We start from the raw sequence: 144,179 nt of genomic DNA, 5'->3' as shown, positions 1-144,179 counted from the left end.
CGAGCGGGAAATCCGTTACCTCAAAGAGACAGAAGGTCTCCCTTATGCCATGGCAGTTTCTCATCTCCGCCTCCAAGGGAGACTCCCACGTGTTTCTTATTCCCGTGTTTCAAAACGTCCCCCCACTTCTGGTATCCCATCTTCTACACCCACCTCTGTGGTTACCTCTCCCATAATCACTCCTGTATCTAATCCTTTTGCTGTCCTCGGCTCAGACGTCCCTACTTCAACGCCTCAGTCTAATCTCGCTTCTTCGAGTTCTCTCTTACAAGCCTCAGTATCGACGAGACCTCGTACGACACCTCTTCCCAATCGTCCCTCTACTTCTCAAAAGTCAAAAAAAGGTCCGGTAACACCTCCTACCCATCTTCCACCTCCTCATTTTACCCTCCCTGTCTCTGTCCCTAGTTCTTCCCCTCTCACTGGCTCAGTTACAAGTGCAGAGGTTCACCCTCCTCCTCGTAATGTACCTTCCTCCCCTGTTCCCTCCCAAGTTTCTTCCTCTTCTGCCACCTCCCAGGTTCCTGTCTCTTCTGTCCCCTGCCACGCTTCTCCAGTTCCCTCCACCCTTTCGCCCCCCCCTACCTTGGTACAGTCCAATACAGTTCCAATCTTTACTCATCCTCCCCCTACCATTCCCAATATTGTCTCCCATACGACATCTCTGAATTCTGAAACACTTGAAGCAATCTCTGAATATATTGCAGAGACCAAACCATCAATGGACACTGATCCACCTTCCGCTCTTTCTCTCTCCTCTGCTCCATCTGCGCAACTCCTTTCTTCACAGCGCACCGTTCCTTCGCTGCTTGAACATTTTCCACTGCCTCCGCATGTGGACTTTTCTAACCCTCCTAGTCCGTAGGAACCCTTACCTGCGGATTTCAAGTATCCTTATCATTGCCATTCATGGCCTTTTTACAGTGGAATATACGTGGCCTCAGGGGTAATCGGGGTGAGCTTCAGATGTTACTCTCCCAGTTTGCCCCTGTTGGTGTTTGCTTACAGGAACCAAAATTACACTCTGCTGTTATTTCTCACATCTCAGGCTATAATTTATTGTATTCTTCAGATCCTTTTCCTGATGGGACCTTTAATGAAAGTGCCCTTCTTCTCCGCACTGATATTCCGTACCATCAGCTATTTGTTCATACTTCGCTGCATTACACAGCAGCCCGTATCCACTCACATAGGTGGTATACGCTCTGTTCTTTATATCTCTCTCCTTCTCGGGCATTATCTATTCCGGATTTTGCCTTCCTTGTTTCGTCATTACCGCCACCAATTCTGTTACTTGGTGATTTTAATGCCCACCATTTCCTCTGGGGAGGGTCTCACTGTGATTCCCGTGGAATTCAGTTAGAGGCTTTTCTTGCCACCCACCCCCTCCATGTTTTAAATACAGGTACTCACACCCATTTTGATCCTCGGACTCATGCTCTCTCTTGCATCGATCTCTCAGTTTGCTCTTCCTCCGCCGCATTAGACTTTACTTGGTCTGTTCTCCCGGACTTACATGACAGTGATCATTTCCCAATCATTCTTACTTCCCCTTCATATTCGTCACCTCTTCGCACCCCACGCTGGCAATTTAATCGGGCAAATTGGAACCTTTACTCACACCTGACTGTTTTTAAAGAGGTTCCTTCTTCGTCCTCCATCGATGAGCTTTTACACCTCTTCTCATCCTCCGTTTTCACCGCAGCTTCTCATTCTATACCCCAAACTTCGAGCAGGCATTCTCAGAAATGCGTGCCTTGGTGGTCTCCTGCTTGTGCTCGTGCAGTACGTTTGAAACGCGCTGCATGGGGCAGGTACCGGTACAATAGAACCACAGAGCGACTCCTTGATTTTAAACAGAAGCGTGCGATCGCTCGCCGTGTCATCCGTGACGCTAAACGCACTTGCTGGCGAGATTATGTCTCCACCATCACCTCTGCTTCCTCTATGAGTGCAGTCTGGAAAAAAGTACGAAAACTGAGTGGTAAATATTCTCCTGACCCGGCTCCTGTTCTGCGGGTTGCCGGTGTTGATATAGCAAACCCACTAGATGTTGCCAATGAAATTGGCAATCATCTGGTCCGTATTTCTCAGGGACTCCATCTATGCCCCTCATTTCTTTCCTCAAAGTCTGCCAGAGAGTTAGCACCCTTGGACTTTTCTTCTCTCAGAGAAGAACAGTATAATGTGCCTTTTACACTTCAAGAACTGGAGGCAACACTCTCAGCTTGTCGATCATCGGCAGCTGGGCCCGACGACATTCATATTCGTATGCTACAACATTTACATCAGTCAGCCCTTGCAGTCCTATTACGCCTTTACAATCTTATTTGGTCACAAGGAGTTCTTCCACAGCTGTGGAAATCCGCCATTGTTCTCCCTTTCCGCAAACCAGGCACTACGGGACATGAAACCTCCCACTATCGTCCCATTGCTCTTACCAGTGCAGTTTGCAAAGTAATGGAACGTCTAGTAAATAGACGTTTAGTGTGGTATTTAGAGACACACAACAGTCTCTCCACTCGTCAATATGGCTTTCGTAAGGGACGTTCTACCATAGACCCCTTACTGCGCTTGGATACGTATGTTCGTAATGCCTTTGCGAATAACCACTCAGTTATTGCCATATTTTTTGATCTTGAGAAGGCATATGACACAACTTGGAGGTATAATATTTTAGCCCAAGCCCACTCCTTAGGCCTTCGAGGCAATCTACCATCCTTCCTTAAGAACTTTTTAACTGACAGGCATTTCCGTGTTCGGGTTAATAATGTGCTCTCCCCGGACTTTATCCAAGCTGAAGGTGTCCCCCAGGGATGTGTTCTGAGCACAACACTTTTTCTCCTTGCTATTAATGATTTGGCCTCTAGTCTTCCATCAAATATTTGGTCATCACTCTATGTTGATGACTTCGCTATTGCCTGTGCAGGCGCTGACTGTCACCTCCTTACAGTTTCTCTCCAGCATGCAGTCGACCGTGTTTCCAATTGGGCCACCACACATGGGTTTAAATTTTCCAGCACTAAAACCCACCAAATCACTTTCACTAGACGCTCTGTCATCTCTGATCATCCTTTGTACCTCTATGGCTCACGTATCCCTGAACGTGATACAGTCAAGTTTCTGGGCCTCCTCTTTGATCGTAGGTTATCCTGGAAACCTCACATTACCTCTCTGAAGGCAACTTGTCACAGCCGGCTGAACCTTCTTAAAACCCTTGCTCATCTTTCGTGGGGAGCTGATCGTCGAACCCTCCTTCACCTACATTCCACCCTTATTTTATCGAAACTTGATTATGGTGACCAGATCTATTCAGCGGCATCTCCTGCTACTCTCTCTAGCCTTAACCCCATTCATCACCAAGGATTACGTTTATGCCTTGGTGCTTTTCGCTCTTCCCCTGTCGAAAGCCTCTATGCAGAAGCGAACGTTCCATCCTTATCCGATCGCCGTGATGCCCATTGCCTGCGCTACTATGTACGCTCTCATGATCTCCGCAATCCTTCCATTTATAGAATGGTCACTGATATTAGTAGACATTCTTTATTTGTTCGCCGCCCCTGCTTACTCCGTCCCTTCTCTCTTCGCCTTCATTCGCTCTTGTCTTCTCTTCAACTACCACCTTTCTATGTACATGTAGCATCACACTTTTCCCTACCCCCCTGGGAAGTTCCAGCTGTTCGAGTCTGTTCTTTCTCCCTCCCTTGCTCGAAAGCCCAAATGTCTACGGTCGCTTCCCGCTCTCTTTTTCTTGACCACTTTCACTCTCATTCTCATGCCATTGCTGTGTACACAGATGGCTCTAAGTCTTCTGACGGCGTAGGATTCGCAGCAGTGTTTCCGGACAGCGTCGTACAAGGGCATTTACTATCTTCAGCTAGTATTTTTACTGCTGAATTATATGCCATCCTTACAGCACTTATCCGTATTGCATCTATGCCTGTGTCATCATTTGTGGTTGTCTCAGACTCCCTTAGTGCTTTACAGGCTATACAAAAATTTGATACACCTCACCCCTTAGTCCTCCGTATCCAACTTTGGCTACGCCGCATCTTTACTAAGCATAAAGATATTGTTTTTTGTTGGGTCCCTGGTCATGTTGACGTACAGGGCAATGAACAGGCAGACACTGCTGCGCGGTCAGCAGTACATGACCTACCAGTTTCTTATAGAGGTATTCCATGTACGGACTATTTTGCTGTAATATCTTCCCACCTTCACACCCGTTGGCAACAACGTTGGTCTACTATGCTCGGCAACAAACTTCAGTCTATTAAACCGAGTATAGGTTACTGGCCGTCTTCTTATCACCAGTGTCGAGGTTGGGAGACTACTCTCTCCCGTCTTCGCATTGGCCATACTCGTCTTACTCATGGATATCTCATGGAGAGGCGTCTTGCTCCTCTCTGTGAGAATTGCCAAGCTCCATTATCAGTCAGCCACATTCTGTTGGACTGCCCACTTTATCAACGAGCACGCAGAATTTACCTCTGTCGTCGTCTTCGCCCCGCTGCTCTCTCTTTACCTTCCCTTCTCGCTGATGGACCCACCTTTCATCCGGACTCTCTCATTGACTTTTTGACAACGACTGACTTACTCCACAAATTTTGATACTTTCAGCCCTTTCTACTTGTATCTCTTGCTACCCTCTACCCCCGTACTATCCCCTGCCCCGCTGTTTTCTGTAACCTGCTGATCATCCCCCCTCCCTTCTGCCATCCAATTCCCTTGCTTCCTTCCCTACCCTGCAGCGCTGTATAGCCCTTGTGGCTTAGCGCTTCTTTTTGATTATAATAATAATAATATCCTACTTTTGTGCCTCTTGTCGAACATATACATCACGGACCGTTGGTCAGTCCTTATGGTGAAATGTCTACCAGTTAAATAATGCCTCCAGTGGCGAACTGCTTCTATGATGGCCTGGGCTTCCTTTTCTACAGCAGCATAACATTTCTCTGATCCTTGAAAAGTTCTCGAAAAGAAGGCTACTGGTCGTCCTGCCTGAGATAAGACTGCAGCAATGGCAATGTCAGATGCATCCGTTTCCACTTCGAATGGTAGGGACTCATCAATGGCTTGAACTACTGAGTTTTCAATGTCCTGTTTGAGAGTATGGAAAGCGGCTTCTGCTTCCTTTGTCACAGGAAATGTGGTAGCACTCAATGGGCGGACTTTACTTGAATAGTTGTAGATCCATTGTGAGTAATAAGCAAAGAGACCAAGAGTTCTTCGGAGTGACTTTTTGTCTTGAGGCATTGGAAGTTCCCGTAGAGGTCGTAGTCGTTCAGGGTCTGGGAATATTGAACCTCCTTCCACTACATAACCAAGGATGCTAAGCCTTTAAGTTGAAAAAGTGCACTTTTCCTCATTGTAACTGATATTTTTCTTCTTGGCGGCTTCCAAAAACTTATCAAGGTTTGCATCATGTTCCTCCTGGGTCTTGCCACAAATGGTAACATTATCTAAATACGCGTAAGTTCCCATGAGTTGCTCTTCCTGAATGAGTGAATCCATAATTCGTTGGAAGCAGGCTACCCCATTGGTGACTCCAAAAGGGACTCTGGTAAACTGATACAGGCCATCACTAGCCTGAAATGCTGTGTATGGTTTATCTTCATTCCTTATAGGGACTTGATGATAGGCACTCTGCAGATCAATTGTGCTAAACACGTAGTACTGAGCAATTTTGTTCACTGTATCGTCAATTCGAGGTAGAGGGTACCCATCAAGAAGTGTAAATTTGTTGATTGTCTCAGAGTAATCGATAGCCAGTCTCCGTTTCCTATAACCATCTTTAACAACAACAACCTGTGCACGCCAAGGGGAATCACTCGGTTCTATAATACCCTCCTTCAGCAGCCTCTGAGTTTCTTTCTCAATGAACATCTGATCCTCATAAGAATAGCGGCGTGACTTAGCTGATATAGGATGGCAATCCGCGGTAAGATTTGCAAACAGCTTTGGTGGGTCTACCCTTAAAGTGCTAAGTCCACAGACAACAAGAGGAGGCAGTTCACCTCCATATGTTAAGGTGACACTACCATGCAGCTTCTGAAAGTCCTGACCAAGGATAACATCAGAGCACAGTTGTGGCAGAATAGCTAAATGTACATCTTGATAATTCTTTCCATTAACTCTGAGATTTACCTTACAAAACCCTAAGGTCTGAATAGAGAGAGATGTTGATGCCATGGAAACGGTACCTGATGAGTGATGTAGAGTCAAGGAGAGCCGTTTAACTAAGTCAAGGTTGATGAAACTCTCTGAGCTGCCACTATCAATAAGGCCATCTACTTCTGTTCCTTTGATGAATACTTTCACAACTGCCTTTGACAGTGAATTTGGAGTAGCCGCAGAAGTCACTGTTGCTAGAGTCGCATGATCACTGGAATGTGTGGAGGCACTAGCTCTTGTTGATGCATTAGCACGACATACTTTAGCAAAGTGACCTTTCTTGTGGCATTTATGGCACATTGCTTCACGAGCAGGACACTTTGGACGTGGATGTCTTGAAAAACCACAAAAGAAACACACCGTACCTGCTGCTGCTGTCACTGAGGCAGGTTCCACAGTAACTTCATTGCAAGAGTCTTGGTCAGGAATTGCAGCACTTACCACTCGAGAAGGCTGAGTGGTACTGTATACTTCAGAATTCTTCTGGGCTGAATCTAGAGCTCTTGCCTGGTCAAAGGCAGCGGCTAAGTCGAGAGTTTTATTCTCCAATAAACGCTGCCTTATTATTGGTGATTGCAGGCCACTGATAAAAGCATCCCTGATGGACTCTTCACAATACTGAGCAGCTGTCACTGCTTGGAAGTGACAGTCCTTACCTAAAATTTTCAGTGCTTGAAAGTATTCCTCTAAGGACTCATCAATCTGCTGGCGGCGAGTTGCAAGGCGATAGCGTGCAAAGATTTCATTTGTAGGTTTAATATACTGAGACTTGAGGGTTTTGATAGCATCTTCGTAGGTATTACACTCAGAAATAGCCTCATATATCTTAGGTGACACAAAATTGATGAGCAGACTTAGTTTATCTAGATCTTCTTTAGGAAGGGCTCCCAAGAAGTTTTCGAAAGTCTTAAACCAGTGCTTCCATTCCTGAGCAGCCGTTGATAAGCTGGGGTCACAGTCTAGCCTCTCAGGTTTCAGTAAACGCTCCATGTTGTGATGTAGTCTAGCGCAGGATCACCACCAGGTAGCCCAGGATTCTATGTTCAATAAATTGTTGTGATAGAAACACAGGCCTTATCTCTAGGCTTTATTGAAGATAGAATCTTCATAGTACTTCTGCAACAACAAAATATAATGATTAGTACATCTAATAATGGCTTCTACAGGGATGGTGATGTCTTGCATATGTCAAGAGAAAAGTTATAACTACAGGCCACATATTTAAACTCACCATGTAATCTGCATCGCTGATAAATGGATAAAGTAGGAGAGAATCACACACCATGTGTTGGTGCCCATGACACACACCAAACTGTTGTTGTTGTTAAGGGCCCCTAGAGGTGGTGCAGTATTATCCTGCTGCTGCTCCCCACAGGGCCAGTATCACTACAGTGTACACATATAGGCTTCTGTTGCTGAGGTATGACTTTAGGTAGTTGAGGGAGTGCCCTCTTATACCATAGTGTGATAATTTTATGTGGAGCAAGTCATGGTCAACTGTATTGAAAGCTTTACGTAAGTCAATGAAGATCCCAAATGGGACTTCTTTTTTCTCTATTGCTGTATAAATATGTTCTAGCATGTGGATAATAGCATCATTAGTATTTTTATTAGGCCTGAACCCAAATTGACAGGGGTTGAGTTTGTTGTGGGAGATGAGGTAGGAATAGAAATGCTTATGGATTAACTTTTCAAAGATTTTAGAGAGAGGGTGTAAGTTGAATACAGTGGACCCCCGCATAACGATCACCTCCGAATGCGACCAATTATGTAAGTGTATTTATGTAAGTGCGTTTGTACGTGTATGTTTGGGGGTCTGAAATGGACTAATCTACTTCACAATATTCCTTATGGGAACAAATTCGGTCAGTACTGGCACCTGAACATACTCCTGGAGTGAAAAAATATCGTTAACCAGGGGTCCACTGTATTGGCCTATAGTTATTCAAGTCTGTGTGGTCTCCTCCTTTATTGTGGAGAAATTTTCTCCAGGAGGGGGTTATCAGCCCATTTCAGCCCTGAGGGGCCCAGCCCTCTCAGAAGGGGCAAGCACCTTGTTTTCTGCTACAGTGAGTAATTGATCGCAGATGCAGTACCAGTATGCTACGTGTGGTCAAGCGACCGCCTCTCCGTGCAAGACTCAAGTGCTGCAAAGTGTATTTTAATAAAAGACAGTCCATCTGTTACCTTAGCAGGACAGTTAAGGAAAATCCTGCTCCCACTTTATTACCATGGTAAAGATAGTGTACATTGTTGTCTATGCTTAAGACAGCAAGATTCAAGCATTCTGCTTTGCTTTATAGTGGAAGTTTAGCAAGGAAGCAAAAAGTACTAGGTCAGCTTTTCCTTTAAGTGCTACCAGTAGTGATGGTGTAGGATGCTGTGGCATCTTCAGATTACTTTTGACTCTACTGAGAGTCACACTGACGCCAGGATAACCAACAAAGAACACTGATCCATGCGTTAGTGTGAACAAAGTATCTCATAAAACACAATAAACACTTAAGAGAAGTGTGATCAGCTCCTTCAGTGATAAAACTGTGAACAATAAAGACAAATCTTGTGGAACATAGTGTACCAGTGTGCGTATTCCTAGACTATGGAAGACGTGGACATCCAAGGACACTTCAGCTTCTATCAAGTCACCGATACCTGTCGAAGGTGTGAAGAACACCATAGCTCACGCTACAAGAGCAAGGTAGGTTATGCATTTTTTGTAGTATGGGGAACTACTGTGCAGTTCTTGAGTCGCAAGGAGTTTGTAATCAACCTATAGTCGGCAGTGAGGTGCGGTCTTTTGAGTCCACACAAGTATGTAATTTTGTCAGCAATCAGTGAATGAAATATGCTGACATAACACCTCCTGGGGGTAATTTATAATCTTACAAATAATAACTCATTTCAGCCCATTGAGGAATGACTTCGACAACTTCTCAAGACCTCGACTGCAGGGGTGGCTGTGCAGGCGATGAACTGTCTTTCTAAGCTAAGTTTTCCCTATATTTAATGTATAAGCTTAGCTGGTAATCCCATTTCTCAACATTTTGGTCGTTCTCGAACCAGATAAAGGCCACACTGTGGTCCAGATATGTTGTACTACAGTGTACAAATAACCTATGAGCCAAGGTCCTTCGAAAAAAGCTGTAAAACTAGTGTTTTACAATATAAATCAGTATATGTGAGTCCCTCAAGACTCAATCACAGAGAATGGGCAGCCAAAAAGAAAACAGGCGCTCACCCATCACCCAGTGTTCACCCAAAGAAAACAGGAGCTGGGTGACTCACCCAACAAGGAAACGGGGGCTGGCACCCGTCATCTACTGCTCCAAGCTTGAGAAACGCTGACTACGGCAACAACCCAACTTATGTTCAGTTTGTCTGAGTGTATAAACACATAGTGCTTATAATGTTTATAGAGAGAGATTAAGAGACAAGATTGTGTTAAAGTTTGTTTCTTATAGACATGCCTGTTATATTAAAGTAACTTATATATTAAGTGTAAGCTTTCAAATACATATTAACAGTGACATTTATATATGTGTAAGTAATATTCACGTGTGAAGTGTATAACGTTATTTACGACTAATCATCGTGGTCAGGCTGACACAGCAAACTCAAGCCATAAACACCAGCCATATGTACTCTGTACCCTTCATGGTCATTGACCCTGAGGTTAAGCTTAGTAGGTCAGTAGTGTCTGACTAGATTATTGCTTTCTTAAGCATAACAAAAACTCAGCTGATTATAGCAGTAAAGAGGTTTTTAAAAACTCTAAGTGTGCTTTACATGGAGTTTACCTGGAGAGAGTTCCGGAGGTCAATGCCCCCATGGCCCGATCTTTGACTAGGCCTCCTGGTGGATCAGAGCCTGATCAACCAGGCTGTTACTGCTGGCTGCACGCAAACCAATGTACGAGCCACAGCCCGGCTGGTCAGGAACTGACTTTAGGTGCTTGTCCAGTGCCAGCTTGAAGACTGCCAGGGGTCTGTTGGTAATCCCCCTTATGTACGCTGGGAGGCAGTTGAACAGTCTCGAGCCCCTGACACTTATTGTATGGTCTCTTAACGTGCTAGTGACACCCCTGCTTTTCATTGGGGGGATGTTGCATCGTCTGCCAAGTCTTTTGCTTTCGTAGTGAGTGATTTTCGTGTGCAAGTTCGGTACTAGTCCCTCTAAGATTTTCCAGGTGTATATAATCATGTAGCTTTCCCGCCTGCATTCCAGGGAATACAGGTTCAGGAACCTCAAGCGCTCCCAGTAATTGAGGTGTTTACCGTATCTGAGTAATTGAAATTTCTCATCGTTGAACTTCATATTGTTTTCTGCAGCCCACTGAAAGATTTGGTTGATGTCCGCCTGGAGCCTTGCAGTGTCTGCAATGGAAGACACTGTCACTCAGATTCGGGAGTCATCTGCAAAGGAAGACACGGTGCTGTGGCTGACATCCTTGTCTATGTCGGATATGAGGATGAGGAACAAGATGGGAGCTAGTACTGTGCCTTGTGGAACAGAGCTTTTCACCGTAGCTGCCTCGGACTTTACTCTGTTGACGACTACTCTCTGTGTTCTGTTAGTGAGGAAATTATAGATCCATCGACCGACTTTTCCTGTTATTCCTTTAGCGCGCATTTTGTGCGCTATTACGCCATGGTCACACTTGTCGAAGGCTTTTGCAAAGTCTGTATATATTATATCTGCATTCTTTTTGTCTTCTAGTGCATTTAGGACCTTGTCGTAGTGATCCAATAGTTGAGACAGACAGGAGCTACCTGTTCTAAACCCATGTTGCCCTGGGTTGTGTAATTGATGGGTTTCTAGATGGGTGGTGATCTTGCTTCTTAGGACCCTTTCAAAGATTTTTATGATATGGGATGTTAGTGCTATCGGTCTGTAGTTCTTTGCTGTTGCTTTACTGCCCCCTTTGTGGAGTGGGGCTATGTCTGTTGTTTTTAGTAACTGTGGGACGACCCCAGTGTCCATGCTCCCTCTCCATAGGATAGTAAAAGCTCGTTATAGGGGCTTCTTGCAGTTCTTGATGAACACAGAGTTCCATGAGTCTGGCCCTGGAGCAGAGTGCATGGGCATGTCATTTATCGCCTTTTCGAAGTCATTTGGCATCAGGATAACATCAGATAGGCATGTGTTAACCAAATTCTGTGGCTCTCGCATAAAGAATTCATTTTGTACCTTCGATTCTCAGTCTGGTTAGTGGCTTGCTAAAAACTGAGTCATATTGGGACTTGAGAAGCTCACTCATTTCCTTGCTGTCATCTGTGTAGGACCCATCTTGTTTAAGTAGGGGCCCCAATACTGGACGTTGTTCTCGACTTTGATTTGGCATAAGAGAAGAAATTGTGGAAATTTATTTCGTCCCTAAAGTTCCACAGGACAGATACGGCATACAAAGGGGTCTCACCTAGGCAGTATTGGAACGGCTGAGCTGGGTGGCCCTTAAACCCACCCAAACAAAAGCGTTCTCCCCCGAGTTGGGTTGGATGGTAAGCACTTATTAATTTATAGATTTACCCTTCAGGGAAGAAGTAGGTAGTTTACTGTTAGTACACTAATATTAGGATTATTGAGGCAACTGTAGATAAAAATAATGTAGACCTAAGACCTTAACATAGGTAGTAATAGGCCGATAATGTAGGCAAACACTAGGTTAAGTTAGCTAGGGAGAACTGGCAGCCCTAGTTTGAACTACGAGGCGCGGGTCTCAAAGACACAATAGCGTCCTTCTATGACCATACACCACCTGGACAAGATGTGCCGTGATCAGCAGACGGCGCCCCCCACGTGTCTTTACATATGAGACCTGGGGAAATCTGATAGAGGCACCTCGATGTACCGTAGATGACCTCTTCTATCAGGCCCATACAGTAAGACAAAAATCTCCACTTTCTCATAGGATTTCTGGCCAGTGTCTGGGGAAAAATTGTGAGTGAGTTGATCTGTAGGCCTGTGTGTAGCTGGCAGTGCATGTCCAGTACGTACCAGTGTCTCTTGTCAGTCTAGAAGCTAGTTTCCGTGTCTGTATAGTTGTTCTAGGGGATACACACCCTCTTGGATATAGGAATTTCTGAGGTGCAGGCAGGTCACTAATATCGATTGAATATTGCAGGAATTAAGGCTCCTGGTTGCACGAGGTTTCTGAGGGGAAGTCCAAAGGGGCTAAGCTTAGGAAGGTTGAAGATCAGGATATATGCTGCAACACCAAGTAAGTTAGTCCTTTACACGTGCATGCAGGCGAGTTTCTTGCAACATCAATCATTTATGAAAATCTGTCCTATAAGCCACTTGTGAGGCTGAGGTACCGACCTCAGAGCTCGGTGTCAACAGAGTTTGCCAGGGTAGGCGACTCACTTGGAGGCAGTCCAGACATTTTCACAAAGTGGTCCTTCGAAAACCGTGATGTGGAATAGCTAGGTTAAAATTAACATAGCTAGGCCACAGTTAGGAACCAGTTTAACAGAGTTAGGTTAAGTTAGCACACCTAGGCCCAGAGTTACACAGAGGCTAGGCCAAGCTGACTGTTCACAGAAGTTGTTATTTGCAGTAATTTACAGGCAGGCCAGGTAGGCTAGATTATTATTATTATTATAATCAAAAAGAAGCGCTAAGCCACAAGGGCTATACAGCTCTGCAGTGTAGGGAAGGAAGCGAGGGTATTGGATGGCAGAAGGGAGGAGGGATGATCAGTAGGTTACAGAAAACAGCGGGGCAGGGGATAGTATGGGGGTAGAGGGTAGCAAGAGATTGAAGTAGAAAGGGCTGTAGGTATCAGAATTTGTGAAGTAAGTCAGTTGTTGTCAAAAAGTCAATGAGAGAGTCTGGATGAAAGGTGGGTCCATCAGCGAGAAGGGAAGGTAAAGAGAGAGCAGCAGAGTGAAGACGACGATGGAGGTAAATTCTGCGTGCTCGTTGATAAAGTGGGCAGTCAAACAGAATGTGGCTGACTGATAATGGAACTTGGCAATTCTCACAGAGAGGAGCAGGGCGCCTCTCCATGAGATATCCATGAGTAAGACGAGTATGGCCAATGCGAAGACGGGAGAGAGTAGTCTCCCAACCTCGACACTGGTGATAAGAAGACGGCCAGTTACCTATACTCAGTTTAATAGATTGAAGTTTGTTGCCGAGCATAGTAGACCAACGTTGTTGCCAACGGGTGTGAAGTTGGGAAGATATTGCAGCAAAATAGTCCATAAATGGAATACCTCTACGTGAAACTGGTAGGTCATGTACTGCTGACCGCGCAGCAGTGTCTGCCTGTTCATTGCCCTGTACGTCAACATGACCAGGGACCCAACAAAAAACAATATCTTTATGCTTGGTAAAGATGCGGCGTAGCCAAAGTTGGATACGGAGGACTAAGGGGTGAGGTGTATCAAATTTCTGTATAGCCTGTAAAGCACTAAGCGAGTCTGAGACAACCACAAATGATGACACAGGCATAGATGCAATACAGATAAGTGCTGTAAGGATGGCATACAATTCAGCAGTAAAAATACTAACTGAAGATAGTAAATGCCCTTGTACGACGCTGTCCGGAAACACTGCTGCGAATCCTATGCCGTCAGAAGACTTAGAGCCATCTGTGTACACAGCAATTGCATGAGAATGAGAGTGAAAGTGGTCAAGAAAATGAGAGCGGGAAGCGACCGTAGACAGTTGGGCTTTCGAGCAAGGGAGAGAGAAAGAACAGACTCGAACAGCCGGAACTTCCTAGGGGGTTAGGGAAAAGTGAGATGCTACATGTACATAGAAAGGTGGTAATTCGAGAGAAGACAAGAGCGAATGAAGGGACGGAGTAAACAGGGGCGGCGAACAAATAAAGAATGTCTACTAATATCAGTGACCATTCTATAAATGGAAGGATTGCGGAGATCATGAGAGCGTACATAGCAGCGAAGGCAATGGGCATCACGGCGATCAGATAAGGATGGAACGTTCGCTTCTGCATAGAGGCTCTCGACAGGGAAACAGCGAAAAGCACCAAGGCATAAACGTAATCCTTGGTGATGAATGAGGTTAAGGCTAGAGAGAGTAGCAGGAGATGCCGCTGAATAGATCTGGTCACCATAATCAAGTTTCGATAAGATAAGGGTGGAATGTAGGCGAAGGAGGGTTCGACGATCAGCTCCCATGAAAGATGAGCAAGGGTTTTAAGCAGGTTCAGCCGGCTGTGGCAAGTTGCCTTCAGAGAGGTAATGTGAGGTTTCCAGGATAACCTACGATCAAAGAGGAGGCCCAGAAACTTGACTGTATCGCGTTCAGGGATACGGGAGCCATAGAGGTACAAAGGATGATCGGAGATGACAGAGCGTCTAGTGAAAGTAATTTGGTGGGTTTTAGTGCTGGAAAATTTAAACCCACGTGTGGTGGCCCAATTGGAAACACGGTCGACTGCATGCTGGAGAGAAACTGTAATAAGGTGACAGTCAGCGCCTGCACAGGCAATAGCGAAGTCATCAACATAGAGTGATGACCAAATATTTGACGGAAGACAAGAGGCCAAATGTAGTGATACTGGTCCTGTGGGGAGCAGCAGCAGGATAATACTGCACCACCTCTAGGGGCCCTTAACAACAACAACAGTTTGGTGTGTGTCATGGGCACCAACACATGGTGTGTGATTCTCTCCTACTTTATCCATTTATCAGCGATGCAGATTACATGGTGAGTTTAAATATGTGGCCTGTAGTTATAACTTTTCTCTTGACATATGCAAGACATCACCATCCCTGTAGAAGCCATTATTAGATGTACTAGTCATTATATTTTGTTGTTGCAGAAGTACTATGAAGATTCTATGTTCAATAAAGCCTAGAGATAAGGCCTGTGTTTCTATCACAACAATTTATTGAACATAGAATCCTGGGTTACCTGGTGGTGATCCTGCGCTAGACTACATCACAACATGGAGCGTTTACTGAAACCTGAGAGGCTAGACTGTGACCCCAGCTTATCAACGGCTGCTCAGGAATGGAAGCACTGGTTTAAGACTTTCGAAAACTTCTTGGGAGCCCTTCCTAAAGAAGATCTAGATAAACTAAGTCTGCTCATCAATTTTGTGTCACCTAAGATATATGAGGCTATTTCTGAGTGTAATACCTACGAAGATGCTATCAAAACCCTCAAGTCTCAGTATATTAAACCTACAAATGAAATCTTTGCACGCTATCGCCTTGCAACTCGCCGCCAGCAGATTGATGAGTCCTTAGAGGAATACTTTCAAGCACTGAAAATTTTAGGTAAGGACTGTCACTTCCAAGCAGTGACAGCTGCTCAGTATTGTGAAGAGTCCATCAGGGATGCTTTTATCAGTGGCCTGCAATCACCAATAATAAGGCAGCGTTTATTGGAGAATAAAACTCTCGACTTAGCCGCTGCCTTTGACCAGGCAAGAGCTCTAGATTCAGCCCAGAAGAATTCTGAAGTATACAGTACCACTCAGCCTTCTCGAGTGGTAAGTGCTGCAATTCCTGACCAAGACTCTTGCAATGAAGTTACTGGGGAACCTGCCTCAGTGACAGCAGCAGCAGGTACGGTGTGTTTCTTTTGTGGTTTTTCAAGACATCCACGTCCAAAGTGTCCTGCTCGTGAAGCAATGTGCCATAAATGCCACAAGAAAGGTCACTTTGCTAAAGTATGTCGTGCTAATGCATCAACAAGAGCTAGTGCCTCCACACATTCCAGTGATCATGCGACTCTAGCAACAGTGACTTCTGCGGCTACTCCAAATTCACTGTCAAAGGCAGTTGTGAAAGTATTCATCAAAGGAACAGAAGTAGATGGTCTTATTGATAGTGGCAGCTCAGAGAGTTTCATCAACCTTGACTTAGTTAAACGGCTCTCCTTGACTCTACATCACTCATCAGGTACCGTTTCCATGGCATCAACATCTCTCTCTATTCAGACCTTAGGGTTTTGTAAGGTAAATCTCAGAGTTAATGGAAAGGATTATCAAGATGTACATTTAGCTATTCTGCCACAACTGTGCTCTGATGTTATCCTTGGTCAGGACTTTCAGAAGCTGCATGGTAGTGTCACCTTAACATATGGAGGTGAACTGCCTCCTCTTGTTGTCTGTGGACTTAGCACTTTAAGGGTAGACCCACCAAAGCTGTTTGCAAATCTTACCGCGGATTGCCATCCTATATCAGCTAAGTCACGCCGCTATTCTTATGAGGATCGGATGTTCATTGAGAAAGAAACTCAGAGGCTGCTGAAGGAGGGTATTATAGAACCGAGTGATTCCCCTTGGCGTGCACAGGTTGTTGTTGTTAAAGATGGTTATAGGAAACGGAGACTGGCTATCGATTACTCTGAGACAATCAACAAATTTACACTTCTTGATGGGTACCCTCTACCTCGAATTGACGATACAGTGAACAAAATTGCTCAGTACTACGTGTTTAGCACAATTGATCTGCAGAGTGCCTATCATCAAGTCCCTATAAGGAATGAAGATAAACCATACACAGCGTTTCAGGCTAGTGATGGCCTGTATCAGTTTACCAGAGTCCCTTTTGGAGTCACCAATGGGGTAGCCTGCTTCCAACGAATTATGGATTCACTCATTCAGGAAGAGCAACTCATGGGAACCTACGCGTATTTAGATAATGTTACCATTTGTGGCAAGACCCAGGAGGAACATGATGCAAACCTTGATAAGTTTTTGGAAGCCGCCAAGAAGAAAAATATCAGTTACAATGAGGAAAAGTGCACTTTTTCAACTAAAAGGCTTAGCATCCTTGGTTATGTAGTGGAAGGAGGTTCAATATTCCCAGACCCTGAACGACTACGACCTCTACGGGAACTTCCAATGCCTCAAGACAAAAAGTCACTCCGAAGAACTCTTGGTCTCTTTGCTTATTACTCACAATGGATCTACAACTATTCAAGTAAAGTCCGCCCATTGAGTGCTACCACATTTCCTGTGACAAAGGAAGCAGAAGCCGCTTTCCATACTCTCAAACAGGACATTGAAAACTCAGTAGTTCAAGCCATTGATGAGTCCCTACCATTCAAAGTGGAAACGGATGCATCTGACATTGCCATTGCTGCAGTCTTATCTCAGGCAGGACGACCAGTAGCCTTCTTTTCGAGAACTTTTCAAGGATCAGAGAAATGTTATGCTGCTGTAGAAAAGGAAGCCCAGGCCATCATAGAAGCAGTTCGCCACTGGAGGCATTATTTAACTGGTAGACATTTCACCATAAGGACTGACCAACGGTCCGTGATGTATATGTTCGACAAGAGGCACAAAAGTAGGATAAAGAATGACAAGATATTACGCTGGAGGATGGAACTATCGTGTTATGACTTTGATATTCTGTACCGACCGGGTCAAGAGAACATCTCACCTGATGCATTCTCTAGGTCCCACTGTGGAGCAGCATGTCATGATTTGCAATCACTCTCAGCTCTCCACAAGGCTTTGTGTCACCCAGGAGTTACACGCCTGTACCATTTTGTCAAATCAAAGAACATGCCCTACTCAGTGGAAGATGTGCGACAAGTGATCAGAGCATGCAGAGTATGTGCAGAGTGCAAGCCAAACTTTCATCAGCCAGAGAAGACTCATCTCATAAAATCCACCCAGCCTTTCGAAAGATTGAATATAGATTTCAAAGGACCTCTACCAAGCACAAATCAGAATAGGTATTTCCTTAACATAGTAGATGAATATTCAAGGTTTCCCTTTGTATTCCCCTGTGCAAATATGGCTGCTTCAACTGTTATTAGTTGTCTTTCACAGTTGTTCTCTATTTTTGGTATGCCAGCTTATATCCATTCAGACAGGGGATCCTCGTTCATGAGTAACGAACTTCAGGAGTTTTTGGCTAGCAAAGGTATTGCCTGCAGCAGAACAACAAGCTACAACCCTCAAGGCAATGGTCAAGTGGAGCGGTTCAATGGTACTATATGGAAGGCAGTTACAATGACATTAAAGTCGCGCAATCTACCTGTTCAACACTGGCAAACTGTCCTACCTGATGCTCTTCACTCTATTAGATCACTGCTGTGCACAGCTACTAATGCAACCCCTCATGAAAGACTCCTCAACTATTCACGTCGTTCCTCTACGGGAGCCTCCGTGCCCACTTGGTTATGTCATCCTGGACCCGTTCTCCTGAAGAGTCACCGTAGGATGAACAAGACGGATCCTTTAGTGGAAGAGGTAGAGCTCCTGCAAGCTAATCCACATTACGCCCACATTCGCTACCAAAATGGTGAAGAGACTACAGTATCTACAAGACATTTAGCCCCAGTTGAAATCCCTATTAGTGTGGAATCTCAAGATACACCAATAGATGTGAAAGATGCTTCGTTTTCTCCTGGAAAGCCCCTTGAGACTACCCCTATGGAAATAGAGGATTCTGCTCCAGCAGTTAATCAAACCCCGCTGGAAAATATCGAACCTGGTGAAGAGGCTCAAGGGCTACGAAGGTCGGGACGTGTACGTCGCCCACCTAACAGTTTGGGAGATTACTGTCTCTGATATTTTAGAAGGGGGAGATTGTAGTGATACTGGTCCTGTGGGGAGCAGCAGCAGGATAATACTGCACCACCTCTAGGGGCCCTTAACAACAACAACAGTTTGGTGTGTGTCATGGGCACCAACACATGGTGTGTGATTCTCTCCTACTTTATCCATTTATCAGCGATGCAGATTACATGGTGAGTTTAAATATGTGGCCTGTAGTTATAACTTTTCTCTTGACATATGCAAGACATCACCATCCCTGTAGAAGCCATTATTAGATGTACTAGTCATTATATTTTGTTGTTGCAGAAGTACTATGAAGATTCTATGTTCAATAAAGCCTAGAGATAAGGCCTGTGTTTCTATCACAACCCCAAATCATTAATAGCAAGGAGAAAAAGTGTTGTGCTCAGAACACATCCCTGGGGGACACCTTCAGCTTGGATAAAGTCCGGGGAGAGCACATTATTAACCCGAATACGGAAATGCCTGTCAGTTAAAAAGTTCTTAAGGAAGGATGGTAGATTGCCTCGAAGGCCTAAGGAGTGGGCTTGGGCTAAAATATTATACCTCCAAGTTGTGTCATATGCCTTCTCAAGGTCAAAAAATATGGCAATAACTCAGTGGTTATTCGCAAAGGCATTACGAACATACGTATCCAAGCGTAGTAAGGGGTCTATGGTAGAACGTCCCTTACGAAAGCCATATTGACGAGTGGAGAGACTGTTGTGTGTCTCTAAATACCACACTAAACGTCTATTTACTAGGCGTTCCATCACTTTGCAAACTGCACTGGTAAGAGCAATGGGACGATAGTGGGAGGTTTCATGTCCCGTAGTGCCTGGTTTGCGGAAAGGGAGAACAATGGCGGATTTCTGCAGCTGTGGAAGAACTCCTTGTGACCAAATAAGATTGTAAAGGCGTAATAGGACTGCAAGGGCTGACTGATGTAAATATTGTAGCATACGAATATGAATGTCGTCGGGCCCAGCTTCCGATGACCGGCAAGCTGAGAGTGTTGCCTCCAGTTCTTGAAGTGTAAAAGGCACATTATACTGTTCTTCTCTGAGAGAAGAAAAGTCCAAGGGTGCTAACTCTCTGGCAGACTTTGAGGAAAGAAATGAGGGGCATAGATGGAGTCCCTGAGAAATACAGACCAGATGATTGCCAATTTCATTGGCAACATCTAGTGGGTTTGCTATATCAACACCGGCAATCCGCAGAACAGGAGCCGGGTCAGGAGAATATTTACCACTCAGTTTTCGTACTTTTTTCCAGACTGCACTCATAGAGGAAGCAGATGTGATGGTGGAGACATAATCTCGCCAGCAAGTGCGTTTAGCATCACGGATGACACGGCGAGCGATCGCACGCTATTGCTTAAAATCAAGAAGTCTCTCAGTGGTTCTATTGTACCGGTACCTGCCCCATGCAGCGCATTTCAAACGTACTGCACGAGCACTGGAAAAGGCTGGTGATAGGGGCTTCATGCAGTTCTTGATGAACACGGAGTTCCATAAGTCTGGCCCTGGGGCAGAGTGCATGGGCATGTCATTTATCGCCTGTTCGAAGTCATTTGGCGTCAGGATAACATCGGATAGGCTTGTGTTAATCAAATTTTGTGGCTCTCTCATAAAAAATTCTAAAGGATTCCTTTAGCTTAAGTTCGATGCTTGCTATTTCTCTGACCAGTGTCTCCCTACGCATTTCAGATATATTGACCTCTTTTAGCCGCTCTGTTATTCTTTTCCATTGCCTGTAAAGGCAGCGCCTGTCTCTTTCTATTTTACATCTACTCCTCCTTTTTCTTAGAGGAATAAGCCTTGTGCATACATCGAGTGCCACCAAGTTAATCTGTTCTAGGCATAAGTTTGGGTCTGTGTTGCTTAGTATATCTTCCCAGCTTATATCGGTTAGGACTTGGTTTACTTGGTCCCACTTTATGTTTTTGTTATTGAAGTTGAATTTGGTGAATGCTCCCTCATGACTAGTTTCATTATGTCGGTCTGGGGCTCCACGCATACATGTCTGAACCTCAATTATGTTGTGATCTGATTATATTGTTTTTGATATGGTGACATTTCTTATCAGATCATCATTGTTAGTGAAGATGAGGTCTAGTGTATTCTCCAGTCTAGTAGGCTCTATTATTTGCTGGTTTAAATTGAATTTTGTGCAGAGATTTAAAAGCTCGTGTGAGTGTGAGTTTTCATCAGTGCTGCCTCCTGGTGTTATTACTGCAACAATATTATTTGCTATATTCCTCCATTTTAGGTGCCTTAAGTTGAAATCCCCCAGGAGCAAGATGTTGGGTGCAGGAGCTGGAAGATTTTCCAGACAGTGGTCAATTTTTAACAGCTGTTCCTGGAATTGCTGGGATGTTGCATCCGGAGGCTTGTAGACTACCACAATGACTAGGTTTTGGTTCTCGATCTTTACTGCAAAAACTTCCACTACATCATTTGAGGCATTAAGCAGTTCTGTGCAAACAAGTGACTCTGCGATGTACAGGCCAACCCCCCCCCTTTTGCCTGTTCACTCTGTCACATCTGTATAGGTTGTAACCTGGGATCCATATTTTGTTGTCCAAGTGATCCTTTATGTGGGTCTCAGTGAAAGCCGCGAACACTGCTTTTGCCTCTGCAAGCAGTCCATGGATGAAAGGTATTTTGTTGTTTGTTGCTGGCTTTAGACCCTGTATATTTGCAAAGAAGAATGTCATCGGACTGGTGGTATTGTTGGTACTGGGGGGGGGATTTTTTTTCCGGCATTAGTATCTGTATCTGTTGGTTTGGAGTGTAGGCCATCGACTGTGGTTCCACTCCAGGAATGACTGGATTTGGTGTACAATTTCTGCCATTTCCTGCCAGTTTTTTTTTCCTTCCTGGCACTAAAAAACCTCTCCCTCTTGAGTGGCTGTGGCTACCCAGGTGTTCCCATGGCCTGGATGTTTTGTATCTTTTTTCCCCTTTAGATGGTGTGCCTGGCAATTTAAGTTATAGCACAGTCTTTCCTGTACTGAAGAGGTACACATTTCAGGGTGAAAAAGCTTACAGGAAGGGAGTTTGCATTTTCCTGTTGTCATATGGGCATGGCATTTTCTAGGGTGGTCATAGTTGCACGTCCCATCTGTTTTTCCAGATTTCCCATGCCTGCAGATACCAAGTGCATAGTATGTGCACAGGCTTGGTCTCCTAGATGGGAATTTCCCAAATTCCTTCTATCTTGCTCTATCTGAGCCCATGGAAGTCACCGAAATTATGAAGTCACTTAAAAATAACTCAGGGAATCTGTCTCATGTCTCACCATTATTGTACAAGAGAGCGGCCCATGTCCTCTCGCATGCTATCTCATTACTTTTTAACAAGTCACTAGAAACTAGCACCTTCCCAAAACTACTCAAGACGGCAAGGGTTACACCAATACATAAAGGTGGTGACCGGTATGTACCGATCATGAACTGCCACCTGCACAAAGGCCCACAGCTCAACTCACTCGCAAATTTTCCCCAGAGACTGGCCTGAACTGAGTAAGAAAAGGGAGGTCTCGTCTTACTGTATGGGCCTTATAAAGGAGGACATCTACGGTATGTCGAGGTGCTCCAACAGATTTCTCCAGGTCTAGTATGTGAACACGTGGGGGCGCCGCCTGCTTATCATTGCACTTGTTACTCCGATGGTGTCTGGTCTTAGAAGAAAGGGTACTGCAGTCTCAAACCCGTGCCACAGTATTCAAACTTGGGCTGCCAGTTCTCCCTGGCTAACATAACCTAGTGTTTGCCTACATTATCAGCCTATTACTACCTACATTAAGGTCTTAGGTCTACATTATTATTATCTACAGTTTCCTCAATAATCCTAATATTAGTGTACTAACAGTATAAACTACCTATTTCTTCCCCGAAGGGTAAATCTATCAATTAAGATGTACCTTCCAACCACCTTCGCCAACCCAGGTGTGAGTGTGTGTGTGTGTGTGTGTGTGTGTGTGTGTGTGTGTGTGTGTGTGTGTGTGTGTGTGTGTGTGTGTGTGTGTGTGTGTGTGTGTGTGTGTGTGTGTGTGTGTGTGTGTTTTGGGTGGGTGTAAGGGCCACCCAACCCAGCGGGTTCATCCGTGACATGCTGGGATCTTTGTACGACGTATCGGCCCTGTGGAACTTTAGGACTGAATAAATTTCCACAGAAACATTGGACATATTTTCCTTACTGGTGCATTTGCCTGAGACGGCGGAACACTTCCTACTGTGGTGCTCATGTTACCACTCTGCACGAACACTTCCTACTGTGGTGCTCACGTTACCACTCTGCACGAACACTTCCTACTGTGGTGCTCACGTTACCACTGCACGAACACTTCCTACTGTGGTGCTCACATTACCACTCTGCACGAACACTTCTTACTGTGGTGCTCACGTTACCACTCTGCACGAACACTTCCTACTGTGGTGCTCACGTTACCACTCTGCACGAACACTTCCTACTGTGGTGCTCACGTTACCACTCTGCACGAACACTTCCTACTGTGGTGCTCACGTTACCACTCTGCACGAACACTTCCTACTGTGGTGCTCACGTTACCACTCTGCACGAACACTTCCTACTGTGGTGCTCACGTTACCACTCTGCACGAACACTTCCTACTGTGGTGCTCACGTTACCACTCTGCACGAACACTTCCTACTGTGGTGCTCACGTTACCACTCTGCACGAACACTTCCTACTGTGGTGCTCACGTTACCACTCTGCACGAACACTTCCTACTGTGGTGCTCACGTTACCACTCTGCACGAACACTTCCTACTGTGGTGCTCACGTTACCACTCTGCACGAACACTTCCTACTGTGGTGCTCACGTTACCACTCTGCACGAACACTTCCTACTGTGGTGCTCACGTTACCACTCTGCACGAACACTTCCTACTGTGGTGCTCACGTTACCACTCTGCACGAACACTTCCTACTGTGGTGCTCACGTTACCACTCTGCACGAACACTTCCTACTGTGGTGCTCACGTTACCACTCTGCACGAACACTTCCTACTGTGGTGCTCACGTTACCACTCTGCACGAACACTTCCTACTGTGGTGCACACGTTACCACTCTGCACGAACACTTCCTACTGTGGTGCTCACGTTACCACTCTGCACGAACTATTCTCTGTGCGGCCTTGTGCACGTTTGGGGTAAAGTAAAGCAAAATAAAATTTATTTCTTTGTAAAGGTTGCAATGTGTAATTACAATTTTGATTTGCTAAGTACAAAGATAGCCACTGTCATGCCCAGGCAATTTGGGCAAACTAATCTTAATAGAGAGTAGCTATTTAAAACTAGATAATAGTAAATAGTAACTATACTTAAAACTAGACAATAGTGGTTAGCTGTTTTACAATCTTATTTAAACTTGATACAAGTGAGTAGGGTTCGGTAAAATAAACTTGAAACTGCACACAAAATCTACCTTACAAGTATTGGTGCAGGTGGTAATATTTTATGGAATGGCAGAATTAAAAGCCAGGAGATCACATGATAAGACTAATTAGCAGATGTTTTGGCAGATTTGGTTAATATTGAGAAATAAAATGATTTTATGGATTGGCAGAATTAAGTGCAATCATTAACCCTGCCTCTCCTTCTTAACATCAAGAATTTGACCCTCCAGACTGTTAGGAGATCTTGGCCTGTACCTGCGCATTCTTACTGGCTTCAGGGAGTATTAGGGACATATAATACGCAGTTATTAGTCAAATATCCTTCCACTTTGGTCGAGGTTCCTTTTCCGAGCACTGGAAGTCAGGGTTCGATACGACGTACACTGTGAGTGGCCCTATAAACAACAACAACAACAACAACAACAACAACTTGTGTTGTTGGTGGATGAGTGAGATAAAGTGAACAATAAACAGTGTTTGTGGTGTCTAACACAGGTGAGTAACAACTGTGGTGTCTAACACTAACAACTGTGGTGTCTAACACAGGTGAGTAACAACTGTGGTGTCTAACACAGGTGAGTAACAACTGTGGTGTCTAACACAGGTGAGTAACAACTGTGGTGTCTAACACAGGTGAGTAACAACTGTGGTGTCTAACACAGGTGAGTAACAACTGTGGTGTCTAACACAGGTGAGTAACAACTGTGGTGTCTAACACAGGTGAGTAACAACTGTGGTGTCTAACACAGGTGAGTAACAACTGTGGTGTCTAACACAGGTGAGTAACAACTGTGGTGTCTAACACAGGTGAGTAACAACTGTGGTGTCTAACACAGGTGAGTAACAACTGTGGTGTCTAACACAGGTGAGTAACAACTGTGGTGTCTAACACAGGTGAGTAACAACTGTGGTGTCTAACACAGGTGAGTAACAACTGTGGTGTCTAACACAGGTGAGTAACAACTGTGGTGTCTAACACAGGTGAGTAACAACTGTGGTGTCTAACACAGGTGAGTAACAACTGTGGTGTCTAACACAGGTGAGTAACAACTGTGGTGTCTAACACAGGTGAGTAACAACTGTGGTGTCTAACACAGGTGAGTAACAACTGTGGTGTCTAACACAGGTGAGTAACAACTGTGGTGTCTAACACAGGTGAGTAACAACTGTGGTGTCTAACACAGGTGAGTAACAACTGTGGTGTCTAACACAGGTGAGTAACAACTGTGGTGTCTAACACAGGTGAGTAACAACTGTGGTGTCTAACACAGGTGAGTAACAACTGTGGTGTCTAACACAGGTGAGTAACAACTGTGGTGTCTAACACAGGTGAGTAACAACTGTGGTGTCTAACACAGGTGAGTAACAACTGTGGTGTCTACACAGGTAAGTAACAGGTGAGTAACAACTGTGGTGTCTAACACAGGTGAGTAACAACTGTGGTGTCTAACACAGGTGAGTAACAACTGTGGTGTCTAACACAGGTGAGTAACAACTGTGGTGTCTAACACAGGTGAGTAACAACTGTGGTGTCTAACACAGGTGAGTAACAACTGTGGTGTCTAACACAGGTGAGTAACAACTGTGGTGTCTAACACAGGTGAGTAACAACTACCTTTATTACAATACAACATTCATGTGCTAGATGATACATAGAGAGAGTTTGACCCATGAAATATAGTGTATTAAGGCGCCAGACATGATCATATCTGTGTCTTGTTGACTGTGTCAGGTGTTAGGTGCTCAGGTGTTGACTGTCTCAGGTGCTCAGGGGTTGACTGCGTCAGGTGTTGACTGTGTCAGGTGTTGACTGTGTCAGGTGTTGACTGTGTCAGGTGTTAGGTGTTCAGGTGTTGACTGTCTCAGGTGCTCAGGGGTTGACTGCGTCAGGTGCTCAGGTGTTGACTGTGTCAGGTGCTCAGGTGTTGACTCAGGTGCTCAGGTGTTGACTGTCTCAGGTGCTCAGGTGTTGACTGTGTCAGGTGTTAGGTGCTCAGGTGTTGACTGTCAGGTGTTAGGTGCTCAGGTGTTGAGTATGTCAGATGTTAGATGTTCAGGTGTTGACTGTGTCAGGTGTTAGGTGATGAGGCAGCAGCAGCAGGTGTTAGGTGGTGAGGCAACAGCAGCAGGTCTTAGGTGGTGAGGCAGCAGCAGCAGGAGTTAGTTGGTGAGGCAGCAGGTGTTAGGGGGTGAGGCAGCAGAAGCAGGTGTTAGGTGGTGAAGCAGCAGCAGGTGTTAGGTGGTGAGGCAGCAGCAGCAGGTGTTAGTTGCTGAGGCAGCAGCAGCAGGTGTTAGGTCGTGAGGCAGCAGCAGGTGTTAGGTGGTGAGGCAGCAGCAGGTGTTAGGTGGTGATCCAGCAGCAGGTGTTAGGTGGTGATGCAGCAGCAGGTGTTAGGTGGTGAGGCAGCAGCAGGTGTTGTGTGGTGAGGCAGCAGCAGGTGTTAGGTGGTGAGGCAGCAGCAGCAGGTGTTAGGTGGTGAAGCAGCAACAGGTGTCAGGTGGTGAGGCAGCAGCAGGTGTTAGGTGGTGAGGGAGCAGTAGCAGGTGTTAGGTGGTGAAGCAGCAGCAGGTGTTAGGTGGTGAGGCAGCAGCAGCAGGTGTTAGTTGCTGAGGCAGCAGCAGCAGGTGTTAGGTGGTGAGGCAGCAGCAGGTGTTAGGTGGTGAGGCAGCAGCAGGTATTAGGTGGTGAGGCAGCAGCAGGTGTTAGGTGGTGAGATAAGATAAGATAAGATTTCGTTCGGATTTTTAACCCCGGAGGGTTAGCCACCCAGGATAACCCAAGAAAGTCAGTGCGTCATCGAGGACTGTCTAACTTATTTCCATTGGGGTCCTTAATCTTGTCCCGCAGGATGCGACCCACACCAGTCGACTAACACCCAGGTACCTATTTGCTGCTTGGTGAACAGGACAACAGATGTAAGGAAACGTGTCGAAATGTTTCCATCCGCCGGGAATCGAACCCGGGCCCTCCGTGTGTGAAGCGGGAGCTTTAGCCACCAGGCCACCGGGCCACCAGCAGCAGCAGGTGTTAGGTGGTGAGGCAGCAGCAGGTGTTAGGTGGTGAGGCTCTAGCATGTGTTAGGTGGTGGTCCAGCAGCAGGTGTTAGGTGGTGAGGCAGCAGCAGGTGTTAGGTGGTGAGGCAGCAGCAGCAGGTGTTAGTTGCTGAGGCAGCAGCAGCAGGTGTTAGGTGGTGAGGCAGCAGCAGGTGTTAGGTGGTGAGGCAGCAGCAGGTATTAGGTGGTGAGGCAGCAGCAGGTGTTAGGTGGTGAGGCAGCAGCAGGTGTTAGGTGGTGAGGCAGCAGCAGATGTTAGGTGGTGAGGCTCTAGCATGTGTTAGGTGGTGATCCAGCAGCAGGTGTTAGGTGGTGAGGCAGCAGCAGGTGTTGGGTGGTGAGGCAGCAGCAGGTGTTAGGTGGTGAGGCAGCAGCAGCAGGTGTTAGGTGGTGAGGCAGCAGCAGCAGGTGTTAGGTGGTGAGGCAGCAGCAGCAGGTGTTAGGTGGTGAGGCAGCAGCAGCAGGTGTTAGGTGGTGAGGCAGCAGCAGCAGGTGTTAGGTGGTGAGGCAGCAGCAGCAGCAGGTGTTAGGTGGTGAGGCAGCAGCAGCAGGTGTTAGGTGGTGAGGCAGCAGCAGGTGTTAGGTGGTGAGGCAGCAGCAGGTGTTAGGTGGTGAGGCAGCAGCAGCAGGTGTTAGGTGGTGAGGCAGCAGCAGCAGGTGTTAGGTGGTGAGGCAGCAGCAGCAGGTGTTAGGTGGTGAGGCAGCAGCAGCAGGTGTTAGGTGGTGAGGCAGCAGCAGCAGGTGTTAGGTGGTGAGGCAGCAGCAGCAGGTGTTAGGTGGTGAGGCAGCAGCAGCAGGTGTTAGGTGGTGAGGCAGCAGCAGCAGGTGTTAGGTGGTGAGGCAGCAGCAGCAGGTGTTAGGTGGTGAGGCAGCAGCAGCAGGTGTTAGGTGGTGAGGCAGCAGCAGCAGGTGTTAGGTGGTGAGGCAGCAGCAGCAGGTGTTAGGTGGTGAGGCAGCAGCAGCAGGTGTTAGGTGGTGAGGCAGCAGCAGCAGGTGGTGGGTGGTGAGGCAGCAGCAGCAGGTGGTCGTTGGTGATGCAGCAGCAGCAGGTGTTAGGTGGTGAGCAGCAGCAGCAGATGTTAGTTGGTGAGGGTGAAGCAGCAGCAGCAGGTGTTAGGTGGTGAGGCAGCAGCAGCAGGTGTTAGGTGGTGAGGCAGCAGCAGCAGGTGTTAGGTGGTGAGGCAGCAGCAGCAGGTGTTAGGTGGTGAGCAGCAGCAGCAGGTGTTAGGTGGTGAGGGCAGCAGCAGGTGTTAGGTGGTGAGGCAGCAGCAGGTTTAAGTTAGTAAGTTTTAAGGTTTATGTTACATAATAAACAATATTGTTGGCAGAACATTCATATACAAGGTTCATTATTTAACCAAGAATAACCTAATAAGTTAATAAGTTTATTTAGTTACAAGTACACATAAATACACTTAAACAAATTATCATACATAGTAACATGTACATTAACCACCAGAGTAACACAAAAATTATCATACATAGTAACATGTACATTAACCACCAGAGTAACACAAAAATTATCATACATAGTAACATGTACATTAACCACCAGAGTAACACAAAAATTATCATACATAGTAACATGTACATTAACCACCAGAGTAACACAAAAATTATCATACATAGTAACATGTACATTAACCACCAGAGTAACACAAAAATTATCATACATAGTAACATGTACATTAACCACCAGAGTAACACAAAAATTATCATACATAGTAACATGTACATTAACCACCAGAGTAACACAAAAATTATCATACATAGTAACATGTACATTAACCACCAGAGTAACACAAAAATTATCATACATAGTAACATGTACATTAACCACCAGAGTAACACAAAAATTATCATACATAGTAACATGTACATTAACCACCAGAGTAACACAAAAAACTAAAAGTGATATAATTGTGCTCCTTGTAATATCTTATTATTTAAACCTTAAAACAACTAAGTAACTCAACTGTCTGAAAATCAATTACAATAAAGTAAGATATATTAGGAATAAGGGAGACCCGTGGCCTGCCAAGGGTGGAAACATTGTGTGTGTTTCCTTACACCAGGTGTCCTGTTCACCTAGCAAGCAAGTAGGTACCTGGGTGTTAGTGGACTGGTGTGGGTGGCATCCTGGGGGACAAGAATGATAACAACAATGGAAATAAGACAGCCAGTCCCCTTGTTGACACACTGATTTTCTTGAGTTATTTACATTACCATTAAAGAGATGATCAACTTAGAGTAATAGGTACTTATATACAGTGGAACCTTGACTTACAAGTGTCCCAACATACGAGTTTTTTGATATACAAGCCGTCGATCGGTTGATTTTTTGCTCTGAGTTAAGAGCCAACATTTGAGTTACGAGCCAGCTCCCCCCCCGCTTCCCCCTCAACCCAAAACCTGGACACCTCTCTTGTTTATCTATGATTTCATGTTTAATTCCATGGAAATCATCCTCTTTTTCTTCTCAGCACTGTCCTTTACACTTACATTCTTAGGACCCATGGTTAGAAAAGTGAAATTTGCCCAAATGACTGTAAAAATGTAAGCAAAGCAGGAGAGAACTGCTGCCACAGGTAGGTAAACACTGCACTGAGTTGGCTTTATTCTAAAGCTCTCCTGGTTATAATAATGTATTATTATTATTAATTTAGGCAACTGAAGCTCTATCATTATTGTAATAATAATTACTATAACTATTATTATTGATAATAATTTAGGGAACTGAAGCCCCTCACCAGTGCCAAAGTTCCTTGATGCTAGTGAGGGGCTCTTGATCTAGGGAATTGGATATGTGCACTAGTTCCCTAAATTAATAATAATAATAATAATAATAATAATAATAATAATAATAATAATATTATTATTATTATTACTATTATTATTATTATTATAACAACAATAGAGCTTCAGTTCCCTAAATTATCAATAATAATAATAATTATTATTATTTATTATTATTATTATTATTATTATTATTATTATTATTATTATTATTATTATTATAACAATAGAGCTTCATTTCCCTAAATTATTATCAATAATAATACAATGGAACCTCAAATTTCAAACATATTGCTTATCAAACTCTTCGAAAATCAACCGCTTTTATCGAACCAACTTTGTCTCTATTATCGAACTCGCCGCTATTGTCGAACTGCTGGGTGCCGGACCTGTCCACCTTCTTCAAAGATTAAGGAGATTTGCACCAAGTAGAATGATGTCCAAATGTTTGTGGAGGAGTACCACCCTGAGCAAGCTGAAACAAGCCGTCTTTACAACAAGTTCAGTGACAAGATCATGTTCCATTTTAGGGAAATCTTAAAGAGGCACCAGAAACAGAGGACTGTGGACAGTTATTTTGTGAGACAGGGGTCCAGTGACTCTCAAGCTGGTCCTAGTGGCATTAACCCTTTGGGGGTTTCAGCCGTACTAGTACGGCTTACGACCCAGGGTTTTTGACGTACTAGTACGCCTAAATTCTAGCGCCCTCAAATCTAATGAGAGAAAGCTGGTAGGCCTACATATGAAAGAATGGGTCTGTGTAGTCAGTGTGTGCAGTTAAAAAAAATCCTGCAGCACACAGTGCGTTATGAGAAAAAAAAACTTTGTGTTTTTGGAATAAAACAGCGACTTTGCAATGTATATTCGTATGGTATTAATTGTTGTATTCTAGTTTTCTTGGTCTCATTTTTTAGAATGGAAGAGATATTACAGAAATTGAGATGATTTTGACTGGTTTTACAATGAAAAGTACCTTGAAATTGAGCACAAAGTAGCAGAAATGTTCGATTTTTACCAAAGTTCAAAAGTAAACAAGTCATGCCTAGCGTCCAAGCACTGATATTATTTATACCATTTCTACACTAATGCAGTAGTCTGCGTACATTCTGGCCACAGTTTCTTCCAAGTAGAGTTCAAGGTCCTCTTATTCACTCCCTCCCAAGCCTTACCTATAAGGTTTACACAATTGAGGATGCTAAAGTGATCTTTCCAAAAAACTCTTAGAGTCAATCGAGTGTCTGAGATCACTTTAAAGCACTTTTGAAACATAGCTTTTGTGTAGAGTTTTTTGAAGTTGAAAATGACCTGCTGGTCCATGGGCTACAGGAGAGGAGTGATATTAGGAGGCAAAAACTTGACCTTAATGAAGCTCATGTCCCCAGAAAGTCACTCTCCCAAGTCTGAAGGATGACCAGGAGCATTGTCTAATACCAGGAGGCACTTAAGGTCAAATTTCTTTTCAATTAGGTAATTTTTCACATTGGGGGCAAATGCATGTTGTAACCAGTCATAGAAAAAGTCCCTAGTGACCCATGCCTTAGTGTTTGCCCTCCACAGCACACACAAATTAGCCTTGAGGACATTGTTGTGCCTGAACACTCTGGGCATTTCAGAGTGATACACCAACAAAGGCTTCACTTTGCAATCACCACTAGCATTAGCACACATCAAGAGAGTAAGCCTGTCTTTCATAGGCTTATGTCCTGGTAGTGCCTTTTCCTCCTGAGTAATGTAGTTCCTGTTTGGCATTTTCTTCCAAAACAGGCCTGTTTTGTCACAAACATTTGTTCAGGTGTCAGTCCTTCACTGTCTATGTACTCCTTGAATTCCTTCATATATTTTTCAGCCGCTTTGTGGTCCGAACTGGCAGCCTCGCCATGCCTTATCACACTATGTATGCCACTACGATTCTTAAATCTCTCATACCAACCTTTGCTGGCCTTAGATTCACTCACATCACCACTAGTTGCAGGCTTCTTTAAATTAAATCCTCATGCAACTTCCTAGCCTTTTCACATATGATCGCTTGAGAGATGCTATCTCCTGCTATCTGTTTTTCGTTTATCCACACCAGTAACAGTCTCTCAACATCTTCGAGTACTTGCGATCTCTGTTTCGAAAACGAAGTTGCACCCTTTGTTTTATTTTATTTTATAATTTGTAGCATACATACAGAGGTACAAAAAAATACAGGTAAGAGTAGCATGCCAAAGCCACTTATATGCATAGCATTACGGGCAGGCTTAAAATTAACTTAAGATTAACTAAGCAAAGATGTAATCAGTGATAAAACATTATTGTAAACAGATAACAATAAAGCACAAATGAGTATTACAAAGACAGGTCATATGGTTGCATGCATTGCTGTACATTCAGTTGAATGGAGTATTCTGTTAGGTAGTGTATTTAAAAAATAACAAAGTTAGATTGGGTCTTAGGTTTAACATTTATGTGATATAATTGTGAGAAACATTTAGGATATACAATTTATAAGGTTCAGTTATTCAGTATTTATTTGGTTTTGGGTGAGTAAGTGATCTTTGAGAAGAGACTTGAATTTATAAACAGGTAGTGTTTCTTTTATATTTACAGGTAATGAGTTCCAAATTTTAGGGCCTTTTATGTGCAATGAGTTTTTGCATAGCGTAAGATGGACACAAGGAACATCAAAAAGTGATCTGTGTCTTGTGTTATGGTCATGAGTTCTGTTGAGGTTGGCAAGCAGATGTTTGAGGGGAGGGTTAATATCAGAGTTAAGTGTTCTATGTATGTAATAGGTGCAGTAATAAGTATGGATGTTTTGTATGGTGAGTAGGTTTAGTGTATTGAATATTGGTGGAGTGTGCTGCCTGTAGTGGGAATTTGTTATCATTCTGACTGCAGCCTTTTGTTGGATAATTAGTGGTCTGAGGTGGTTAATTGCTGTTGAGCCCTATGCACAAATTCCATAGGTGAGATAGGGGTAAATAAGAGAGTGATACAGGGCCAGGAGTGCTGACTGTGGAACATAGTAATGTATCTTCGATAGTATGCCTACGGTCTTGGAAATTTTCTTAGAAATTTGTTGTATATGTGTATGAAATTTGAGTCTATTATCAAGGTGGATTCCTAAGAATTTTCCCTCTTTTAGCTTTGTGATAGGTGATCTGTTTATCATTATGTTAAGAGGGACATCTGCAGCTCTGTTTCCAAACTGAATGAAGTAGGTTTTGTCAGTGTTTAGTGTAAGTTTGTTAGTCCTCATCCAGGTTGATATTTTCTGTAATTCGGCATTTACAGTATTGGCTAGCATGACTGGGCTCGGGTGAGAGAAGACGTATGTAGTGTCATCTGCAAATAGTGTGGGTTTGAGTAATTGCGAAGCATTTGGTAGGTCATTTATGTATAGGAGAAAGAGAAGAGGGCCAAGGACACTTCCCTGTGGGACACCAACTGTAATTGGTTGTGTGGAAGAGTTTGCCCCATTTATGTACACATACTGGCTTCTGTTGCTGAGGTATGACTTGAGGTAGTTGAGGGAGTGCCCTCTTATACCATAGTGAGACAATTTTATGTGGAGCAAGTCATGGTCAACTGTATCAAAAGCTTTTCGTAAGTCAATGAAGATCCCCAGTGGGATTTCTTTTTTCTCTATTGCAGTGTATATATATGTTCTAGCATGTGTATAATAGCATCATTTGTATTTTTATTAGGCCTGAAACCAAATTGGCAGGGGTTGAGTATGTTTTGGGAGATGAGATAGGAGTAGATTCGTTTATGAATTAATTTTTCGAAGATTTTTGAGAGAGGGTGTAAGTTGGATATTGGCCTATAGTTATTCAACTCGGTTTGGTCTCCTACTTTATGGATCGGGGTGACCCTTGCTATTTTGAGAACTGTAGGGAAGGTAGAGGATTCAATGGATTTGTTAAAGAGTGTTGCAATGATTGGTGATAGCACTTGTGACACTTTTTTGTATATAAAGGGCAGTAAGGTATTTAGATCTCCTGTCTTGTTTTTTAGTGTGTTGATAATAAGCGAGACTTCATATGGGTTAGTCGTAGCTAGGAACAGTGTGTTCGGGTAGTTGCCAGTGAGGTAGTCATTTGGTGGGGTATCTGTGCTTGGGATTTTATTGGCAAGGTTTTTTCCTATAGAGGAGAAGAAATCATTGAGTCTGTTTGCTGTTTCTGTTGGTGGGAGTTGGGGTTCATCTGCTTTTGTTAATTTAATTTCGCTATTTCATGTTATCTTTTTTGTTCCTAGAATTTCTGATAGGGTTTTCCAGGTCTTTTTTATGTCACCTCATAAGTTGGATAATCTGTTCTCATAATACAATTTTTTTGCCCTTCTTATCAGGCTGGTTAGGATTGACGAGTAACGTTTTGTTTGGTCTCTGGTTATGTGACCCATTCTGTACTGTTTTTCATAGAGGTGTTTTGTATTTATGGATTTGAGAATGCTGGGTGTTAGCCAGGGACTGTTCAGTCTCTTAGCTGTCATCTGTTTAGTTTTTTTAGGGCAGTGCTTGTTATAGAGGTATTGGGTCTTTTTTAGAAAATTATTAATACATTCGTCAATATCTGTATAGATTTCTAGCTCAGTGTGCCAGTCAATGTTTGTTACTGCTGCTGTGAAGTTATTAATGGCTGCCTCATTGTGAAGTCTGAAGGTGACTTTAGTAGTGTCTTGGGGTAATTTACCAAGAGTTGTTATGAGGAAAGTAGGGTAGTGGTCTGTGGTATTAACTGTAATTATGCCTGATTTTATGGGGGATATGGTGTTGCTCCAGATGTGGTCAAGTAGGGAAACACTAGTCTCTGTAACTCTTGTAGGTTTTGTTACTCTTAGTAGCAACATGCAGTTACTCATTGTGTTTGTGAATTCAGTAAAGTATGGGTCCTGGTCTAGTAGGAGATTTATATTGAAGTCACTTGAGAGTAGTAAGTGATCTTTGTTGATACGTGCATCAGTTATCATACTTCCTAGGTTTTGACTAAATTGGCTAATGTTTGACTCTGGAACTCTGCAGATGGTTATCAATGTGAGAGGTTTTTGTAGGTGCTTGGATTTGAATTTAGCTATTATATATTCCCCATGTTCATCCCTTGTGCAAGTATTAGTGATACATTCTAGTAGGTCTGAGTAGTATATAGCTCTGCCACCCTCTTGTTGGTCTGGCCTACAGTTGTGTATGGCTGTGTAACCAGGAATGGCATAGACATCAGTAGTATCAGGCTTTAGCCAGGTTTCAGTTAGTGTAATGATGGACATATTGGCATGCAAGGAATTTAGTAATGCTATGAGGTCATCGTAGTGCTTGCTTAAGGATCTGATATTTTAGTTAAAGACAGTTATGTTGTTGTTGGCTCTGAGGAGTGCCTTTGATTGTTCTGCTGTGTAGTAATTACAGTTACTGTTTGATTCATTTAAGTCATTAAATAAGAGGTTGGTATCAGGATCAATGCTTGTAATCATAAGATTTGTAGTGAATCTATAGTTAGATTTAAGTATAAAACAAAGTAAATATTCTAAAGCTAAAAAATAGCACCTGAGTTATTTAACAACTGTAATAAAAAAATGAGCTAAGGTAGTTTTTAAAGCTAAAATAAAGGAAACAATATAAGAGAGACTAAAATAATTTGTGGTGAACAAATAAAGTGATGATCAAATAATGGAGCTTGGGAATATGATAGTAGGTAGTACTTTTAAGGTAATTCTTTTAAGTTAGAGTTAGGGAAAACAATATAATGAGTTTTGGAATATAATGGCAAAATAGTGAACTTATTACAATTTAGCACCTGAGAATAACACCTTGATTATTTTAACAATTGTGAATATATGAGCTAGGGTAGTTATATAAAGCTAAATATAATGGAGAAAATATATAAGGGACTAAAATAAGTAATGGTAAACAAAGTTAAATGTAATTGGAATATACACTAATTGCACACACAATAAAAGGTGACTAAAACAAGTATTGGTAAACAAAATAAATGGACAGGTAAGAACGATGAATAATGTTAATTTGGAGTAAGATTTGACTTGTAACACAAAATTATGAGCAATTAATAGCAGTAAGAAAGAAGTATAAAGTATTGGAGGTAGTTGGCATTAGCTAGTGATGAAAAATAAAAAAATAATAATTCTCGATATAATAGTAACGTACACTATATGCACCACATGTATATGTGTATTAAGGGCACTTATCTAATCTGTTACAGTAATGTCAGCTTTTCTAAGGAAGGTAGAGAAATCATGTTTGTTTGAGATGGTATATTGTTGTCCTGTTGATGTTTTCCTTACTAGTATTTTCCCATCTCGCGTGAAACACTGATGTATTTTGTTTTCCTGTTTAAGTTTTCTCAACCTGAACAGGAGGTTTTGACTTTTTCTTGTTAGACACTCACTTATGTACACTCCATTTCTCATTGTAATTGCTGATTTAATTAGGTCCTTTCTTTTATCGTATGAATGAAGTCTGATCATTATACTGTGTTTACTACCTGGTTTTCTTAGCAAACGTGTTTCTTTGATTTCATTGTTTTGCAGGATGACTTGTACGTGGTACTGTATTATCCTGATAGCAGTTTCTTTGCACTGTGCTTGGGTTATGTCACTAGGAATGTGTGGACTGTTTATTATTGCTGCATCAGACAACTTATCTTGTTCAGTTTTGTCGTCTTGGAAATCAAGGTATTCATGTAGTCGAGTGTGCATGTTCTGGTTCCAGTCCTTGATTGCTTCTTCAACCTTCATATTTATTGTTGTTATTTGTTCAGTGTGACTGGCTATAGCTGTTTTCAGAATATTTTCTGTGTCAACACTTTCCGATGTAATCTTCTCTTCAAGGTTTTGGATCTTGTTCTCGAGGTTGGTTATCTTGGATTCTCGTTGCACAAGTGTTGCTTTGATATCTTTTATTTCATTTTCTAGAGCAACGATGTAGTCCTTGGTGTTGTCAGGTATACTCATACCTGAGTTATCATGGGTGAATCCTTTGAAGGGAGTAGAGTTGGAGGGGGAGTCAGCCATGTTTGTTGCTGTTGTTGTTCCCTGGTTGACGGTGGTGAGGGGGGTTGATGATACACCGGCGTCCTGCTGGGTAGACAAGTTGAGTTCTAATGTCCTTGCTGTTATTCTTTTATTACTGATGTTGTTTCTTCTGCGATATCCTTTCATAGTATCACTGAAGTAGATACTGTGTAGCTATGGAGGAGGAGGCTTGTTTTCTTAGAGCTTGGGTTGAGTGGTTGTCTGGCAGCGGAGGCAGTGTTTGGGTTAGCGGGGCTGTCTTCCTTAGATCTTTTAATTTTGTCAAGATTTGGGTTACATTCTTAGTATTCCTGGGTCATTTTTGGTCTATGTGGGTTCATGTAGTTGTACCTTCACTTAGGCCATCACAAGTTTTGATGAGCGATAGTTTCTTGAGGAAGAAGAGCTGGTAGGATGCCGCTGCTGCCGTTTTGTTGGCCACAATAGTAGCGATGGTTGATTGAGGTTTGGTATACAACCTGCCCTGCTCTGAGACATGCTCTCCACTTTCGTACTTAGCAATTATCTCTTTCTTCATTTCCATAGTAATTTTCACCTTTTTTACTGCACGGTTGGCACTAGAAACTTTCTTGGGGCCCATGGTGACTTATTTTGCAGGTACTATCACTAAAAACGCTGTGATAATATGAAATGTACTGATTGCGTGGATAGGATGTGACTTCACTGGCTGGCTTGTAAACACTGGCACCCACAGGGCAGCTGAGGCATGCTCACGCCACATGTGGGACGCGTCCCGGACCGGGACGAATCGCGTGACGCGAGACTTTTAGCGTCAGGCAAGGCATAATTTTTGCATTAAAAAGTATTGTATGGCGGATTTAATGTAACGCGATACCATCGTAAGGTGTGGGTCCACTGTAACTCATAAATGTTTTGATGTATGGAATCTTCAGGCAAGGCTCAACGCATTTGAACCGGTGAGCCAGTTTACACTAGAAGAAGAGTCCAATGACAAGCTACCTTTCCTCGACGTCCTAATTTACAAAGTAGACAACAACCTTAGATTTCAAGTTTATCGGAAATGTACCAATAAAAATTATCTCACTCTTTTCTATTCCAGTCAAGATACTAAGACCAAAAGAGGCATCATCATCGGGTTTTTCATAAGAACATACCGAATTTGTAGTCCTGAGTTTCTTGACGAGGAATGTACATACGCTCACCAAACCTTCACTGAGTTACATTTTCCTTCCTTTTTCATCAAAGACTGCAAGAAAAGAGCTCTTCAGATCATTAATTCTCCACGCACCAACACCACTCCCAACAAAGCTATAATTCTTCCAACAGCAAGGTTGCTCTGAACGTTTGTAAAGTACAGTGGTCCCTCAATTATCATCCATAATCTGTTCCTGAAAGTGGGACTATTATCGAAATAGATGATTTTTGAATCAATTTTCTCCATAAGAAATAATGTAAATACAATTAATCCATTTCTGACACCCAGAAGTATTAAAACAAAAATTTTTTTACATGAAATATGGATGTAGTACATAAACAATACAATGGCACATGATGAATTAAACATTAACAGCATAACACTTACCTTTATTGGCGATTCTTCTTAGTGTATGGAAGACTGGAGGAGGAGAGAGATTGAATTACTGTTTGGAAGGGGAATCCCCTTCCATCAACACCTCAGGTAGCAAGTGCTTTTCTGGGGTTATTCTCCTCTCTGTTTCTTAATGCCACTAGGACCAGCTTGAGAGTCACTGGAGTCCTGTCTTGCAAAAAAACTGTCCAGAGAGCTCTGTTTCTGGCATCTCTTTAAAACTTCCCTAAAATGGGCCAAGACTCTGTCACTGTACAAGTTGCCAATATGGCTTGCAACATCCTTCTCAGGGTGATGTTTCTCCATAAATCTTTCCATCCTACCCCACATTTAAAAAATCTCCTTAATTTCTGAATAAGGCACCTTCTTCCATTTCTCTTCCTCCTCCTCTGCAGCAAGATTCTGAGTTGCGATCTGTTGCTCTTCCTGCTGAAGCTCTTGCAGCTCCTCAGTGGTTAGCTCTTCGTTGTGGTCTTCCACCAACTCTTCCACATCCTCCAAACTCACATCCAACCCCATGGAACTCTCCAGTGCCACAATAAAGTTCATAACTGACATAGGCTCATCAGGGGCCACCTCAAACCCTTCAAAATCCCTCTTGTGGACACAATCTGGCCACAATTTTCTCCAAGCAGAGTTCAAATTCCTGGTAGTCAATCCCTCCCAAAACTTATATTACAACCCATGAATCCAAATGGCCTGTTATCCTGGGTGTAATGGGAGCAAAATAAACACAGCAGAAAAAGTTTAGACTTATATTATCCTTCACCAATTTAGAACAGCAATATGTACACTATGTACAGTGATAAGTATTAGTGCACTCCACGGTAAGCAAGGCAGAAATAGAAGCCACAAGAGAGCAGACCGTGCTTCAACCAGCTCTAGAATGGGAATGACAAGGGCAGACAGGAGAGTGGTACCCACATAACCTCTGCGATTGCCAAAACCATCTTCTTATTGGCTGGATCCTGCTTACTAGTTGAACGACGGGGCCCCATCATCAACTCTCAGCAACCTGGTTCACTGGTTGGGGGAGATAGCCTGTAAATGAGGGTGTGTACATGCGCCGAATAAAGGTTACGTACTCTTTGCATGCCACACCCCCACCCCGAGAAGGCTCAGGATTAGCCTGCCATCTCCCAGTGGTAACCGTGCCGCCATGGCACAAAATAATGGGATGGAATAAATGGATGGAAGGAGCGGAATTGTGTACTTCTGTCATACCTCTGTTTCATCTTACTTTGAGCTGTCTTTAGGTTAGCCTTGGCTAATTGACGTGCCACCTGCAACCTTGAAGACGGGTCGTAGAGTGTTGAGCTAACGTCTTCTCCCATCCATCCTTCTTTGAGCACCCGAAGAGGACCTCGTACATTGTGCCCAAAGATCAGCTCAAACGGACTATACCCTGTAGACTCTTGCACCGTTTCTCGTACTGAGAACAACAACAAAGGTAGTGATTCATCCCAGTCTGTAGGAAAGTGCATGCAAAAAAGTTCTCATCATGGTTTTTAACATCTGATGGAATCTTTCCAAGGCTCCTTGGGACTGAGGATGATAGGCAGTGGATAAGTTATGGATTATCCCTAACCTAGTTAATGCTTCCCTAAATGCTTTGGCAGTAAAGTTAGTACCTTGATCACTTTGAATTGTTTTAGGAATGCCAAAACAAGAAATGAATTTTGTTAAAGCTTTGAGAATAGCTTTAGTATTAATACTACGCATGGGAATTGCTTCAGGATATCTGGTTACTTTATCCATAATCGTAAATAAGTACTGATTTCCAGACTTTGACTTAGGTAGTGGACCTACACAATCTATAATTAAATCTGCAAAAGGTTCTCCATCAGCAGGTATAGGTTGGAGAGGTGCAGGTTTAATGGAATGTCCAGGTTTCCCTACTTGCTGACATTCTCGGCAACACCTAATATGATTCTTCACATCTTTCTTTAATTTTGGCCAATAAAATTCTTTTGTGATTCTATGCAAGGTTTTTGTAATTCCTAAGTGACCTCCTAATGAAGTATTATGAGCTATATTTAATATTTGAGGTCTATACTTTGTTGGAACCACTAACCTGTCAGACAATTGCCGGCCCTCTATCTCCTTACCAGTCTCAGTGCAGATCAAATAATCGTTTTTAACTTCATACTTGACCGGATGACCCAAAAAGGATTTACCCATGGCTGCCTGAAAAGCGAATTTTAAGGAAGGGTCCTTTCGTTGTTTCTCCCGGAAGGACAGTCCCTCAGGTATGGAAACAGAGACATCTGGCAATCCTGCAACCTGGGAATAGGAAGGCTTGATCGGGGTCTGTTCACTTGATTTATGAGGCTCCGGCCGGTGTGCCTCATAAAACAATGTGGCTATTCCAAGATCGGAGTCGTCCAAGGATAGGTCAACATTCTCTCCAGACAACCCTTGGGATGTTGCCCGAGTTATGGCCAACACCGGAGAAGAATTACTCATTATAGGTTCAGGACACACACTAACAGTAGTAATGTTATTACCCAGTAATAACATGGCATCTTTCATGGGGAATCCTTTTGAGACACCCACAGTCAAGTACCCAGTGTAATATTTGTACTCTACATAAATTTTATGCAAAGGGACAGAATATATAGCTCCTCCAAATGCTTCCAATAAAACAGAGGAATTCAAGGAAGTGTTCTCTGAAAGGGGTAATATTCCTTCTCTTATAAGTGAGCAGTATGCTCCAGTATCTCTAAAGGTCTTTACTTCAGTTGTTTCTGAGTTTTCCTGAAGGGAAATAAGACTCTTGCAATAATAAGGGGCCATACCTTTTTCTACTTCTCTAGGGGACATGTTACTAGGGATATTAGAGAGTTTCCCAATGGGTTGGGGTTTATGGGGGCAGTTGGGACGGATGTGACCTACTTTATTACAGAGGAAGCAGACGACAGGCTTGCCCTTTACTCCCTGCAGACGTTGCAACTGGTGTCGCTCTGGCTGGTGTCTCTCTGGATACTGTTGTCGAGATGCACCATGTTGAGTAGTTTGTCTCTCAGCAGGTGGACCATAAGTTGAGAAATGTGGCTCACCAGGTGACTTAGTTGGCTGACGTAGACATTCTCCCTCCAGCTGGCACTTCATTCTCCAAGGTTGACGATCTCTGCTCATGCCAGGCTGTTGAAAAGAGAGAAGGGACCGCTCGGACAAGGAGCGGTTAGTTTCGAAGGTATCAGCCAACCTGGCTGCCTCCAATGCAGTGGTTAAGTCACGATCCTGCAGAAAGACTCGAACCTCTGGTCCCACAGACTCCAGCAGGTTATCAATCAGAATAAACTGTACCAGCTCCTCAAAGGTAGAGACACCACTTGCTTTATACCAGCTGGTAAAAGCTTTGGTTTGCTGTCTTACAAAATCCACCAGGGATTGACCAAGCTGCTGCCTGCTTAGATTGAAAATCTTTTTATATTTGGCTGGGATACATGTATATGCTCCCAACTCCCCTTATCTTGTTACTGTCATGGGTGAACATTTATTATTACATATTATTATTATTATTACCTATTATTATTATTATTATTATTATGTATTATTATTATGTATTATTATTATTATGCATTATTGTTATTATTATGTATTCTTCTTCTTCCTCCTCCTCTTCTTCCTCCTCCTCCTCTTCCTCCTCCTCCTCCTCCTCCTCCTCCTCCTCCTCCTCTTCCTCCTCCTCCTCTTCTTCCTCCTCCTCCTCCTCTTCTTCCTCCTCCTCCTCTTCTTCCTCCTCCTCCTCTTCTTCCTCCTCCTCCTCCTCTTCTTCTTCCTCCTCCTCCTCCTCTGCCTCCTCCTCCTCCTCCATTCTTGGAACAAGTTTGAAGAGCTTGTAGTTCATAATCACTATCACTATCATCACCAATGCTCACATCTGAGTCTGGGATTTGGGAAAATAGGAGTTTCCTCTTTGATTCTGGTACAACTGAACATGAACAAGACGGCCCAGCACCAGATGTGGAAGGCTGTGGGTTGTCTAGGTTTTCCTCACTATTACCCATATTATGGTCATTAGTTTTGGTCAAAACTTCACAAGAACCTTGAAACTCATCTTCACTGTCACTTCCATCTGTATTAGAACTGTCACTGGGGAACAAAAGTGTCCCAGGAGTGAGGAACTTTTTACCGCCAGGCATGGTGGACATTGTGTACTATGATGGCATTCCCACAATGCACCACTGGGTCCCATATTTTTTTCCTACTGCACACACCCACCACACAGGCCCATTCTCTCACATCTAGGCATATCAGCCTTTTCCTGCGAGATTTGACAGTGCTAGAATTTATGCGTACTAGTACGTCAAAAAACCCTGCACGTAAGACGTACTAGTACGGCCAAAACCCTCAAAGGGTTGATGAATCACCAAAAGCATTTGAGTGTGGTTCCTCAGTACATGAAAGAAATGTAGGACTGTGATCACTATAGCGAAAAAATTCTGCACAATCAACACAAAACAAGAGTCACCTTTTTTCTTTAGACATTCTCTGGCGAGTCCTGCTGCTTGTTTTTTTGTTTTTGTTTTTGTTTTTAACAGAGCAGCACTAACACCAGCAGAACTGGCATCTACTTGTAGAGAAAATAGCAGTGTAACATTGAAAGTAGTCATTACAAGAGCACTAACAATATTATCATTTTGCAAACAGGCTGTGTAAAGCAATATTACATCACATTTAAAGTTATACAAAAATTTAAAGTACTTGTAGAATACAGTTTCAAACATCGAGGTATATTTGGCACACTGGGTCACAGAAATCAAGTAACCCTGCCACATACAACTGTGGTACAGGTCCTCCATCACAAATCCGGCATCATTGGGACCTGTAGTGTGCCGGATTACTGAGTTTGCCAGATTACAAAGTGGTTAGGTTAGAATACACTTAATAAAATTAACCAACTTGACTTACACAAAGTTCATTGAACATTGGCAAAAATCGAACATTTCCGCTACTTTTAGCTCAATTTCAAGGTACTTTTTGTCATGAAAGCAATCAAAATTGTGTCTATTTCTGTAATATATCTTCCATTCTATCAAATGAGTCCAAAAAAAATGAGAATACAACCATAAAAACCATACGAAAATATACTGCAAAGAGGCGGCTAATGGCTGAGAAGTGAACTCCCTTATTTATCGCCCGTCATTTTTATTTTTGTTGTACATTAAGAAGCATCTTTCCATCATACATTGGCCAAGTTTCAATGAGAAAGCCCAAAAAACAACCGAGAACATTTTTTTTTACCAAAAATCATATATGGCAAGCCCATGCCAGGTACTGGAAATAAGTCACTTTGTCTAACTTTTTTTGGGTTATCCCAGGTTCTCTATACATACGCTGCTATGTATGATAATCTGTGTAACTGTATTTGTGTTTACCTGAATAAACTTGTTTACTTCTAGTCTGTTAACTGAGTACAAGAAACCGCCCATTCACTTATTTCAACTACCCAATAAAGTGGTCAGAAATTGGCAATTTGGCCAATTTCACACAAATTTCAACAGATGCCAATTTCAAAATAGGGTCCAGAATAAACACTGCAGACATTCCTGGCATTAAAATAACATTTTCTCTGTTAATTAGTCATGGCTACAAACACCTCTTATATTACTCTTGGTTAGCATTTGGAATTTTTATTCAGAAAAAATTGAAGATTTACTGTTATGCAGACTGCTGCATTATTGTAATAATTGTATAAATAATGTCAACCCATTCTTGACAGCGTATTGGAATTTAGACTGGCAGGCGGACAGGTATTGGACGGTGACGTCATTTGTTTACTCTTGAGCTTCGCTGAAGAATAGAACATTTTCGCTACTGTGAGCACAATTTCAAGGTACTTTTCAACATGAAAGCAATCAAAATCATATCTATTTCTGTAATATATCTTTCATTCTATCAAATGAGACCGAAAAAATGAGAATATAACCATAAAAAACATACAAAATATACCACTAAGCGGCCGCTAATGGCTAAGAAGTGAACTCTGCTATGTATGGTCTGATTTCTTTCAGTTTTGGTGTCTGTTAAGAAGTATCTTTCCATCATACATTGCCCAAGTTTCAATAAGATAACCCAACAAACTGAGAAAATAATAATAATAATAATAATAATAATAATAATAATAATAATAATTAATAATAATAATAATAATAATACAGTGGACCCCCACATACCGTTGGCCTTACATGACGTTAAATCCGCATACCGATACATTTTATCGCTAAGATTTTGCCTCGCATGCCGCTAAAAAACCCGCTCAACGCTGTTCGTCCGATACTTGTCTAATGTGCGGCCTGAGCCAGCCTGACATGTTCCACCGGTCGCATTGTTTACCAGCCAGCCTTCCCGATAACATCCAAGCATACAATCGGAACATTTTGAATTATTATCATGTTTTTGGTGATTTTATCTGCAAAATAAGTGACCATGGGCCCCAAGAAAGCTTCTAGTGCCAACCCTACAGCAATAAGGGTGAGAATTACTATAGAGATGAAGAAAGAGATCATTGATAAGTATGAAAGTGGAGTGCGTGTCTCCGAGCTGGCCAGGTTGTATAATAAACCCCAATCAACCATCGCTACTATTGTGGGCAACAAAACGGCAATCAAGGAAGCTGTTCTTGCCAAAGGTTCAACTGTGTTTTCGAAACAGAGATCGCAAGTGATGAACGATGTTGAGAGACTCTTATTGGTATGGATAAATGAAAAACAGATAGCAGGAGATAGCATCTCACAAGTGATCATAAGTGAAAAGGCTAGGAAGTTGCATAAGGATTTAATTAAAAAAATGCCTGCAACTAGTGATGATGTGAGTGAATTTAAGGCCAGCAAAGGTTGGTTTGAGAGATTTAAGAAGCATAGTGGCATACATAGTGTGATAAGGCATGGTGAGGCTGCCAGTTCGGACCACAAAGCAGCTGAAAAATATGTGCAGGAATTCAAGGAGTACATAGACAGTGAAGGACTGAAACCTGAACAAGTGTTTAATTGTGATGAAACAGGCCTGTTTTGGAAGAAAATGCCAAGCAGGACGTACATTACTCAGGAGGAAAAGGCACTCCCAGGACATAAGCCTGTGAAAGACAGGCTTACTCTGTTGATGTGTTCCAATGCTAGTGGTGATTGCAAAGTGAAGCCTTTATTAGTGTATCACTTAGAAACTCCCAGAGCGTTCAGGCAAAAGAATATCCTCAAGGCTAATTTGTGTGTGCTGTGGAGGGCAAACAGTAAGGCATGGGTCACTAGGGACTTTTTCTATGACTGGTTACACCATGCATTTGCCCCCAATGTGAAAGATTACCTAACTGAAAAGAAATTAGACCTTAAGTGCCTCCTGGTGTTAGACAATGCCCCTGGCCATCCTACAGACGTGGCAGAGCGACTTTGTGGGGACATGAGCTTCATTAAGGTGAAGTTTTTGCCTCCTAATACCACTCCTCTCCTGCAGCCCATGGACCAGCAGGTTATTGCAAACTTCAAAAAACTGTACACAAAAGCTCTGTTTGAAAGGTGCTTTGTAGTGACCTCAGAAACTCAAGTGACTCTAAGAGAGTTTTGGAGAGAGCACTTTAATATCCTCAATTGTGTAAACCTTATAGGTAAGGCTTGGGAGGGAGTGACTAAGAGGACCTTGAACTCTGCTTGGAAGAAACTGTGGCCAGAATGTGTAGACAAAAGGGATTTTGAAGGGTTTCAGGCTAACCCTGAGAGGAGTATGCCAGTTGAGGAATCCATTATGGCATTGGGAAAGTCCTTGGGGTTGGAGGTTAGTGGGGATGAAGTGGAAGAGTTGGTGGAGGAGGACAATGAAGAACTAACCACTGATGAGCTGATAGATCAGCTTCAACAGCAAGAGGCCAGACCTGAGGAAACTGGTTCGAAGGAGGGGAGAGAGAAATTGAAGAAATTGCCTACTACAAAGATTAAGGAAATCTGTGCAAAGTGGCTTGAAGTGCAAACCTTCATGGATGAAAATCACCCTCACACAGCTATTGCAAGACGTGCTGGTGACTATTACACTGACAATGTTGTGAAACACTTTAGGGAAGTCATAAAGGAACGAGAGGTACAGGCCACTATAGACAGATATGTTGTGCGACAGAAGTCCAGTGACTCTGAAGCTGGTCCTAGTGGCATTAAAAGAAGAAGGGAAGTAACCCCAGAAAAGGACTTGACACCTCAAGTCTTAATGGAAGGGGATTCCCCTTCTAAACACTAAGACTCTCTCCTCCTCCCATCCCATCAATCATCACCAGATCTTCAATAAAGGTAAGTGTCATGTAATTGTGCATGCCTTTTTCAGTTTTTGTGTATTAAAATTAATATTTCATGTGGTAAATTTTTTTTTTTTCATACTTTGGGGCGTCTTGCACGGATTAATTTGATTTCCATTATTTCTTATGGGGAAAATTAATTCACATAACGATAATTTCGCATAACAAAGAGCTCTCAGGAACGGATTAATATCGTTATGCGGGGGTCCACTGTAATAATAATGAGAATAATAATAATAATACACCTACCATCCAACTTACGACCAAGCTTGGTTCCAACCAACCGGTCGTAAGTCAAAATGGACGTAAGTCGAACCTTTGAAAATTGCCGACATGCTTGGTAGGGCATAATGTCAAACCTTTCCTATATAAACTACCTACATAATACTGTAATGTAATGTACAATCATTATTTCTTTCTTTTTACCATAATTTACTGCTATTGTTATATTTTAAATATATATGTACTGTATATAATGTATGCATGGTAGTGATCTGTATTGTAAATTTTACATCGCATACAGTATCATATGTTACTGTTATCTTTATGTATTGTCGACGCAGTGGAATGGGAGAATACCACTGGTAGTGTCATCCTGCCAGAATGTTGTGTAACCTATAACCTAAGTAAAGAGAAACAACTCTGGAACATGTGTAATACGTATCTGGCTGGCTGGCCAGGTGGGTGGCCAGTTGGGTGGGTGGGTTGGTTGGTGGCTGGTTGGGTGACCAGGTGGGTGGCTGGTCTGGTTGGCTGACTGAATGTGGCTGGTCTGGTTGGCTGACTGAATGTGGCTGGTCTGGTTGGCTGACTGAATGTGGCTGGTCTGGTTGGCTGACTGAATGTGGCTGGTCTGGTTGGCTGACTGAATGTGGCTGGTCTGGTTGGCTGACTGAATGTGGCTGGTCTGGTTGGCTGACTGAATGTGGCTGGTCTGGTTGGCTGACTGAATGTGGCTGGTCTGGTTGGCTGACTGAATGTGGCTGGTCTGGTTGGCTGACTGAATGTGGCTGGTCTGGTTGGCTGACTGAATGTGGCTGGTCTGGTTGGCTGACTGAATGTGGCTGGTCTGGTTGGCTGACTGAATGTGGCTGGTCTGGTTGGCTGACTGAATGTGGCTGGTCTGGTTGGCTGACTGAATGTGGCTGGTCTGGTTGGCTGACTGAATGTGGCTGGTCTGGTTGGCTGACTGAATGTGGCTGGTCTGGTTGGCTGACTGAATGTGGCTGGTCTGGTTGGCTGACTGAATGTGGCTGGTCTGGTTGGCTGACTGAATGTGGCTGGTCTGGTTGGCTGACTGAATGTGGCTGGTCTGGTTGGCTGACTGAATGTGGCTGGTCTGGTTGGCTGACTGAATGTGGCTGGTCTGGTTGGCTGACTGAATGTGGCTGGTCTGGTTGGCTGACTGAATGTGGCTGGTCTGGTTGGCTGACTGAATGTGGCTGGTCTGGTTGGCTGACTGAATGTGGCTGGTCTGGTTGGCTGACTGAATGTGGCTGGTCTGGTTGGCTGACTGAATGTGGCTGGTCTGGTTGGCTGACTGAATGTGGCTGGTCTGGTTGGCTGACTGAATGTGGCTGGTCTGGTTGGCTGACTGAATGTGGCTGGTCTGGTTGGCTGACTGAATGTGGCTCTGGCTCTGGCTCTGGCTCTGGCTCTCTCTCTGGCTCTCTCTCTGGCTCTCTCTCTGGCTCTCTCTCTGGCTCTCTCTCTGGCTTTCTCTCTGGCTCTCTCTCTGGCTCTCTCTCTGGCTCTCTCTCTGGCTCTCTCTCTGGCTCTCTCTCTGGCTCTCTCTCTGGCTCTCTCTCTGGCTCTCTCTCTGGCTCTCTCTCTGGCTCTCTCTCTGGCTCTCTCTCTGGCTCTCTCTCTGGCTCTCTCTCTGGCTCTCTCTCTGGCTCTCTCTCTCTCTCTCTCTCTCTCTCTCTCTCTCTCTCTCTCTCTCTCTCTCTCTCTCTCTCTCTCTCTCTCTCTCTCTCTGGTACACATAAGTAATCATACATAGTATAAATTACCTAGAATAACCCAAAAAATCCAGACAAAGTGCTATACAGTGGATCTGTGCTCCAGTGCCCTAAATTAATAATAATATTAATAATCATCATTATTATTATTACAATAATAAATATGTACTAATATTAATGCCGGGAGCAATGGGCTAGTAACCCCTTCTCCTGTAGACATTTACTAAAAAAGAGAAGAAGAAAAACTTTATAAAACTGGGATGCTTAAATGTGCGTGGATGTAGTGCGGATGACAAGAAACAGATGATTGCTGATGTTATGAATGAAAAGAAGTTGGATGTCCTGGCCCTAAGCGAAACAAAGCTGAAGGGGGTAGGGGAGTTTCAGTGGGGGGAAATAAATGGGATTAAATCTGGAGTGTCTGAGAGAGTTAGAGCAAAGGAAGGGGTAGCAGTAATGTTAAATGATCAGATATGGAAGGAGAAAAGAGAATTTGAATGTGTAAATTCAAGAATTATGTGGATTAAAGAAAGTGGGTCATAATAAGCGTGTATGCACCTGGAGAAGAGAGGAATGTAGAGGAGAGAGGGAGATTTTGGGAGATGTTAAGTGAATGTATAGGAGCCTTTGAACCAAGTGAGAGAGTAATTGTGGTAGGGGACCTGAATGCTAAAGAAGGAGAAATTTTAGAGAGGGTGTGGTAGGTAAGTTTGGGGTGCCAGGTGTAAATGATAATGGGAGCCCTTTGATTGAACTTTGTATAGAAAGGGGTTTAGTTATAGGTAATACATATTTTAAGAAAAAGAGGATAAATAAGTATACAAGATATGATGTAGGGCGAAATGACAGTAGTTTGTTGGATTATGTATTGGTAGATAAAAGACTGTTGAGTAGACTTCAGGATGTACATGTTTATAGAGGGGCCACAGATATATCAGATCACTTTCTAGTTGTAGCTACACTGAGAGTAAAAGGTAGATGGGATACAAGGAGAATAGAAGCATCAGGGAAGAGAGAGGTGAAGGTTTATAAACTAAAAGAGGAGGCAGTTAGGGTAAGATATAAACAGCTATTGGAGGATAGATGGGCTAATGAGAGCATAGGCAATGGGGTCAAAGAGGTATGGGGTAGGTTTAAAAATGTAGTGTTAGAGTGTTCAGCAGAAGTTTGTGGTTACAGGAAAGTGCGTGCGGGAGGGAAGAGGAGTGATTGGTGGAATGATGATGTAAAGAGAGTAGTAAGGGAGAAAAAGTTAGCATATGAGAAGTTTTTACAAAGTAGAAGTGATGCAAGGAGGGAAGAGTATATGGAGAAAAAGAGAGAGGTTAAGAGAGTGGTGAAGCAATGTAAAAAGAGAGCAAATGAGAGAGTGGGTGAGATGTTATCAACAAATTTTGTTGAAAATAAGAAAAAGTTTTGGAGTGAGATTAACAAGTTAAGAAAGCCTAGAGAACAAATGGATTTGTCAGTTAAAAATAGGAGAGAGAGTTATTAAATGGAGAGTTAGAGGTATTGGGAAGATGGAGGGAATATTTTGAGGAATTGTTAGATGTTGATGAAGATAGGGAAGCTGTGATTTCTTGTATAGGACAAGGAGGAATAATGTCTTGTAGGAGTGAGGAAGAGCCAGTTGTGAGTGTGGGGGAAGTTTGTGAGGCAGTAGGTAATATGAAAGGGGGTAAGGCAGCCGGGATTGATGGGATAAAGATAGAAATGTTAAAAGCAGGTGGGGATATAGTTTTGGAGTGGTTGGTGCAATTATTTAATAAATGTATGGAAGAGGGTAAGGTACCTAGGGATTGGCAGAGAGCATGCATAGTTCCTTTGTATAAAAGCAAAGGGGATAAAAGAGAGTGCAAAAATTATAGGGGGATAAGTCTGCTGAGTATACCTGGTAAAGTGTATGGTAGAGTTATTATTGAAAGAATTAAGAGTAAGACGGAGAATAGGATATCAGATGAACAAGGAGGCTTTAGCAAAGGTAGGGGGTGTGTGGACCAGGTGTTTACAGTGAAACATATAAGTGAACAGTATTTAGATAAGGCTAAAGAGGTCTTTGTGGCATTTATGGATTTGGAAAAGGCGTATGACAGGGTGGATAGGGGGGCAATGTGGCAGATGTTGCAAGTGTATGGTGTAGGAGGTAGGTTACTGAAAGCAGTGAAGAGTTTTTACGGGGATAGTGAGGCTCAAGTTAGAGTATGTAGGAAAGAGGGAAATTATTTCCCAGTAAAAGTAGGCCTTAGACAAGGATGTGTGATGTCACCGTGGTTGTTTAATATATTTATAGATGGGGTTGTAAGAGAAGTAAATGCGAGGGTCTTGGCAAGAGGCGTGGAGTTAAAAGATAAAGAATCACACACAAAGTGGGAGTTGTCACAGCTGCTCTTTGCTGATGACACTGTGCTCTTGGGAGATTCTGAAGAGAAGTTGCAGAGATTGGTGGATGAATTTGGTAGGGTGTGCAAAAGAAGAAAATTAAAGGTGAATGCAGGAAAGAGTAAGGTTATGAGGATAACAAAAAGATTAGGTGATGAAAGATTGAATATCAGATTGGAGGGAGAGAGTATGGAGGAGGTGAATGTATTCGGATATTTGGGAGTGGACGTGTCAGCGGATGGGTCTATGAAAGATGAGGTGAATCATAGAATTGATGAGGGGAAAACAGTGAGTGGTGCACTTAGGAGTCTGTGGAGACAAAGAACTTTGTCCTTGGAGGCAAAGAGGCTTGTTGTTGTTGTTGTTGTTGTTGTTGTTGTTGTTGTTGTTGTTGTTGTTGTTACCAGCCCAGACACGAATGGTTTTTGTTCACTCTGTCAAGCTGACCAGAAAAACATCTCAGATTTGTTAATTTATATGTTTATATGTTATGTAGCATGTTTATTATATAATTTTGAAAAAAAAACATAGACGGATTAAGCAAAATGTCTATATTAACGTTTTATACACATTTAATGCACCTCGGTGATTATTATTATCATTATTAATATGGCATCTTCAAGACCAGTTGCACTCTTAGTGAGTGGCTCTGAGACAGACAGACACACACAGGTAGACAGACACACAGGTAGACAAAGACACACAGGTAGACAGACACACACACAGGTAGACAGAAAGACACAGGTAGACAGAAAGACACACACAGGTAGACAGACAGACACACACAGGTAGACATAAAGGCAGACACTTAAGTATACAAAGACAGACACACAGGTAGACAGAAAGACAGACACACAGGTTGACAGAAAGACAGACACACAGGTAGACAGAAAGAGAGACACAGGTAGACAGAAAGACAGACACACAGGTAGACAGTCTTCATCTTAGGGGCCATGGTGAAATTTACTGTCCAGTTAGTACAGTTAATACAGTATAATGCTGCTGATACGGCAGGGTTACTCAAACTGATGCTGCCTGCATGACGTATTGCCGCCGCAAGTATTGTCAAATATTGTACAGCAGTGTGCATCAGCCGGCCCAGCCCAGCTGCCAGATGCATTGTCGTAAGTCGAGTGGACGTATGTCGAGCAGGTCGTAAGTTGGATGGTAGGTGTATCTTTATTTACTGCAAGTACATGTACAAGGTATACAGACCATAGCTGACATCAGTGACATACAGTGGACCCCCGGTATTTGATGGTATCAGTGTTGCGTCCTCCGATTGGACCCAAGGTTAATAATTAATATTGTGTGCACATATTTTGCTATTCACTTAATACTATATTACCGATGGCATTATTATTAGCTAAAATAATGTCTATTGTGCGTTATAGTATTATCTGCCTTTATATTGTTAGCTATGTTGATAGGTAGGATGTTTATTTTAAGTGATAGGCACTACCTGAGTAGCAACCTGGTTCACTGTCGTTAGGTTGTTAGTGTCTGGCAGTCCCTTGCGCCGTCAATGTCACGAGGTATTGTAAGGCTTGGAGGAGTAGTCTCAAGTCAGTCCGGGCTTGCATAGCCAAGGGAGCATACCTCACTCAGTTATTCATTGACCTCTCATAAGAGACATGTCAAGTTCTCTCTTGTGGTCGTTTTCCTTTCATACTCGACTCCCTTTCTTAAGCTTGTCGTTTTCGAGTTATTTATACTCTAGCGAATTAATCTTTCAGTTGACTGAACAAGCCTTGTTGGCCTTGTGGGTTAATTTGTGGTCTATGCTATTCTAAGTCTTGCTGGATAGGAATGAGTCTAAGTCCGTCACTTACGAGTTCTGGTATACACTGAATTGATAGTTCAGCTAAGTCTTTATAAGCATTATAAGTTACTTTGTGGATAAGTCTTAATAATCATTATAGGTGCATATTATTAGTGAGCTCGGCCTCAAGAGGTTCATTTATTCTTATCAGTGTACTGGTACGTACCAAGAGAAATGTAAGAGTTAAACTCCTTATTTTATGTTAATCCATTCTTATGTTCTTATTAAGCTAAAACTCTACTAGTAAAGATTCTAAGCTTTAGTTATTTGTCTCGTAATCCTGAATTCTTATTAAAAGTTATTGTTACAAAACCGTAAACAGGCCATATGTTCGACAAGAATGCTACCTTAACACTCTACCATACCAATGGAGAAGGTTAACCCTTTGACTGTCGCAACCCCCAATCCTGAGGTGTCTCCTGGTGTCGCAAAATTAAAAAAAAAATTTTTTTTTTCTTATGAAATGATAGAGAATCTTTTCCCGATTGTAATGACACCAAAAAAAACGAAATTTGATTGAAAACTGACGGAATTATGCTCTCGCGAAGTTAGCAACCTCGGCGCTGTTTACAAATCGGCGATTTCGCCCACTTTGAGCCCTTTTTTCGGCTAATTCCATTCTTCCAGTCGCCCAAACTCATAGCTATTTCTTTAGAACTCCATTTTTTCTATCGATTGAGTACAAGAAATTGCCCATTTACCGATTTCAACTACCTAATAATGTGGTCAGAAATTGCAATTTGGCCAATTTCACGAAAACTAAAAAATATGACAATTTCAAAATAAGGTCCAGAATGAACAATGCAGACATTCCTGGCTCTAAAATAACATTTTCTTTGCTCATCAGTCATGTCTCCAGGCCCCTCTGATATTACTCTTGCTTTCTATTTTGAATTTTTATTCAAACAAAAAATAGAAGACTTACTATTATGCAGACTACTGCAATACTGTAATAATTGTATAAATAACATCAACCCATTCATGACTGCATATTAGAATGGCTAGTTGGACATTTATTGGACAATGGCAGCATTTGTTTACTTTTGAACATTGGCAAAAATCAAACATTTCCCCTACTTTGAGCTCCATTTCTAGGTTATTTTTATAGAAAAATCAATCAAAATCACCTCTATTTCTATAATATGTTTTCCATTCTATCAAATGAGACCAAGAAAACGAGAATACAACCATAAATACTATACGAAAATAGACCACAAAGTTGGCATTTTAATTAAAAAAAACGGTCGGAGTTTTTTTTTTCTCATTATGCACTGCATGCTCCAGGATTTTTTTTATATGGTGCACACTGACCACACAAACCCATTCTCTCACATGTGGGCCTACCAGCTTTATCCTGCTTGATTTGAAGCCGCTAGAATTTATGAGTATATATACGTCAAACACGGTACCTGGTAAGATGTATATATATGGCCGGGGCAGTCAAAGGGTTAAGAAGACAAGTTTTGTAACACTCAGTATACGTTAAATTTGGTATTCGATACATTTTAACGCCAAAATTTTGCCTCTGCACTCGTTAAAAAATGCACCACACGCAATTCATCCAGGACGTGTCCACGTGAGTTCCAGTGTTTACAAGCCAGCCAGTGTGCTCGCATCTAAGCATACATTTGGTACATTCCATATTATCACAGTGGTTTTGGTGCTTGTTTCTGCAAAATAAGTCACCATTGGCCCCAAGAAAGCTTCTAGTGCCAACCCTGTGGTAAAAAGGGTGAGAATTAGTATGGAAATTAAGAAAGATTTTGAAGGGTTTGGGGCTAACCCTGAGAAGCCTATGCCAGTTGTGGAATCCATTGTGCCTACTTCAGAAATTAAGGAAATGTGTGCACAGTTGGTTGAAGTGCAAATCTTCATGGATGAAAATCACCCTAACACAGCTATTGCAAGCCGTGTTGGTGACTATTACAATGACAATGTTGTGGCCCATTTTAAACAGATTGTAAAGGAATGGGAGGTACATAGCTCTATGGACAGATTTGTTGTGCGACAGAGGTCCAGTGACTCTCAAGCTGGTCCTAGTGGCATTAAAAGAAGAAGGGAAGTAATCCCGGAAAAGGACTTGCTACCTTAAGTCCTAATGGAAGGGGATTCCCCTTCTGAACAATAAGTTCGACGCTCTCCCCTCCTCTCATCCCATCAATCATCACCAGATGTTCATTAAAGGTAAGTGTCATGTATTCTATTGTTAGTAGACTACTACAAACTGTGCATGTCTTCTTTAGTTTTTCTGCATTAAACTTAATATTTCATGTGGTAAAATTATTTTTTCATACTTTTGGGTGTCTTGCACGGATTAATTTGATTTCCATTATTTCTTATGGGGAAATTTAATTCGCCTTTCGATAATTTTGGCATACGATGAGCTCTCAGGAATGGATTAATATCGAATACCGGGGGTCCACTGTACTACTATATAGAAAGCTGCTTGTTATGCAGAGTATTTCAAGAAAATTAGGTCAGTGTCCCAGGATAACACTCAAACCAGTCGGCTAATACCCAGGCACCCATTTACTGATGGGTAAACATAGACAACAGGTGTAAAGAAACACGCCCAATGTTTCTACCCTGGCTGGGAATCGAATATTTACCAAAAATCATATATGGCTAACCCAAGCCAGGTACTAGAAATAAGCCACATTGACTTTTTTGGGTTATCCTAGGTTCTCTACACATATGCTGCTATGTGTGATAATCTATATAGAGAAAATAACTTTTTTGTTTCAGGTTTATGGTGCAGTATGAGTGTATATCACAGTTAGCCCTGTGCTATACTCCATTTTCTCTAATATAAGCTCCCAATACAGGGATAGGAGAATGGTATTTGTATACCATATCCTCTTCATACCTCCGTCGAACTTCTCGGTGTTATGCCAAATATTATTTATTCTGGAGTATTTAACATGGTTTATGTTATTTATGTTGTTTATTATGTCTTATTAGATCAATTGTGATAGGCAAATAAGCTGTAGTGTTGATATTAGCGTAATAATAAAGCATATTCTCCTGCATCATGATACTGAGCTCATGGCAACCGACAGTGGCTTCATAGCCACCTTATCTTTAATGGATAATGTACTGTGTAGGTGCTTTCCATAATGAAAAGCATTTCTTTTATTCATTGGAACCATGGCTAGGGCTAAAAGTAAGCAGGTTATAACAATAAATGGAGAAAAAGAAATTGGAATGACTTATGCAGCAAGTAGCGCCACCAAACATTACCAGCAGGTTGGTGTGGCGACCCTGGAAATTTGAAATTATGCTATCCAAAATTAGTGCTGAATAACTGAAGGAACCGAATAACTGATTGCCAGATTTGTGATGGCAGACCTGTATCTAGTACAGCAATGAAATTATTCATAAGAGGAAACCCTTCAGCATTAGTTATCAAATGTTGCAGCAGTCAGTGAACAAGGTGAGAGCATCATCTAGTGTGAAACCCCTGGACAATGTTCACTGACTCTCACTTAGTACAGTGATAATACAAAAAAAAAAAAATAAACTTCACGTTTTCCTCTATACACATCTCTTCCCTCAAGACGTGTTTACTGCTCAAAACATTTTTAATGTGCTCAGCTACATTTACCTCATGGGGATTCATGCCGCCTTTTCTAACATCAGAAAACTCATTTGCAGAGTTCCATAGTGGCTGAGCCAATGCACCAAGCTTTTCCACTTCAGCATCAAAAGTAACCATTTCAAAGTCTTGTACAGATTGCTGAAAAAGCCCATAAGCATTTTTCTGATCAGGTGTGTGGGTTTTAGTTTCATCAGAGACCTCATTCACCAGCAGGTGCCATTCATAGTTAATCACAGCATTCCTAGGAGCCAGCTCCAGTACCAACACCTCCTCTCTAGCCTCCAGAGCATGTAGCACTAGCAGGCTGGTTCACTGCTTCTGTCCACCTCATCTTAGCCCAACAGTCTCTGAAACTGAGAAAATACATCAAGGGGGAAGCATCACCATCCTCACCTACCCCATGACTTAATGATACCAGAGTTCTTCCCCACACGGTAATGAATAGGAGGGGCATACCCTCATCCCAGTCCTTCTGGTACTGAGGAAAACAAACATGCATTGTCCTGAGAGACTGGTAAAACCAATCTACTTTTCTTTGGTTCTCAGAGTGATAGACATTGGTAAATTTAACCTTAAGTAAGTCTCTCAAAACTACATGACTTTTTATAAAATTTGACTTCTGGTTGGCTTGTTGAAAACCTAGCTGACAGAATTTTACCAGAAACCTCAAAGCCACACACTCAAAATTGTTAGGAAGGGGCAGGAACTCTGGTAACTTGGTAAAAAGATAAGTGAATGGTAAACATTTATTATCTAACTCTCCCTTCTCAATACTGAAATATCCTTCATTGGGAATCTGTACCTCTTCAAGGGAGGCTCCTTGGCATGGTGAAGACACTCTTGGTCTGAGGAATTAGACCTGTTGGTCCCCTTCCTCAGACCAAACCTAATTACCCCCCAATCCCCCCTCCCTTATCCCTTCCTCCCCATCCTCCCTTTTTCTTTTCCTCCTCCTCCCCACCCATCCCTATTACCCTTCCTCTTTTTTTTTTTTCCACAGGCATGCTAGTTCCTGGGTAGGGGAAAGGGTACTGGGGTCCATCCCATTCCGTTGAGGTTCTTGGCGGTGGTGTAGTTTGCCGTGGAATCTGGATCGCCTGGGGATGTCCCAATCCCTCTCACGTCTCCCGGGTGGTGGCTTTGGGTATCTTTCGGGCGACGGGTGTATCTCTGGAGGCTGCCTTTTGGATTCCAGGGGTGGTGGCCAAAGGAGGTATGCTTTGTGGCAGATATCTGGCCGCCGTCTCTTTTGTCCACCGAGGTAGCTTGGCAGATGTGAGGTTGCTATCCCAAATTGCTGGTTTACTGGCATGATGGGTAGGGTATGGCACGGGTTCCATGCTGCATCTGCACTACTTGCGGTGCTGAGGTCCTCTTGGGTGCGGAGGGAGATTTCTGGCCCTTTCATTCCTCCTAGGAACTATCCCTCCCCAGTTCCCCCTTTTTTTATTTTTTTATTTTTATTTTCTTTTCTTCTTTCTTTTTTTTTCTTAAAAAACAAAAAGAAAAGTAACCTAACCATGGAAGCCCCAGTCCATGAACCTGCTACCCAGAAAAGATCGACACGTCATGCACTCCCTTTCCACGCTCAGTTTCAGAATGCACAATAGACTAAATTCTTCACTTTATGACTGACTTCCTCTGTTGCCTATCTCTCCAACCATAGTATTGGCAAGGCACTCCTACGCCATGTTGGTAAAGATATTTCTTTTCATGCTCTTAAGAGCGGTACGTGCATCATCACTGTCCAGAATGCTACCCAAGCTCATGATCATTCTCTTCTTTCCCATATCAATACTGTTCCTGTCACTACTGAAAAACATCATTCCCTCAATTCTTGTAGTGGTACCATCATTCTGCCCCATACCATGGTTCAACAAAATTTCCGGACATGTGGCAATGACATTCTTGAACAGCTGGAACTCCAAGATCTCCCAATCCTCAAGGTAGACACTTATGTTCTTCCTGCCCGCGGGTGGAGATGATACCCTACCAATGTGGCTCATTTAACTTTTGACAGCTGTGAACTCCCTTCCTCAGTTTATGTAGCTGGACATCGGTTACAAGTTTGAAAGGTGATCCCTACACCGCAACAGTGTAGAAATTGCTGGCGATTTGGCCATCCAGATCTATAGCCAAATGCCCAGTCTGTGGTGCCAATGACCATTCTAATACATCTTGCAATCGACCTCCCTCTTGCCTTAATTGTCATGAGGCTCACCCTTCGTACTCTCGCCATTACCAAGTCTACTTAAATGAGTGGGAAATCCGTTACCTCAAAGAGGAAGAAGGTCTCCCTTATGCCATGGCAGTTTCTCATCTTCACCTCCAAGGGAGACTACCCCGTGTTTCTTATTCCTGTGTTTCAAAACATCCCCACACTTCTGGGGTCCCATCTTCTGCAGCCTCCTCTGTGGTTACCCCTCCCATAGTCACTCCTGTATCTAATTCTTTTGCTGTCCTGGGCTCAGACATCCCTACTTCAATGCCTCAGTCTGTTATCGCTTCTTCGTATTCGCCCTCACAAGCCTCGGTATCGATGAGATCTCGTATGACACCACCTCCCAATTGTCCCTCTACTTCTCAGAAGTCAAAAAAAGGTCCTTTAACCCCTCCTTCCCTTCTTTCACCTCCTCATTTTACCTTCCCTGTCTCTGTACCTGGTTCTTCCCCTCTCACTGGCTCTGTTACAAGTGTAGAGGTTCACCCTCCTCCTCGTACTGTACCTTCCTCCCCTGTTCCCTCCCAAGTTTCTTCCTCTTCTGCCACATCCCAGGTTTCTGCCTCTTCTGTCCCCTTCCACGCTTCTTCTCCAGTCCCCTCCACCCTTTTGCCCCCCCCTACCTTGGTACAGTCCATTACAGTTCCAATCTTTACTCATCCTCCCCTTCCATTTCCAATATTGTCTCCCATACGACGTCTTTGAATTCCGAAACACTGGAAGCAATCTCTGAATATTTTGCATAGACCAAACCATCAATGGACACTGATCCACCCTCTGTTCCTTCTCTCTCCTCTCCTCCATCTGCGCAACTCCTTTCTTCGCAGTGCACCGTTCCTTCGCTGCTTGAAGGTTTTCCGCTGCCGCTGCATGTGGACTTTTCTAACCCCTCTAGTCTGTAGGAACCCTTACCTGTGGATTTCAGGTATCTTTATCTTTGCCAGTCATGGCCTATTTACAGTGGAATATATGCAGCCTCGGGGGTAATCGGTGTGAGCTTCAGATGTTACTTTCCCAGTTTTCCCCTGTTGGTGTTTGCTTACAGGAACCAAAATTACACTCTGCTGTTATCTATCCCATCTCAGGCTATAATTTATTGTATTCTTCAGATCCTTTTCCTGATGGGACCTTTAATGAAAGTGCCCTTCTTCTATGCACTGATATTCCGTACCATCAGCTATTTGTTCGTACTTCGCTGCATTACACAGCAGCCCGTATCCACTTGCATAGGTGGCATACACTCTGTTCTTTACATCTCTCTCCTTCTCGGGCATTATCTATCCCGGATATTGCATTTCTTGTTTCGTCATTACCGCCCCTCTGGGGGTCTCACTGTGATTCCCGTGGCATTCAGTTAGAGTCTTTTCTAGCTACCCACCCCCTCCATATTTTAAATGCAGGTACTCACACCCATTTTGATCCTCTTACTCACTCTCTCTCTTGCATCGATCTCTCAGTCTGCTCTTCCTCCACCGCATTAGACTTCACCTGGTCTGTTCTCTCGGATTTACATGACAGCGATCATTTCCCAATCATTCTTACTTCCCCTTCATATTTACCACCTCTTCGTATCCGATGCTGGCAATTTGATCAGGCAAATTGGAACCTTTACTCACAACTAAGTGTTTTTAGCGAGGTTCCTTCTTCGTCCTCCATTGATGAGCTTTTACACCTCTTCTCATCCTCTGTTTTAACCGCAGCTTCTCATTCTATACCTCAAACTTCGGGCAAGCATTCTCAGAAATGCGTGCCTTGATGGTCTCCTGCTTGTGCTCGTGCAGTACGTTTGAAATGCGCTGCGTGCGGCAGGTACCGGTACAGTAGAACTACAGAGAGACTTCTTGATTTTAAGCAGAAGCGTGCGATTGCTCGCCATGTCATCCGTGATGCTAAATGCACTTGCTGGTGAGATTATGTCTCCACTATCACCTCTGTTTCCTCTATGACTGCAGTCTGGAAAAAAGTACGAAAACTGAGTAGTAAGTATTCTCCTGACCCGGCTCCTGTTCTGCGGGTTGCCGGTGTTGATATGGCAAACCCACTAGATGTTGCCAATTAAATTGGCATTCATCTGGTCCATATTTCTCAGGGGCTCCATCTATGCCCCTCATTTCTTTCCTCAAAGTCTGCCAGAGAGTTAGCACCCTTGGACTTTTCTTCTCTCAGAGAAGAACAGTATAATGTGCCTTTTACCCTTCAAGAACTGGAGGCAACACTCTCAGCTTGCCGATTATCGGCAGCTGGGCCCGACAACATTCATATTCGTATGCTACAACATTTACATCAGTCAGCCCTTGCAGTCCTATTATGCATTTTCAATCTTATTTGGTCACAAGGAGTTCTTCCACAGCTGTGGAAATCTGCCATTGTTCTTCATTTCTGCAAACCGGGTACTACGGGACATGAAGCCTCCCACTATCATCCCATTGCTCTTACCAGTGCAGTTTGCAAAATGATGGAACGCCTGGTTAATAGACGTTTAGTGTGGTATTTAGAGACACACAACAGTCTCTCCACTCGTCAATATGGCTTTTGTAATGGCCGTTCTATCATAGACCCCTTACTACGCTTGGATATGTATGTTCGTAATGCCTTTGTGAATAACCACTCAGTTATTGCCATATTTTTTGACCTTGAGAAGGCATATTACACAACTTGGAGGTATAATATTTTGGCCCAAGCCCACTCCTTACGCCTCCGAGGCAATCTGTCATCCTTCCTTAAGAACTTTTTAACTGACAGACATTTCTATGTTCAGGTTAATAATGTGCTCTCCCTGGACTTTATCCAAGCAGAAGGTGTCCCCCAGGGATGTGTTCTGAGCACAGCACTTTTTCTCCTTGCTATAAATGATTTGGCCTCTAGTCTTCCATCCAATATTTGGTCATCACTCTATGTTGATGACTTCGCTATTGCCTGTGCAGGCACTGACTGTCAACTCATTACAGTTTCTCTCCAGCATGTGGTCGACAGTGTTTCCAATTGGGCCACCACACATGGGTTTAAATTTTCCAGTACCAAAACTCACCAAGTTACTTTCACTAGACGCTCTGTCATCTCCGATCATCCTTTGTACCTCTATGGCTCCCGTATCCCTGAACGTGATACAGTCAGGTTTCTGGGCCTCCTCTTTGACCGTAGGTTATCCTGGAAACCTCACATTACCTCTCTGAAGGCAACTTGCAACAGCCAGCTGAACCTTCTTAAAACCCTTGCTCATCTTTCATGGGGAGCTGATCGTTGAAGTCTCCTTTGCCTACATTCCACCCTCATTTTATCGAAACTTGATTATGGTGACCAGATCTATTCAGCAGCCTCTCCTGCTACTCTCTCTAGCCTTAACCCCATTCATCACCAAGGATTACGTTTATGCCTTGGTGCTTTTCACTCTTCCCCTTTTGAAAGCCTCTATGCAGAAGTGAACATTCCATCCTTATCCGATCACCGTGATGCCAATTGCCTTTGCTACTATGTACACTCTCATGATCTCCGCAATCCTTCCATTTATAGAATGGTCACCAATATTAGTAGACATTCTTTATTTGTCCGCCGCCCCTGTTTACTCTGTCCCTTCTCTCTTCGCCTACATTCACTCTTGTCTTCTCTTCAATTACCACCTTTCTATGTTTATGTAGCATCTCACTTTTCCCTACCCCCCTGGGACATTTCAGCTGTTTGAGTCTGTTCTTTATCTCTTCCTTGCTCGAAAACCCAACTGTCTATGGTAGCTTCCCGCTCTCTTTTTCTTCACCACTTCCACTGTGATTCTCATGCCATTGCAGTGTACACAGATGGCTCTAAGTCTTCTGATGGCATAGGATTCGCAGCAGTGTTTCCGGACAGCGTCGTACGAGGGCATTTACTATCTTTGGCTAGTATTTTTACTGCTGAATTATATGCCATTCTTGCAGCACTTATTGGTATTGTGTCTATGCCTGTGTCATCATTTGTGGTTGTCTCAGGCTCCCTTAGTGCTTTACAGGCTATTAAGAAATTTGATACACCTCACCCCTTATTCCTCCATATCCAACTTTGGCTACGCCGCATCTTTACCAAGCATAAAGAAATTGTTTTTTGTTGGGTCCCTGGTCATGTTGACGTACAGGGCAATGAACAGGCAGACACTGCTGCGTGGTCAGCAGTACATGACCTACCAGTTTCATATAGAGGTATTCTATTTACGGACTATTTTGCTGCAATAGCTACCCACCTTCACACCCGTTGGCAACAACGTTGGTCTACTCTGCTCAGTAACAAACTTCAGTCTATTAAACCGAGTATAGGTTACTGGCCGTCTTCTTGTCACCCGTGTCGAGGTTGGGAGGCTACTCTCTCCCGTCTTTGCATTGTCCATACTCGTCTTTCTCATGGATATCTTATGGAGATGCGCCCTGCTCCTCGCTATGAGAATTGTCAGGTTCCATTATCGGTCAGCCACATTCTGTTAGACTGCCCACTTTATCAACGAGCACGCAGAATTTACCTCCGTCGTCGTCTTCGCTCCGCTGCTCTCTCTTTACCTTCCCTTCTTGCTGATGGACCCACCTTTTATCCGGACTCTCTCATTGACTTTTTGACGACAACTGACTTACTTCACAAACTCTGATACCTTCAGCCCTTTCTACCTCAATCTCTTGCTACCCTCTACCCCCGCAATCTCCCCTGCCCTGCTGTTTTCTGTAACCTGCTGATCATCTCTCCCCCCTTCTGCCGCCCAATATCCTCACTTCCTTCCCTACCCTACAGCGCTGTACAGCCCTTGTGGCTTAGCACTTCTTTTTTTTTTTTATTGTAATAATAATAATAATGGGAATCTGTAAAAATTTCAGAACCTTTTCCCCAAATGACTCTCACATGACTGCATGGGAACCACTTCCTCTGTAACAACTGGCAACTGAACAGCCTTCAGGGAGTCACCACGTCCCTGGATCTCATCCAGCTGCATTAGAGTCAGGGTATTCACTCCCATGCCATCACCAAGAATCCCCCTAAACTGGGTTTGACCTGGGCCGGTTCATCATTGCCCAGAGTCTACTGCAGGTCAGACTCAATGAACAGGCTTCCCAGGCCCAAATCATCACCAAAGTCAGGAGAAAGATCAAGGTAAGGCACAGAAGTTTTTCCCTTGCTCACCTTGCTAGTCATAGTACACATTGAAAAATTTCCAGTCACGGTAACTTGAGGTTTCACTCTAAAACTTTGCAAATCAGGATCCCTCCAATGCAAACATTCCTCACTTTTGAGAAGACCCATAACATTGTTGCCTAGTAGTAGGTCAACACTTGGAAAAGGTAAGCCATCAGTAATACCTACAGGCAGGTACCGAGACTGGTAAACAGACTCCACCCACAGTCTAATGAAATACACAACAAAGCACATAAGTACATTAATAAAAAAAAGAAAATTTATTTTCTCTTATGAAAAGATAGAGAATCTTTTCCCGATCATAACGACACCAAAAGTTTGAAATTTGATAGAAAACTTACGGAATTATGCTCTCGCAAAGTTAGCGGTCTCGGCGATGTTTACGGATCGGCGATTTTGCCCACTTTGAGCCCCATTTTCGGCCAATTTCACTGTACTAGTCGACAAAAAACATGAATATTTCGCTAGAACTCCATTTTTTCTATCGAATGGGTGCAAGAAACCACCCATTTATAAATTCAACTATCCAGTACAGTGGTCAGAATTTAGCAATTTTGCCAATTTCACACAAATTTCAAAAGATGCCAATTTCGGAATAGGGTCCAGAATAAACAAGAAAGACATTCCTGGCACTAAAATGACATTTCCTCTAGTCATTAGTCACGTCTCAAGGCCCCTCTTATATTCTTTTGCTTTCCACTTTGAATTTTTATTCTCACAAAAAATATAAGATTTACTGTTATGCAGACTACTGCATTAGTGTAAAAAATGGTATAAATATTATTGGTGCACTTGTGAAAGAATATTAGACTCACCAGTTGACGTGTATTGCACGCTTGGCACGATTTGTTTACTTTTGAAGTTTGGTAAAAATCGAACATTTCTGCTACTTTGAGCTCAATTTCAAGGCACCTTTCATTGTAAAACCAGTCAAAATCATCTCAATTTCAGTAATATGTCTTCCGTTCTATAAAATGAGACCAAGAAAACTAGAATACAACAATAAATACTATACGAAAATACACTGCAAAGTCGCTGATTTATTAAAAAAAAATGGAAAAAGTTTTTTTTTTCTCATTATGCACCGTGTGCTGCAGGATTTTTTTTAGACTGTGCACACTGACCACATAGACCCATTCTTTCATATGAAGGCCTACCAGCTTTCTCCCACTAGATTTGAGGTCGCTAGAATTTATGAGTACTAGTACGTCAAAAACCCCTACGCGTAAGACGTACTAGTACGACGAAAACCCTCAAAGGGTTAAAGCAAAAAAAAAAAGATATATACATTAATGAGTCTTACAAAAAACGACAGAACCTCCTGTACAGAGTGAGAAAACTGAAACGTTAGAATAATGATAAAATTCACCAGTGCTTTGTACGTGATGGACAAATTCTAGTAAGAAAAACAAATGTAGGCCGTGTGTACTATATTACAAATGAAAATGAACTAGCAAGCTTCCTTCATGATGCAAACATTACAGAGTCTGACTGATATTAGTGACCAAATCCTTGTACTACATTAGTGTATGTTATTATGCCATTATTGAACTAATCCCTGCACTATCTCCTGGATAGTATTTACTACCTCATTATCCCATGTGTCCCACACAGTTCCTTGTGTGACCAAATTTGTGTTATCTTCCCAGATTTTCCTTTCACAATTTATTACTTGTTAATAAGATACCTACTCTTTAATAATATCTGTATTACCATTTATTCCTTCTTAAGCACTGTTGTAATTCTTTCATAATCTTACCTAATTTTCCCTTTGCTCCCAAACTACAAATAGCAAACTAGTGTATGTTCCTCCTACACTACTGTGCAATTCCTTGTACCATCTTCCACTAGCTAGTATCAACTACCTCAAATAATATTTCTTTAGTGATATTAATTGCTCAAACTTTATGTTATAAGGCAAATCGTACTCTCAGATTAATTTCATATCATAGTGTCAATCTATTTAAAGGTCGTTTTACCACTACTTAATTTAGTCCCTTTTTACATTTCTCCTGAAATAATTCTCTATATACCAATACATTGTACTGCCCTTTATTCAGTAATTGCTATACTCCTAGTTCTAACAACAATTAAAGGGCTACTTTCAGGAGATTTAATATTTTTTTCCTTCTTGTCCATATAGTCACATTTATTAAAATACTCTAGGTGCTAGTGACTACCTCAGGTGCTACTGATTTTTTTTTAATACATTCTTTTATTATTATATTCACTAGCTCCTTTATTTTAGCTGTAAATATCTTCCGTAATTCTTAAACTCACATTTGTTAAAATAATTAAGGTGCTATTAGATACTATCCTGTATCGAGTCTATCTATTCAGTAATAATCCCTTTTTCTTTTAAATTTTTACAAGTTTTAGAATAATTACAATCTTATTCATAAGTCTAGTTGTAGATTCAGTATAACTCTTATATTATTTTACTCAGAAAATCTAGTTTGTAAAATTACTCTCATCCTATGATTACAGGCATAGATCCTGTTGTAAACTTTTTGCTAAATGAATTACACGAATCAAACAGCAACTGTAATTACTGTACAGCAGACTAAGCAAAGACATTACTCAGTGCAAACAATAACATAACCATCTTTAACTACAATGTCAGATTCTTGAGCACACAGTATGACAACCTCACAGCATTACTCAGTTCCCTTCATTCCAATATATCAATCATCACACTCACAGAAACCTGGCTTAAGCCTGTTATTACAGATGTCTATACCATTCCTGGCTACATGGCCATACACAACTGTAGAACAGACTAGCAAGGGGGAGGAACAGCTATATACTACTCAAATCAACTCAAGTGTATCAATAAATCTTGCACAAGGGAGGAACATGGAGAATATATCATAGACAAATTTAAATCAAAAGACCTGCAAAAACCCCTCACAGTTATAAACATCTACAGAGTACCACAGTCAAACATTTACCACTTTAGTTAAAAACTTGGAAATATGGTTACTGATGCACACATGAATAAAGACCACCTACTACTAACAGGAGATTTCAACATAAACATACTACACGACCAGGACCCACAAGTAACCGAATTCACTAACATATTGAGTAACTGCCTGTTACTACCAGCAATATCTAAACCTACAAGAATCACCGAGACAAGCATCTCCTTAATAGACCACATCTGGACAAACACCATATCCCCTTTAAAATCAGGCATAATCACAGACAATACTACAGACCACTACCCAACCTTTCTCATGACTAATCTGGGCAAACTGCCACAAGACATTACTAAAGTAACCTTCAGACTACATAACGAGACAGCAGTTAACAACTTTATAGCAGCTATGAATAACATAGATTGGCAAAATGAGCTCGAAACATATACAGATATGAATGAATGTATAAATAATTTTCTAAAAAAAAATCCCAAAGCCTCTATAACAAATATTGTCTCAAAAAACTAATCACATCATAGCAAAGAGACTGAATAATCCCTGGCTAACACCAAGCATTCTCAAATCCATTAACACAAAGCGCAGATATGAAAAACAGTATAGAATGGGTCAAATAACTAGAGAACAGTCTAAATATTACTCGTCAGCACTTACCAGCCTTATAAGAAGATCTAAAAAATTGTGTTATGAAAATAGATTACATAACATCAAAGGTGATAAGAAAAATCCTGGAAAACTCTCTCTGAAATTCTTGGAACTAAAAAGTTAACCATAACTTAAACAATCAAACTAACAAAATCAGATGAACCCCTACTCACACCTACTGAAACAATGAACAGACTTAATGTTTTCTTCTCCACCATAGGAAAAAATCTAGCTAACAAAATACAAAGCGCAAACACCCGTCCATCTGACTACCTTAACCCTTTGACTGTCGCGACCGTATATATATGTCTTACGAGGTACCGTGTTTGATGTATATGCAGTGGACCCCCGGTATTCGATATTAATCCGTTCCTGAGAGCTCATAGAATACCGAAAATATCGAATAGCGGATCAAATTTCCTCATAAGAAATAATGGAAATCAAATTAATCTGTGCAAGACACCCAAAAGTATGAAAAAAAAAATTTACTACATGAAATATTAAGTTTAATGCAATAGAATAATTACAATAACAATAAAATAATTGACACTCACCTTTAATGAACATCTGGTGATGATTGATGGGATGGGAGGAGGGGAGAGGTGTTTAGAAGGGGTATCCCCTTCCATTAGGACTTGAGGTAGCAAGTCCTTTTCCAGGGTTACTTCCCTTCTTCTTTTAATGCCACTAGGACCAGCTTGAGAGTCACTGGATTTCTGTCGCACAACATATCTGTCCATAGTGGCCTGTACCTCCCGTTCCTTTAAAATTTGTCTGAAATAGGCCACAACATTGTCATTGTAATAGTCACCAGCACGGCTTGCAATAGCTGTGTTAATGTGATTTTTATCCATAAAGGTTTGCAGTTCAACCCACTTTGCACATATTTCCTTAATCTTTGAAGTAGGCACAATGGATTCCACAACTGGCATAGGCTTCTCAGGGTTAGCCCCAAACCCTTCAAAATCTTTCTTAATTTCCATACTAATTCTCGCTCTTTTTACCTCAGGGTTGGCGATAGAAGCTTTCTTGGGGCCCATGGTGACTTATTTTGCAGAAACAAGCACCAAAAACAGTGATAATATGAATAATATGGAATGTACGGAATGTATCCTTAGATGCGCGCACACTGGCTGGCTTGTAAACACTGGCATACACGGGGCAGTTCAGGCCACACGTGGACACATCTCGTACGAATCGTATCGATTACCGGGTTTTCGATCGGACACAGAGGCAAAATTTTTGCGATATAATGCATCGAATACCGGATTTATCGAATACCGATGCCATCGAGTACCGGGGGTCCACTGTATACTCATGAATTCTAGCGGCTTCAAATCAAGAAGGAGAAAGCTGATAGGCCCACATGTGAGAGAATGGGTCTGTGTGGTCGGTGTGCAGCATATAAAAAACATCCTGGAGCACGCAGTGCATAATGAGAAAAAAAAAACTCCTACCGTTTTTTTTAATTAAAATGCCGACTTTGTGGTCTATTTTCATATAGTATTTATAGTTGTATTCTCGTTTTCCTGGTCTCATTTGATAGAATGGAAAGCATATTATAGAAATAGAGGTGATTTTGATTGATTTTACTATAAAAAGAACCTTGAAATGGAGCTCAAAGTAGGGGAAATGTTTGATTTTTGCCAATGTTCAAAAGTAAGCAATGATGTCATTGTCCAGTAAATGTCTAACTAGCCATTCTAATATGCAGTCATGAATGGGTTGATGTTATTTGCACAATTATTACAGTATTGCCGTAGTCTGCATAATAGTAAATCTTCTATTTTTTGTTTGAATAAAAATTCAAAATAGAAAGCAAGAGTAATATCAGAGGGGCCTGGAAACATGACTGATGAACAAAGAAAATGTTATTTTAGAGCCAGGAATGTCTGTATTGTTCATTCTGGACCTTATTTTGAAATTGTCATATTTTTTATTTTTTGTTAAATTGGCCAAATTGCAAATTTCTGACCACGTTATTGGGTAGTTGAAATTGGTAAATGGGCAGTTTCTTGTACTCGATCAATAGAAAAAATGGAGTTCTAAAGAAATAGCTATGAGTTTGGTCAACTGGAACAATGAAATTAGCCGAAAATAGGGCTCAAAGTGGGCGAAATCGCCAATTTGTGAATATCGCTGAGGTTGCTAACTTTGCGAGAGCGTAATTCTGTCAGTTTTCCATCAAATTTCGCTTTTTTGGTGTCATTACAATCGAGAAAAGATTATCATTTCATAAGAAAAAAGTAATTTTTTTTTTTTTTTTTTTTGAAATTTTGCGACACCAGAAGACACCTCAGGATTGGGGGGTTGCGACTGTCAAGGGGTTAAAGGCACCTACTCAAATACGCTATTCCTAGCTCCAGCCAGCCCCATAGAAGTTACGCTCATCATAAACACCCTTAAAAACAAGGCAGGAGACATAACTTTCCTGCTTTTATGTACAAAAAAGCTCTTAAGCATTGTCACCAATTATTTCAACACTCTTTAACAAATCCATTGAATCATCTACCTTCCCAACAATCCTCAAAATGGCGAGGGTCACTCTGATCCACAAAGGAGGTGACCAAGCTGACTTGAGTAACTATAGACCAATATCTAACTTACCACTGCTCTCTAAAATCTTTGAAAAATTAATTCATAGTTGGATCTATTCCTACCTCATCTCACACAACATATTAAACCCTTGTCAGTTTGGATTCAGGAATAACAAAAGCACAAATGATGCTATCATACACATTCTAGAACTAATATATACAGCACTTGAAAAGAAAGAAGTCCCACTGGGAATTTTCATTGATTTACGTAAATCTTCCAATACAGTCGACCATGAGCTGCTGTACTCCAAATTAATGCACTATGGTATCAGAGGCCACTCCCTCAACTACCTAAAGTCATACCTTAGTAAGAGAACTCAATATGTGTATGCAAATGATGCAAACTCTTCCACCCAACCAATCACAGTAGGAGTCCCACAAGGAAGTGTCCTTGGACCAGTCCTCTTTCTCATCTACATCAATGATCTACCAAATGCATCACAGCTACTCAAACTCATATTATTTGCAGATGACACTACATATGTCTTTTCCCACCAAAACACAGTCGTACTGGCAAACACAGTCAATGCCAAATTGCAGAAAATATCTGCCTGGATGATGACTAATAAACTTACCCTGAATACTGATGAAACCTATTTCATTCAGTTTGGAAACAAAGCTGCAAATGATCCAAATAACATAACACTAAATGGATCATCAGTCACAAGACTCACAGAGGGAAAATTCCTAGGTATCCACCTTGACACTAGCCTTAAGTTCCAGACACACATACAGCAAATCACCAAGAAAATCTCCAAGACTGTAGGCATACTATCAAAGATAAGGTACTACATTCCACAATCAGCTCTCCTGGCACTGTACCATTCACTCATATACCCTTATCTTACATATGGAATTTGTGCATGGGGATCAACAACATCCAATCACCTAAAACCCCTAATAACCCAGCAAAAGGTAGCAGTAAGAATAATAATGAATTCCCACTCCTTCTAGCATACTCCACCAATTTTCAAAAGTCTGAATCTGCTCACCATTAAGAACATCCATACTTATTCATGTGCCTACTACATACACAGAACAATACACACAAATATAAACCCTCCACTCAAACTTCTCCTCACCAACCCAAACAGGACACATGACCACAACACAAGACACAAATCTTTTTTTGATGTACCTCGTGTCCATATCACACTGTGTAAAAACTCTATGCACATAAAGGGCCCCAAAATATGGAATTCATTACCAGAAGATATTAAAGTAACCCAGTGTGAAAATCAATTTAAGACTCTTCTCAAAAGCTACTTAATCACCCTAGACTAAACGCTAAATACTCAGTACACAATAATGTTAAGTTGGCGCATGATGCCTAGGCATAATAGAGGCTCTCTTTGCATTGCAACCCACTATTGTAAATACAAAGTCTCAATGTACTGTTTGCAAAGATTTTTTTTTTTAGATTTTGCCACCGAAGTGGCTAGTTTATTGTGCACCCCATATCCATCCTGTAGACGGTAGCGCGAGAGCATGTGGATACACAAAAGGCCTAGGAACTAGGCCCCAAAGGGTTAACAGGAATACATATGGATTTACATCTACATATCTATAGTTCACTTATCTGTTACAAGCAAATTTAGGAAATTTGCTTAGTATATCTGGTATCTTATTTTCATTAATAAGATATCTTGACATGTCACATAGGTTATTATACTGTCTGTCTCTGTATTCCTCAATAAGTGGACAATTAAGCACATAGTGTTCAAGAGAGTGACCATATGCCTGATCACATAATTTACATTTAGTTTGATCATCATCTGTGTGTCTCCCAAACTGCCAGAAGTACTTGTAACCAAGCCTAAGCCTGGCCACTACAACATCAGTCAGTCTGTTTACATTGCAAGTTGCTCCATAAACATACTTATCTACGTTCATGTTATCATAGTGGGTTATAGATCTACTCAGGCTTCTAACTGCATTCCTATAACAATCATCTTCATTATTTACTTCTCTCCTAATATTATTCCTAATGCTAGACACAGTTATACCAAAGTTATATTCTACATTCTCCTTCTGGATACTCTTCTTGGCTAACATATCAACTTGATCATGAAGGAGTAATCCAATGTGTGATGGGATCCATAGCAATTGTACATTAATTCCTTTGTCCCTAATTTTTGAGTATCTATACCTGGCTTCCCCAATGAGCATGTTGTTGGAGTCATTATATGAGCCAAGAGCCTTCAATGATGACATAGAATCAGTAATGATGATAGAGTCAAGCTCAGTGTCATAGGTTAGCTTTAGCGCCATTAGGATTGCAAACAATTCAGTTTGCAGTGTAGACGCCCAGTTGTTAATTCTTATGCCTAACTCAACAAATTTATTATCGTTCTTAACTAGGGAGGTGGCAACAAGAGCAGATGCAGCCCTGCCAGAAGACTCCTGTTTAGATCCATCAGTGTATATAACTTGTGATAACTTATTACTACCAGCTAGGCGAAAAATTTCTTCTTGAGCAGTTGCTCTAACAAGAGATTTAAGGAAGGGATTACTAGCAATGAGCTTCTTGGGAGGGACTTGTAGGTATGTGATATTAAATGAACACATCTTCCATGGAGGGGTGAAATGCTCTTGTTGCCTACAGTGATACAGTTCATGCAGGTTATAAAACTTAATGCAATTGCACGTTTTCACAATCCATTTAGATCTGTGTGTATTTACCTCTAGACACTGTCTTAGACAGTGTCTGGTTCGCTTCTCAACATTCTAATACCGAGTACAGTGTTAATTTCAACAATCCTATCACTGATACTAGAAATACCAAGCTCCTTCCTCATGTTAAGAACTTTTGTAGATCTGGGACAGCCAAGAATAGTCCTGAGAGCTTCATTTTGCATTAACTCCAAGGGTTGGAGGGAACTTTCTCTAGCTAATATCAACATGGGAGCAGCATAATCAATTAAGGACCTAACATAGGCTATGTACATCATTCTCACGATTCTCACATTAGCACCATAGTTGGGATTGTAGCCAGCAACAGCTTTGAGAGCATTTAGCCTAGCTTTACATTTCTTGTTTAGTTGTGGTATAGTGGATTTGTTAAAGGGTACATCTACACCAAGATATCTGTAAGTTTTAACGTAGCTAATGATTTCACCCTGCAAATAGATGGTTGGGGGATGTCGTTTGCTTGTTAATATCTTTGTTTTAGAGGAAGATATTATGAGGCCTAGTCGATTACAAATTGCTTGAACTTCATTAAGAATGGTATTCATCTTCTTATGCCCTGTTGTATGGATCATGATATCATCAGCATAGCTTATAGCTATATGTTTAGGTGAGGCAGGTAGAGCATTTAGGAGAGCATTAATCAGAATATTAAATAGCATGGGACTAAGAACTCCTCCCTGCGGTGTACCTAAAGACATTTCTTTAGAATCACTTCTGAAGCCTTGGTAAAGGACAGAGGATACTCTATTTGACAGGTATCCTATTATCCAGCAGAGTAAGCTACCACCAATATTCATTTTGGCTAGTTCATGTAGTATAACGGTTCTGTTTGTAATATCAAATGCAGATTTTAGATCAAGAAAAGTGGTAAAACTAGTAGAGGTGTGTGCAGTGAGAAAGGTGGAAATACAGTTCTGCACACTTTTACCTTTCATGAACCCATAGAGGTAGGGGGAAAGTTGATGTCTGATTCTGTAGTACAATCTGTTAAGCATCATTCTTTCAAAAGTTTTGCAAAGACAACTAGTTAAGGAGATCGGCCTAAATGTATCAGGCTGTTGGGGCTTAGGGATAGGCACAATGAGACTATTGGTCCAGGAAGTAGGAAGAACGCCCTCAATGTAACTGAGATTATACAGTGCCAACAAAGGGTTATCAGGCACGTGCCTTAGAGTTCTGAGAATATCATAGGTTATACCATCCTCTCCAGGAGCAGTTGATCGACCTTTGGTTAATGCATTATCTAATTCATACTCGGTAAAGAGGCAATCACTCTCATCAATATTTTGGCTCATAAAATTAATCAGTTTCAACATTTCTTCAGAAGTACTCTCTAAATTTTTTCTAATATGAGATGGAAGGCTTTCATGCCTGGATGTTTTGGACCAGTCATTTATGAGGTCATTTGCTTTTTCAAGAGGAAAGGGATGAGCAACATTGCCAGTCTTTTTCCTGGTTATTTTATTTATACCTTTCCAAGCCAAACTCAAAGGGGTGGACCTATTTAATCCACTAACAAACTGTTCCCATTCCTGTTGCCTAAGTTCTTCCTTTCTATTCCTTGCATTTGTTAGTGCAGCTTGGAACGTTCTGAGCAGGTCTGGGGTTCTACATTCACGGTATGCTTTACCAATCCTCCTAGCTGCATGTGTTAGATTGTGCAGCTGTGGATCATTATAGTATTTACATTGGTTTTTATTGTTATTTATAGTGGAGGGTCTTTGTTTCCTATTCCTGCCCACTTGATCTGTGAGAACACTCTCAATAGTGGTAATTAAATCATCAAAGACATAAAATAAATAAATAAATAAATTAATTAACATATGCTTCCTGTAAATGTATTCAGATATTTGGGAGTGGACGTGTCAGTGGATGGGTCTATGAAAGATGAGGTGAATCATAGAATTGATGAGGGGAAAAGGGTGAGTGGTGCACTTAGGAGTCTGTGGAGACAAAGAACTTTGTCCTTGGAGGCAAAGAGGGGAATGTATGAGAGTATAGTTTTACCAACGCTCTTATATGGGTGTGAAGCATGGGTGATGAATGTTGCAGCGAGGAGAAGGCTGGAGGCAGTGGAGATGTCATGTCTGAGGGCAATGTGTGGTGTGAATATAATGCAGAGAATTCGTAGTTTGGAAGTTAGGAGGAGGTGCGGGATTACCAAAACTGTTGTCCAGAGGGCTGAGGAACGGTTGTTGAGGTGGTTTGGACATGTAGAGAGAATGGAGCAAAACAGAATGACTTCAAGAGTGTATCAGTCTGTAGTGGAAGGAAGGCGGGGTAGGGGTCGGCCTAGGAAAGGTTGGACGGAGGGGCTAAAGGAGGTTTTGTGTGCGAGGGGCTTGGACTTCCAGCAGGCATGCGTGAGCGTGTTTGATAGGAGTGAATGGAGACAAATGGTTTTTAATACTTGACGTGCTGTTGGAGTGTGAGCAAAGTAACATTTATGAAGGGGTTCAGGGAAACCGGCAGGCCGGACTTGAGTCCTGGAGATGGGAAGTACAGTGCCTGCACTCTGAAGGAGGGGTGTTAATGTTGCAGTTTAAAAACTGTAGTGTAAAGCACCCTTCTGGCAAGACAGTGATGGAGTGAATGATGGTGAAAGTTTTTCTTTTTCGGGCCACCCTGCCTTGGTGGGAATCGGCCAGTCTGATAATAAAAAAAAAAAAAAAAAAACTCTCCAGGCTTCAAATATGAATTACAATTCTAACTTTGATAATTCTTGCCTGCAGGCCACCATGATACAACTTTGACATCATAATTTACATAAAATGTCCTGGCTCCGAAATGGCTGTGTCACTCTACTCTCTTAGGGCATTTAAATTGCACTGAAAAACAAAGCAGCTCTTGTGACAGCATGTATCTTCATACAAATTATGAAGCATGAGTGCAAATAATTAATATAGTATAAGGAAGGACACAGAAACTCACCTATACAAAAATATATCTATATATTAAGAAACTTCATAGGTAGTAGGTTGGTAGACAGCAACCGCCCAGGGAGGTACTACCCTCCTGCCAAGTGAGTGTAAAACGTAAGGCTGTAATTGTTTTACACAACGGTAGGATTGCTGGTGTCCTTTTTTCTGTCTCATGAACATGCAAGATTTCAGGTATGTCTTGCTACTTCTACTTACACTTAGGTCACACTATACATACATGTACAAGCACATATATACACACCCCTCTGGGTTTTCTTCTATTTTCTTTCTAGTTCTTATTCTTGTTTATTTCCTCGGGGAAATGGAACAGAATTCTTCCTCCGTGTCAGTGGAACGCCTTCCAACTGAACAAAAGAAATTAATGGAAAAATAAATAAAGAAATAACTTAGGAAAAAATGAGAATAATGATTTTTGAGAATTTTACTTAAAATTTAAATATAGTAAAAAAAATGGCCTTCAGTTCTTTGAGTTGGGCAGGAGTAGGTATGGCCCTGGATAGTTCCTCTGATGTTATTTATGTAGGTTATCCTGGGCAGATGGTAATCCGATGTTCTGGAATCTCCTACCACTTGGATGGAGCACAAGTAGAATAGGTAAGGGCCGGTAGTAGTAGAATAATGTTAATAAGTATTATTAACACACGTCTTGCCCCTTTATCTGGCGTCTATCCTGGAAGACCACGCCAGGAACAGAGCTGGTAATAAGAAAAAAAATAAACTGGTTACCCATAGTCATGATAATATAACATTTAAGAAAGAAAAAGAATGATAAATGCCAAAATCATTACTGGTAACCAGCAAACACTAGAAAAGAACAAACAGTAATACTCCTGGTAGATCACCCTACCTGATTAGGAGAAGAGTGGAGGTGAAGTGACTCTCCAAACTTCAATCCACACCAGGTAAGGTCAATATTACCAGGAGTAGAAACTTTAACAAATCGGACACCAGGAACTAGTTTTGCCCCAGCCCGCCAGAGGGGGGGGGTGTGCGCGCGCGCAACGTAACTCACTAATGGTTCCTGGTTGCCCGAACAACCTTAACCCCACTTACACCTACTTTTCCCTCACACTCCGTAAGCCATGCGTGTTGTAAGAGGCGACTAAAATGCCAGGAGGAAGGGGCTAGTAACCTCTTCTCCTGTATATATTACTAAATGTAAAAGGAGAAACTTTCGTTTTTCCTTTTGGGCCACCCCGCCTCGGTGGGATACGGCCGGTGTGTTGAAAGAAAGATTAAGTAACTTATATGCAATTTAAAAACCAGAACAAAAATCCACCACACTCCAGTTCACATTAGCTCACTAGCACATCAACAGGAAGGATCCATGACATACACCTCTCCCCTCCTCACTTCTGCCTGGTAGACTGGTAACCAGCAGGCACAAACACCATACAGTATTCTCTCATAAACAGGCCTCTGCATACTAGGGCCTTACAGAAAAACCCTGCGAGCACTAAAACACAAACACCTATGGTATACACTAAAAAAAACTTACCCAACACCAAATACTCACACCGCTACATCTTGCTTCCTCTGCTGTGTTTAACCTACTGCCTAAACACACCTCACCTCTTCTGACCACTCTGCCTGACTGACAGGAATAAAACACATCCAGATTCAGAATAATACTGGAGCTATAAAGCATTATTTTATATATATATATATATATATATATATATATATATATATATAAAGATATATATATATATATTTTTTATTTTTTTTTATTATCACACTGGCCGATTCCCACCAAGGCAGGGTGGCCCGAAAAAGAAAAACTTTCACCATCATTCACTCCATCACTGTCTTGCCAGAAGGGTGCTTTACACTACAGTTTTTAAACTGCAACATTAACACCCCTCCTTCAGAGTGCAGGCACTGTACTTCCCATCTCCAGGACTCAAGTCCGGCCTGCCGGTTTCCCTGAATCCCTTCATAAATGTTACTTTGCTCACACTCCAACAGCACGTCAAGTATTAAAAACCATTTGTCTCCATTCACTCCTATCAAACACGCTCACGCATGCCTGCTGGAAGTCCAAGCCCCTTGCACACAAAACCTCCTTTAGCCCCTCCCTCCAACCCTTCCTAGGCCGACCCCTACCCCGCCTTCCTTCCACTACAGACTGATACACTCTTGAAGTCATTCTGTTTCGCTCCATTCTCTCTACATGTCCGAACCACCTCAACAACCCTTCCTCAGCCCTCTGGACAACAGTTTTGGTAATCCCGCACCTCCTCCTAACTTCCAAACTACGAATTCTCTGCATTATATTCACACCACACATTGCCCTCAGACATGACATCTCCACTGCCTCCAGCCTTCTCCTCGCTGCAACATTCATCACCCACGCTTCACACCCATATAAGAGCGTTGGTAAAACTATACTCTCATACATTCCCCTCTTTGCCTCCAAGGACAAAGTTCTTTGTCTCCACAGACTCCTAAGTGCACCACTCACTCTTTTTACCTCATCAATTCTATGATTCACCTCATCTTTCATAGACCCATCCGCTGACACGTCCACTCCCAAATATCTGAATACGTTCACCTCCTCCATACTCTCTCCCTCCAATCTGATATTCAATCTTTCATCACCTAATCTTTTTGTTATCCTCATAACCTTACTCTTTCCTGTATTCACCTTTAATTTTCTTCTTTTGCATACCCTACCAAATTCATCCACCAATCTCTGCAGCTTCTCTTCAGAATCTCCCAAGAGCACAGTGTCATCAGCAAAGAGCAGCTGTGACAACTCCCACTTTGTGTGTGATTCTTTATCTTTTAACTCCACGCCTCTTGCCAAGACCCTCGCATTTACTTCTCTTACAACCCCATCTATAAATATATTAAACAACCACGGTGACATCACACATCCTTGTCTAAGGCCTACTTTTACTGGGAAAAAATTTCCCTCTTTCCTACATACTCTAACTTGAGCCTCACTATCCTCGTAAAAACTCTTCACTGCTTTCAGTAACCTACCTCCTACACCATACACTTGCAACATCTGCCACATTGCCCCCCTATCCACCCTGTCATACGCCTTTTCCAAATCCATAAATGCCACAAAGACCTCTTTAGCCTTATCTAAATACTGTTCACTTATATGTTTCACTGTAAACACCTGGTCCACACACCCCCTACCTTTCCTAAAGCCTCCTTGTTCATCTGCTATCCTATTCTCCGTCTTATTCTTAATTCTTTCAATTATAACTCTACCATACACTTTACCAGGTACACTCAACAGACTTATCCCCCTATAATTTTTGCACTCTCTTTTATCCCCTTTGCCTTTATACAAAGGAACTATGCATGCTCTCTGCCAATCCCTAGGTACCTTACCCTCTTCCATACATTTATTAAATAATTGCACCAACCACTCCAAAACTATATCCCCACCTGCTTTTAACATTTCTATCTTTATCCCATCAATCCCGGCTGCCTTACCCCCTTTCATTTTACCTACTGCCTCACGAACTTCCCCCACACTCACAACTGGCTCTTCCTCACTCCTACAAGATGTTATTCCTCCTTGCCCTATACACGAAATCACAGCTTCCCTATCTTCATCAACATTTAACAATTCCTCAAAATATTCCCTCCATCTTCCCAATACCTCTAACTCTCCATTTAATAACTCTCCTCTCCTATTTTTAACTGACAAATCCATTTGTTCTCTAGGCTTTCTTAACTTGTTAATCTCACTCCAAAACTTTTTCTTATTTTCAACAAAATTTGTTGATAACATCTCACCCACTCTCTCATTTGCTCTCTTTTTACATTGCTTCACCACTCTCTTAACCTCTCTCTTTTTCTCCATATACTCCTCCCTCCTTGCATCACTTCTACTTTGTAAAAACTTCTCATATGCTAACTTTTTCTCCCTTACTACTCTCTTTACATCATCATTCCACCAATCGCTCCTCTTCCCTCCTGCACCCACTTTCCTGTAACCACAAACTTCTGCTGAACACTCTAACACTACATTTTTAAACATACCCCATACCTCTTCGACCCCATTGCCTATGGTCTCATTAGCCCATCTATCCTCCAATAGCTGTTTATATCTTACCCTAATATATATATATATATATATATATATATATATATATATATATATATATATATATATATATATATATATATATATATATGTATGTATATATATATATATATATATATATATATATATATATATATATATATATATATATATATATATATATATATATATATATATATATATTTTAATATAGTACTCTGTAATATGTCAGTCCATTGCTTACCTTGTCAGCAGTTTAGTGGCTCGTCAGGAACACCATGCTTCAAGAAGCTTCATATATACTCCAGCATGTCTAAAACATTGCTGGGACCTATAAATACTTTGTATGTATGTGAGGGAAAAGCTCAACAGATAGGAGTAGCGAGTATATACTAACAATAGTTTGATTGCCGGCTACTTGTTAAGATAGGGGAAGTCTAGCTCCCGCTATCCCCCCCTTTTTCCCCCACCCCAAAAGTGATAGTTTGATTGCTGGCTGGTTGTTAAGGTAGGGTAAGTCGAGCTCCCGCTATTTCCCCCCCCCCTCGAAAGGTGACGTGTGGGACTCTGGTCAAACAGTAAGCCTTCACAAGTGGCGACCTTGCCAGGATTCGCTTGACTGAATCAAGATTCATCTCTATCTAGAATCTACCATTGGAACTTCAATGCCGCATACCACAGACGGTTACCACCAGCCATGAGTAATCATTCTCTATGGTAGGACTACAGTACAAGTATTTAAAAGATTTTGTGATTGTTATAGTCTCAATTTATTGTAAGTCAAGTCAAGGCAGGATATACTAGTTAATTCTGCCACGTTTTGTGAGCTTGAAACACTTTGGAGGAATAGACTCTAGGGACCTGAGATTTTCCAGTGACAATTTGTTTCATTGAGCTCTTTATTATATCAAGGGAACTGCCATAGGACACTCTTGATTTATTGGTGAGATGATTGGATGGTCAAGGGACCCCATTCTACTTACTGTTTGCTTGGAGCTAGCGTAGAACCCTTCGTTTTCATTAATACATATTGTTTAATTGAAGCAGGGATTGAGCCCTCTGGTTTACTTAGTTTGAGCGGAGAAGGAATTGAACCCTCCGTTTTCTTTAATACCCATTTCATTTTCCCCTGGTAGTTTAAGTAATTCTTGCAAGTATGGAGGAATCCCAGTTTTGGATGAATTCTGGAAGTAAGTTAGGAATAACAGGGAAAAATTTAGAAGCTTTCATTAGTGCTAAGATCCAGGAAAGAGAGAAAAAGGAGAGAGAGAGAATTGAAAGAGAAAGCCAAGAAAGACAGAAAGAGAGTGAGAAGACAAAAAATAGCGTGATAGACTTGATCATGAGGAAAGAGCTGGAGAGCGTGAGGAAAGAACTAGAGAACATGAATTAAGAGCTAGAGAACATGAATTAGGAGAGAGAGAAAAAGATTGCAAGCTCGAAAAAGCTCGCCTTAAATTAGAGAATAAAAAGTTAACTTTCACACAACAGCAATTAGAGGAAGGAGTAATGGAACAACGTGCAGTTAGTGCACATATTCCAACACTTTATTTACCTCCCTTCACAGAGAGGGAAGACATAACTTCATACATTATCAGGTTTGAAAATACCGCTACCCTCTGTGAATGGCCTGCTGACACCTGGGCTACCAGGTTAGGAATGTTATTTTATGGTACAGCTTTGAATATCTATACAACTTTGTCACAGGGTATCATATGTAATTATAACCTACTGAAGAAGGCAATCCTTAAAGCATATCAGAAAACCACAAATTCTTATAGGAAAGATTTCAGGTATGCCACCATACAGCATGGCCAAAACTTTCAGCAGTTACAGGTAACACTCTTTCGTTTGTTCGACTTTTGGATAGAGAGTTCAGGAATTGGTCGCAGTTATGAATCTCTTAGAGACTTCATGGTTGCTGACCAGTTCCTGACAGCTCTTCCCCACCAGATAAGAACATTCATTAGAGAACGTAACCTGATTAAATCTGAGGAAGTTGCTGAGGCCGCTGACTTGAATGCTGAGGCTCACAATTCTTATAAAGACCTAAAGGGATTGAACCCTAAGGGCAAGGGTTCACCACATCTTAAGAAATCAAAGCCTCTAGTGAAAAGTAAACTGACTTCTTTTATTCCTGTTTGTCATTTATGTGGTGTTAAGGGACATAAACATCTCGATTGTCCTAAGAAGGTCCAAAAAGTTGGAAGATGTTTTAAAGACTGTAATGACAAAGCACCCTTCTGTTCAGGAACAGTTAATGGACTTAATGTATCTACCATTTTACGAGACACTGGATGCACATTGTGAGGGAAAAGTTCAATAGATAGGTGTAGAGGGAATATATATAGTAACAGTAGTTTCACTGCCGGCTACTAGTTAAGGTAGGGTAAGTCAATCTCCCGTTTTTCCCGCCTTTTCTCCCCCTCCCTGAAATTGATAGTTTGTCTGCCGGCTACTAGTTAAGGTAGGGTAAGTCAAGCTCCCGTTTTTCCCGCCTTTTCTCCCCCTCCCTGAAAGTGATAGTTTGACTGCCGGCTGCTTGTTAAGGTAGGGTCAGTCTAGCTCCCGCTATCCCTTCTCCTCCCTCTTTCCCCCCCCCCCGAAAGGTGACGTGTGGGGCTCTGGTTAAGCAGTAAATCACTAGACTCACAGCTCCAACTCTACTGTAAGTACATGCCTGCCTTGTATTCTAGTGGATTTATTGGTTAAAAGCTTCACTTTTGACCAATAATAAACTTAGTCCTTTCAGTCTTGCTCTAGGTTGACTGTTGTAATGATCACCACATCTTTTGAATATTGTACACTACCATGAAGAGTGATTATTTAAGCAGTGGGTAACCTGTCTATCTTTCCAGCTTGGATGTCAGTGAGGGTCACCTGGCAATCAACGAGCAGAACGGATGGAGTAGGACTAACGTCCAGAGACTTCTCCATTTTGTATTGAACTACCTGTGCACCTGTATGAAAGTGCAGGACGTAACTCCACAGCATTGCAGTGGTAAAGAACCTGCTTTCCTGTCATCGGGATACTACTCGAGGCATTAATCTGTGAAGAACTAGCCACTGGTGGTCACCAACATCTGCGACCCCCCCCCCGCCCATCATCAGCAACGGCTATGATTTCAACAACAGTGTCACCAACACCAGACACCCACGTTTTATGTACATTTAAATTAGCGTTGAATTCAGACATCATTTATATTTTTCATTTTTCATTTTCTTTCATGTAGGATCAGTATTTCATTTTTAAGTGTTTTATATTTTGTATTTTCTATATAATAAAGTGTTTATATTTGTCTGTTATTATTTCTTTTTCTATTCACTAATTTTCCTGAGGAGGAGCCAGCCTGAGTAATACTGACTTGAGTAATAATGGCTTGCTTCTGCAGTGTTTTAAAAATTGAGGTTGGAGAGTTGAAGGAGGAGGTCTTGCTTCTCCAGGAGGAGATTAGGAGGCTGAAGGTCCACCTCAGTGGGTCTGGGAGAGAGTGTGAGGTGGCTGGAGTTGTGGGGAATGAGGCTTCTAGCAGTGAGGTGCAGTCTGTCTCTCGCTGTGAGGAGGCTGTAGTTGGGGAGGTAGCAACGGCTACCAGCAGTGAGGTGCAGTCCAGCACCTGCTACAAGTGGCGAGTGGTTCACAGTAATGGAAGGCGCATCAGAGTAAGGAAAGTTAAGAGTGAAGATCTGAAGGTAGGAAATCGCTTCTCTGTTCTTCAGGATGAATGTACTTCAGTGGCCAGTGAAGGTAAGGGTACTACTGCCCCTGCTAATGGAGGTAAGCGCATTCTTGTGGTTGGTGACTCTCAGGTAAGATATATTGACCGTGCTTTTTGTAATAGGAATAAGAAGATGAGAGATGGAGTGTGCTTCCCTGGAGCTGGTGTTGGGGACATTGTCAACAGACTGGATAATATCATGTCAGGTAATGGGAACAAGCCCATTATCAGTCTCAGTGCTGGTGGAAATGATATTGGGAAGGGTAGGAGAGAAGAGCTGCTAGATAAGTACAGGTCAGCTATAGATTTCATTAAGTCTAAGGGAGGGATCCCAATCATATGTAGCATCTTGCCTAGAAGGGGAGTAGGAAATTAATGGTTGTCTAGGGCAATTGGTGTAAATTGCTGGCTAGACAGATACTGCAAGGAACTTGCAATCCCATTCATTGACAACTGGAACAACTTTTATGGCAAACATGATATGTATGCAAGGGATGGGGTACATCTCTCTGGGGCTGGGGTGGTAGCACTTGCAGACTCGATTGAGAAGGCCATTGGTGAAATGCCTATGATTTTAAACTGATGGAAGATAGAGGTATGGGTGTGTGTGGGAAACAAGCAGGTTGCAACACTTGGGTTGGAAACAGTAAATGTATAAAAGGCATTCAGCATGAAGTTATAAATAAAGACAATAGATCAGGTCAGCAAACAAAGGGGGACAGCAGAGGGCAGCAAGGGACTAGCTCCCTTAAGGTTTACTATACTAATAGCAGGAGTGTAAGAAATAAGATAGATGAGCTAAGATTAATTGCAAGTGCAGGAAACATAGATATTATTGCTATAACAGAGACCTGGCTCAATCTGAAAGATAGAGAGATGCCCTCTGAATGTTACATACAAGGCTATAAATTATTCCACACTGACAGGGTCAACAGGAAAGGTGGTGGAGTAGCGATGTATGTCAGAGACAATTTAAATTGTTGTGTTAGACAAGATATTAAATTAGAAGCGTCAGCCACTGAATCTGTTTGGTTACAGCTTCTCGAGGGCCGAGAAAAACTAATTTTGGGTGTGATTTACAGGGCCCCAAATCTTGATAGGGAGTGCAGTAAACTTCTATGGGACGAAATTCGTAAGGCATCTACATACGAAAATGTTGTGCTAATGGGAGATTTCAACTATAGACAGATTGACTGGAGCAATTTGACAGGAAATTTAGAGTCAGGTGACTTTCTTGATACGATCCAGGATTGTTTTTTAAAACAGTTTGTGACAGAGCCAACTAGGGGAAATAACCTCCTTGACTTGGTTCTTGCCAGTAGGGAAACACTAATTAATAATCTTGAGGTTAATGATGAGCTTGAGGAAAGTGATCACAAATCACTCAGTTTTAATATATCATGGAATTCCCCTAATAATGGCAATCAAGTCTCCGTCCCTGACTTTCGCTTGGCTGATTTCATAGGACTGAAAAATTACTTAGGTGGGCTGAACTGGAATGACCTGACTAAGGGTCAGGTAGGTGGTGATGGTTGCCGATATGATGCTTTCCAGGGCATAGTTCTAGCTGCTCAGTCAAATTATGTTCCAAATAGGGAAATCAGATCAAACAAAAATGATCCTAAATGGATGAACAATAGATTAAAATATCTGATTGGTCAAAACAGAGGCATATATAGGCAAATCAAAAGAGGAGAGGGGCAATTGAGAAATCGATATATTCAGTTAAAGAGAGAAATAAAAATGGGAATTAGAAAAGCAAAAAGAGATTATGAGGTTAAAGTTGCAAGAGAATCGAAGACTAACCCAAAAGGATTCTTTCAGGTATACAGAAGTAAGATCAGGGACAAGATAGGCCCACTCAAAAGTTCCTCGGGTCAGCTCACTGACAGTGATAAGGAAATGTGTAGAATTTTTAACACATACTTCCTCTCAGTTTTTACACAGGAGGATACCAGCGATATTCCAGTAATGATAAACCGTCCCCCTAACTTAGATAGGGACCAAGGGAAACTACTATGGGAGGAAATTGTTAAGGCCACAAGGCACGATAATGTAGTAATTCTAGGAGACTTTAACTTTAGTCATGTTGATTGGAATTTCTTGACTGGGAATTTAGAATCGTACGACTTCTTAGAAGTATTTCAGGATTGTTTTTTGAAGCAGTTTGTGACAGAACCTACAAGGGGAAATAACCTGCTTGACTTAGTTATGGCAAACAATGAATCCCTTGTTAATAATTTAGAAATTTCAGAGGAACTGGGTGCTAGCGACCACAAATCAATTACATTTAGCATTGAATGGAAGTACGATAGTAGCGATAACTCAGTAACAGTCCCAGATTTTCGCTTAGCAGATTACGATGGGCTTAAAGAACACTTATCATCTGTTGACTGGGGTAACGAAGAGAGCTATCAATATGACAGTTTTCTGAACACTATACATGCTGCTCAAAGAGCGTTTATCCCATATAAAGAAATTAGATCAAATAGAAATGACCCAAAATGGATGAATAATAGGCTCAAATATCTACTAGGGCATAAGAAAGGAATTTATAGGCGTATCAAAAGAGGTGAGGGTCATCTTATGAATCAGTATATTGACATTAAGAGGGACATTAAAAAGGGGATAAGAAAAGCTAAAAGGGACTATGAAATTAAAGTTGCTAGGGATTCTAAAACTAACCCAAAAAGTTTTTTCCAGGTCTATAGAACAAAAGTTAGAGATAAGATAGGTCCCCTTAAAAATAACTATGGGCACCTTACTGACAATGAGAATGAAATGTGCTTGATTTTAAATAATTATTTTCTCTCAGTTTTTACACAGGAAGACACTAACAATATTCCAGTAATTAATTTTTACAGTGGGCTAGAAGAAGATAAATTATGTAACATCACAGTCACTAGTGAGATGGTTGTGAGGCAGATAGACAGACTGAAGCAAAATAAGTCGCCGGGTCCTGATGAGGTTTTTTCAAGGGTTCTTAAGGAATGCAAAATGGAACTCTGTGAACCATTAACTAATATTTTTAATTTATCTCTTCAAACAGGTGTAGTGTCTGATATGTGGAAGATGGCTAATGTAACTCCTATTTTTAAAACAGGGGACAAGTCGTTACCGTCAAATTACCGCCCATTAAGCCTGACCTCAATTGTAGGCAAATTACTAGAGTCAATTATAGCTGAGATTATAAGAAGCCATCTCGATAAGCATAGCTTGATTAATGATACTCAGCATGGATTCACAAGAGGCCGGTCTTGTCTAACTAATTTATTAACTTTCTTCAGTAAAGCTTTTGAGGCTGTTGACCACAATAAAGAATTTGATATTATTTACTTAGATTTTAGTAAGGCTTTTGATAGAGTTCCGCACCATAGACTGTTAAAGAAAGTGGCAGCCCATGGCATTGGGGGAAAAGTGCTCTCGTGGATCGAGTCATGGCTCACTGACAGGAAGCAGAGAGTGTCCATAAATGGGGTTAAATCCGAGTGGGGATCTGTAACAAGTGGCGTTCCACAGGGATCAGTCTTGGGCCCGTTGTTGTTTATAATATATATCAATGATCTTGATGAGGGAATTACTAGTGATATGAGCAAATTCGCCGATGACACAAAGATAGGTAGGATAATTGATTCAAACGTAGATGTTAGGGAACTTCAGGAGGACTTAAACAAACTCTATTCTTGGTCAGAAAAGTGGCAGATGCAGTTCAATGTAGATAAGTGCAAGGTTCTGAAGCTTGGGAGTGCCCATAACCCTAGTACTTATAAATTAAATGATGTAGAACTTAGCCATACAGATTGCGAAAAGGACTTGGGGGTTATGGTGAGCAGCAACCTTAAACCAAGACAGCAATGCCTAAGCGTACGTAATAAGGCAAATAGATTACTGGGATTTATATCAAGAAGTGTAAGCAACAGAAGTCCAGAGGTCATACTGCAGCTTTATACATCATTAGTAAGGCCTCACCTTGATTATGCAGCTCAGTTCTGGTCTCCGTATTACAAAATGGACATAAATTCGTTAGAAAACATTCAGCGTAGGATGACTAAATTAATACATAGCATCAGAAATCTTCCTTATGAAGAAAGATTGAAGACTCTTAAGTTACATTCACTTGTTAGACGAAGAATGAGGGGAGACCTGATCGAAGTGTATAAGTGGAAGATAGGTATTAATAAAGGGGATATTAATAAGGTCTTGAGGATGTCTCTCCAAGAGAGAACCCGCAGTAATGGATTTAAATTAGATAAGTTTAGATTTAGAAAGGACATAGGAAAGTATTGGTTTGGAAATAGGGTAGTTGATGAGTGGAACAGTCTACCTAGTTGGGTTATTGAGGCTAGGACTTTGGGTAGTTTCAAATCTAGGTTGGATAAGTACATGAGTGGGAAGGGTTGGATTTGAGTGGGACTTTCACATCAGAGCTTATTTCTTGGGTAGCATTGAAAATTGGGTTGGGTAAATGTTTTGTTAGTGGGATGAATTGTAAAGGACCTGCCTAGTATGGGCCAGCAGGCCTCCTGCAGTGTTCCTCCTTTCTTATGTTCTTATGTTCTTATGTAGAACAGGACGATAATAAACTGTGCACTATTAGGGTCACAAGTGACATGGTCCTTAGGCAAATAGATAAATTAAAACCTAACAAATCCCCAGGCCCTGATGAACTGTATGCAAGGGTTCTAAAGGAATGTAAAGAGGAGCGTAGCACACCTTTGGCTAATCTTTTCAACATATCACTACAAACTGGCATGGTGCCAGATAAGTGGAAAATGGCAAATGTGATACCTATTTTCAAAACAGGTGACAGGTCCTTAGCTTCGAACTATAGACCAATAAGCCTAACCTCCATAGTGGGAAAATTTATGGAATCAATAATTGCCGAGGCAGTTCGTAGCCACCTTGAAAAGCATAAATTAATCAACGAATCTCAGCATGGTTTTACAAAGGGGCGTTCCTGCCTTACGAATTTATTAACTTTTTTCACTAAGGTATTTGAGGAGGTAGATCATGGTAATGAATATGGTATTGTGTATATGGACTTCAGTAAGGCTTTTGACAGGGTCCCACATCAGAGACTATTGAGGAAAATTAAAGCACATGGAATAGGAGGAGAAATTTTTTCCTGGATAGAGGCATGGTTGACAAATAGGCAGCAGAGAGTTTGCATAAATGGGGAGAAATCAGAGTGGGGAAGCATCACGAGCGGTGTTCCACAGGGGTCAGTGTTGGGCCCCCTGCTGTTCACAATCTACATAAACGACATAGATGAGGGCATAAAGAGTGACATCGGCAAGTTTGCCGATGACACCAAAATAGGCCGTCGAATTCATTCTGACGAGGACATTCGAGCACTCCAGGAAGATTTGAATAGACTGATGCAGTGGTCGGAGAAGTGGCAGATGCAGTTTAACCCTTTCAGGGTCCGTCCCGTAGATCTACGGCTTTACGTTCAGGGTCCAAATTGTAGATCTACGCCATGAGCTCAGCTCACTCTGATAAACTGTGAGTGGTACATTTGGGCCTAGATATGAGAGAATACATCTATGTGGTATGTGTACACCACATAAAACAGATCCTGCAGCACACTGTGTATAATGAGAGAAAAAAAAATGAAATCATGATTTTTCGATTAAAACAGCAACTTTGCAGTGTTTTTTCGTATGTTTTTTATAGTTGTATTTGCGATTTCTTGGTCTCATTTGATAGAATGGAAGACATATTACAGAAATAGAGATGATTTTGATTGGTTTTAGCACTGAAAATGGCTTGAAACTGAGCTCAAAGTAGCAGAAATGTTAAATTTTTGCCGATATTCAAGAGTAAACAAACGACCTCACACGTCTAATACACACCAGCTGGTGGGTCTAATATACATTCACAAATATGGTGATGATATTTATACAATTATTACAGTATTGCATAACAGTAAATCTTCTATTTTTTGGTGTGAATAAAAATTCATTGTGAATAAAAAATCAAAATGGAATTTATTTGTAAAGCCTCAAAACATAACTAATGAACAGAGGAAATGTTAGTTTAGTGCCAGGAATGCCTACATTGTTCATTCTGGACCCTATTTTGAAATTGGAATATTTTGAACTTTGTGTTAAATTGGCCAAATTAACAATTTCCGATCACTTTATTTTGTAGTTGAAACAGTTGACTTGGCGATTTCTTGTGCTCAATCGATAGAATAGAAGTAATACTAGTGAAATAGCTAAGAATTTGGTTGATTGGAATAATGTAATTGGCCTAAAATGGGAGTCAAAGTCGGCAAAATCGCCGATTCGTAAATATCGCTGACACATCAAAATTCGCGAGAGCATAATTTCGTCAATTTTCCACCAAATTTCGTACTTTTTGTTTTATTACCTTCACAAAAAGATTCTCTACGATTTCATAAGAAAAAATAACAAATTTTTTTTTTTGAAAATTCTTGGACACTGGTGCGTGACTCCAGATTTGGGCCTTGGACCCTGAAAGGGTTAATATAGACAAATGCAAAGTTCTAAATGTTGGACAGGACAATAACCATGCCACATATAAACTAAATAATGTAGATCTTAATATTACGGATTGCGAAAAAGATTTAGGAGTTCTGGTTAGCAGTAATCTGAAACCAAGACAACAGTGCATAAGTGTTCGCAATAAAGCTAATAGAATCCTTGGCTTCATATCAAGAAGCATAAATAACAGGAGTCCTCAGGTTGTTCTTCAACTCTATACATCCTTGGTTAGGCCTCATTTAGATTATGCTGCACAGTTTTGGTCACCGTATTACAGAATGGATATAAATTCTCTGGAAAATGTACAAAGGAGGATGACAAAGTTGATACCATGTATCAGAAACCTTCCCTATGAGGATAGACTAAGGGCCCTGAAACTGCACTCTCTAGAAAGACGTAGAATTAGGGGGGATATGATTGAGGTGTATAAATGGAAGATGGGAATAAATAAAGGGGATGTAAATAGTGTGCTGAAAATATCTAGCCTAGACAGGACTCGCAGCAATGGTTTTAAGTTGGAAAAATTCAGATTCAGGAAGGATATAGGAAAGTACTGGTTTGGTAATAGAGTTGTGGATGAGTGGAACAAACTCCCAAATACCGTTATAGAGGCCAGAACGTTGTGTAGCTTTAAAAATAGGTTGGATAAATACATGAGTAGATGTGGGTGGGTGTGAGTTAGACCTGATAGCTTGTGCTACCAGGTCGGTTGCCGTGTTCCTCCCTTAAGTCAATGTGACCTGACCTGACTAGATTGGGTGCATTGGCTTAAGCCGGTAGGAGACTTGGACCTGCCTCGCATGGGCCAGTAGGCCTTCTGCAGTGTTCCATCGTTCTTATGTTCTTAAGTTGTTACAGGGCTGAGTAAGCCTTCACAAGTGGCGACCTTGCCAGGATAAACTCTACTGAATCAAGATTCAACTCCATCTCGAATCTACCATTGGAACTTCAACGCCGCATACCACAGACGGTTACCACCAGCCATGAGTAATCATTCTCTATGGTAGGACTACAGTACAGGTATTTGAAAGATTTGGTGATTATTATAGTCTCAATTTATTGTAAGTCAAGTCAGGCAGGATATAATATTTAATTCTGCCACCTTTTTGGAGCTTGAAACACTTTGGAGGATTAGACTCTAGGGACCCGAGATTTTCCAGTGACAAATTGTTTCATTGAGCTCTTCATTATATCAAGGGAACTGTCATAGGACACTCTTGATTTGTTGGTGAGAAGATTGGATGGTCAAGTGACCCCATTCTACTTACTGTTTGCTCGGAGCCGGCATAGAACCCTTCGTTTTCGTTAATACATATTGTTTAATTGAAGCAGGGATCGAGCCCTCTGGTTTATTTATAGTTTGAGCGGAGCAGGAATTGAACCCTCCGTTTTCTTTGATACCCGTTTCATTTCCCCTGATAGTTTAAGTTATTCTTGCAAGTATGGAGGAATATCAGTTTTGGATGAATGCTGGAAGTAAGTTAGGAGTAACAGGGAAAAATTTAGAATCTTTCATTAGTGCTAAAATCCAGGAAAGACTTGAGAGAGAATAGAAAGAGAGAAGACAAAAAAGAGCGTGATAGACTTGATCGTGAGGAAAGAGCTAAAGTACGTGAAGAACAAGCTAAGATTCGTGAGGAGCAAGTTAAATTAAGGGAACTTGAGGAAAGAGCAAAGGATAGAGAATATGAGTTAAGGGAGAGAGAAAAGGATCGCGAGCTCGAGCAAGCTCGCCTTGAATTAGAGAATAAAAAGTTAACTTTCTCACAACAGCAATTAGAGGAAGGAGTAATGGAACAACGTGCAGCTAGTGCACATATTCTAACACCTAATTTACCTCCCTTCACAGAGGGTGAAGACATTACTTCATACATTATCAGGTTTGAAAATACCGCTACCCTCTGTGAATGGTCTGCTGACACCTGGGCTACCAGGTTAGGTATGTTATTTTCTGGTACAGCCTTGAATATCTATGCAACTTTGTCGCAGGATATCATATGTAATTATAACCTACTGAAGAAGGCAATCCTTAAAGCATATCAAAAAACCACTAATTCTTAAAGGAAAGATTTCAGGTATGCCACCTTACAGCCTGGCCAGAACTTTCAGCAGCTACAGGTAACACTCTTTCGTTTGTTCGACTTTTGGATAGAGAGTTCAGGAATTGATCACAGTTATGAATCTCTTAGAGACTTCATGGTTGCTGACCAGTTCCTGACAGCTCTTCCTCACCAGATACGAACATTCATCAGAGAACACAACCTGATTAAAGCTGAGGAAGTTGCTGAGGCTGCTGACCTGTATGCTGAGGCTCACAATTCTTATAAAGACCTAAAGGGATCGAACCCTAAGGGCAAGGGTTCATCAGACCTTAAGAAATCAAAGCCTCTAGTGGAAAGTAAAATGACTTCTTTTATTCCTGTTTGTCATTTGTGTGGTGTTAAGGGACATAAACGTCCGGATTGTCCTTCTAAGAAGGTCCAAAAAGTTGGAAGATGTTTTAAAGACTGTAATAACCAAGCACCCTTCTGTTCAGGAACAGTTAATGGACTTAATGTATCTACCATTTTACGAGACACTGGATGCACATGTATAGTCATTTCTGATAAGCTGTTCCCTAACCTTAAAGAAACTCATTCGTCTGGTATACTTTCAGACTACTTGGGCCATACGGACACTTTTCCTACCATCCGTTGTTACATTAGGTCTAAATGGTTCACAGGTTGGTCTGAAGCCGTACTAGCTCCCATCACTTCTTGCTCCGTACTAATAGGTAATGTAAAAGGTGCCCTTCTTCCTTCTGAGGTTGACCTTTCATCACCAAAGATGGACATAAGTGTTTCAGATCCTCTTCCTGTAGAGTCAGAGAAGCCCCTCGAAAGTTCAGATGAGACAATGTCTCGTGAGATTCATGTGGGATTAAAAACCAGTGATGATACTCTCGAAAACGAGGTAGTAGGATCACCGGTTCACTTGTTAGATGGAAGTGAAGATATCACCTCCGATACCATAAATGTCTTGACTAGGGCTCAGACCAAAGCCCAGGCTTCTCCTACTGTCCATCCTTTGATTTTCCCTGACTTTAAGCCTTTAGATATATCGAAGGACTCCTTTGTCAAGTTACAACGTAATTGCCCTTCTCTTCAGAATTGCCATAATGCCGCTAAACAAAATCAAGTTATCCAAAGGAAAAACTTTTCATATAAATTTGAATATATAAAAGGTATCTTGTACAAGTCAGTATTCAAATTAAATTCAGATGAGATAGACTATTCCATCTTAGTTGTTCCAAGTCAATGCAGAGAGACTGTTCTTAAAATGGCTCATGACCTGCCAGTGGCCGGACATTTCTCGCATCGTAAAACCTTAAATAAAATTAGGGAAACCTATTGTTGGCCAAAAATGTCCTCAGATGTCACTACCTATTGTAGATCATGTAAAGTTTGCCAACTGTCATCCTCCCGAGGTACCAGGCGAGTACCTATGGTCAAAATGCCTATCTTTACGGTACCGTTTGAAAGAGTAGCTATTGACATCGTTGGTCCTTTATCTCCACTTCCATCTGGGGAACATAGATATATATTAACATTAGTTAATTATGCTTCGAGTTTCCCTGAAGCCATACCCTTAAAGACCATAACTACTACAGAGGTGGCTGAAGCCCTTTTGTCCATCTTCTCCAGAGTTGGCATCCCTAGAGAAATTTTGTCTGACCGTGGGACACAATTCACATCTGACATAATGCAACATCTATACCAACTTCTGGGAGTGAAGCCTCTCTTCACCACACCCTATCATCCCAGCTGTAATGGGAGGATTGAGCACCAGCATTCGATTCTCAAGTCCATTTTAAGGAAACTAATTAGTGGCATTGTTACCTACCCTGTGCTTTGTTTGCCATGAGGAAAGTTCCCAGTGACTCTTTGGGGTTTTCACCTTTTGAACTTCTCTATGGTAGACAGGCCAGAGGCCCATTGTCCATCCTTCATGACTTATGGACTAATGAGGAGGTGAGTGCTGAGGTTCAGTCTTCTTATCAGTTTCTCCTTGACCTTAGATCCAAACTTGAGGAGACCTCTGTCATAGTTTCGAAGAACCTAAGTTTGTCAATGGACCAGTACAAAACCTATTTTGACTCCAAAAGTCAGAGGAGAAGTTTTAAAGTAGGAGATGAAGTTCTTGTACTTTTGCCTATCAAGTCAAATAAATTATTAGTAGCATGGAAAGGTCTATATAAAGTATTAAAAATTTGTGGGAAAGTTGACTACCTCATAGAAGTCAAGGGGAAACCTAAGCTTTATCATATCAACATTCTTAAGAAATATTACCGAAGAAATTCGGTTAACTGCCTTAACAACTTTGACTTAGTTTTTCCACACGAACTTGATAAGACAACTGAAGAATGTAAAGTGTGCGTAATTGACACCTCTAACTTAGACTATGATGAAGAACTACATGACTTGGTGACTCTTGACCACTCGGATGCAACCAACATTAATATTAATGAATCTTCGGATGACCATAAGAGACATGAACTACTTAAATGTGTGAGTAACTTTTCAGACGTCTTTACTGATATTCCAGGTGTTACCTGAACGGTAGTCCATAAGATTGACTTATTGACGGACAATCCTATCAAACGGAAATTATACCCAGTTCCAGTTCACCTTAGGGATGCATCTGACCGAGAGGTAGACAAATTATTAAAACTAAATATCATTGAACCTTCAGTATCTGCATATTGCTCTCCAGTAGTCATGGTTAAGAAGGAGGATAATTCATATAGACTTGCTATTGACTTCAGAGGCCTTAATGCTATAACTCGGTGGGATGCTGTGCCTATGCCCTTAATAGATAGCGATCTACACAAATTTTATGACGCTTCCTTCATTTCAGAGCAGGCATATCATCAAGAAATGTTAGATGCTTCTTCTAAGCAGTACACCGCTTTTCCTACACACCAAGGACTGATGCAGTATAGAACTATGCCCTTCGGTTTGGTAACTGCCTGTGCTACCTACGTGAGACTGATGAGGAAGGTCTTGGGTAATATGCCAAATGTTTCAGTTTATTTTGATAACATTTACGTAATGACATCTAAGTAGGGTGAACATATCCATACATTAACATCAGTTTTGCGTAGGTTACGCTCACATGGCCTCACTGCCAAGCCGAAGAAATGCTTCCTTGGGTATAACAAGATTAGATATCTTGGACTGATATTTTCTAATAACTCTCTGCAGCCTCTCCCCAGTAAGATCAAAGCTTTATTAGAATTTAAATTCCCCAAAACCAAGAAACTCATGCGTAGCTTTCTTGGTTCTGTAAATTTTTATGCACGGTTTATCTCGAATCTTGCTGATCTTACAGGCATCTTATCGGACTTCCTTAAAAAGTCTGTGAAGGAACCTCTTGAACTTTCCGACGTAGCTCGGGAAAAGTTTAATGAGATTAAAAGTATCTTTGCGAAAGACCCTATACTTAAGATTCCAGATATTAATAAAACATTTTGTTTGAGAACTGATGCCTCCAATACTGGCTTAGGTGCAGTGTTACTACTATACCATGATGGTACTCCCTTCCCTGTATGCTTCCTAAGCCGGAAACTCCTTCCCGCAGAAACAAGATACTCCACAATAGAAAAGGAATGTTTCGCCCTTGTGTGGGGTATCTCCAAACTTAAATTTTATTTGTTGGGAAAAGAATTCATTTTAGAAACGGACCACAAACCCTTGATATACCTAGAAACTTTTAAGGGAACCAACAGTCGCCTCTTGAGGTGGACATTGGCACTCCAGGCTTATAAGTTCCATATTGTGTATATCAATGGTTCATCCAATTATTTCTCTGACTGGTTAAGTCGTGACAGTCAGTAGAAGATTTGTTGCCTTACGCGACTTCCACATGTTAGAACTTTTTTCTCGCCTATTCTTCTTATACTCCTTGACTATAAGTCTTGGTATAGGGGAGTGTGAGGGAAAAGTTCAATAGATAGGTGTAGAGGGAATATATATAGTAACAGTAGTTTCACTACCGGCTACTAGTTAAGGTAGGGTAAGTCAATCTCCCGTTTTTCCCGCCTTTTCTCCCCCTCCCTGAAAGTGATAGTTTGACTGCCGGCTGCTTGTTAAGGTAGGGTCAGTCTAGCTCCCGCTATCCCTTCCCCTCCCTCTGCCCCCCCCCCCCCGAAAGGTGACGTGTGGGGCTCTGGTTAAACAGTAAATCACTAGACTCACAGCTCCCAACTCTACACCTATCTATTGAACTTTTCCCTCACACACATGTATAGTCATTTCTGATAAAATTTTCCCTAATCTTAAAGAAACTCATTCCTCTGCTATACTTTCAGACTACTTGGGCCATACGGACACTTTTCCTACCATCCGTTGTTACATTAGGTCTAAATGGTTCACAGGTTGGTCTGAAGCCGTACTAGCTCCCATCACTTCTTGCTCCGTACTAATAGGTAATGTAAAAGGTGCCATTCTTCTTTCTGAGGTTGACCTTTCATCACCAAAGATGGACATAAGCTTTTCAGATCCTCTTCTTGTAGAGTCAGAGAAGCCCCTCGAAAGTTCAAATGAGACAATGTCTCGGAACATTCATGTGGGGTTAAAAACCAGTGATGCTACTCTCGAAAGCAAGGTAGTAGGATCACCGGTTCATTTGTTAGATGAAAGTGAAGATATCACCTCTGATACTATAAATGTCTTGACTAGGGCTCAGACCATAGCCCAGGCTTCTCCTACTGTCCATTCTTTGATTTTCCCTGACTTTAAGCCTTTAGATATATCAAAGGACTCCTTTATCAATTTACAAGGTAATTGCCCTTCTCTTCAGAACTGCCATAATGCAGCTAAACAAAATCAAGTTATTCAAAGGAAAAACTTTTCATATCAATTTGAATATATAAAAGGTATCTTGTATAAGTCAGTATTCAAATTAAATTCAGATGAGATAGACTATTCCATCTTAGTTGTTCCAAGTCAATGCAGAGAGACTGTTCTTAAAAATGGCTCATGACCTGCCAGTGGCCGGACATTTCTCTCATTGTAAAACCATAAATAAAATTAGGGAAACCTAATTGGCCCGAAATGTCCTCAGATGTCACTACCTATTGTAGATCGTGTAAAGTTTGCCAACTGTCATCCTCCCGAGGTACCAGGCGAGTACCTATGGTCAAAATGCCAATCTTTATGGTATCGTTTGGAAGAGTAGCTATTGACATCGTTGGTCCTTTATCACTACTTTCATCTGGGGGACATCGATATATATTAACATTAGTTTATTATGCTTCCAGTTTCCCTGAAGCCGTACCCTTAAAGACCATAACTACTACAGAGGTGGCTGAAGCCCTTTTGTCCATCTTCTCCAGAGTTGGCATTCCTAGAGAAATTTTGTCTGACCGTGGGACACAATTCACATCTGACTTAATGCAACATCTCTACCAACTTCTGGGAGTGAAGCCTCTCTTCACAACACCATATCATCCCAGCTGTAATGGGAGGATTGAGCACCAGCATTCAATTCTCAAGTCCATTTTAAGGAAATTTTGCTCCCTTAAACCTAAGGAGTGGCATCGTTACCTACCCTGTGCTTTGTTTGCCATGAGGGAAGTTCCCGGTGACTCTTTGGGGTTTTCACCTTTTGAACTTCTCTATGGTAGACAGGCCAGAGGCCCATTGTCCATCCTTCATGACTTATGGACTAATGAGGAGGTGAGTGCTGAGGTTCAGTCTTCTTATCAGTTTCTCCTTGACCTTAGATCCAAACTTGAGGAGACCTCTGACATAGTTTCGAAAAACTTAAGCTTGTCATTGGACCAGTACAAAACCTATTTTGATTCCAAAAGTCAGAGGAGAAGTTTTAAAGTAGGGGATGAAGTTCTTGTACTTTTGCCTATCAAGTCAAATAAATTATTAGTAGCATGGAAAGGTCCATATACAGTGGACCCCCGCATAGCAACCTTAATCCGTGCAAGAGGGCTGGCTGTTATGCGAAATGTTCGGTATGCGAATGAATTTTCCCCATAAGAAATAATGGAAATCAAATTAATCCGTGCAAGACACCCAAAAGTATGAAAAAAAAAAAATTTTACCACATGAAATGTTAATTTTAATACACACAAACTGAAAAAGGCATGCACAATTACATGACACTTACTTTTATTGAAGATCTGGTGATGATTGATGGGATGGGAGGAGGGGAGAGAGAGTGTTAGTGTTTAGAAGGGGAATCCCCTTCCATTAACCCTTTCAGGGTCCGTCCCGTAGATCTACGGCTTTACGTTCAGGGTCCAAACCGTAGATCTACGCCATGAGCTCAGCTCACTCTGATAAACTGTGAGTGGTACATTTGGGCCTAGATATGAGAGAATACATCTATGTGGTATGTGTGCACCACATAAAACAGATCCTGCAGCACACTGTGTATAATGAGAGAAAAAAATGAAATCATGATTTTTCGATTAAAACAGCAACTTTGCAGTGTTTTTTCGTATGTTTTTTATAGTTGTATTTGCGATTTCTTGGTCTCATTTGATAGAATGGAAGACATATTACAGAAATAGAGATGATTTTGATTGGTTTTAGCACAGGAAATGGCTTGAAACTGAGCTCAAATTAGCGGAAATGTTAAATTTTTGCCGATATTCAAGAGTAAACAAAAGACCTCACACGTCTAATACACACCAGCTGGTGGGTCTAATATACATTCACAAATATGGTGATGATATTTATACAATTATTACAGTATTGCATAACAGTAAATCTTCTATTTTTTGGTGTGAATAAAAATTCATTATGTGAATAAAAAATCAAAATGGAATTTATTTGTAAAGCCTCAAAACATAACTAATGAACAGAGGAAATGTTAGTTTAGTGCCAGGAATGCCTACATTGTTCATTCTGGACCCTATTTTGAAATTAGAATATTTTGAACTTTGTGTTAAATTGGCCAAATTAACAATTTCCGATCACTTTATTTTGTAGTTGAAACAGTTGACTTGGCGATTTCTTGTGCTCAGTCGATAGAATAGAAGTAATACTAGTGAAATAGCTAAGAATTTGGTTGATTGGAATAATGTAATTGGCCTAAAATGGGAGTCAAAGTCGGCAAAATCGCCGATTTGTAAATATCGCTGACACATCAAAATTCGCAAGAGCATAATTTCGTCAATTTTCCACCAAATTTCGTACTTTTTGTTTTATTACCTTCACAAAAAGATTCTCTACGATTTCATAAGAAAAAATAACAAATTTTTTTTTTTTAAATTCTTGGACACTGGTGCGTGACTCCAGATTTGGGCCTTGGACCCTGAAAGGGTTAAGACTTGAGGTGTCGAGTCCTTTTCTGGGGTTACTTCCCTTCTTCTTTTAATGCCACTAGGACCAGCTTCAGAGTCACTGGACTTCTTTCGCACAACATATCTGTCCATAGTGGCCTGTACCTCTCGTTCCTTTATGACTTCCCTAAAGTGTTTCACAACATTGTCAGTATAATAGTCACCAGCACGGCTTGCAATAGCTGTGTGAGGGTGATTTTCATCCATGAAGGTTTGCACTTCAAGCCACTTTGCACAGATTTCCTTAATCTTTGTAGTAGGCAATTTCATCAATTTCTCTCTCCCCTCCTTCGAACCAGTTTCCTCAGGTCTGGCCTCTTGCTGTTGAAGTTGATCTATCAGCTCATCAGTGGTTAGTTCTTCATTGTCCTCCTCCACCAACTCTTCCACATCATCCCCACTAACCTCCAACCCTAAGGACTTTCCCAATGCCACAATGGATTCCTCAACTGGCATAATCCTCTCAGGGTTAGCCTCAAACCCTTCAAAATCCCTTTTGTCTACACATTCTGGCCACAGTTTCTTCCAAGCAGAGTTCAAGGTCTTCTTAGTCACTCCCTCCCAAGCCTTACCTATAAGGTTTATACAATTGAGGATATTAAAGTGATCTCTCCAAAAGTCTCTTAGAGTCACTTGAGTTTCTGAGGTCACTACAAAGCACCTTTCAAACAGAGCTTTTGTGTACAGTTTTTTGAAGTTTGCAATAACCTGCTGGTCCATGGGCTGCAGGAGAGGAGTGGTATTAGGAGGCAAAAACTTCACCTTAATGAATTTCATGTCCCCATAAAGTCGCTCTGCCACGTCTGTAGGATGACCAGGGGCATTGTCTAACACCAGGAGGCACTTAAGTTCTAATTTCTTTTCAGTTAGGTAATCTTTCACATTGGGGGCAAATGCATGGTGTAACCAGTCATAGAAAAAGTCCCTAGTGACCCATGCCTTACTGTTTGCCCTCCACAGCACACACAAATTCTCCTTGAGGACATTCTTTTGCCTGAACGGTCTGGGAGTTTCAGAGTGATACACTAATAAAGGCTTAACTTTGCAATCACCAGTAGCATTGGAACACATCAACAGAGTAAGCCTGTCTTTCATAGGCTTATGTCCTGGGAGTGCCTTTTCCTCCTGAGTAATGTAGGTCTTGCTTGGCATTTTCTTCCAAAACAGGCCTGTTTCATCACAATTAAACACTTGTTCAGGTTTCAGTCCTTCACTGTCTATGTACTCCTTGAATTCCTACACATACTTTTCAGCTGCTTTGTGGTCCGAATTGGCAGCCTCACCATGCCTTATCACACTATGTATGCCACTACGCTTCTTAAATCTCTCATACCAACCTTTGCTGGCCTTAAATTCACTCACATCATCACTAGTTGCAGGCATTTTTTTAATTAAATCCTCATGCAACTTCCTAGCCTTTTCGCTTATGATCGCTTGAGAAACGCTATCTCCTGCTAGCTGTTTTTCATTTATCCACACCAATAAGAGTCTCTCAACATCTTCCATCACTTGCGATCTCTGTTTCGAAAACACAGTTAAACCTTTGGCAAGAACAGCTTCCTTGATTGCCTTTCTGTTGCCCACAATAGTAGAGATGGTTGATTTGGGTTTCTTGTACAACCTGACCAGGTCGGCGACACGCACTCCACTTTCATACTTATCAATGATCTCTTTCTTCATCTCTATTGGAATTCTCACCCTTATTGCTGTAGGGTTGGAACTAGAAGCTTTCTTGGGGCCCATGGTCACTTATTTTCCAGATAAAGCACCGAAAACACTGTAATAATACGAAATATTCCGATTGTATGCTTGGATGTTTCCGCGGAGGCTGGCTGGTAAACAATGCCACTGGCGGAACATATGAGGCTGGCTCAGGCCGCACATTGGACGTGTCTCAGACGAAGGGCGGTGAGCGGGTTTTTGGGCAGTATGCGAGGCAAGATTTTAGCGATCAAAGCGTCCGGTATGCGGATTGTACGGTATGCAATGCGTACGGTATGCGGGGTTCCACTGTAAAGTATTAAAAATTTGTGAGAAAGTTGACTACCTCATAGAAGTCAAGGGGAAACCTAAGCTTTATAATATCAACATCCTTAAGAAATATTACCAAAGAAATTCGATTAACTGCCTTAATAACTTTGACTTAGTTTTCCCACACGAACTTGATAAGACAAATGAAGAGTGTAAGGTGTGCGTAATTGATGCCTCTAACGTAGACTATGATGGAGAACTACATGACTTGGTGACTCTTGACCACTCGGGTGCAACAAACATTAATATTAATGAATCTCTGGATGACCATAAGAGACATGAACTACTTCAATGTGTGAGTAACTTCTCAGACATCTTTACTGATATTCCAGGTGTTACCTCCACGGTAGTCCATAAGATTGACTTAGTCACGGACAATCCTATCAAATGGAAATTATACCCAGTTCCAGTTCACCTTAGGGATGCATTTGACCGAGAGGTAGACAAATTATTAAAACTAAAGATCATTGAACCTTCAGTATCTGCATATTGCTCACCAGTAGTCATGGTTAAGAAGGAGGATAATTCATATAGACTTGCTATTGACTTCAGAGGCCTTAATGCTATAACTCGGTGTGATACTGAGCCTATGCCCTTAATAGATAGCGATCTACACAAATTTTATGACTCTTCCTTCTTTTCAGAGATTGATATTGTGCAGGCATATCATCAAGTAATGTTAGATCCTTGTTATAAGCAGTACACCACTTTTCCTACCCACCAAGGACTGATGCAGTATAGAACTATGCCCTTCAGTTTGGTAACTGCCTGTGCTACTTACGTGAGACTGATGAGAAAGGTCTTGGGTAATATGCCAAATGTTTCAGTTTATTTTGATAACATTTATGTAATGACATCCACGTGGGGCAAGCATATCCAAACATTAACATCAGTTTTGCGTAGGTTATGCTCACATGGCCTCACTGCCAAGCCGAAGAAATGCTTCCTTGGGTATAACAAGATTAGATATCTTGGATTGATCCTTTCTAATAACTCTTTGCATCCTCTCCCCAGTAAGATCAAAGCTTTATTAGAATTTACATTTCCCTAAACCAAGAAGCTCATGCGTAGCTTTCTTGGTTCTGTAAATTTTTATGCATGGTTTATCCCGAACCTTACTGATCTTACAGGCATCTTATCTGACTTCCTTAAAAAGTCTGTAAAGGAATCTCTTGAACTTTCCGACGTAGCTCGGGAAAAGTTTAATGAGATTAAAAATATCTTCTCGAAAGACCCTATACTTAAGATTCCAGATATTAATAAAACATTTTGTTTAAGAACTGATGCCCCCAGTACTGGCTTAGGCGCTGTGTTACTACAATACCATGGTGGTACTTCCTTTCCTGTATGCTTCCTTAGCCAGAAACTCCTTCCCGCAGAAACGAGATACTCCACAATGGAAAAGGAATGTTTAGCCGTTGTGTGGGTATCTCCAAGCTTAAATTTTATTTACTGGGAAAAGAATTCATTTTAGAAATGGATCACAAACCTTTGATATACCTAGAAACTTTTAAGGGAACCAATAGTTGCCTCTTGAGGTGGACATTGGCTCTCCAAGCTTTTAAGTTCCATATTGTGTATCAGTGGTTCATCCAATTATTTCTCTGACTGGTTAATTCGTGACATCCAGAAGAAGACTTGCTGCCTTCCGTGACTTCCACATGTTAGAACTTTTTCCTTGCCTATTCTTCTTATACTACTTGACTATAAGTCTTGGTATGGGGGAGTGTGATGCAAAAGTTCAACAGATACGAGTAGCGAGTATATACTAACAATAGTTTGATTGCCGTCTACTTGTTAAGGTAGGGGAAGTCTAGCTCCTGCTATCCCCCCTTTTTCCCCCACCCCGAAAGTGATAGTTTGATTGCCGGCTGCTTGTTAAGGTAGGGTAAGTCTAGCTCCCGCTATCCCCCCCCAAAAGGTGACATGTGGGACTCTGGTCTAACAGTAATCACTCGACTCACAGCTCCCAGCACTACTGTAAGTACAAGCGTGCTCATATTCTAGTGTACTTATTGGTTGAAAGCTTCACTTTGGACCAATAATTAACTTAGTCCTTTCTGCCTTGATATCTCTTAAATGTTTTAATAATCACCACATCTTTTAGGTATTGTACTTTTCATAGAGAGTGATTTCTTGAGCAGTGGGTAACCTGTCTCTCTTTCCAGTTGGAATGACAGATTGGGTCACCTGCCAACCAATGAGAAGCATTGAAGGAGATGGACTAACGTCCTGAGACATCCCCTTTTGGATCTACTTACCTGTGTATATGCAGTCGCAGGACATAACCCCTCATCATTGCAGTGGTTAAGAACCTGCTTTCCGGTCATCTGGACTGATTATTCATGGCTATAGACTCTGTGAAGAATGAGCCGTTGGGTTGTCACCAACACTTGTGATCCCCCCCCCCTACATCATCAGCAATGGCTATGACTTCTAAAAGAATGTGTCAACCTGCACCAGACACCCCATTATCACTATATATATATTAGTGCTGAATTCAAATGTCATTTTTTCATTTCATTTTTCTTTCAAATAGGATACACCTTCATGTTTCACTGTTTTATGTTTGCTTTAATAAATAATAAAGTGTTTATCTTTGTGAATTATTATTTCTTTTTCTATTCATTAATTTTCCTGAGGAGGAGCTGGCCTTGGTAATACTGTCTGAAGTTGTTACAGGGCTGAGTAAGCCTTCACAGTATTTCTAGACAATAGTAAATTACCAAGGCACATAAAAATATTTACCTGTCAGTGTGATTGTGAATACTTAAAAACTATTTCAGAACCTAATATTAGTGTCAGAACAAAGATTGTTTATGAAATCTCAAGAAATATTGTAAATTGTAATTCTTCTTTCAACATACTGGCTGTATCCCACCGAGGTGGGGTGGCCCAAAAGGAAAAACAAAAGTTTCTCCTGGTGGCCTGGTGGCTAAAGCTCCCGCTTCACACACGGAGGGCCCGGGTTCGATTCCCGGTGGGTGGAAACACTTCGACAAGCTTCCTTACACCTGTTGTCCTGTTCACCTAGCAGCAAATAGGTACCTGGGTGTTAGTCGACTGGTGTGGGTCACATCCTGGGGGACAAGATTAAGGACCCCAATGGAAATAAGTTAGACAGTCCTCGATGACGCACTGACTTTCTTGGGTTATCCTGGGTGGCTAACCCTCTGGGGTTAAAAATCTGAACAAAATCTTATCTTATCCTTTTACATTTAGTAATGTATACAGGAGAAGGGGCTACTAGCCCCTTGCATCCGGCATTTTAGTCGCCTCTTACAACACGCATGGCTTACAGAGGAAGAATTTTGTTCCACTTCCCCATGGAGATCAGAGGAAATAAACAAGAACAAGAACTAGAAGGAAAATAGAAAACCCAGAGGGTTGTGTGTATATATATGCTTGTACATGTATGTGTAGTGTGACCTAAGTGTAAGTAGAAGTAGCAAGACGTACCTGAAATCTTGTGTGTTTATGAGACAGAAAGAAGGACACCAGCAATCCTACCATCATGTAAAACAATTACAGGCTTTCGTTTTACACTCACTTGAGAGGACGGTAGTACGTCCCTGGGTGGTTGTTGTCTACCAACCTACTACCTAGGTAAATTGTAATTATCGGAACATAAAAATTATATAAATTAAAATAAAAATGAGGAAAAAGGTATATCGGCAACACTTCTGCAAGTGGCAGGAATCGATGTTGCCGTCATGTGAGCATCCAGAGCCGACTTCACAGTCTTATATCTCGGTAAGTACTGGTCCTAACTTTTTACTTTTTTTGGTCTTATAATACACAGAAAATTGCCCTTTTTAAATAAAATGTCCTGGCTACTAAATGGTTGTTTAATTACACTGAAAAAAACAGCAACTCTGGGGCCAGCATGTACTCATACAAATTATGAAGTATGAGTGCAAATAATTAATATAGTGTTAGGAAGGATACAAAAATTCACCTATACAAAAATATACCTAATATAATAAGTAACTTATATGCAACTTACAATCTACTCCAAAAAACCATCACACTTCAGTTCACATTAGCTCACTAGTACACTGCGGCTAGTGACACAAAAATTTATATACATTTATAAACAGGGAGGCTCCATGACACCTCCCTCCCCCCTTCACTTCTGCCTGGTAGACTAGTTACCAGCAGGCAAAGACACCTATGGTATACACTCAAAAAACCCACCCAACACCACATACTCACACTGCTACATTTTGCTTCCTCTGCTGTGGGTAACCTACTGCAAGCTCCTCATCTACTCCTTTTCTGGCCACACTAACTGACCAGGAATAATAGTACACGTTTGGTTTCAGTTCAATCCCAGAACTATGGAGCATTATTTTATATAATATTTTTCTGTAGCACACTGCCTACCAGCTTTTCTGGTGCTGTGTCACATGGGGTCACCCCCTCTCTAATTCTTTTCTGGTTTTTACCTTCTGAAACCCCCCTCCTTACCTCTTCTTCATCTTCTTTCCCTCTAGTTCCTCAGTCTGCAAGCCCTCACACACCTGCTTCTTCTTGGAGCCTATTATCTGTGAAGCTGAACCTATCACCTCTGAAGCTGAACCTATCACCTCTGAAGCTGAACCTATCACCTGTGAAGCTGAACCTTTCACCTGTGAAGCTGAACCTGTCTCTTAAGCCAAACCTGTCTTTTAAGCCCAAGTCTCTTTGCATTTCTCCAGTGCCTACAATTCCCCAACAGATTCCTTTTTTGGCCTCAGTGCCAAGTTCTCACCCCCTTTCTAACTCTCACTCAAAGGTGGAGGTTCAATCCCCATTTGTGTGGTCACTTCTCCTGTTCCCCCCAGACTTCTTCCCCATCCCTCCTTCCTTTCCTGTTCCACTGAAGGACTTTTCTCTCCTTGTTGGTGCATTTCTCCATCATACTCCCCTCCCCTCTCAGACCTCTTTGGTTCCCTCCATAGTCTCCCTGATCCCTACTTGCTCTACCTCACCTGTCTCTAAACTCATGGCACTGGCATCTTCCTTGTCCACTGAGACACTTGACACTATATTGCAGAGACAAAACCCTCAATGGACACTGGTGTGCCTCCTTCTGCCCCTTCTTATTTTACACAACCCATGCAGCAATCTTTTCTCTCACTTCATTCTGAGTCCTCCTTGCTTACACGCTTCCCGTTGCCTCCACACATTGGCTTCACTGACCCTACTAGACCATACATTTTACTGATTCCATGTATCAGAAATCTTCCCTATGAGGATAGACTGAGGGCCTTGAATCTGCACTCTCTCGAAAGGTGTAGAATTAGGGGGAATATGATCGAGGTGTATAATTGGAAAACAGGTATAAATAAAGGAGATGTAAATAGCATGCTGAAAATTTCCAGTCAAGACAGGACTCGCAGCAATGGTTTCAAGTCAGAAAAATCAGATTCAGGAAGGATATAGGAAAGCACTGGTTTGGTAATAGAGTTGTGGATGAGTGGAACAAACTCCCCAGTACCTTCATAGAAGCTAAGACATTGTGTAGTTTTACAAATAGGTTTGATAAAAACATGAGTGGGTGTGGGTGGGTGTGAGTTGGACCTGACTAGCTTGTGCTACTAGGTCTGATGCTGTGCTCCTTCCTTAAGTGGAAGTGACTTGACTAGGTGGGTCACTGGGATAATCCAGAGGGGAAAACATGGACCTGCTTCTCATGGGTCAGTAGGCCTGCTGCAGTGTTCCTTCTTCTTATGTTCTTATGTTATCCATCTCATTTTGGGGTATGTGCTGTTACATTCTTCTGATCCCTTTCCTGATGAAACTTTTAATGAGAGTGCACTACTTGTGTATATTGGTATACCGTTTCAACAGGTCTTTGTTCTCTGTCGCATTATATTGCATCCCATATTTATCTGCATAGGAAATATACAGTTTTCTCTCCCGTGCATTCTGTATCTCTGATATTGCATTCTTGATCTCTTCTCTGTCACTGCCCATCTTGTTATTAAGTGATTTTAATGTTCATCATCTTTGGGGAGCTTCCCACAGTGACTCTCGTGGTGATCAGTTGGAGATTCTTATTACTTCTCATCCTCTTCATGTTTTTTTTTATGAGAGCTCCGACTCATTTTGACTCACACTCAGTGTCTCTCTTGCATTGTCTCTGCTCCTCGTCACTTGATTATGCTTGGTATGTTCTCCCAGATTTGCATGACAGTGATCACTTTCCTATTATTCTTACTTCCACCTTGTATTCCAGCCCACCTCCTTGCCCCCATTGGCAATTTGCACAAGTGATTTGGGACTTATCCTCTCATCTTACCACTTCTTTGTCCTCTATTGATGAGCTGGTGCACCAGTTTTCGACCTTAGTTTTGACTGCAGTTGCAAGTTTTATTCCTCATACCTCAGGCAGACATTCTCAGACATGTGTGCCTTGGTGGTCTCCAGTGTGTGCCCTGCAATGCATTTGAAACATGCTGCATAGGGCTGTTATCAATATAATCGGATAGCGGATTGTCTTTTGGATTTTAAGTGGGGAAGGGCAGTTGCTTGTCATTCATACGCGATGCTAAATGCACTTGTTGGGAAGACTATGTTTTTACCTTTACCTCAACTTCTCCTATGTCTGTGGTTTGGAAGAAGGTATGGAAGTTGTATGACAAGTACACTCCAGACCCACCTCCTGTTTTGTAGGTTGCTGGTGTTAGTGTTGTGGAACCTCTTGAAGTTGCCATGGAAATCAAGAACTGTCTTTTTTGTGTCTCCCAAGGGCTTCACCTCTGTCCCTCATTTCTTGATTCTAGATCTGCCAAGGAGCAGTCACCCTTGGATTTCTCTTCTAATGGGATGGAGCCATGTAATGTACCTTTTACTCTTTTAGAGCTAGGGTCCAGACTTTCCGTTTGCTGGTCATCGGAAACTGGGCCTGTTGATATTCATATCCGTATATTACAGCATCTGCATTCTACAGCCCTTACAGTCCTTTTGCATCTTTTCAATCTTGTCTGAATGTGAGGGGTTCTCCATCAACAATGGGAATCTTCCATTGTACTACTGTTTTGCAAACCAGGCACTTCAGGGCTTGATACTTCTCACTATTGTGCCATTGCTCTGACCAGTGTAGCCTGCAAGGTGATGGAACGAATGGTGAATAGATGTCTGGTTTGGTATTTGGAGACTCACAATTGTGGCCTTTGCAAGGGATGCTCCAATTTGGACCTATTGCTCCACTTAGATACTTATGTACAAAATGCCTTTACTAATAAATTCTCCATCTTAGCAGTCTTTTTTGATCTAGAGAAGGCATATGACACCACTTGAAGGTGTAACATCTAAGCTCAGGGCCACTCCTTAGGCCTCCACCATAATCTACCAACTTTGCTGCTGCTTTCTTATCTGAGAGACATTTTTGTGTCTGTGTTGGCACCTCATTTTCCTCTGACTTTGTTCAGGCCAAGGGAGTCCCACAAGGTTGTGTCCTTAGCATTACCCCTCTTCTCTTGGCTATAGATGACCTACCTTCCATTCTTCCATCGCATATTTGGTTTTCGCTTTATGTGGATGACTTCACCATAGATTACACAGGTGCTGACTGTCACCTGTTAGTAGCCTCCCTTCATGCATTTAAATTTTCTAGTGTATAAACCCATTTTATTACCTTCACTAGATGTCCACTTGTCCCAGATTTTCTATTGTATTTGCACAGATCACGTATCCCAGAATGTGATACGGTTAAGTTTCTTGGCCTTGTATTCAATCGCTGGTTGACATGGAAACCTCACATTTCCTCTTTGAAGGCAGCTTGCCATGGTTGGCTGATCCTCCTTAAAATTGTTGCACATCGTTCATGGGGAGCAGTCTCTACCACCAATTGTATTCCACCCTAATCTTGTCAAAGCTGGATTATGGCAACCAAGTCTATTCTGCGGCTTCTCCTGCAACTCTTTCTAAGTTAGATCCCATTCATCATTAGGGTCTACATTTATGCCTTGGTGCCTTTCATTCATCCTCTGTTGAAAGCCTCTATGCTGAGGTGAATGTTCTTTCCTTAGCCAATTGTCATGATACTCATTGCCTTCATTACTTTGTCTACTCTCATGACCTTCAGGTTCCTTCTTTGTATAGGTTGGTCTCAGACATTAGTAGAAGCCCATTAATTGATTGGCACCCCTGCTTAATCCATCTGTTTTCTCTAAGTCTTCACTCACTCAGGTCTTTTCTCCACTTGCATCCCTTGTATGTTGATATAGCATCTGCCTTTTCCCTTCCTCCTTGGGAGGTTCCAATGGTTTGTGTCTGTTCTCCCCTACTGCTGTGTGCCAAAGCTCTTCTACCTATAACTGCTTCTTGCTCTCTTTTTCTTGATCACTTCTGGTCTCATGTTCATGTTGTCACTGTTTATACAGGTAGTTCTGAATTTTTTGATGGTGTTGGGTTTGCGGTTGTGTTCCCTGACTATGTTGTCTGGGGTCATTTGTTAGACTCAGGTAGTATTTTTACCATCGAGTTGTGTCATCCTCATAGTGTTTCTCCATATTACATATATGTCTCCATTGGCTTTTGTTATCATTTTGGATCCCCTCAGTGCTTTACAGGCCATTTAACAATTTGATTTCCCCTTATCCATTCGTCCTTTATATTCAACTATGCACCACGTAGACAGCAAAAACAAGGACTTCTTTTCTGTTGGGTCCCTGCACAAGCTGATGTACAAGGCAGTGAACATTTGGATGCTGCTGCACGGTCTGTAGTGCATGATCATCTGGTTTCCTATAGATATATTCCCTTCAGGGATTATTTTACCATTATCTCTACCCTTTTCATGGCTTTTGGCAGCAATGGTGGTCGAACATGCACAATAACAAATTGCACTTTATTAAACAACTTTTGGGTTTGTGGCCATCTTCTTACTACTGTTGCCATACTCAGGAACTGTGCTCTCCCATCTCCGCATCGGCCATACTCTCCTTACCTATGGGTAACTCATGGAATGACACCCTATCCCTCTCTGTGAGGCTTGTCAGGCCTCTATTTTGGTTCTTCATTTTCTCGTGGATTTCCCGGTTTACCAGCGAGCTCGCAGGACTTATCTCCACCAACACCACTGCCTTATCACTGTTACGTTTTCTTCCCTCCTTACAGATGACGCTGCCTATGACTTTCTATTACGATTTTACTTTTTGTCAGCAACTGCTTTACAATAGGTACTTTGACAAATAGCCCCTAGCATCTCTTCCAGCCCTTTTCTCCCCTCACCTCTGATCTCCTCTACACCTAGCTGTTTATATATCTCCAGCACTGTTTTCTGCCCCTCAGCACAGCATGACTCTTGTCAGTTTAGTGCTTTATTTGATTATAATATTAATCCATTGTTCCAGTCGACCAAACTCAAAGCAGTTTCACTAGAACTCCTTTTCTTCCACCTAATAAAGTGATCAGAAATTGGTAATTTGACCAATTTCATACAAAATTGAAGAAATGCCAATTTCTAAATAGGGTTCAGAATAAACAATGCAGTCATACCTAGCACTAAAATAACATTGTGTCTGTTTATTAGTCATGTCTCCATGCCCCTTTTATATTACGCCTGCTTTCCATATTGAAAATTTACTGTTATGCGGACTACTGCATTAGTGTAAAAATGATATAAATAATATCAGCGCATTTGTGGAAGCATATTAGACCCACCAGTTGACGTGTCTTGGATGACTGACGGAATTTGTTTACTCCTGAACATCGTCAAAAATCAAACATTTGTACTAATCTGAGTTCACTTTCAAGCTGCTTTTTGTTAACCATTCAAAATCATCTCTATTTCTGTAATATGTCTTCCATTCTGTCAAATGACACCAAGAAAACGAGAATACAACCATAAATACCATACGAAACAAATATGCTGTTTTAAACAAAAACACAGTCCCAGTTTTTTCTCATGCACTGAGTGCTTCAGGATTTTTTTTTATGCTATGTATACTGACCACTCAGACCCATTCTCTCATATGTAGGCCTACCAGCTATCTCCTGCAAGATTGAAAGCCACTAGAATTTTTGCAGAGTACTACGGGATTGACACTGGCTTCTAAGCCGTAATAATGTGGGACTGACAGTGAATGGGTTAAAAGTGGCAATTTTATTTAGTGAAACGTGATAATTGGGAAAAAAATCTTTTCTTGTTGAGTATGTTTTGTTGGCAATTGTGGAATATTGTACTATACTGACTCATGTTTCTATTGCAGAAATATTTTGTGGAAGATTACCAAGTTGTGTCTTGCCAGACATTATATCTTCAGTACTACAAGAAAGGCAACATCTGTTATCCTTGTGAATTTTTAACTACCTAAGTATTCCTAATTAAACAATTTTACTTTTGATATTGGGAATTCTATCTAAATATGCATGGTAGTTAAAAGAAAAATGCATGCTAGTAATACTGTAATTAATTTTCAGAAAAATCTCTATAAAAACAAGAGAAAATAATAATAAAACTGATGTTGAGTGTATCTGCAGTACATATATTACTCTTTTAACACACAAAACAAAAATTGTGATAGTGTTTTAATACACAATATAAATTTTATTAGTGCTTATAAGTAGGGAAAGTTTTCCTTGCATAAATCTTAACATGGGAATATGTTCACAAGGAAAACTGTGGGTTCGGTGTCCAAAATAGTTGAAAAAAAATCTTGAAATAGACATGTGAGTACATAAGGAAGATTAACTATACTTCTGTTGTATGACTAAAATAATTTAAATGAAATACCATTGTTTAAAAAATATGGAAAAACATAAAGAACATAAACCATATCAATGTTCAGAGTGTTTGAAATGTTTTACTCAAAAAGGCAGTCTTGTGAAACATATGAAAGTACATACAGGAGATAAACCATATCAATGTTCAGAGTGTTTGAAATGTTTTAGTCAAAAAGGCAATCTTGTGAAACATATGAAAGTACATACAGGAGATAAACCATATCAATGTTCAGAGTGTTTGAAATGTTTTAGTCAAAAAGACCATCTTGTGACACATGTGAAAGTACATACAGGAGATAAACCATATGAATGTTCAGAGTGTTTGAAATGTTTTAGTAAAAAAGGCTATCTTCTGACACATATGAAAGTACATACAGGAGATAAACCATATCAATGTTCAGAGTGTATGAAATGTTTTAGTCAAAAAGGCAGTCTTGTGACACATATGAGAGTACATACAGGAGATAAACAATATCAATGTTCAGAGTGTTTGAAATGTTTTAGTCAAAAAGGCAATCTTGTGACACATATGAAACTACATACAGGAGATAAGCCATATGAATGTTCGCAGTGTTTGAAATGTTTCAGTCAAAAAGGCACTCTTGTGAAACATATGAAAGTACATACAGGAGATAAGCCATATCAATGTTCGCAGTGTTTGAAATGTTTTAGTCAAAAAGGCAATCTTGTGAAACATATGAAAGTACATGCAGAAGATAAACTGTATCAATGTTCAGAGTGTCTGAAATGTTTTACTGATAAAAGCAATCTTGTGACACATATGAGAGTACATACAGGAGATAAACCATATCAATGTTCAGAGTGTGTGAAATGTTTTAGTGTGAAATGCAGTCTTGTGAAACATATGAAAGTACATACAGGAGATAAACCATATCAATGTTCAGAGTGTTTGAAATGTTTTAGTCAAAAATACATTCTTGTGACACATATGAAAGTACATACAGGAGATAAGCCATATCAATGTTCGCAGTGTTTGAAATGTTTTAGTCAAAAAGGCAATCTTGTGAAACATATGAAAGTACATGCAGAAGATAAACTGTATTAATGTTCAGAGTGTCTGAAATGTTTTATTAAGAAATACAGTCTTGTGACACATATGAGAGTACATACAGGAGATAAACCATATCAATGTTCAGAGTGTTGGAAATGTTTTAGTCAAAAAGGCAGTCTTGTGAAACATATGAAAGTACATACAGGAGATAAACCATATCAATGTTCGCAGTATTTGAAATGTTTTAGTATAAAAGGCAGTCTTGTGCCACATATGAAAGTACATGCAGGAGATAAAATCTGTTAGTGTTGAATGTTAAAGTAATATTTTAGTTATAAACTCATCAGAATATATAAAATGAATTTACCATAGCAGTGTTGAGAGTGAAATATTATTTATTTTTTATTATCACACTGGCCGATTCCCACCAAGGCAGGGTGGCCCGAAAAAGAAAAACTTTCACCATCATTCACTCCATCACTGTCTTGCCAGAAGGGTGCTTTACACTACAGTTTTTAAACTGCAACATTAACACCCCTCCTTCAGAGTGCAGGCACTGTACTTCCCATCTCCAGGACTCAAGTCCGGCCTGCCGGTTTCCCTGAACCCCTTCATAAATGTTACTTTGCTCACACTCCAACAGCACGTCAAGTATTAAAAAACATTTGTCTCCATTCACTCCTATCAAACACGCTCACGCATGCCTGCTGGAAGTCCAAGCCCTTCGCACACAAAACCTCCTTTACCCCCTCCCTCCAACCTTTCGTAGGCTGACCCCTACCCCGCCTTCCTTCCACTACAGACTGATACACTCTTGAAGTCATTCTGTTTCGCTCCATTCTCTCTACATGTCCGAACCACCTCAACAATCCTTCCTCATCCCTCTGGACAACAGTGAAATATGTTACTACTACTACTAATAATAATAATATATTTGCTTACTACAAGTACATGTACAAGGTATACAGGCCTAGCTGGCATCAGTGACATTCTACTATATTGAAAGCCTTTTGTTATGCTGAGCATTTCCCACAAATTAGGGCCTTGGCCCAGGATGCAACCCACACCGGTCCACTAACTTCTAGGTATCCATCTTACTGATGGGTGAACATAGACAACCAGTATAAAGAAACATGCCCAATGTTTCTGCCCACACACTCTTCATGGGGGGCTAATTGATGTGGTGAAGAGGCTCTTGGTCTGAGGAATTAAACCTGTTGGTCTCCTTCCTCAGGCTGAACCTAATTATCCCCCAATCCCCCCTTCCCTATCCCATTATCCCCATCCTCCCTTTTTCCTTTCCTCCTTCTCCTCCCTGCCCCTCCCTCATTCCCTTCCTGTTTTTGGTCTTTGGGATTCTTCCCACAGGCATGCTAGTTCCTAGAGAGGGGAAAGGGTACCAGGGTCCATCTCATTCCATTGAGGTTGTTGGTGGTGGTGTAGTTTGCTGTGGAATCTGGATCATCTGGGGATCTCCTGATCCCTCTCTGGTCTCCCCAGGAGTGGCTTTGGGTGTCTCTCGGGTGATGGGTGTATCTCTGGAGGCCCCCTTTGAGATTAAAAGCATCACAGATCATATTACTGAAAGAAATATCCTAATTGGGGTTAATATGCTCAGGCAAGTCCATTCAAACTACTGCACAGAAGCCCTTTAAATTTTCCTCAGCAGTGGTGAACACCCCTCCAGATGGATCTAAAAAACTGAACCCAACCTCCACATGAACCAGATACATGATCTATGTCAAGTAAGGCAAATGGGCACTTCTCTGCTCAGTGGAATATTACCCTATTCCAAACTTCCTTTCCTCCATCCCCCCCAATTATTTCTTAAATCAAATGGCCTGTTATCCCGGGTGTAATGGGAGCAAAATAAACACAGCAGAAAAAGTTTAGACTTATATTATCCTTCACCAGTTTAGAACAATATGTACACTATGTACAGTGATAAGTATAGTGCACTCCATGGTAAGCAAGGCAGAAATAGAAGCCACAAGATAGCAGACCGTGCTTCAACCAGCTCTAGAATGGGAATGACAAGGGCAGACAGGAGAGTGGTACCCACATAACCTCTGCGATTGCCAAAACCATCTTCTTATTGGCTAGAACCTGGCCACTAGTTGAATGACGGGGCCCCATCATCAACTCTTAGCAACCTGGTTCGCTGGTTGGGGGAGATAGCCTGTAAATGAGGGTGTGTACATGCGCCAAATAAAGGTTACATACTCTTTGCATGCCACACCCCCACCCCGTGAAGGCTCAGGATTAGGCTGCCACCTCCCAGTGGTAACCGTGCCGCCATGGCACAAAATGATGGGACCGCCTTTCCTCTCCACCATCCAACTCTTAGATAGAGCTCAGCTTTTCTCGTGACAAAAAACCCAAACGCTAAACTCAGAGTGAGACAGCAGTCATTCAGGCTAGCATAGGTTCAAGATACAGGCGGATGGTAGCCCGCATACCCTCACTAAAAAAAAAAAACCCACACCAGGGGATAAAAAAAAAAGTGTGAAAAGGGGTTACCACAAATAACATCCTAACCTAAATAAATAAAAATATTAGACTCTAGATAAAGAGTCTGCCAACATATTTTCTTTGCCTGCAATATATTTAATGGAAATATTATAGGGCTTCAGCCTTAGCATCCAGCACATAAGCCTGGTGTTGTGGTTCTTCATGGCTTGGAGATATACTAAAGAATTGTGATCAGTGTAGACTGTGACCACCTGCGATGTCTGGCCCACATAAACATCGAAATGCTCCAAAGCCAGTACCAGCGCGAGGGCTTCTTTTTCAATGGTAGAGTAAGCCCTCTGATGTGGCTGGAACTTGGCTGAAAAGTATGCTACAGGCTGCAACTCCTTGTTCCCGATTTGTAATAGTACTGCCCCAACCCCAGACTCACAAGCATCAGCCTGTAATGAAAAAGGTTTGGAGAAGTCTGGAGACAAGAGAATGGGTGCAGTACACAATAATCTTTTTGCTTTATTAAAAGCAGTGTTACAGTCTGAGGTCCAATTAAAGGGAACTTTGTGACTGGTAAGAGGGGCTACAATATCTGAGAAATTCTTACTGAATCTTTTGTAAAATCCTATCATGCCTAGGAAACATTGAAGAGATTTCCTATCATGAGGAACTGGATAATCTTTAATAGCAAGAACTTTAGCAAGTTTAGGTGCAACTTTACCACTACCTACTTCATGGCCTAGAAAAGTGACAGTGGCCTGGCCAAAGGAAGATTTAGATAAATTAACTGTTAAATAGGAACTCAAAGGTCTCAAAAAGAGCCTTAAGTCTAAGTAGGTGTTGATCCCAAGTATCAGACACCACAACAATATCATCTAGGTATGCTGCCGTACCTTCAAGTCCATTAATAGCCTGATGGATAAGTTTCTGGAATGAAGAGGGGGAATTTTTCATTCCGAAAGGGGTAACTGTGTATTGATAATGACCTGGAATTACGAAGGCAGAGATTTCCTTTGCCTTATCCATCAAAGGTACCTGATAGTAGCCTTTAAGGAGATCTAACTTTGACACAAAAGTAGCCTTACCCACAAAGTCAATTACGTCATCCAGACGAGGAAGAGGGTAAGCATCTGTAATTGTGACCTCATTCACCTTACGGTAGTCTGTACACATACGAAACCCTCCATCAGCCTTCTTCACAAGGATGCACGGTGAAGCCCATGGACTAGATGACTCCTCCACTAAACCATGCTTTAACAAAAATTCTACTTCCTGCTGAAGTAGCCTTTGCTTTTCAGGATTAGCTCTGTAGGGGGAGAGTTTAATTGGTTTAGAGTTTCCCACATCTGCATCATGATAACCTAATGTACATTTTTTCGGCACATCCGAAAAAATATTAGGATTTGACTGTAGAAGCTCCATTAAATTTGTTGCTTGCATTTCAGATAATCCCTCCAATAAAGGGCTAGGATCCTTGAGGACAGAATTTGAAAGTTTAATATTAATTTCAGAGATAGAGTGCAAAAAGTCAGAGTCGTCCTCAGAGGTAGAGGACATAGTCATTACTGGGACTTTATCTGGTGTATGAAAAGATTTTAATTGATTAATGTGATAAGTTTTAGTTTTTGAGGTCTTATCAAGGGGAGCTACCACATAATTTGCATCAGATAATCTACTTACAATCTGCATAGGTCCCGTAAATCTTGCTTTCAAGGTGTGGCCAGGTATAGGTTCCTGCACCAACACCTTGTCTCCTGGATGGAAGTAGTGGAATTTTGCACTTCTGTCATACCTCTGTTTCATCTTACTTTGAGCTGTCTTTAGGTTAGCCTTGGCTAACTGACGTGCCACCTGCAACCTTGAAGACGGGTTGTAGAGTGTTGAGCTAACATCTTCTCCCATCCATCCTTCTTTGAGCACCCGAAGAGGACCTCGTACATTGTGCCCAAAGATCAGTTCAAATGGACTATACCCTGTAGACTCTTGCACCATCTCTCGTACTGAGAACAGCAACAAGGGTAGTGATTCATCCCAGTCTGTAGGAAAGTGCATGCAAAAAGTTTTCATCATAGTTTTTAACGTCTGATGGAATTTTTCCAAGGCGCATTGGGACTGAGAATGATAGGCAGTGGATAAGTTGTGGATTATCCCTAGCCTAGTTAATGCTTCCCTAAATGCTTTGGCAGTGAAGTTAGTACCTTGATCACTTTGAATAGTTTTAGGAATGCCAAAACAAGAAATGAATATTGTTAAAGCTTTGAGAATAGCTTTAGTATTAATACTACGCATGGGAATTGCTTCAGGATATCTGGTTACTTTATCCATAATCGTAAATAAATATTGATTTCCAGACTTTGACCTAGGTAGTGGACCTACACAATCTATAATTAAATCTGCGAAAGGTTCTCCATCAGCAGGTATAGGTTGGAGAGGTGCAGGTTTAATGGAATGTCCAGGTTTCCCTACTTGCTGACATTCTTGGCAACACCTAATATGATTATTCACATCTTTCTTTAATTTTGGCCAATAAAATTCTTTTGTGATTTTATACAAGGTTTTTGTAATTACTAAGTGACCTCCTAATGACGTATTATGAGCTATATTTAATATTTGAGGTCTATACTTTGTTGTAACCACTAACCTGTTAAACAATTGCCGGCCCTCTATCTCCTTACCAGTCTCAGTGCAGATCAAATAATTGTTTTTAACTTCATACTTGACTGGATGACCCAAAGAGGATTTACCCATAGCTGCCGGAAAAGCGAATTTTAAAGAAGGGTCCTTTCGTTGTTCCTCCCGTATGGACAGTCTCTCGGGCATGGAAACAGAGACATCTGGCAATCCTGCAACCAGGGAATAGGAAGGCTTGATCGGGGTCTGATCACTTGATTTACGAGGCTCCGGCTGGTGTGCCTCATAAAACAACGTGGCTATTCCGAGATCGGAGTTGTCCAACGATAGGTCAACATTCTCTCCAGACAACCCTTGGGATGTTGCCTGAGTTATGGCCAACACCGGAGAAGAATTAATCATTATAGGTTCAGGACACGCACTAACAGTAGTAATGTTATTACCCAGTAATAACATGGCATCTTTCATGGGGAATCCTTTTGAGACACCTACAGTCAAGTACCCAGTGTAATATTTGCACTACATAAATTTCATGCAAAGGGACAGAATATATAGCTCCTCCAAATGCTTCCAATAAAACAGAGGAATTCAAGGAAGTGTTCTTTGAAAGGGGTAATATTCCTTCTCTTACAAGTGAGCAATATGCTCCAGTATCTCTAAAGGTCTTTACTTCAGTTGTTTCTGAGTTTTCCTGAAGGGAAATAAGACTCGTGCAATGATAAGGGGCCATACCTTTTTCTACTTCTCTAGGGGACATGTTACTAGGGATATTAGAGATTTTCCCAGTGGGTTGGGGTTTATGGGGGCAGTTGGGACGGATGTGACCTACTTTGTTACAGAGGAAGCAGACGACAGGCTTGCCCTTTACTCCCTGCTGACATTGCAAATGGTGTCGTTCTGGCTGGTGTCTCTCTGGATACTGTTGTCGAGATGCACCATGAGTAGTTTGCCTCTCCGCAGGTGGACCATAAGTTGAGAAACGTGGCTCACCAGGTGACTTATTTGGCTGACGTAGACGTTCTCCCTCCGGCTGGCACTTCATTCTCCAAGGTTGACGATCTCTGCTCATGCCAGTCTATTGAAAAGAGACGGGACCGCTCAGACAAGGAGCAGTTAGTTTCGAAGGTATCAGCCAACCTGGCTGCCTCCAATGCAGTGGTTAAGTCACGATCCTGCAGAAAGACTCGAACCTCTGGTCCCACAGACTCCAGCAGGTTATCAATCAGAATAAGCTGCACCAGCTCCTCAAAGGTAGAGACACCACTTGCTTTATACCAGCTGGTAAAAGCTTTGGTTTGCTGTCTCACAAAGTCCACTAGGGATTGACCAAGCTGTCGTCTGCCCAGCTTAAAAAATTTTTTATATTTGGCTGGGATACATGTATATGCTCCCAACACTGTGGTCTTGACTACTTGATAATCAGAAAATTCAGCGTCATTTAACACTGAGGTAAATTCCTGTGCCTTACCCAATAATGCTGTATGAACCATCGATGCCCAATGCTGTTCTGGCCACCTCAAGGCTCGAGCCTGATTTTTGAAGCTTTCGAAAAATTGTTCTGGTTTGGCCTCATTGAAGTGGGGAACAAGCTGTACTGCTTTTTGTAAACTAAAATCATATACAGAATGCGAAAACTACCTCCTTTCTCTTTCCCTATCATATTCTTCCCTTGCGAATGCTCTCTGTTCCCTAGTTTGCTCAAGATTGATTTTTGCCAGCTCAAGTGCCAACGACGCTGATTCACCTTGAGACAACCCAGCTGCACTATACCGACCATTTTGCTCTGTAGGTGTATCATCATCCTCTTGCGAAAACATAGTAGTTTTTGCCCTAGCTCCTGTAGAGGGAAGAGTCTGATGTGCCATCTCTTCTTCTATAAGTTTGTCAGCAATCAGTGAATGCAGTTGCGCAGCTGTGAGAGTGGGTTTGTATTTAATGCCAATGGAACGAGCAATTTGCCGACAATGCTGTAGGGACAATTTAGGTATGTTATGCAAAGTATATGCCGATGCCAGACGTCTGACTCGTCTAGGTGGCATAAGTTATTCGCTATGCACAGTACGATTGCAGAATACCCCAACGTAACATGTTAATTTGCAGAACACGCTTAGCTATGCACAGTACGATTGCAGAATACACATACAAGCAAAGCTGACTGCAAAATTCTCCACACCGAACAGGCTAGTAACAACTGACACTCAAAATTTGTAAAGCAATACCAGACAGCTACACTGTTCTAGAAGATTGACCGTAGCGAAGTGAGCACACCGAACAAGCTAGTAGCGAGCTGTTGAACGATCACACAATAGCAAGGCTGACCATAACAAAACTGACACAAAATTTGTAAAGCATAGGCAAAGCTAATGCAATGCCAGACAGCAAGCTGCACAATGTTTCTGCTACGAGCTTCACCCTAAGCTCAACCGTTTCTCTAAGTCCAGCTCCAGCTCTTGGACAGGCCCCATATTACAACCCAGGATTTCAAATGGCCTGTTATCCTGGGTGTAATGGGAGCAAAATAAACACAGCAGAAAAAGTTTAGACTTATATTATCCTTCACCAATTTAGAACAGCAATATGTACACTATGTACAGTGATAAGTATAGTGCACTCCACGGTAAGCAAGGCAGAAATAGAAGCCACAAGATAGCAGACCGTGCTTCAACCATCTCTAGAATGGGAATGACAAGAGCAGACAGGAGAGTGATACCCACATAACCTCTGCGATTGCCAAAACCATCTTCTTATTGGGTAGAACCTGGTCACTAGTTGAACGACAGGGCCCCATCATCAACTCTTAGCAACCTGGTTCGCTGGTTGGGGGAGCTAGCCTGTAAATGAGGGTGTGTACATATGCCGAATAAAGGTTACGTACTCTTTGCATGCCACAGCATGCAACTTGATGTACGACCCACAGCCTGGTAGGTCAGGTACTGATTTTAGGTGCCTGTCCAGTGCCTTGAAGACAGCCAGGGGTCTATTGGTAATCCCCCTTATCCTTATGTATGCTGGGAGGCAATTGAACAATCTTGGGCCCTGGATGCTTATTGTGTTCTCTCAATGTACTCATGGCACATCTCTTGCTGAGACTATTGCTTTCATATGGAGTGATTTTCGTGTGCAGGTTTGGTACCAATCCCTCCAGAACCTTCCAAGTGTATATTATCTTGTATTTCTCTCAACTGTGTTCGAGGGAATACAGATCAAGAACCTTCAACCGTTCCCAGTAGTTTAGGTGCCTTATCACACTTATGTGTGCCATGAATGTTCTTTGTACACTCTCCAGGTCTGCAATGTCGCCAGCCTTGATTGGGGCCATTAGTGTACAGCAGTATTCCAGCCTAGGGAGCACATGCGATTTGAAGAGAATCATCACAGGCTTGGCATCCCTAGTTTTGAAGGTTCTCATTATCCATCCTATCATTTTCCTAGCAGATGAGGCAAATACATTGTTGTGGTCTTTGATGGTGAGATCCTCTGACATTATCACTCCCAGGTCCTTTACATTGCTTTTCTACTCTATTGTATGGTTAGAACTTGTGGTATACCCTGAAACATATTTAATTTCTTCAAGTTTTCCATATCTGAGTAGTTGAAATTTCTCCTCATTGAACTTCTTACTGTCTTGAGTGGCCAATTCGAAGATTTGGTTGATGTTCGCTTGGAGTCTCACAGTGTCTTCGATGGAGGTCACTGCCATGGTGATCCAAGTGTCGTCTGCAAAGGAGATGTAAGCTATGGCTTACAGAGATGTAAGCTATGGCTTACAGAGATGTAAGCTATGTTACAAAGATGTGAGCTATGGCTAAGAGATGTAGGCTATGGCTTACATCTCTGTGTATGTCAGAAATGAGGATGAGGAATAGAATGGGAACAAGTACTGTGCCTTGTGAAACAGAACTTTTTACCATGCTCTGCCTGGGACTTTACTCTTTGTGTTCTATATGTCAGGAAGTTGTAGATCCATCTACCAACTTTTCCCGTTATTCCTTTAAGCCAAACAGGATTCCTTAAGCTGTAGTGATTACCTAGTCACACAGAGTACTCTTTCAAAAATTATTTGCGTTACGGCTAACAGTAACGGCCTGATTGATCAGGCCCTGATTCACCATGAGGCCTGGTCACAGACCGGGCCACGGGGGCGTTGACACCATGAACCCTCTCCAGGTATACTCAACAATGGTTCCGTACACCAATCCACTGGTGCAGCTGGTAGTGCTGCTGTTGTCATACAGAGTTATGGCTCTCATAAAGAAATTGGAGCATGCATCAATAACTGGGCCTCTACCTTTCAAACAGAACTGTTTGCCATACTCCTTGCACTCAAATGCATCCATGTATCTAAGGTTGACACTTTAATTTTAACTGATTCTCTGTCATCCATAAATGCTCTCAACTCATTAAGTATCAATTGTGGCATGCTTGTGTCAGAAGCCAGGCACAGGTATGGTAGGATTGTGGACAGTGGAGCCAGATGCACATACTGTGGATTCCATCTCACATTGGTCTTCTCATGAATAATAGAACTGATGAACTGGCTAAGTTGAATGCTTTCAAAGAGGGAATAGATTACAATCTTGGCTTGTCAGTTAGCAGTTTGAGAATAATATGAAAAGAACTTCAACTGAATTTTATTGACTTAAGACTCATGGAGATGGACACCAGTCAGTTCATCTATCATGCAGGAGAAGCCACATGTCTATGGTGCATCTTATAAAATAAGCCGGCTCTTGGATGTCACTACCGCCCACCTCAGGCTGGGATTAGATTTTGCTACCGAAGTGGCTAGTTTATTGTGCACCCCATATCCATCCTTTGGACCATAGCGCAAGAGCATATGGATACACAAAAGGCCTAGGAACTACGCCCCAAGGGGTTAACATGAATACATATGGATTTATATCTACATATCTATAGTTCATGTATCTGTCACAAGCAAATTTAGGAAATTTGCTTAGTATATCTGGTATCTTATTTTCATTAATGAGATATCTTGACATGTCACATAGGCTATTATACTGTCTGTCTTTGTATTCCTCAATAAGTGGACAATTAAGCACTTAGTGTTCAAGACAGTGACCATATGCCTGATCACATATTTACATTTAGTTTGATCATCATCTGTGTGTCTCCCAAACTGCCAGAAGTACTTGTAACCAAGCCTAAGCCTGGCCACTACAACATCAGTCAGTCTGTTCCCATTGCACGTTGCTCCATAAACATACTTATCTACGTTCATGTTATCATAGTGGGTTATAGGTCTACTCAGGCTTCTAATTGCATTCCTATAACAATCATTTTCATTATTTACTTCTCTCCTAATATTATTCCTAATGCTAGACACAGTTATACCAAAGTTATATTCTACGTTCTCCTTCTGGGTACTCTTCTTGGCTAACATATCAACTTTATCATGAAGGAGTAATCCAGTGTGTGATGGGATCCATAGCAACTGTACATTAATTCCTTTGTCCCTGATTTTTTAGTATCTATACCTGGCTTCTCCAATGAGCATGTTATTGGAGTCATTATATGAGTCAAGAGCCTTCAGTGATGACAGAATCAGTAATGATGATAGAGTCAAGCTCGGTGTCATAGGTTAGCTTTAGCGCCATTAGGATTGCAAACAATTCAGTTTGCAGTGTAGACGCCCAGTTGTTAATTCTTATGCCTAACTCAACAAATTTATTATCGTCATTAACTAGGGAGGTGGCAACAGAAGCAGATGCAGCCATGCCAGAAGACTCCTGTTTAGATCCACCCTTGTATATAACTTGTGATAACTTATTACTACCAGCTAGGCCAGAAATTTCTTGAGAAGTTGTTTTAACAAGTGATTTAAGGAAGGGATCACTAGCAATGAGCTTCTTCGGAGGGACTTGCAGGTATGTGATATTAAATGAACACATCTTCCATGGAGGGGTGAAATGCTCTTGTTGCCTACAGTGATACAGTTCATGCAGGTTATAAAACAATGAAATTGCACGTTTTCACAATCCATTTAGATCAGTGTGTATTTACCTCTAGACACTTGGTAAGATTCATTGTGACAGAGTCTGGTTCATTTCTCAACATTCTAATACCGAGTACAGTGTTAATCTCAACAATCCTATCACTGATACTAGAAATACCAAGCTCCTTTCTCATATTAAGAACCTCAGGCAGTTTAAATCACCACCTTTGGCAGTTTAAATCACCTCCACCAGATGTACACCAAACGAAATGTAAACTTTGCCAGATGGGCTATTGTCACACTTTGCATCATTATATACTGGAGTGTGATAAAATGAATGCATTCAGGGACAACTCACTCAGAAATGTTCAAGAAATGGCAAAGTATTTTATCCACAGTGGTATATTACAGACCATTCTTGAGAAATACCCTGACTTTGCTTGCTGTAAATAAAGCATTACCATGTGTGTGCACTTATGTGTGTGTTTGTGCATGTATTTATTTGCCCATGTGTGTGTGTGTGTGTGTGCAATCACATAATTGTACTTGCCTAATTGTCGTTGCAGGGGTCGAGACTCAGCTCCTGGCCCTGCCTCTTCACTGAATGCTACTAGGTCCTCTCTCTCCCTGCTCCATTAGCTTTATCATACTTCATCTTAAAGCTATGTATGGTTCCTGCCTCCACTACCTCACTTCCTAGGCTATTCCACTTCCTGACTACTCTGTGAAGAAATACTTCCAAACATTCCTTTGACTCATCTGAGTCTTGAACTTCCAATTGTGACCCCATGTTTCTTTGTCCCCTCTCTGGAACATCCTGTCTCTATCCACCTTGTCTATTCCACTTCATATTTTGTATGTCGTTATCATGCTTCTCCCCTGACCCTCCTGTCCTCCAGTGTCGTCATACCGATTTCCCTTAACCTTTCTTCGCAGGACATACCCCTTAGCTCTGGAACTAACCTTGTCACAAGCCTTTGCACTTCCTCTAATTTCCTGACGTGCTTGATCAAGTGTGGGGTCCAAGCAGGTGCTGCATACTCCAGAATGGGCCTGATGTACACGGTGTACAGTGTCTTGAACGATTTCTTACTAAGATATTGGAACACTATTCTCAGGTTTGCCAGGCACCCATATGCTGCAGCAGTTATCTGCTTGATGTGTGCTTTCAGAGACATGCTCGGTGTTATACTCACCCCAAGATCTTTCTCCTTGAGCGAGGTTTGCAGTCTTTGGCCACCTAGCCTATACTCTGTTTGCGGTCTTCTTTGCCCTTCCCCAGTCTTCATGACTTTGCATTTGGCAGGGTTAAATTCGAGAAGCCAGTTGCTGGACCAGGTGTCCAGCCTGTCCAGGTCTCTTGAATTCTTACCTGATCGTCATCTGATTAAATTCTACTCATTAACTTCACATCATCTGCAAACATCTGCTATTTCTTGTATATGTGAATGGGACCCCATTAGTCACAGGTGCCCACTATGATGCCTCATCACGTACCATGACTCATTGTTGCCTCCCTGCCAAGTATTCTCTGATCCATTACAGTGCCCTTCCTGTTATATGCGCCTGGTCCTCTAACTTCTGCACCAATCTCCTGTGAGGAACTGTGTCCAAAGCCTTCTTGCAGTCCAAGAAGATGCAATCAACCTACCCTCTCTCTCGTGTCTTCTGTTACTTTATCATAAAACTCCAGTAGGTTTGTGACACAGGATTTGCCTTCCATAAGTCCTTGCTGGTTGGCATTTATACTCTTGTTCCATTCCAGGTGCTCCACCACTCTTCTCCTGATAATCTCCATGACATTGCATGCTATACACGTCAGTGACACTGGTCTATAGTTTAGTGACTCTTTTCTGTCTCCTTTTTTTAAGTATGGTACTACATTTGCCATCTTCTATAACTCAGGTAGTTGCCCAATTTCAAGGGATGTGTTGAAGATTGTGGTTAATGGTGCACAAAGCATTTCTGCTCCCTCTCTAAGGACCCACGGGGAGATGTCTGGTCCCATTGTCTTTGAGGTATCAATGTCTCTTAACAGCTTCTTTACCTCCTCAGTTGTGTGTATGTCATCTAACACTTTTTGGTATATTCTTTGCTGGTGTCCGCCTCTGTTCTGTCCACTCAGAGGCCTTCCTGTCCCCATTGTAAATACTTCCTTAAATATCTTGCTGAGCTCCTCACATACTTCTTGATTGCTTCTGGTGAGTTCCCCACTTTCTTTTCTCAGCCTGATCACCTGGTCTTTAACTGTTGTCTTCCTCCTAATGTGGCTATGCTGCAGTTTCGGGTCAGATTTGACTTGCGATGCTATGTTGTTTTTGTACTGTCTCTGGGCCTCCCTCCTTATCTGTGCATACTCATTTCTGGCTTTTCGACTAGTCTCTCTGTTTTCCTGGGTCCTTTGCCTCCTGTACCTTTTCCATTTTCTGTTGCACTTAGTTTTTGCCTCCCTATACATACGGGTAAACCAAGGACTCATTTGAGTCTTCCCATTATTTCTAGTGCCCTTGGAAACAAACCTTTCCTCTGCCTCCCTGCATTTTGTTGTTATGTATTCCATCATTTCATTTTCTGACTTTGTTGCCATTTCTCTGTCCCACTGAACCTCCAGCAGGAAGTTCCTCATACCTGTGTAGTACCCCTTTTATAGTTTGGCTTTTCCCTTCCAACTACTGTTACCCACTCAACTTGTCACTCTGCTATGTATTCAAAACGCAGAACCATTTGATCACTAGCTCCAAGGGGCCTCTCATAAGTGATGTCTTCAATGTCTGAACTGCTCAGAGTGAACACAAGGTCCAGTCTTGCTGGTTCATCCTCCCCTATCTCTCTGGTAGTGTCCTTAACATGTTGATGCATGAGGTTTTCCAGTACCACATCCATCATCTTGGCTCTCTATGTTTCGGGACCCCCGTGTGGCTCCAGGTTTTCCCAGTCGATCTCCCGGTGGTTGAAATCTCTCTGCTCAAGTGAACTCTTATTGCCACCTCAGCTAGTGTGCCCAACATTGCTCTTTTGCTCTCTTCATATTCCTCTCTTGGCCTCCTGCAGTTCTGTGGTGGATTATACATCACTGTAATGACTACTTTATGTTCCCGAGACTGAAGTATACCTACTATGCAGTCCCATCCTCCAATCTCGCAAATGCCTTCCATTTCCTCAAATCTCCATCAGTTTTTTATGAGCAGTGCAACCCCTCTGCTCCTTCAATCATTCCTCAGGATCTGATATGCTGGTGGCATGTACCAAACCTTCGAACACGTGTGTGTGTGTTCGTGTGTATATGTGTCTCATGTATGTGTTTACTTACCTCTATGAACTAAAGGGGTCGATACATAGCTCCTCGTGTGTGCTTCTGTATGTGCATGCTTGTGTGTGTATACTTGTGTGTGCTCCTAGGTGTGAGTGCGCTCGTGTGTGTGTGTTTGTGTGTATTTTTGTGTGCACTCGTGTGTGCATGTGTGCATGCTCCTGTGTGTGTGCGCGCATCCTCCTGTGTGTGTGTGTGTGTGCGCATGCCTGTGTGTGTGTGTGTGTTGTGTGATTATGTGTGTGTCTGTGTGTGCATGTTTGCGTGTGTGCGTGTGCGTGTATCTGTGTGACTCAATTAATATTTGCACTAATAACTCATTGCAGTTGTGACCGGGTGTGGACGTGTGAATTGCTCATTACTTTATAAATAGATAATGATTGTAACCATGTATAAACTTAAGTAAACTTACATGATTCATTACCTTTCTAATTTGTGAATTCATTACCTTAGTACCATGTTCAGCTGTAAAAACTTTATGTACCTCTTTAATCCTTTGACTACCACCCACATGATAGGTATCAGTGACTACCACCCATATGATGGGTATGGGTGACAACCACCCACAGGATGGGTATGGGGTGACTACCACCCACATGATAGGTATCAGTGACTACCACCCACATGATAGGTATCAGTGACTACCACCCACATGATAGGTATCAGTGACTACCACCCACATGATGGTTATCGGTGACTACCACCCACATGATGGGTACCAGTGACTACCACCCACATGATGGGTATCAGTGACTACCACCCACATGATGGGTACCAGTGACTACCACCCACATGATGGTTATCGGTGACTACCACCCACATGATGGGTATCGCTGACTACCACCCACATGATGGGTATCGGTGACTACCACCCACATGATGGGTATCGCTGACTACCACCCACATGATGGGTATCGGTGACTACCACCCACATGATGGGTACCAGTGACTACCACCCACATGATGGGTATCGCTGACTACCACCCACATGATGGGTACCAGTGACTACCACCCACATGATGGGTATCGGTGACTACCACCCACATGATGGGTATCGCTGACTACCACCCACATGATGGGTATCGGTGACTACCACCCACATGATGGGTATCAGTGACTACCACCCACATGATGGGTATCGGTGACTACCACCCACATGATGGGTATCAGTGACTACCACCCACATGATGGGTATCGGTGACTACCACCCACATGATGGGTATCGGTGACTACCACCCACATGATGGGTATCAGTGACTACCACCCACATGATGGGTATGGGTGACTACCACCCACATGATGGGCATCAGTGAGTACCACCCACATGATGGGTATGGGTGACTACCACCCACAGGATGGGTATGGGTAGCTACCACCCACATGATGGGTATGGGTGACTATCACCCAGAGGATGGGTATGGGTGACTACCACCAATATGATGGGTATGGGTGACTCACCCAGAGGATGGGTATGGGTGACTACCACCCATATGATGGGTATCTGACTACCACCCACATGATGGGTATCGGTGACTACCACCCACATGATGGGTATGGGTGACTACCACCCACAGGATGGGTATGGGTAGCTACCACCCACATGATGGGTATGGGTGACTATCACCCAGAGGATGGGTAAGAGTGACTACCACCCATATGATGGGTATGGGTGACAACCACCCACAGGATGGGTATGGGGTGACTACCACCCACAGGATGGGTATGAGGTGACTACTGCCCACAGGATGGGTAGAGCATGACTACCACCCACAGGATGGGTATGGGGTGACTACTACCCACAGGATGGGTATGGGGTAGCTATTGCCTATAGGATAGTTATGGGGTGACTACCACCCAAATGATGGGTATGGGGTGGTTGCTGCCCACAGGATGGGTATGGGGTGACTACCACCCACAGGATGAGCATGGGGTGACTACCACCCACAGGATGGATATGGGGTGACTACCACCCACAGGACTGGCATATTGTGAGCTCCACCCACAAGGTGGGTATGGGGTGACTACCACCCACAGGATTGGTATGGAGTGACTATCAAATGCAGAATGGGTATCGGACGACTACCACAACAGGATGGGTATTGGGTGACTGCCACACACAGGATGCATGTGGTGTGACTACCACCCACAGGATGGGTATAGGGTGACTACTGCCCACATGATAGTAATGAGATGACTACCACCCACAGGATGGGTATGATGTTACTACAACCCACAGGATGGGTATAAGGTGACCACTGCCCACAGGATGGGCATAAGGTGACCACTGCCCACAGGATGGGTATGAGGTGAGTACCACCCACAGGATGGGTATAGTGTGACTACCACCCACTGGATGGGTATGGTGGGACTACCACCAACAGAAAAGGTATGGTGTGACTTCCAGAGGATGGGTATGGGATGACTACCACACACAGGATGGGTACGGGGTGACTACCACCTAGAGAATGGGTAAGGTGTGACTACCACCCACAGGATGGGTGAGGTGTGACTACCACCCACAGGATGGGTATTGGGTGACTACCACCAACAGGATGGGCATAGTGTGACTGCCACCTACAGGATTGGTATGAGGTGACTAATGCCCACAGGATGGGTATGAGGTGACTTCCACCTACAGGATGGGTATGGGGTGACTACCACCCACAGGATGGGCATGGTGTGACAACCATCCACAGGATTGGTATGAGGTGACTACCACCCACAGGATGGGTATGACGTGACTTCCACCCATGGAAAGGGCATGAAGCGAAAATCACCCACAGGATGGGTATGAGGTGACTACCGCCCTGAGGATTTGTTTGGTGTGACTAACACCCACAATATTGGTATGAGGTTACTACCACCCTCAGGAAAGGTATGGGGTGACTACTACCCACAGGATGTGTATCAGGAGACTACCTCCCACACGATGGGTATGAGGTGACTACCACCCACAGGATGGGTATGGTGTGACTACCATGCACATGATGGGTATGAGGTGATAACCACCCACAGGATACTTATCGGGTGACTACCACCCACAGGATCGGTATGAGGTGACTGACACCCACAGGATGGGTTTAGTGTGACTACCACTCATAGAATAGGTATGGTGTGACTACCATGCAAAATATTGGTATGAGGTGACAACCACCCACAAGATGCATATTGGGTGACTACCACCCACAGGATGGGTATGAGATGACTACAAAACACAGGATGTGTATTGTGTGACTACCACCCACAGGAATGGGATGAGGTGACTACTACATACAGGATGGGTATAGGGTAAGTACCACCCACAGGATGGGTATGGGGAGACAACCACCTACAGGATCAGTATGAGGTGACTACCACCCACAGCATAGGTATAATATGACTACCACCCACAGGAAGGGAATGGTGTGACTATCACCCACAGGATGGGTATGAGGTGACAAAAACTCAGAGGATGCATATCGTTTGACTACCACCCACAGATTGGGGATGAGGTGTCTACCAACCACAGGATGGGTATAGGGTTAGTCTCATCCACAGGATTGGTATGAGGTGACTACTATCCACTGGATGGGGATGTGGTGACTACCACCCACAGGATGGGTATAGGGTGACTACCACCCAAAGGATGGGTATATAGTGACTATGTGAAGGCTTACTCAGCCCTGTAACAACTTCAGACAGTATTACCAAGGCTGGCTCCTCCTCAGGAAAATTAATGAATAGAAAAAGAATAAAAACTGACAAACATAAACACTTTATTATTAAAAAATATAAAATATAAAATACTTAAATATGAAATATTTTACCTACTTTAAAGAAAAATGAAAAATATAAATGATATTTAATTTCAATGCTAATATATATATATAAATCAACTTGGGTGTCTGATGTTGGTGACACTGCTTGTTGTTGAAATCGTAGCCATAGTTGATGATGGGGGGGTCGCAGGTGTTGGTGACAACCCACCGGCTCGTTCTTCACAGAGTCTATAGCCGTGAATAATTAATCCAGATGACAGGAAAGCAGGTTCATTACCACTGCTATGATGAGGGGTTAGGTTCTGCTTTGGCATACATGACAGGTAGGAAGATCAACATGGGACGTCTCAGGACGATAGTCTGTCTCCTTCAATTCTTCTCGTTGGTTGGCAGGTGACCCAATCTGTCATTCCAAGCTGGAAAGAGAGACAGGTTACCCACTGCTTAAGAAATCATTATCCATGATAAGTACAATACCTAAAAGACATAGTGATTATTAAAACAGATCAAGACTGAAAGGACTAATTTTATTATTGGTCAAAAGTGAAGCTTTCAACCAATAAGTCCACTAGAATATGAGCAGGCGTATAATTACAGTAGTGTTGGGAGCTGTGAGTCGAGTGGTTACTGTTTGATTGGAGCCCCACACGTCACCTTTCGGGAGGGGGGAAGAGGGAAGGGGGATATAGCGGGAGTTAGACTCACCCTACCTTAACAAGCAGCCGGCAATCAAACTATCCCATTCTGGGTTGGGGAAAAAGGGGGGCATAGCAGGAGCTCGTCTTCCCCTACCTTAACAAGTAGTCGGCAATGAAACTATTGTTACCATATACTTGCTCGATACTCCTATCTGTTGAACTTTTACCTCACACTCCCCCATACCAAGACTTATAGTCAAGGAGTATAAGAAGAATAGGCGAGGAAAAACTTCTAACATGTGGATGCTGCATAAGGCAACAAATGTTCTACTGACTGTCACGACTTAACCAGTCAGAGAAATAATTGGATGAGCCATTGATATACACAATATGGAACTTAAAAGCCTGGAGTGCCAATGTCCACCTCAAGAGGCGACTGTTGGTTCCCTTAAAAGTTTCTAGGTATATCAAAGGTTTGTGATCCGTTTCTAAAATGAATTCTTTTCCCAGTAAATAAAATTTAAGCTTGGAGATACCCCACACAAGGGCTAAACATTCCTTTTCTATCGTTGAGTATCTCGTTTCTGTAGGAAGGAGTTTCCAGCTTAGGAAGCATACAGGGAGGGGAGTACTATCATGGTATTGTAGTAACACAGCACCTAAGCCAGTGTTGGAGGCATCAGTTCTTAAACAAAATGTTTTATTAATATCTGGAATCTTAAGTATAGGGTCTTTCGAGAAGATATTTTTAATCTCATTAAAGTTCAAGAGGTTTCTTCACAGACTTTTTAAGGAAGTCGGATAAGATGCCTGTAAGATCAGTAAGGTTCGAGATAAACCGTGCATAAAAATTTACAGAACCAAGAAAGCTACACATGCACTTCTTGGTTTTGGGGAATTTAAATTCTAATAAAGCTTTGATCTTACTGGGGAGAGGCTGCAAAGAGTTATTAGAAAGGATCAGTCTGAGATATCTAATCTTGTTATACCCAAGGAAGCATTTCTTCGGCTTGCCAGTTAGGGCATATGAGCGTAACCTATGCAAAACTGATGTTAATGTTTGGATATGTTCGCCCCATGTGGATGTCATTACGTAAATGTTATCAAAATAAACTGAAACATTTGGCATATTACCCAAGACCTTTCTCATCAGTCTCACGTAGGTAGCACAGGCAGTTACCAAACCAAAGGGCATAGTTCTATACTGAATCAGTCCTTTGGTGAGTAGGAAAAGCGGTGTACTGCTTACAAGAAGGATCTAACATTACTTGATGATATGCCTGCACAATATCAATCTCTGAAAAGAAGGAAGCGTCATAAAATTTGTGTAGATCGCTATCTATTAAGGGCATAGGCTCAGCATCCCACCGAGTTATAGCATTAAGGCCTCTGAAGTCAATAGCAAGTCTATATGAATTATCCTCCTTCTTAACCATGACTACTGGTGAGCAATATGCAGATACTGAAGGTTCAATGATCTTTAGTTTTAATAATTTGTCTACCTCTCGGTCAAATGCATCCCTAAGGTGAAATGGAACTGGGTATGATTTCTGTTTGATAGGATTGTCCGTCACTAAGTCAATCTTATGGACTACTATGTAGGTAACACATTGAATATCAGTAAAGACGTCTGAGAAATTACTCACACATTGAAGTAGCTCATGTCTTTTACGGTCATCCAGAGATTCATTAATATTAATGTTTGTTGCACCCGAGTGGTCAAGAGTCACCAAGTCACGTAGTTCTCTATCATAGTCTAAGTTAGAGGTATCATTTACGCACACCTTACATTCTTCAGTTGTCTTATCAAGTTCGTGTGGAAAAATTAAGTCAAAGTTATTAAGGCAGTTAACCGAATTTCTTCGGTAATATTTCTGAAGGATGTTGATATGATAAAGCTTAGATTTCCCCTTGACTTCTATGAGGTAATCAACTTTCCCACAAATTTTTAATACTTTGTATGGACTTTTCCATGCTACTAATAATTTATTTGACTTAATAGGCAAAAGTATCAGAACTTCATCCCCTACTTTAAAACTTCTCCTCTGACTTTTGGAATCAAAATAGGTTTTGTACTGGTCCATTGACAAGCTTAAGTTTTTCGAAACTATGTCAGAGGTTTCCTCAAGTTTGGATCTAAGGTCAAGGAGAAACTGATAAGAAGACTGAACCTCAGCCTTCACGTCCTCATTAGTCCATAAGCCATGAAGGATGGACAATGGACCTCTGGCCTGTCTACCATAGAGAAGTTCAAAAGGTGAAAACCCCAAAGAGTCACTGGGAACTTCGCTCATGGCAAACAAAGCACAGGGTAGGCAACGATGCCACTCCTTAGGTTTAAGGGAGCAAAGTTTCCTTAAAATGGACTTGAGAATCGAATGCTGGCGCTCAATCCTCCCATTACAGCTGGGATGATATGGTGTTGTGAAGAGAGGCTTCACTCCCAAAAGTTGGTATAGATGTTGCATTAAGTCAGATGTGAATTGTGTCCCACGGTCAGACAAAATTTCTCTAGGGATGCCCACTCTGGAGAAGATGGCCAAAAGTGCTTCAGCCACCTCTGTAGTAGTTATGGTCTTTAAGGGAACGGCTTCAGGGAAACTGGAAGCATAATCAACTAATGTTAATATATATCTATGTCCCCCAGATGAAAGTGGAGATAAAGGACCAACAATGTCAATAGCTACTCTTTCAAACGGTTCCGTAAAGATTGGCATTTTGACCATAGGTACTCGCCTGGTACCTCGGGAGGATGACAGTTGGCAAACTTTACACGATCTACAATAGGTAGTGACATTTGAGGACATTTTGGGCCAAAAATAGGTTTCCCTAATTTTATTTAAGGTTTTACGATGCGAGAAATGTCCGGCCACTGGTGAGTCATGAGCCATTTTAAGAACAGTCTGTCTGCATTGACTTGGAACAACTAAGATGGAATAGTATATCTCATCAGAATTTAATTTGAATACTGACTTATACAAGGTACCTTTTATATATTCAAATTTAAATGAAAAGTTTTTCCTTTGGACAACTTGATTTTGTTTAGCTGCATTATGGCAACTCTGAAGAGAAGGGCAATTATGTTGTAAATTGATAAAGGAGTCCTTCGATATATTTAAAGGCTTAAAGTCAGGGAAAATCAAAGGATGGACAGTAGGAGAAGCCTGGGCTTTGGTCTGAGCCCTAGTCAAGACATTTATAGTATCGGAGGTGATATCTTCACTTTCATCTAACAAATGAACCGGTGATCCTACTACCTCGCTTTCGAGAGTAGTATCACTGGTTTTTAATCCCACATGAATATTTCGAGACATTGTCTCATCTGAACTTTCGAGGGGCTTCTCTGACTCTACAGGAACATGATCTGAAAAGCTTATGTCCATCTTTGCTGATGAAAGGTCAACCTCAGAAGGAAGAATGGCACCTTTTACATTACCTATTAGTACGGAGCAAGAAGTGATGGGAGCTAGTACGGCTTCAGAACCATTTAGATCTAATGTAACAACGGATGGAAGGAAAAGTGTCCGTACTGCCCATGTAGTCTGAAAGAATAGCATAGGAATGACTTTAAGATTAGGGAACAGCTTATCAGAAATGACTATACATGTGCATCCAGTGTCTCGTAAAATGGTAGATACATTAAGTCCATTAACTGTTCCTGAACAGAAGGGTGCCTGGTCATTACAGTCTTTAAAACATCTTCCAACTTTTTGGACCTTCTTAGAAGAACAGTCTGGACGTTTTTTTCCCTTAACACAACATAAATGACAAACAGGAATAAAAGAAGTCAGTTTAGTTTCCACTAGAGGCTTTGATTTCTTAAGATCTGATTAACCCTTTCCCTTAGGGTTCGATCCCTTTACGTCTTTATAGGAACTGTTAGCCTCAGCATAGAAGTCAGCGGCCTCAGCAACTTCCTCAGCTTTAATCAGGTTACGTTCTCTAATGAATGTTCTTATCTGGTGAGGAAGAGCTGTCAGGAGCTGGTCAGCAACCATGAAGTCTCTAAGAGATTCATAACTGTGATCAATTCCTGAACTCTCTATCCAAAAGTCGAACAACCAAAAGAGTGTTACCTGTAACTGCTGAAAGTTTTGTCCATGCTGTAAGGTGGCATACCTGAAATCTTTCCTATAAGAATTTGTGGTTTTCTGATATGCTTTAAGGATTGCCTTCTTCAGTAGGTTATAATTACATATGATATCCTGCAACAAAGTTGCATAGATATTCAAAGCTGTACCAGAAAATAACATACCTAACCTGGTAGCCCAGGTGTCAGCAGGCCATTCACAGAGGGTAGTGGTATTTTCAAACCTGATAATGTATGAAGTAATGTCTTCACCCTCTGTGAAGGGAGGTAAATTAGGTGTTGGAATATGTGCACTAACTGCATGATGTTCAATTACTCCTTCCTCTAATTGTTGTTGTGTAAAAGTTAACTTTTTATTCTCTAATTCAAGATGAGCTTGTTCGAGCTCGCGATCCTTTCCTCTCTCAAATCATGTTCTCTAGCTCTTTCCTCACGTTCTCTATCCTTTGCTCTTTCCTCAATTTCTCTTAATTTAACTTGTTCCTCACGTACTTTAGCTCTCTCCTCACGATCAATTTATCACACTCTTTTTTGTCTTCTATTTCGATTCTCTCTCTCTCTCCTTTTCCTCTTCTCTTTCCCTTTCTTTCTCTCTTCTCTCTCAATTCTTTCTCTTTCGAGTCTTTCCTGGATCTTAGCACTAATGAAAGATTCTAAATTTTTTCCATGTTATTCCTAACTTACTTCCAGTGTTCATCCAAAACTGGTATTCCTCCATACCTGCAAGAATAACTTAAACTACTAGGTGAAAATGAAATGGGTATCATAGAAAACAGAGGGTTCAATTTCTGCTCCGCTCAAACTAAATAAACCAGAGGGCTCGATCCCTGCTTCAATTAAACAATATGTATTAATGAAAACAAAGGGTTCTATGCCGGCTCTGAGCAAACAGTAAGTAGAATGGGGTCCCTTGACCATCCAATCTTCTCACCAACAAATCAAGAGTGTCCTATGACAGTTCCCTTGATATAATAAAGAGCTCAATGAAACAAATTGTCACTGGAAAATCTCACTAGAGTCTATTCCTCCAAACTACTTCAAGCTGGAAAAAAGGTGGCAGAATTAACTATTATATCCTGCCTGACTTGATTTACAATAAATTGAGACTATAACAATCACCATTGGAACTTCAACGCCACATACCACTGTCTGTGGTATGTGGCATTGAGGTTCCAATGGTAGATTCGAGATAGAGTTAAATCTTGATTCAGTCGAGTTTATCCTGCCAAGGTCGCCACTTGTGAAGGTTTACTCAGCCCTGTAACAACTTCAGTCAGTATTACCAAGGCTGGCTCCTCCTCAGGAAAATTAATGAATAGAAAAAGAATAAAAACTGACAAACATAAACACTTTATTATTAAAAAATATAAAATATAAAATACTTAAATATGAAATATTTTACCTACTTTAAAGAAAAATGAAAAATGAAAAATATAAATGATATTTAATTTCAATGCTAATATATATATATAAATCAACTTGGGTGTCTGATGTTGGTGACACTGCTTGTTGTTGAAATCGTAGCCATAGTTGATGATGGGGGGGTCGCAGGTGTTGGTGAGAACCCACCGGCTCGTTCTTCACAGAGTCTATAGCCGTGAATAATTAATCCAGATGACAGGAAAGCAGGTTCATTACCACTGCTATGATGAGGGGTTAGGTTCGGCTTTGGCGTACATGACAGGTAGGAAGATCAACATGGGATGTCTCAGGACGATAGTCTGTCTCCTTCAATTCTTTTCGTTGGTTGGCAGGTGACCCAATCTGTCTTTCCAAGCTGGAAAGAGAGACAGGTTACCCACTGCTTAAGAAATCACTCTCCATGATAAGTACAATACCTAAAAGGCGTTGTGATTATTAAAACAGATCAAGACTGAAAGGACTAATTTTATTATTGGTCAAAAGTGAAGCTTTCAACCAATAAGTCCATTAGAATATGAGCAGGCATGTACTTACAGTAGTGTTGGGAGCTGTGAGTCAAGTGATTACTGTTTGATCAGAGCCCCACACGTCACCTTTCCGGGGTGGGAAGAGGGAAAGGGGGTATAGCGGGAGCTAGACTTACCCTACCTTAACAAGCAGCCGGCAATCAAACTATCCCTTTCGGGGTAGGGGAAAAGGGGGGGGGAAACCAGAAGTTAGACTTCCCCTACCTTAACAAGTAGCCGGCAAGCAAACTATTGTTACAATATACTTACTCGATACTCCTATCTGTTGAACTTTTCCCTCACAGACTACCAATCACAGGTTGGGTATTGGACGACTACCATCCACAGGATTAGTATGGTGTGACTACCACCTTCAGGATGGGTGTGAAGTGACTACCACCAACAGGATGGGTATGAAATGACCACCACCCACAGGATTGGTATGAGGTGACTACCACCCATTGGATGTGTAAGGTGTGACTCCCACCCACAGGATGGGTATGAGGTGACTACCACCCACTGGATGGGTATGAGCTGACTACCACCCAAAGGATGGGTATAAGGTGAATACCACCCACAGAATGGGTATGGGGTGACTACCACCCACAGGATGGGCACGAGGTGACTACCACCCATAGAATGGGTATGGAATGACTACCACCCACAGTATGGGTATGGTGTGACTACCACCCACAGGATGGGTATTGGGTGACTACCACCCACAGGATGGGTATGAGGTGATTACCACCCACAGGATTGGTATGAGGAGACTACCACCCACAAGATGGGTATGGGGTGACTACCACCAACAGGATGGGCATCTGGTGACTACCACCCACAGGATGGGTATTAGGGGAATACCCCCTACAGGATGGGTATGAGGTGACTACCACCCACAGGATGGGTATGAGGTGTCTACCACCAACAGGATGGGTATGGGGAGACTTCCACCCACAAGATAGGTATGCAGTGACTACCATTCACAGGATGGGTATGGGGTGACTACAACCCACAGGAAGGGTATGGGGTGACTACCACCCTCTGGATGGGTATTGGGTGACTATCACCCACAGGATGGGTATGGTGTGACTACCAGCCACAGGATGGGCTTAACGTGCAAGATGTGGAGGGTTCGAGATTTCATACTCTTGAGGTAGACATTCACAAGGAGAACATCTCAAGTCCATACATAGCTGAGGATGCTGTTTCTAGGAAGCGTGCGGCTACCCCATCTGACTCTGACGACGTTTTGACCCCTGGACAACGGTCAGGGAAGAAGACATGCTCAGAAATCATGGGTGGGGGGTCGCACGGATCCAGGACAGCAGGTAATATCATGGAGAATGCCAAAGGTATGAGCGGTGCCTGAAGTGCTTGCCGACGCAAAGAGAAAAAGGGTGTGGTGGCCCCTAGAGGAAAGCCACCTTTGGGAAAGTTAGGTGTGTAACTATTAATGTTAATGGTTTGAAAACTCTCAGAAAGTGTGTGCAGGTCCATGAGTGGTTGAATCGCTTTGCAGTGGATATACGTTTTTTGCAAGAACATAGTCATAAAGTAGGAAGTTTGTTTAAGATAGATGGTTATGATGTTTATCTGACTCACTCGAGACGTCTGAAAGGTGGAGTGGCTGTGTTGATAAAAGCGATCTGTTTGTGATGAAACATTGGGAGGAAGGGGGGGAGGGTCGGGTGGTGCGAGTCATGGGAGATTGGGGTAATAGAAGGGTTGGTTTCGTAAAAGTCTATGTGGCGGCCCAACATGTTGTTAATATTAAAAATACTTTTGTTAAAGATGTCTTAGTGTACTATTTGAGGTCCCTGCCGGATATTACAGTGGTCAGTAGTGACTGGAACTGTGTGGTGCGCCATTGAGCTGAGAGGGGCGGGTTTTTGTTTGCTTATTTTGGGTAATTTGTTGTCTGGGCTGGGGTTGGTGGATATAAGTGGATGACGTGACTTGGGGATTGAGCATACTTTCGTGCGTACGGGCTATGCAGAGCACTTACATAGGGTGTATGTGTCTCGGTGGGTGGTCATAATCAATGTGTGCATGTTAAACTTCTATTTCTCCGACCATCGCTGAGTTCTTTTGGAGCTTGACTGGGGGGGGGGGTCTCCCAAACCGTTTTAAGGGATATTGGAAGTTAAACACACGACTGCTACAAAGTGCAGATGATAGGACACTATTCATGGACTTATAGGTGTCTATGGGAGTAGACTCCTGGGAAGGGTGGGATTTAGTGCGACAATGGGAAGAGGTTGTGAAGCCTCAAATTAAGGATTGTTACGTGCATCGGGGTAAGGAGGCTGTTACGACTTAATCTTCACCGTAACAATAGGGGCACAAATAACTCCATTTTTTTTGTTAGTTTTATTTTATTACCAATCATTTAGCTTCATTGGTATTTGGTTAGTGAATTAAAATAACCACAAGCAATTATAAATGAAACACTATACAGCAAGAAACCCAATCTTACATTCAAATTCTCATTAACAGAGTATGATACAATAATTTCAATTAATAATCTACTCTTTTAGAAAGGTCTAGGGTAACGAAATAGTTATCTTTCATAAGTGACATGAATTACCAGACTAATGGCAAAGGCAAGACTTGGTATACAGTTTTAGTTTAAGCTAGGAGCTTTGGGTTGAAGACCCGTACCGAGTCAGAGCTAGGAGCTGACTGACTCACTCAACTACTTCATAGTCAGACTTCAGCTCTGCCAGAAGGCGACGCGTGGCGTCAATTCTAGAACCACCAATTGGTCACTACAGTAGTGGTTACACATTCATAATACCTAACCTAATAATAATATAATATAATATTATAGTTATAATAATCATGGGGAAAGATATAATATACAATATAATACAATGAGAGTACTTTTGATTCATACTGTACCCGATAATAATATATAGTCGAACCTGCTTTATCTAGCTAGTAATAAAGTGGTTCGCGATATATTATTACAGAACTTATTTTAACCAGGCCTTTTATTTTTGTATATAATGGAGTGAAGTAGGGGCGCGTAACACCTCCCCCCTCGTGACTGACGGTCGCCATTGACTTGTACTCTCTGTGGTGGGTAGCATCTGTCATAGTAGCAGAGGTTGTAACAGACAGCAGTCCTACATCATCTCCAGCTTTCTCCACAACATAGATGGTCATAAAAGTACCGACTCATACTGTTAAAAATAAATGTATATTAATAAACTTTCAAGGCCTAGAGAGGGCATTATGTTTTCCTTTTATATGGGAAATGGTAATAGAGAAGGGTTGAATTCTCAAAGCCCAACGAAGTATTCTGGCATTCTTCGATTTCATAGAATTTATGAAGGTCAAAGGATTATGATCGGAGTACACCGATATCTGATGGGTAGAAGATCCCAAATATACATCAAAATTCTCTAGGCATACAACGAGAGCTAAGGCTTCTTTTTCTATAGTCGAATAATTAATTTGGTGTTTCTTTAACTTAGAAGAAAAATAAGAAACAGGTTGTAATAGGTCAGAATTTGGAGCCTTCTGTAACAATGCAGCTCCCAAAGCATACGCACTGGCATCTATTTGTAAGTGGAATGGTTTATTAAAATCAGGACTTAGCAATACTGGGGAAGAGGATAGTAATCTTTTTAAACGATTAAAAGCAATTTCACAGTCCTGAGTCCATGAAAACTTTGTTTTTGGACTTGTTAATTCAGTTAGGGGAAAAGCTACCTGTGCAAAATTCGGACAGAACCGACGGTAGTAACCGGCAACTCCTAAAAATCTTGATACGCTTTTCCTATCCTTAGGGGTAGGAAATTCTAAGAGGGCCTTTACTTTGGCGTTCAAAGGAGCGACTTCACCTTGTCCAATCCGAAATCCTAAGTATTTAATTTTCGTCTGGCCAAACTCACACTTGGACAAATTCACTGTAAAATTATGTTTACTTAAGGCGTCAAACAAGGCTTTAAGCTGTCTAAGGTGTTGGGGCTAACTGTCACTGTATACGACTAAGTCGTCTAAGTAAGCTTCTACTCCGTCCAATCCGCCCGTAAGTATGTTCATAATACGCTGGAACGTAGAGGCCGCGTTACAGAAGCCGAAGGGCATAACGCAATACTTGTATAGGCCACCAGGTATCGTAAAAGCCGATATCTCTTGAGCTCTTGGTGACAACGGGACTTGGTAATACCCTCTTAACAAGTCCAATTTACTGATATACTTAGCTCTCGAGACCTTGTCTATTAAGTCGTCAATTCTGGGTATTGGAAACCCATCAGGCACTGTTACAGCATTGACTTTTCTAAAATCCGTGCACATACGGGAAGTCCCATCTGGTTTGGGGACTAGAATGCACGGGGATGCCCAAGGACTGTTACTTGGTTTTATCAACCCGTGTGAGAGTAAGAAGTTCACCTCTGCCTCTAGCTCACCTTGTTTCTTGGGACTCACTCTGTAGGGAGATTGCTTGATTGGAGTAGGTTCTCGGAGAGTAACATCGTGCACACCCAACGTACACGGTTTTGGGACGTCGTTGAACAGGTGGAGATTTGCCTTAATCAGGGATTTTATTTCGTGTCCTTTGTCCACTTCCAGATTTATCAGTAGAGAATTTAAATTCTTTAAGGCTGTCGAATTGTTCAGAAGAACTGGTATTCCTATCATTTCATCTGAACTTACTGGAACCCGTTCTTGGTTTAGAGGAGTTATAGTAGAAACTGGTGAAACGATTCCTGAATAGGGTTTAAGTTGGTTAATGTGATACGTCCGTTGTGAGTTCCTCTTCTTCGGCGTCCTTACCAAGTAGTTCACGTCACTTAGGCACTTCACGATTTCTAAAGGACCTTCAAATTTGGGCTGTAGAGCATGTCCCTGATGAAATCGTTGAACCAGAACTTGATCTTTTGGTTCAAATGAACGAAGTTTAGTTCGACGATCGTATTCCTCCTTCATCTTACTCTGTGCTTGTCGTAAGTTTTCGGCGGCCAATTCTCTAGCTAGGCTCAGGCGTTCTTTCATTAAGGTAGGAGAGCTCCTAAAAGTCGGCGTTTCTTCCCCGGTCCAAGCTTCTTTGAGAACCTGTACTGGTCCTCTAATTTGATGCCCATATATTAACTCAAACGGCGAAAACTTCAAGTTGTCTTGTTCACTTTCTCTTAGGGCAAACAAGAGTAGTGGAATACTTTCATCCCAATCTTTGGAATACTGTAAACAATAGGACCTCATCATAATCTTCAAAGTTTGATGGAACCTTTCCACCACGCCTTGTGATTGGGGTCGATAGGCCGTCGCGTAAGCCGTCTTGACCCCTAACTGAGCCAAGGCTTCACGGAAAAATTTTGAAGTAAAATTCGACCCTTGATCCGATTGAACTTCTCTTGGAAATCCAAAGTGAGAGAAGAACTTAATCAGTGCTCTCACTATTAGGCGAGCATTAATCCTCCTGAGAGGAACTGCTTCCGGGTACCTGGTGACGGTGTCCATGATGGTGAACAGGAACTGGTTGCCCTGCCGAGTCTTGGGTAGCGGGCCGACACAGTCGATCACCAGACGTGAAAAGGGTTCGCCTGTTACTTGTATAGGGTTCAACGGCGCAGGTGGTGGATTATGTGCAGGTTTGCCTACTAGTTGACACACAGAACAGCTTTTTACATACTGTTCCACTTCTTCCTTCAGTTTTGGCCATGTGAAGTGCTTAGCAATTTTTCTAAAAGTCTTCTTTTGTCCCAGATGTCCACCTTGAGGACTGTCATGAGCAAACTTACATGCTAAATTTCTAAACGGGGTAGGCAAGACCAGTAGATGATCACTTTTAAGAGATCCTAGTTTCTTTTTCAGTAAGTCCTTCTCCCAATAGTAAGAGCTGTCACTTTTAAGGGCTTCTTCTCCCAACACAGCAAGCTTCCTGAGGTCACTTAAGGAGGGGTCTATTTGGAGTTCTCTTACTAGATCCTCCTTCGAGAATAAATCTATTTCGGAAACCACCGACTTAGGAACTGGTATCGGTTCTGGGTGGATTGTTGGCTCTACACTCGAGCTTTCGTTGAATATGTCTCTTACTCCTACGTCGACGTCGTCCATGACTTCCTCCGATACCAACTGAGAACGCGACTGTTTGGTCATCGCCCGGGTTACTACGCTCAGAGGAAAGAGGGTAGGTTCCGTTCATCGGGCTTCGATGACGTAATTTTCCTCGGTTGGATTTTCCATAACTATGGGCTCTTTCCATATTCCTTCTTCCGCTAAGTCGTTCCCAATCAATAGGTCTACGTCTTTTATGGGGAAGTTAGTTGGA

General features: G+C 41.9%; 1 protein-coding gene and 1 long non-coding RNA gene across 2 annotated transcripts; one reads left to right on the top strand and one right to left on the bottom strand.

Annotated features, from left to right (window-relative positions):
- The first annotated feature begins 23,768 nt into the window (after positions 1-23,768).
- On the top strand, positions 23,769-113,663 carry LOC138854946 (gastrula zinc finger protein XlCGF57.1-like). Its single transcript, XM_070101094.1, has 2 exons — positions 23,769-24,590; positions 111,603-113,663. Exon 2 carries the CDS (start codon positions 112,118-112,120, stop codon positions 113,180-113,182), a length of 1,065 nt encoding a protein of 354 aa, XP_069957195.1. The 5' UTR covers positions 23,769-24,590; positions 111,603-112,117; the 3' UTR covers positions 113,183-113,663.
- On the bottom strand, positions 76,157-76,824 carry LOC138854948 (uncharacterized). Its single transcript, XR_011394127.1, has 2 exons — positions 76,598-76,824; positions 76,157-76,445 (listed from the first exon to the last, which is right to left on the bottom strand). It is a non-coding gene; the product is annotated as an uncharacterized lncRNA (long non-coding RNA).
- Positions 113,664-144,179: the final 30,516 nt, after the last annotated feature.

This window comes from Cherax quadricarinatus, chromosome 75, assembly GCF_038502225.1.
Source record: "Cherax quadricarinatus isolate ZL_2023a chromosome 75, ASM3850222v1, whole genome shotgun sequence".
Classification (NCBI taxonomy): Eukaryota; Metazoa; Arthropoda; class Malacostraca; order Decapoda; family Parastacidae; genus Cherax; species Cherax quadricarinatus.
This window is presented reverse-complemented; position numbering and strand designations above follow the sequence as displayed.

What these genes read in the sequence shown, in the direction of transcription:
- LOC138854946 (XM_070101094.1), top strand. Translation starts at nt 112,118, where the DNA reads ATGAAATACCATTGTTTAAAAAATATGGAAAAACATAAAGAACATAAA.